The 139,144-nt window shown below is 34.1% G+C and overlaps 15 protein-coding genes, 1 long non-coding RNA gene and 1 other non-coding gene across 45 annotated transcripts in view; 5 read left to right on the top strand and 12 right to left on the bottom strand.

Annotated features, from left to right (window-relative positions):
- Nucleotides 1–15: 15 nt before the first annotated feature.
- On the bottom strand, nt 16–1,007 carry LOC110627089. 2 transcript variants are annotated; one of them, XR_006352645.1, is made up of 2 exons: nt 741–1,007; nt 16–597 (listed from the first exon to the last, which is right to left on the bottom strand). It is a non-coding gene; the product is annotated as an uncharacterized LOC110627089 (long non-coding RNA). The 2 variants fall into 2 exon arrangements; XR_002489831.2 differs by having other exon boundaries at nt 755–1,007.
- Nucleotides 1,008–3,875: 2,868 nt separating this feature from the next.
- On the bottom strand, nt 3,876–7,271 carry LOC110626122 (protein NRT1/ PTR FAMILY 1.1). Its single transcript, XM_021771874.2, has 4 exons — nt 7,038–7,271; nt 6,569–6,786; nt 5,199–5,752; nt 3,876–5,118 (listed from the first exon to the last, which is right to left on the bottom strand). The coding sequence occupies exons 1-4, from the start codon at nt 7,147–7,149 to the stop codon at nt 4,164–4,166; spliced, it is 1,839 nt and encodes a 612-aa protein (XP_021627566.1). The 5' UTR covers nt 7,150–7,271; the 3' UTR covers nt 3,876–4,163.
- Nucleotides 7,272–24,472: 17,201 nt separating this feature from the next.
- Nucleotides 24,473–35,145, bottom strand: LOC110626124 (probable inactive nicotinamidase At3g16190). 5 transcript variants are annotated; one of them, XR_006352642.1, is made up of 4 exons: nt 34,975–35,144; nt 34,761–34,874; nt 34,567–34,632; nt 24,517–24,817 (listed from the first exon to the last, which is right to left on the bottom strand). XR_006352642.1 is itself a non-coding variant. In XM_021771876.2 (3 exons), exons 1-3 carry the CDS (start codon nt 35,020–35,022, stop codon nt 27,799–27,801), a joined length of 294 nt encoding a protein of 97 aa, XP_021627568.1. In that variant the 5' UTR covers nt 35,023–35,145; the 3' UTR covers nt 24,874–27,798. The 5 variants fall into 5 exon arrangements, 1 of the variants encoding a protein (XP_021627568.1); XR_006352643.1 differs by lacking the exon at nt 24,517–24,817 and adding an exon at nt 24,874–27,930; XR_002489669.2 differs by lacking the exon at nt 34,567–34,632 and having other exon boundaries at nt 24,473–24,817; nt 34,975–35,143.
- Nucleotides 35,146–49,870: 14,725 nt separating this feature from the next.
- Nucleotides 49,871–53,342, bottom strand: LOC110626123 (transcription factor bHLH68). Its single transcript, XM_021771875.2, has 8 exons — nt 52,816–53,342; nt 52,209–52,527; nt 52,015–52,089; nt 51,728–51,793; nt 51,369–51,434; nt 51,131–51,187; nt 50,918–50,962; nt 49,871–50,366 (listed from the first exon to the last, which is right to left on the bottom strand). Exons 1-8 carry the CDS (start codon nt 53,001–53,003, stop codon nt 50,238–50,240), a joined length of 945 nt encoding a protein of 314 aa, XP_021627567.1. The 5' UTR covers nt 53,004–53,342; the 3' UTR covers nt 49,871–50,237.
- Nucleotides 53,343–55,517: 2,175 nt separating this feature from the next.
- LOC110627051 (peroxisome biogenesis protein 2) lies at nt 55,518–60,126 on the bottom strand. The gene is made up of 8 exons (XM_021773274.2): nt 59,869–60,126; nt 59,253–59,366; nt 58,982–59,135; nt 58,488–58,624; nt 58,283–58,383; nt 57,647–57,764; nt 56,288–56,454; nt 55,518–55,903 (listed from the first exon to the last, which is right to left on the bottom strand). The coding sequence occupies exons 1-8, from the start codon at nt 59,968–59,970 to the stop codon at nt 55,783–55,785; spliced, it is 1,014 nt and encodes a 337-aa protein (XP_021628966.1). The 5' UTR covers nt 59,971–60,126; the 3' UTR covers nt 55,518–55,782.
- Nucleotides 60,127–61,235: 1,109 nt separating this feature from the next.
- TRNAS-CGA lies at nt 61,236–61,317 on the bottom strand. Its single transcript has one exon. It is a non-coding gene; the product is annotated as a tRNA-Ser (tRNA).
- An 11,100-nt stretch (nt 61,318–72,417) lies between these two features.
- LOC110626245 (auxin-responsive protein IAA27) lies at nt 72,418–75,407 on the top strand. The gene is made up of 5 exons (XM_021772041.2): nt 72,418–73,344; nt 73,777–74,006; nt 74,591–74,732; nt 74,835–74,896; nt 75,044–75,407. Exons 1-5 carry the CDS (start codon nt 72,785–72,787, stop codon nt 75,082–75,084), a joined length of 1,035 nt encoding a protein of 344 aa, XP_021627733.1. The 5' UTR covers nt 72,418–72,784; the 3' UTR covers nt 75,085–75,407.
- A 346-nt stretch (nt 75,408–75,753) lies between these two features.
- LOC110626244 lies at nt 75,754–80,160 on the bottom strand. The gene is made up of 4 exons (XM_021772040.2): nt 79,648–80,160; nt 78,329–78,773; nt 78,099–78,214; nt 75,754–76,382 (listed from the first exon to the last, which is right to left on the bottom strand). The coding sequence occupies exons 1-4, from the start codon at nt 80,042–80,044 to the stop codon at nt 75,961–75,963; spliced, it is 1,380 nt and encodes a 459-aa protein (XP_021627732.1). The 5' UTR covers nt 80,045–80,160; the 3' UTR covers nt 75,754–75,960.
- A 2,289-nt stretch (nt 80,161–82,449) lies between these two features.
- On the top strand, nt 82,450–90,132 carry LOC110626634 (A-kinase anchor protein 7). 11 transcript variants are annotated; one of them, XR_002489751.2, is made up of 14 exons: nt 82,450–82,583; nt 82,986–83,055; nt 83,821–83,968; nt 84,748–84,953; nt 85,681–85,718; nt 85,798–85,877; nt 86,098–86,165; nt 86,671–86,986; nt 87,273–87,385; nt 87,465–87,530; nt 87,782–87,872; nt 88,044–88,111; nt 89,501–89,579; nt 89,703–90,132. XR_002489751.2 is itself a non-coding variant. In XM_021772666.2 (14 exons), exons 1-14 carry the CDS (start codon nt 82,552–82,554, stop codon nt 89,887–89,889), a joined length of 1,482 nt encoding a protein of 493 aa, XP_021628358.1. In that variant the 5' UTR covers nt 82,451–82,551; the 3' UTR covers nt 89,890–90,132. The 11 variants fall into 11 exon arrangements, 10 of the variants coding, with proteins under 10 accessions (XP_021628361.1, XP_021628358.1, XP_021628357.1 ...); XM_021772666.2 differs by having other exon boundaries at nt 82,451–82,583; nt 83,860–83,968; nt 89,542–89,579; XM_021772665.2 differs by having other exon boundaries at nt 82,451–82,583; nt 83,857–83,968; nt 89,542–89,579.
- A 1,715-nt stretch (nt 90,133–91,847) lies between these two features.
- On the top strand, nt 91,848–93,138 carry LOC110626632 (aquaporin TIP2-1). Its single transcript, XM_021772661.2, has 3 exons — nt 91,848–92,121; nt 92,238–92,488; nt 92,580–93,138. The coding sequence occupies exons 1-3, from the start codon at nt 91,995–91,997 to the stop codon at nt 92,946–92,948; spliced, it is 747 nt and encodes a 248-aa protein (XP_021628353.1). The 5' UTR covers nt 91,848–91,994; the 3' UTR covers nt 92,949–93,138.
- Nucleotides 93,026–95,121, bottom strand: LOC110626633 (photosynthetic NDH subunit of subcomplex B 3, chloroplastic). Its single transcript, XM_021772662.2, has 6 exons — nt 94,821–95,121; nt 94,641–94,751; nt 94,470–94,526; nt 93,593–93,655; nt 93,440–93,502; nt 93,026–93,350 (listed from the first exon to the last, which is right to left on the bottom strand). Exons 1-6 carry the CDS (start codon nt 95,031–95,033, stop codon nt 93,270–93,272), a joined length of 588 nt encoding a protein of 195 aa, XP_021628354.1. The 5' UTR covers nt 95,034–95,121; the 3' UTR covers nt 93,026–93,269.
- Nucleotides 95,122–95,968: 847 nt separating this feature from the next.
- On the top strand, nt 95,969–103,868 carry LOC110626631 (tRNase Z TRZ3, mitochondrial). Of its 2 annotated transcripts, XM_043962093.1 has the most exons (13): nt 95,969–96,437; nt 97,413–97,502; nt 98,359–98,403; nt 98,522–98,576; nt 98,763–98,806; nt 98,931–99,308; nt 99,404–99,672; nt 99,763–99,910; nt 100,014–100,064; nt 100,784–101,187; nt 101,276–101,936; nt 102,243–102,542; nt 103,730–103,868. In XM_043962093.1, exons 1-13 carry the CDS (start codon nt 96,066–96,068, stop codon nt 103,742–103,744), a joined length of 2,832 nt encoding a protein of 943 aa, XP_043818028.1. In that variant the 5' UTR covers nt 95,969–96,065; the 3' UTR covers nt 103,745–103,868. The 2 variants fall into 2 exon arrangements, with proteins under 2 accessions (XP_043818028.1, XP_043818027.1); XM_043962092.1 differs by lacking the exon at nt 103,730–103,868 and having other exon boundaries at nt 102,243–102,592.
- Nucleotides 103,791–109,102, top strand: LOC110626630 (protein MODIFIED TRANSPORT TO THE VACUOLE 1). Its single transcript, XM_021772658.2, has 5 exons — nt 103,791–103,997; nt 104,238–104,984; nt 105,240–105,395; nt 106,032–107,057; nt 108,637–109,102. Exons 1-5 carry the CDS (start codon nt 103,791–103,793, stop codon nt 108,676–108,678), a joined length of 2,178 nt encoding a protein of 725 aa, XP_021628350.1. The 3' UTR covers nt 108,679–109,102.
- A 744-nt stretch (nt 109,103–109,846) lies between these two features.
- On the bottom strand, nt 109,847–120,961 carry LOC110626628. 7 transcript variants are annotated; one of them, XR_002489750.2, is made up of 15 exons: nt 116,331–117,092; nt 114,692–115,067; nt 114,295–114,386; nt 113,810–113,968; nt 113,388–113,724; nt 112,937–113,055; nt 112,783–112,855; nt 112,487–112,710; nt 112,326–112,382; nt 112,061–112,214; nt 111,511–111,636; nt 111,255–111,425; nt 110,606–110,665; nt 110,320–110,517; nt 109,847–110,251 (listed from the first exon to the last, which is right to left on the bottom strand). XR_002489750.2 is itself a non-coding variant. In XM_021772656.2 (15 exons), exons 2-15 carry the CDS (start codon nt 119,940–119,942, stop codon nt 110,371–110,373), a joined length of 2,103 nt encoding a protein of 700 aa, XP_021628348.1. In that variant the 5' UTR covers nt 119,943–120,032; nt 120,744–120,961; the 3' UTR covers nt 109,847–110,370. The 7 variants fall into 7 exon arrangements, 5 of the variants coding, with proteins under 5 accessions (XP_021628348.1, XP_021628346.1, XP_021628347.1 ...); XM_021772656.2 differs by lacking the exon at nt 116,331–117,092 and adding exons at nt 119,935–120,032; nt 120,744–120,961 and having other exon boundaries at nt 109,847–110,517; XM_021772654.2 differs by having other exon boundaries at nt 110,332–110,517.
- A 198-nt stretch (nt 120,962–121,159) lies between these two features.
- Nucleotides 121,160–125,141, bottom strand: LOC110626295. Of its 5 annotated transcripts, none has more exons than XM_043961638.1 (9): nt 124,944–125,141; nt 124,120–124,181; nt 123,272–123,500; nt 122,973–123,127; nt 122,798–122,843; nt 122,620–122,711; nt 122,396–122,492; nt 121,811–121,867; nt 121,160–121,631 (listed from the first exon to the last, which is right to left on the bottom strand). In XM_043961638.1, exons 1-9 carry the CDS (start codon nt 125,091–125,093, stop codon nt 121,530–121,532), a joined length of 990 nt encoding a protein of 329 aa, XP_043817573.1. In that variant the 5' UTR covers nt 125,094–125,141; the 3' UTR covers nt 121,160–121,529. The 5 variants fall into 5 exon arrangements, 3 of the variants coding, with proteins under 3 accessions (XP_043817573.1, XP_043817572.1, XP_021627810.1); XM_043961637.1 differs by having other exon boundaries at nt 121,161–121,631; nt 122,988–123,127; nt 124,120–124,196; XM_021772118.2 differs by having other exon boundaries at nt 121,163–121,631; nt 124,120–124,196.
- Nucleotides 125,142–126,683: 1,542 nt separating this feature from the next.
- On the bottom strand, nt 126,684–128,452 carry LOC110627108 (non-functional pseudokinase ZED1). Its single transcript, XM_021773351.2, has one exon. The coding sequence runs from the start codon at nt 127,867–127,869 to the stop codon at nt 126,811–126,813; it is 1,059 nt and encodes a 352-aa protein (XP_021629043.1). The 5' UTR covers nt 127,870–128,452; the 3' UTR covers nt 126,684–126,810.
- A 9,651-nt stretch (nt 128,453–138,103) lies between these two features.
- LOC110626232 (non-functional pseudokinase ZED1) overlaps nt 138,104–139,144 on the bottom strand; it is a 2,076-nt gene continuing 1,035 nt past the window's right edge. For all 3 annotated transcript variants that reach the window (XM_043961660.1, XM_021772017.2, XM_043961661.1), the window contains one exon: nt 138,104–139,144. This exon is cut by the window's right edge. In XM_043961660.1, the coding sequence (XP_043817595.1) occupies nt 138,290–139,144 (855 nt within the window). In that variant the 3' untranslated portion in view covers nt 138,104–138,289.

Genomic DNA, 139,144 nt, shown 5'->3' with positions numbered 1-139,144 from the left:
ATGTATGATGATTGATTGATGAAGTTGCCCACATCATTTAATATTAACGGATGAGAAAACAATAAAAGGAGCCTTAGCTTTGGGCCAAGGGTAATCATGAATAGGCCATGACTATAAGCAAGTGGATCTTCTTTGCTTGCTGGTGCTAATGCTAAAACAAAATGGGCCTATGTTCAGATGGGCTGACAATGCTGAAGATGCCCATTACTCATACTTGAAGAAGATTTCGAAGAGTACAGTGACCGACCGCACAAATTTAAAACCATTCAAATCCAACATGCAGCAATCGAAAAAGAGAATAGGCGAAGCAAACGCGGGGCAAAACAACCGGTGAAAAAACCTTCAATCAGCAATCAAATCCGACACTGCATATCCAATAGCATCTCAGATAGACCCATCTCTCTACACAGACCTGAAGCTTCCCCATGCAGACTCAAGGCTTCCATATTTACCGACAACATTAACCGGAAAGAATACCGACAATATGTGATAGTTATGCATAAAAGAGTTAGCACTAAAGGGATTGAATCACTAGAGGGAATGAAGTGTGTCCACCTGATGACTAATTGCAGGCTTCATCATGAGATAATCCACCATCTGTCAGAGGATTCAGAAAGAAATTGAAACTACTGTGAATTGAAATGAGACAGAAGAACATGATTGGATAAGATGTTAAAGTAGAGAGACTTGGAGTAAATAAAAGGTTTTTTAGATTTTGAAAATGACATATTGAGACTTACCAGCAAAATCTTACCTATAAACAACTTTTGACTTTCTGCTGCTCAATTAATCCTGCCAGTTGCTGTTGGCACACCCTTCAACTTCAACTTTAACCCCCAATTCAACTGACAAGTAATTTCATTTTTGAAGATGGTATTATAAAGAATGACAAACCCTAAAAAATTTAATATTTCATAAATCCTAAATGAACACGATTGGAAAAGCTGAAACATAGCACACAAATTTAGGGTAATAAAAAGCTGTAAGGTGAGTTGGTGTGGGACACATAGAACCTCGTCCACTGAAAAAAGGGGCTAACTTTTGAAGCAAAAGGAAGGGGCCACCACCACCACTGTCTTAAATAAAATAAAATAAAATAATTTTGACATTTAACATATGCAGTTGGACGAAAGCAATGCAGAAATAGAAATAGAAATTGAATTGAATTTGAATATGAATATTCGTTCTCTTTTTTTTTTTCTTAATTTATACTCTTTTTTTTGTTAACATTTTGGATCTAAAAACATGATAAGGGCAAAGTTGGAAAATTTTTGTATTACAATTCAATCATACCTAAAACCACATCATTGTATAAAGGCCCTACATCTTTTCTTTATACGGGGACAGATTCCCCATCTCTGCTCTCTTTCTCTTCCTTATTATTACTCTCTCCCAAAACTCATTAAATTTTTTAATTTTTTTAATATAAATATATATATATATATATATATATATATATATATATATATATATATTTTAATCGAAAATTTAAAAATATAATTTAAAATCTTTCATATTTATTCAAATGCACTTATTATTAAATTAAAAAGTACAGAATATATATATATATTAAAAAGCTTATACAAAAGAAAAACGTGAATAATTTAAAACAGATGAAAAACTTAAGTATATTTTTATGAGAGGAGGGGCATGATCAAAAGGTGGTGTGGATCACCCTGCCAAAGTTTCATGGAAGAGTTGTATTGGCTATTTTTCTTTTCTTTTCTTTTCTTTTCTTTTCTTTCTTCTGCTTACCTTTCTAATCATCAAAAGATATGCACCCAACAATTATTGGATAGAAATCTTTGAAATTGACCTCTACATTCATTGATCAATCCAGCCCATTTAGGAAATAGATATATAACTTATTGAATTATGATAAATTTTTTAAAAAAAAGAAAAATTTCTATCTATAGTGGAGCAATATTGCATGGCTGGTCCCAAACTTCTAAGTGACAGTAAATTATGGAAGCATTACTGTTGAGTAGAAATCTTAAAAGTAAAGAGTGCATAAACTTTACTGTCATTATCAAATGATTATATAAAACCTAGCAAAGAAAATTAATTAATTAACATCTTTTGCATGCATTTATCTATCTTAAGTAGACTGAAACTTGATTTTTTATGAACATTTAAAATTTTATTTTAATTAATTAATTTGGTAAAGCGAATCAAATATTTTCCCTTAATTTAAGATTTAATTTATTTTTCCTGTCCAAAGAATGTAACATATCAATGGAATATTGAAGCTGCATTAATTATATATGTCCAAAAGATCAACATTTTCAAGTGAAATTGTACTATAATGTGGGATGGATGCAAATTGCAGAGGATTGTCTCCAATAATTCCCTTTTCAATCAGGCCAACATCCTCTAATGTAATTTATGATTTTCAATTGTTCCCAACCTGTACAGTGTACACAATTCAATGATTGGAGGTCTATATTATAGACCCCTGAATTCTTTTTATGTAATTTACTATGTATTGCTGATAATTTGAAATTCAAAAGAGGAGAAGGTTAGGGTTAGGGTATATATATAATCTTCGTCTCAATGGTTCACGTCTGTTTTTTTTTTTTATCTTTTAGTGACATGTAATCGTTATTCTACTATAATACCATCAGTCGCTATTATGCAAAATTGTATGTATGAACATGCTGCCCTTTTCTCCATCGTCATCGTCAAATGGTTATTTAATTCTCTCTAGCGCTCGTGCTATCATAGTCCTAGATGTGAGTGGTCTATACTCCACTGACCCCTCAAGTCAATTGAGTTAGATTTTGAATTCGAACCCTATTCTGCTATGCCTTTTCGAGCATGGTCTGGACTACATGTTAAAGGACAGGTTTGCTTATCGAAATTTGATCTACATGTTAAAGGACAGGTTTGTTTATTGAAATTTGATAGGTTACAACATGATTTTCCTATGTGGTTTGGCTGCGCAGTCATCAAGTGCGAATTAAATAGATCCAGTGTGAATTAAATAGATCCAGTCTTGTGTAACTTATTATTTAATTTTTTAAGGTAAACATATTATTTTAAGAAAAATTTCAGAAACTTAATATAATAAAAGAATATTTGAAAATTATTACATACATTTTAATGCCAGAAAGTTAGTGTATATCTATAAATTTGAGGGATATTTTTGTAATAAAATAATTATTTAAAGAATTTCTTAATTATTGAATTGCAAGATTTTATAAAATCACGTCTATTAAAACGATGGATTATGACGGTTGGCGAATTCTCAATAATTCACAAACTTGTCCATCACTTTTTATCAGCCACATGATGAATTTCAATGAAATTCACAGAATTTGTGAAACCTCTCACTAAAAATTAAAAAAAATCCTTGAAATCCAAACATTATCATAGACAAATTTCACAATATTCTCCATAAAACATCAAAATAATAATGGTGATAATGACTGTGTTGAAGACTATGACAAAAGCAGGGACCTGATGATAATAACTCAACATCTATGATGGACTCTCTCTCTCTCTCTCTCTCTCTCTCTCTCTCTCCCTTTTAATCTTCCCTGGTTTGTTATGATTCTGATATTTCAAACTAATTAATATACCAAAAATTTTGTGTTAGTCTATTAATTGGGTAGGAAGAGATTATGAATTTCAGTTGGATGGGTTTATCAGTTAATTTACATACAATGAGATAGGTAAGAATTTTTCAAATATCTATATCACAGTACAGAGAATCAGACACTTTAAACAGTGAAAAACACAGAAATTGAATTGACTAATACCAAATCCACTAATAATGAGTTTTGTAAGTTTATGCAAAGTTCACATTTTTACAAATTTAGGATGTGCAGATGAAAAGCAATATAGATAGATGAACAAAAATCAACCACAAAATCTCAAGTCAAGACACTGAATTTCATTGAAGAAAGAAAATATATATATATATATATATATGTTACAAATGTGTATGTTGAAGTATGGTATTGAAAACATATATAATTAATGTAACACATAGATATAGGACTCAATAGAGAAAATAGCACCCATGACATTGCCATATGCAAATGGGTTTCAAGGGAGATGTTTGAAATAATTACAAAAATGATAATTGCTTAATTAATTCTTACTATCACACAAATTATCACACAATGACTACACTCGAATCAAGCCAAGAAATCCTCTTATCAAAGTCTTGACAACTCTTCTCCTTCAACAACTTTGCCTTCTTCTTTAATCATAGTCCCTAGAATAGACATCTCTTCTTCCTCCTTGTCAAACCCATTCCCTTCATCACTAACCTTTATCACTTGTTCCTTGCAAGGTCCATAAGCCCAGCTACAGAAGAGAAAGTATAGCAGATTAACAGCACTCATAATTGCAAGAAGCCAGTAATAGTTGTCATAATGACCCTTGTTAATATTATTTGGAACCCAACCATCTTTGCCTCCTTTTGAAGTAAGGTGATCAACAGCACTCAGAATAACAGATGCCAACAAGTTTGCCACAGCCATTCCTAGCCCAAATAGAGCACCAGCAATGCTTGACAAGCTCTTGGGGAACTCTGAGTAATAAAACTCTGTTTGGCCTATTCCGTTAAATGCCTCTGCTAAGCCATTTAAGCAAAACTGTGGTACAAGCCATAGTGCTGACATGCCCAACACTGCTTGAGGATTGTTTAGATACCCATCTCGGATTGCTCTTCTCCTTCGAATATTTTCAACAATTCCTGCAACCACCATAGCTATACAGGAAAGGAATAGGCCAATTCCCATCCTTAGTTTAACACCAAGCCTTACTGGCTTACCCTTGATTTTTGATGCCAAGGGAAGGATGGCTCTATCATAGAGAACAACCCATGCTGCTAGAGAGATGACTACAAAGGTTGGAAAAGAGCCTGCTGGGATCTGGAAATTGGAGGTTAGGTGTCTGTCCATTGAACTAGCTTGGAGCAATTGAAATGTACCTTGGCTAACATTTATGGACATCATAATCCCTGTAGACCATATAGGGATAACCCTGATAATCGCTTTAAGCTCCTCTACTCGCTCTACTGTGCAAAGACTCCATGGGTTTGATGCTGATCCATCCAAAGCTAAATCTTGCTCTGGATTTCTAATGATGCAAGCCTTGTTCAAGAACCTAATAGCAATAATTTTATTTTTATTACTGCTAATGCTTTAGCTTATATAGTAATGAATATAATGATGATATAATCATACCTTAGATTATCAGTTGGTGCAATGGATTCTGAATTCTTCTTGTGATGATACTTGCTATCTGAATCTCTGGGAGGGAATGGAATTTTTCTATTCTTGTATGCAGCCACTAGAACTTGTGCAAATCCAGTGAAAAGACTCGTACTTGCTTTCTGCTTGAGGTAAAGTGGAGAAGCAATGAAGAACAAGAATGCTGAGAGGAACATAAGAATTGCAGGAACTCCAAACCCCACCCTCCAACCGTGATGGTCTTGAATGTAAACAATTGCTGTCAGAGCAATCAAAACAGCAATTGCAGTGGACGCATAGTACCAGCCAAAGTAGCTCTCCAAGACCCTCTCATTTTTAGGGTCAGCTCTGTTGTCCAATTGATCAGCCCCAAATGCTAAAGAACATGGCCTAATGCCACCAGCTCCTGTGGAAATTAAGCCCATGGAAGATATGATCATAGACATTTGGCCTGCTGTTGGGGTTGTACAGCTTGTTTGAGTCATTTGGTTGCAAGGGGAAGGCCTTAATTTTGGAATCATGGCTGTTAACCACATGAGGATCATCCCCTATATCAAAATTTAACATGATTAATTAGGTCTGCAAAACAACTCATTTCTCTATTGCACATCAGATATCTCTTTTGAATTTTCAGTCCAAATCTGCAAAACAGTTGAAAATTGATGAATTTCCAAGGCAATTTACCGAAACTTCACAATTTAAATAGGGTCTTATGCCAGAGTCCTAGAACATTTCTATCTGAACATGCGTTGTTTAGAGAGAGATGAAAAAATCTCCCAATATTATTTCTTTTAAAAAGTGAATCTCTCTCTAAAAATTTGCTAAGCTTTAACTCGGTCTGTTATTCTTAAAAAATGATTCTCACCCACTTGCAGTAGTCCCACCATCTGTGGTTAAAACTAAAACCAGATAGATAATAGCAAAACTTGACATTTTTATTTTCTGTTCTTATACTTTATTATTGTTGAAACATGACAGTTAACACAGTTAGAAGGATCAAAAGAAAAAATGATAAAATAATGGGAGTGAACCATTTCAACAAACACCTTGATAACATATGGTCCTCTTTTCACATGTTGAGTCAGTCCCTTCCAGTGCTCAAGGACTTCAAGGAATGACTGTCATCTAGCAATAAAGACTAGCCACAGTACACAACAGACACCACTTAATTTAATTCTCTACTCACGCTAGTTATTTATTTATTCAAATATGTTTAAGTTAATCAACTTACTTAAAAACAAAGATTATGAAAATAAACTCAAGAATTCAGCTCATAAAAGATTATACTAGGAATAAAGAAACTGAAAGCAAGAAAAGGAGGCCAAAACTGAAAGTAAAATGAGAAATTATAGAGGAGAAAGTACCAAGAGACTAGAGATGGAACCAAGGCCAATGGTGAGGAAGCGACCCAAGTATGAATCAGAGATGAAAGCACCCAAAAGGGGCATGAAATTCGTAGCAGCATTCCAGAGAAAGATAGTGGTTGTAGCCTGGGCTACACCCATGTGATAATCTTTAATCAAGTAAAATACCATGTTTGGTACAAGTCCATAGCTTGCCACCTTCTCAAAAGCCTCATTTGCTGTTTACAATGACATCTAAAATCAAGATCCAGAAAACTTCTAACACAGAATAGCCATGAGAATTGAGATTCAAAAAAAAAAAAAAAAAAACCCAAAAACTCAACATAAAAAAAAAAATGCTTTTACGTGCAATCTTCTCATCCCAAAGGCTCTTCTTCTCTAGTTTCAATCCAAATGTAGACAAACTTGATAATATTTTTAAAAAAATAAAAGGAAGAAAGAAGGAGACTGCAATTTCCTTTATACATACCTATGATGAATGGCATGGTAATGAGGCCACCTTTTCTTCTTTTAGGAGTGTGTTGATGGGTAGTCATGAGTTCTCCTTGTTCTGAAGCTGCAAGCTCTTCCATCTTCTCCATTGCTGCACCCTAGCTTCCTTGAGGAAGACCAGAGAGTAAGAAGGAAAGAAAGAAAGAGAGAGAGAAAGAGAGAGAAAGAGAGGGAAAACTTGCGAAATCTTTTGTCCCAGTGGTTGCTTAGTTTCTGCGATTTATTAGACAAAGAAAGAAAGATCTTTGTGTACTGCCAGCAGTGACAGCTGATAAAATAAAAATAAAATAAAATTTTATCAAATTATTTGTATTACAATTTTTTTAAATCTCGCATATGAATGTGCGCTTTGAACTATAAAAAAATATTTAATTAATGTTTTTTAATAGATCAAGCAGTAAAAAATTCAAACTTGAGTAAGTTAAATAGTGTGCAAGTCAAGCTAGTCTAAAAATACTTGGACCTTATTTTATTGAAATGGATCAGTCTTTTCACAAAGTGGGTTAACTATATCAGGAAAAATAAGTTATTATCTTGATTAATGAAAGGAAAGATTTTTAGATTTTAAAAGTATTAAAAAAATATTAATTAAACAGATATAATTTTTATATTTTTTAAAATTTTTAAAATAATACTGTTAAAATGTATGGATTCGATTTTAAAATAATTGAGCTAAAAAGTATAGTTAAAATTTAGACTTTTAATGTTTAGACTGGATCCAATTTGTAGTGGACCTGCAAATGAGCATGGACAACTCGTTTTTTTTTCTTTAAATATTTTTTAAAAAATATACTATTAATTAAAATATATATTAAACTAACAACCATGGATTGAAAAGAGAAGAGATTATAATAAATAAGTCTATATTTTTTTTTTAAATCTAAATAAAATATTAACTATTTCTAAACTTCTCTCCGTTAGGCTTTTTTCCTATTTTCGATCTCCCTAACCAATCTGTAGTTAAGGCGTCATTTTATTTTATATATTTTTCTACTCTTTTCATCAGCTCTATCAGAGTGTTTGGTGACTTGCTGCACAGCGATCTAAAAAACTCCAAAAATGTAGTCTCCTTCTACATAGTTTTTACCGCTCTTGCCTCATCCAGTTAGAAAGTTTGCAGGGCTTCCGAGTTGAAACGAGTTACGTACTCTCTCAAAATTTATTTTTTCTCAGTCGGAACCCCCTGCAATGAATCGACTGGCTAAATCCGCAAAACTTTTAATGCCCTTTACTTCATGCTATTGAACCACATCCTAACCAGTCCTGTGAGAGTGGTGAAAAAAACTTTACACATTAGGATGTCCAAAAAAGTTTAAAGCTCTATAAACAACTTATAGTTCAAGATGTGTTCTTGGAGTTTCCAGCACCATCCGTGGATTCAAACCTGTTTTGATTGTACTACTTCAAAGTTTTTAATTGATTTACTCAAACTAAACAAGACTTTAAATTGCCCTCCTATATATTTCCACCTATTTATAATTTTTATCTATTTTTTTATTATTTTATTTTTTCACTATAATAACATATAAATAGATTATTATAATCCTATTTAATTTTATCTTATTCTCAATAAATCTCTTAAAATATCTTTTATCATTTAATATTTTTAGAATGAGTATAATTTAAAAGTTAATAAAAAATATTTTTTTAATATATATTAAAAAATAAAGTGAAAAAAATTATGAAATATATGAGTAATTAATAAAAATATAATAAGATTATTTAAATATAAAAGACTATATACTTTTTTTCTAATTTTTTTTTAAAAAAATAAGAATTACATATGCACCCATATGCAGATAAATTATTGAAGTGGAAACACACCATGATCCTAGCAAACAGCAACCTTTTTGTTGCCGGTTACATACATCCTCTTTTTTTCACTTTATTATATTTTATTTGAAAATAAAAATTTATATATAAATTAATGAAAAAGTACACTGACAATTCTCTTTTTGGGGGGATAAGATGTGGTAGGCTCCACAGCAATATTATAGGGTATGGTCCACATAGGGTGTTGCTTTTACTTGTGAAGAAGGAAAGGAAGGCCTCTCATCTCAAGTCAATTTGTGCAGGCAGAGAGAGTGAGAATGCCAAAAGGGAAATTCCAATTATGAGTTCTGTAGTCTCAGAAGAATTAATGAAAAAATGGGGTATGCACGTGGATTATCATATAAATATAAATATAAAAGTACCATCACCATCATGTATAATCAGTAATTTGAAGACCGTCTGATCTGATCCACTTGGAGTGGAGCAATCAATCAATGTATTGTAACATTCCTAGGAACTTGAAGTCTCATGGAATGGTGAAAATTTTTGCAAAAATAGAGAAAGGACTTGAAAGTTTTTATTCAAACAAGTAGTTGATGACAAGAGGAAAGGGGTTGTAGGGTTTATTAATTGAATGCAGTTGTGGCTCGTGACCTCTCACTGTTTCGACTAACCCCAAATCTGTACTCTTATTTACTAGAGTGAGACAATGAAACTCACTCCTTTTTCAATCTTATGTATGATTTCTGTCTCCAATTTCTAATGCCCATCTAACTTTAACATATGATTTTTGGGGGAAGAACACTGAAAAGTAGAGCTGAAAAGATCTCCTTCTCTTGCATATTACAAAGAAAAAAGCTTCAGGGGGTATTGCTTCTAGTGACCATCTCTATAACAGTTGAAGCAACCATTCAAAAATCATCAATAGGCCACCCATGGAAGGTTAAAGGATCTCTAAGGAGAGGGATCCAAGTGAAAATCATCACAAAAATATGGCATAACTAGTAGCTTGTCCGCCCTTTGTGAATATTAAAATTTTTTATATTATTATTGTATTATATTATTTTATAAAATCATATTTTTTTTATAAATTTATTTCGTTTATTAAAAAATTAAACATTTCCTCTAAAATTTTAAAGTCAAAACAGTTATTTAGTACAAATCTGGACCATCAAACTTAATTGCAATAAAAAAATTAAAGATTTTATTACTTATTATTATATGTTATTAATATATAATAATAAATTTTATTCAAGAAATTATATTCTTAAAAAAATAAAATTTTTAAACTTCAAGAACGGTAATAGTAATAGTAGTAACGATGGAGAATGAGAACCATTTATTTTATCATAATATCTTTTAAGTATATCAATTTATTGAATAATAAAATTTAATATATCAATTATGTTAACGAACACCACTCTATAAGAATAATATCTGTTATTCCTAAAACTTTGGCCATGCGTCAATATTTATCTTATGCTAGAGATTGTTTTCTTCAGGCTGGTTGTATTTTTACGGATAACCAATCCTTAGCCTTGGTTATTCGGTCTCCTCTGGATGACTTTTCGGAGTTTGAATTAGTTGTTTCTGATTGCAAGGATGCTATGCGGTCTCATGGTAACATTCATGTTCGTTGGGTACGGCGTTCAGAAAATAGAGCCGCCCATTTATTAGTTAGAGAGTCTATTCATCATGGTAGATTTAAGATTTGGATTGACATTCCTGATTGTCTCTTGGATTATTATTTTACAAGATAAATAAAGTTTTTCTTGATTAAAAAAAAATAATAAAAAAAAATAACTTCATAATAATCATGGTATGATTCATTGTCCAACTTAAATATAGTCAAGAGAATTGAGAGTAATGTAATCATATATCTCATGCTAAATATTAAAAAAATAATAAAAAATAAAAATTTTACAACATGATATATTTGAAGATGGAGGAGAGATATGTGTTAAGAAATACAAGAAATAGAGATTGTGTTAATGAATTTTATATGAAAGGATAATAAAAATTACATATCAGTGAAAAAGACTAAAATTATTATAATTATTAATATAATAAATCGTAATAATTCAATTTTAATAATTTAATTGTTTATTATTATAAAACAATTAATTTAGAATATTAAAATCATAATTTTACTTTTTATTATTTTAATTATTTATATTTATTAATTTTTTATAGCTATTTGAATTAATAAAATTTTAGTACAATTAATTCTATTATTTTTTAATTATTTTATATTTTTATCACAATTAATATTTTTTATAATAATTTTAATTAATTATATATATTTATTTTATGTAATTATTTAAGTATTTATAATTAAATTATATTAATTATGATTTTATAAAATTATCAAATAAATAAATAATAATATTATTAAATAATAAAAAAATTTTATATGGTCTTATGTTATAGAATTATTATTATATAGTAAAAGTGCTGCTTTTTAATTGTCCAAACATCTTTTTATATGCAATTTATTTAATTTTTTATAATTATATTTTTAACATTTTATTTATTATTAAAATAAAAAATATAATAAAAATTTTTAATAATAAAAATACAATAAAATTTTTGTTGCAATATTAATAATAATATATTAGTAGGATAATAAAAATCGTGATAATAAATATAATAAAAATTATATTTATTATATTAAAAAATAATAAAAATTAAAAAGTTATATATTAATAATGATTAAAAAATAATAAATTGTATTTATTATAATAAGTATAATAAAAATTATATTTATTATATTAAAATAATAAAAAATTAAAAAGTTATATATTAATAATGATTAAAAAATAATAAATTATATTTATTATATATATTAATTATTATTTTATACAAAAATAAAATTATAAATATATAAAAAATTATAAATATATTTACGTCACACATCATAAATATTTAGAATTAATTATATTACTTGTTAACCTTCCATCAATCTATTTTAAAATACAATAATATATATATATATATATATTAATAATAAAAATATAATTAAAAAAATATTACAAATTCAAATATATCATTTCACATGTTTTATATTTTATAGTTAAAAAAATAGATACATATTAATTTTTTATTAATTATTTTAAAGATATACTTAATTTTTAATTTTAAAATTGTTTTATATTAAAAAGTGGTAAGAAATTAAAAAATCCCATAGTAACAATAATAAAAGAAAATTTAAAAGTTATATATAAATTATAATAATAAATAATAAAAATATAATTAGTAAATAAAAATAATAAAAATAAAAATATGAAATATAAAAATATAATTTAAAAATAAAAATAAAATATATTAAGTGTGCCAAGTAGTATATAAATTTAAATATGCCTACTTATGCCACATAACATAAATATATAAATTTAAATATGTGTGGTTAACTTTTTTTTAGTCTATTTTAAAAATTCATATTGGAGTTTAAGGGGACGTGTAAAGTGTTTAAGTCTCGTATCTTTAATTTATAATATAATTTATCAATTAATTTTAGATTTTTTCTAAAATACTCTATAATTAAGTTAAAGTCTTATAATTTTTTTATATAAAATTCTTTATTTTTCATTCTCATAATTTATTTAAATAAAGTAACAACCTATTTTTATAAGACACAGTAGTTAGACAAAATATAATGTTTAAAATCCAACATAATTATCAAATAACATAAATTCTGATGACTGTCTGGCTTTCTCTATTCTGGGTGGGGTCAGGCCTAAGAGGAGAACAATGACCCAAAACCCATCAAACCCTCTTTAAGCAAGACCGATCCAGTCTCTCAAGCCCCGATCCGGATGCGCAGGGTAGGCTGGGACCACTATGAGACCGGGTCCACCATGAGACCGGGTCCACCATGAGCCCGGGTTCAATGAGAAGAAATCTAGCCCAGTAAGATAATGTGAGAAAGAATAGCCGGCCCAGTCACTTTGCAACTGGGTCCGCGTGCGTGCCAGGGGTAGGTAAAAAGGACAGGGGATCTTCTTCCATGGGGGGCTCTCTTCTCTCTTTTTTCCTCTCCTTCCTGGTCTCCATTTTTCATTTTCTCTCTGCAACTCTTACCCAAATATACTACTCTAATTCATAAATCTGACTTGAACGTCAGAGGGTCTCCACCGGGGCATCCCCGGTAGACCCCTGACCATTTTTTCTTATTTTGCATGTCCTTTCATCAAATATAACATTGAGAGACCCATTTGATGGACCCATATGATGGACCAAGAAGAAAACCAGATCTATCATGGAGCCGGAGGAGAAAAAGATTTATCAATTGGCGCCGTCTGTGGGAAAACGAAAGAGATTTTACTATCTCTAAAGTTTCCAGATCCACCCATTGAGATCTACATAAGGTACGAAAGTTTGAGCGAATAACCCAGCTGAAAAGAAAGGTTCATTGTATTAAAGAATATCTTGATAGCATTTCAGATAGTTTGTTTTAATATTTATTAGATTTTATTACGGCTGATTTTTTCCTTGAAACCTGGTGAAGCAAAATTTCATATCAAAGTACTTGTCTATGAGTATAAATTTTAATCTTTTCTGTAAAAGGAAAAAAGAATGAGTGATGTATATATTTGTTGAAATTATAAGGTCGGCCGTATATATGTTGTAAAAGTCAGAGGTGCAGGTCGGCTACTGAGTCCCAAGTTAGTAAATTAGAGAGAAAATTAATAAACAAAATAAAAAAAGGGGAAGATCTGCGAGGAAAAATAAAGCAGCTTGGGTAGATTGGGCAGCTCTTTGACTGGACAACAAATAAACGAGGTCGGACTGGAAAAGTAAGTCAGCAAGGTTGAGACAGACAACCAATCACTGACAGATCGATGGAAGACCTCAAGATAAATGTCGATGGAAGAGCTCGGTCGGGTCCTCCTCGATAAGTCAGTAGAAGAACTGACCTAACCGTCCTTGGCAAGTTGGTGGAAGAGCTCCGGCTAAAGATTGATGGAAGAGCTCCCGCTAGCCCCCTTCAGGAGGTCGGTGAAAGAGCTCAGGCTAGTCACTTTCGAAAGATAGGTGAAAGGATTCAAGCAGGACGACCTCGATGAACTAACAGAGCAAGTTAGTCGACTGGTTCACGAGCTCAACTAGAACAAGTCCCAATTAATCGAGGTCGACAACATATACCCCAACTGGTTGGACTGACTGGATAACCTTTGAGTGATAAGAGCATACTAGAAGAATTTCAGCAGACCAGACGAACTGATTTAGGAGAACCTTTGCTGAACATGTGAGTCAAAAGTTGAAGATGAACTGCATGTTGGTGGACAGAAAGAGGACCTAAGTTAATGGGTAGTTGGATTCGCAGAGGTCGAAGGCAGGACTAGCTCTTGAAGAACCAAACATTGGAGTGCAACTTGGAAAAATTGGGCGAGGTCGATGATGAAGAATCCAAAAAGCCAAGTCGAGTCTTAGAAAGAGATTAGTTGAGGTCGGCTAACCATGTTAGAGGGCTCCAAAAGCTCGTAAAGCCATGAATTACACAGAACTGGTCACACATGGCCTCAAGAAGAGGACAACAGATTGAGCGATTCCAGTGAAGCTGGAAGGCTGCAGTGGGACAAAACTGCAGAAGATCACGAGTGAGGAGCCCGGACTACAGCAGGTCGGCCAAATACCAAAATTATCAATTTTCAAGATTGAGTTCGACGGGATTGGAGTAAAGTGATGCGTCAATACAATTCATGCAAAAGTGGTCGACGTGACTCTTAATTACTGAGAGGTAAGTACCCAAATTCTTTACAAATATTACAACGATGCCATTATAAATGATTTTCTAAAATTAGCTTACACACGATCCACTCCTACTGCAAGCAATTAATTACTATCCATCATCACAATTGGACAAACTCCTACTGCAGGCAATTAATTATTAATCATCATCACAACCAGACAAACTTCAAAATCAAGAGTCTTTTACACTACTTCCATTTTATTTATCGCTTTGCAATTATTATTGATTACAGAATTATAAAGTGTAAATAATACTTAAACTTTTCACAATATTTTACATGTTCAAGCATAATATTTTATAAATTGAAAATTAAAACATAAAGTTAAGTGTCTTATGTGACATATTATTTATTGATAAATATTATTGAATTAACAACGAGCATCCTCGTTATATACGCTCTGTGCAAGCTCTTATTTTGCAGAAAAATCATGAATCTCGTTCAAGACCTCAGGCAGGCACAAGATCGGGATCCCCAAGATCTCCCGGATACAAGACCGGGAGATCTTGTACCGGGATCCCCAAGATCTCCCGGCAACAAGACCGGGATCCCCAAGATCTCCCGGCACCACAAGATTGGGATCCCCAAGATCTCCCTGATACAAGATCGGGATCCCCAAGATCTTCCGGATACAAGACCGGGATCCCCAAGATCTCCTGGCACTACAAGACCGGGTTCCCCAAGATCTCCCGGCGCCACAAGACCGGGATCCCCAAGATCTCCCGGCGCCTCAAGACCGGGATCCCCAAGATCTCCCAGTGCAACAAGACCGGGATCCCCAAGATCTCCCGGCACCACAAGACCGGGATCCCCAAGATCTCCCGGATACAAGACCGGGATCCCCAAGATCTCCCGGCGCCACAAGACCGGGATCCCCAAGATCTCCCGGCGCCATAAGACCGGGATCCCCAAGATCTCCTAGCACCACAAAACTGGCTGAGATAACGAAGCGACAGTAAGGCCACATTGCCTGAACCTTGCGCAAGACCTCAGTGAGGTAGGTGACCGGGCTCCCCAAGTGCCCCCGGCACCACAAAACCGAGCTGAGAGGATGAAGGGAATTATTCTTTCACTTTTATTAATAAAAAATATTGTACGCTCACAGCAAACAGCGGCATACGGTGACAACACGCAAAAATAACTCATAAGAACACAGCTCCGATCTCACACAAAAGATTGGGGCCCTGGACCATAAACGAAAAGCTAAACTCTGACCTCCCAAAGGAGCTCGGGTCCTAAGGTAAAGAGACTCCGATCTCACACAACGGCGCCAAAGCACGATGTCGATCTCAAGAAAATGAGCTCAGTACGGATAAATCCAATAAGCAGACTAAAATAAGGCGAGGCGAATCCTAAGCAAAATGCATACCAAGATAGAGAACCAAACAAAGAACCAGGGGCAATCATAAGAGGCACCAACCTCGAGAATTAACTGCTGGCACTAAACCAGCTCAGCTGGCCTAGAGAGAGGTCTAGGCAGCAAAGAGCCCGCAAAACGCTCAAGGGCAGACAGCCCATAAAACACTCAGGGGCAGTAGGAAGCCCTGACCCATTAGGATACAAAAGAATCGAACCGCAGTATGGTCAAGTCCAAAACAGATAGTCCGACCTCTTCAATCCAGGGTCGATCTCCCCGGAAGCTTGGAGGGGCTCTATGTCTGCACCGACAAGGCTATAAGCCTATAAAAGAAAAAGTTAAAGCCGAACAACAAGCAGTCAGACTGAAACACAGCCCGTATAAGGCTCGACAAGAGAGCAAGAAATTAAGTCTGACTTCACAAAAGAGCTCGGGGCACCGAAGTGAGGAAGGCGAAATTCCGAACTCCTGAGCCCGTAGCACAGGCAGCATCACAAGTTATAGGCGTAAAAGCCTAAGCAAAGAACAAAAATCTAAGCTCCTTAATCCGCAGTATGGACAGACTCACGATAAGTAAACAGCCAAGCTGAATAAAGCTGAGTATAAAAGACATACCAGAGAGCCGAGCTCCCTACATGAAAAGGCCTGCAAATGCAGAAAAACACAAAAGGATAAACGAAAGCGAGAGACCCTGCTCACAGCTCGGATTAACTCATAGTAAACAAACACTTAGCAAAGATGACCCTGGGAGAGGAAAACGACAAAAGGCCGAGCTCCCTATCCTAGTGGAGCACACAGCTCAGACCGCACTGACTGCCAGAAGGTCACATCAAGAGGGACCAGATATCCGAGCTCATAACAAGAATGAGAGTTAAAATCGTCTAATACGGGGCACTCTTATAAATAAGATATTTCTATAGGTATTATACATCCAAGCTCGCAGTACTGACAAGGTCATGAGCCAAAGACAGAAATGTCCTCATAAAAATAAGAAAAACTCTTAAGTCAGAAGCTTAGCTCGATGTCGAGCTCTTAGCTCGGGTCAGTTCGACTGGCAAATCCCAGTAGAGACAGCTTGGTCCATCAATTAAGTAAAATCGACAAAGTAAGAAGGCAGTCGAGTAAAAAATAATAATGAGGTACAGGCCGAGGTGAAATATCATTCATCATCAAATACACCTCTCCAGATCGCCATATATTCAAACATCAAAGCAAGAAGACTAAGAAATAAAAAGGCAAGGAAATGACGTTTTTGACAAGAGCAATTCTCGGGCCGTGCGGTCACAAATGAAGTCTAGGGATTTACCCCCTCACCACTCATGTAATAAATGCTGAGGAGGTAAAGGGGCAATTGATGACCGTCGGGCTTCCTCTACTCTAGGCGGGGCCAGGCCCAAGAGGAGAACAATGACCCAAAACCCATCAAGCCCTCCTTAAGCAAGACCGATCCAGCCTCTCAAGCCCCGATCCGGATGCATAAGGTAGGCTGGGACCACTATGAGGCCGGGTCCACCATGAGCCCGGGTTCAATGAGAAGAAATCCAGCCCAGTGAGATGATGTGAGAAAGAATAGCCGGCCCAGTCACTTTGCAACCGGGTCCGCGTGCGTGCCAGGGGTAGGTAAAAAGGACAGGGGATCTTTTTCCATGGGGGGCTCTCTTCTCTCTTTTTTCCTCTCCTTCCTGGTCTCCATTTTTTATTTTCTCTCTGCAACTCTTGCCCAAATATACTACTCTAATTCATAAAATCTGACTTGAACGTCGAAGGATCTCCACCGGGGCATCCCCGGTAGACCCCTGACCATTTTTCCTTATTTTGCAGGTCCTTTCATCAAATAGAACATTGAGAGACCCATTTGATGGACCCATATGATGGACCAAGAAGAAAACCAGATCTATCATGGAGCCGAAAGAGAAAAAGATTTATCAAATTCTATCTAATATGACATAACAATCGCATAAAATAAGGTATAAACTATTATCATAAAATAAAATCATATAACAAGCATATGACAAGTTGATATGCGATTCCACCCGTGAAAGGGAAGACGCGGATACTGTAACACCCAATTTTTCATTAAAATTCATCATTTTTTCAAAGAAAGTTACCATTAGCGAATATAATCCAGTAAATTTCCGTTGCACTTATAATCGCGAGATCTCTTATCAACTAACTGATATTAGTCAGATTTCCAGAAAATTTAATAATCAACTCTATTGTATCCCGGCTAGACTCCGGTATCGGAATTCCTACCGTCCGGTGGAATCTCGGATGTCGGAAGCCTCTAGTAGGGTAGAAACATGTTTTCATAAAATATTTTAATGTATTTCATGATTTTAAGTAAAAAGGAAATGAGTTTTTGCATGAAAACAACCTTGGAGGAAAACTCAGGTTCGGCCGCCGAACCTCAAGTTCGGCCGCCGAACATGCATGCGCTTCGGGTGTGCCTTAGGCTCCCGAAAGCATAAGTGAGGGAAGTCCAGGTTCGGCCGCCGAACCTCAAGTTTGGCCACCGAACATGGTATGCATGCAGAGGCACTTTCGGCTCCCGAACGTGGTCTGGCCAGCCACCTATAAAGGGGTCCCTTAGCCGAAAACGGGCGAGCTTTTCTCCCCATTTTCAGCCAAGGTGAGCTCTCCGCCGTCCCTCACCGATCTCGAGTTTCTTCCTTCCATTCTTCATGATTTTTATGAGTTTGCAACTTTGTTTTGAAGGTTTTGAGCTTTTGAGCAAGTTTTGGAGCTTGGAGGTTCAAAGAACTCTCTCTCTCCCATTTTTCGAGCTAGGGTCGTTCTTCTCTCGATCTTCAAGAGGTAAGGACCGATCTTGAGCTTGTGGCATGTTTTAAGTAAGTTTTAAGTAGATTTATGGGGTAGAATGCATGTTTAGCTCATGGTTAGGTTTATGGGTTTTATATGTGTTTATGAGCAATGTGGATGCTTGATGTGTTGTAGATGGGGTTTAAGGTAGTTTGATGCCCCTAGAAACTTGCATGCTTGAGTATGTATGTTGTAGATTAGGAGAAATGCATGTTTGGATGGTTTTGGGAGGCAATGTGCATGAGGAACCAAGTTTCTGCCCTTTGGCAGAAACCAGGTTCGGCAGCCGAAGGACTTTCGGCCGCCGAACCTGCCTAGGAGGCAAGCCTTTCGGCTGCGGAAGCCTGCCCCCGAAAGAGGACTTTCGTCTCTGTCTGGGAGTTTCGGCCGCCGAAAGTGCCGCCGAACATGCATGAGTTTCGTCTCTGTCTGGGAGTTTTGGCCGCCGAAGGTGCCGCCGAACCTGCCTGACTTTCGGCTCTGGAGGGACTTTCGGCCGCCGAACCTGCCGCCGAAAGTGCCTTGTCTAGCCTTCCTTTGCATGTTTTTGCATGGATGTTTTGAGGAGTTTTAGAGGGTTTTTGGGGGATGTTTTTAGAGTTATGTTCTAGTTGTTTGGTCCCTCATTTGAGTCCACCTGTGTAGGTTCGGACCCGAGGAACCGAGGACCCCAGCAGTGAGTCAGCTGCTCCAGTGTCTAGTCAGAGCTATCCAGAGGTGAGTAGAATAAACCTTTACGTTTTAAAGTAAATCAATTGTAAAGTTTTGAGCATGTTCATGCATCATGAATGCCGTGTGATGATTTAGGTTGTTTGCATTAGAATTCACGAATATGTTGCATTGCATATTTTAATGTTGATGTGGATGAATGTTGGATGATCCATAGCCCTCGATTTATGATGTGACGATGTGATATGTACAGTACGGAATGTAAGACTAGTGGGACCCATTCTACGTTCGTTGGCACTATGTAAGAGAAAGACCATGACCCATTCTACGTTCTGGCACAGTTGGACTGTTATGTTATGCTATGTAAGAGAAAGACCAGGACCCATTCTACGTTCTGGCACAGTTGGACTATGTAGAGGGCTATTGGTGACAAGTTCATCCTTGATGTGATTAGCTGTGATGTGATGCATTCCATGTTATCATATGTTTTGAATGTTTTATTATTCTGCTCATTGGGCTCTAGTAGCTCACCCCTCTCCCTAATCCCCCAGGTTTGCAGGTACAGGGTAGACCAGGAGGTCGGCAAGAGTATTGAAGTCTCGTCTATGTAATAGATAGTGTGGACATGATAAATGTATTTGATGTTATGTAAAAGTACAGTTTAAACATGTAATGTAATGAGGCTTATGGATGATAGAGGTGTGCTTGACCATAGAATATTGTTATCCCTTTTAATACATGATCTTAGATGTCTTATGATGTTTATGTAAACCAACTCAACTCATGTTGTATCGCCCATTGGGGCATTGATGAGATCCCACAGAGGGGTTAATGTTTATGATTATGTCTATGTTCAGTGCATGCACAGGTTGAGTTTGGTGTATGAGAGAATGTATGAAAGAAAAGTTTTAATTTTTATGTATATTCTTGATCATGTATGGGATTAAACAGGTTTACAGGTTGCATGTCAGGCTTGCTACGGGTCCCGGCGGCCTTAAGCCCACCTGGATCCTAGCGCCGGTAGCGGTCCAATTTTCGGATCGTTACATCTATCTTCTTATACCATAAAAACTAATTAATACAAATATCAAAATATACACTTTTACACGACTATTTTGAATATTAAGCAATTCTCAATCGTTCATTTTACTGATTTGAATATTGGAGTGACTGTCGTAGAAACTTCACATTTTCTTGTTGCATATCGATACTTTTTTAAGATGCATGACAATTTTTCTAATTAATGTTTAACATTAAACATTTTAAATAATTTTCTTAATTTATAAATTTTATAAAATATAAATATTAAACTATTAAATGCACGCATATATAATTTATATCTATGTATGAGATTAAGTAATTATATTTTTATAAAAATTAAATATCAAAGAAATTATCAAAAAATTTGATTTTAAAAAATATTATAATTCCATCTTGAATTTTAAGAATTCATTAAATTTTAAATTTTAATCAATTGCGTTTTAGACTTCGTTGACAGTGATAAAATGACGTTGTGATATCTTATTAAGTAACATAATAATTCTATTAATTTTTAATAAAATTGAATTAATAAAATAAAAAATAAAGTGTAATTATTAAAATAAAAAAATGATGATTTTTTTGTGAATATCTCTTATAAATAAGCAAACATGTTTGTTTATAATATTTTATACACTTACAAGTTTAACTTATAAAAGAACCGAAGATGACCGACTTTTAAGTTTATATTTTTTATAAATATTAAATATAAAAATTAAGCTCAAATTTAATTTTAAAATTTCACTTACATATCTTATCTAATACTATTTTTAGTAATTTAAATATTTATACACTACTTATTATTAAGTGTGTTGGCTATAAATTAGTTATAAACATTTTAATTAAACACACAAATTATTAAAACTTTAAATATTAATAATTTTTTAAATAGTTTATAAATACTTAATAATAAATTAATTTTTTATAAATAGAGTTTTTCATTTTTAATAACAAAATATTAATTTTATATTATTTAAAAAACTGTATTAGTAATATCTATTAATTGATGTTACCTCAGCAGTCATTTCAAGAATTGAATCAAGGTTGCAAAATTGTCAAATAAAAAAAGGCAAAGGTAGGGCCAATACTGCCTATTATTATTGAGTTGAGCCTAAGACAACGGCAAAACGACATTCCTATTTGGGCCTTTCGCGTCCTGTGGTGGCCGATGGCCATTTGGCTCCACATTCAGTCATTCGAAAATTCAAGGGATTAAACTGTGATAAACTTGGATCAATAATTCTAGGGAGTAAGCACAAAAGATAGAGAAAACTGCGAGAAGAGTCGTGCGAGGAGGTTTGGTATCCCGGCGGTGTGGAGGCTTCGACCTTCCTTTTCCGTTCGATGCTGTATAATTTTATTTGTTTTGTTTGAATCGATTTTAATTTTGTTCTATTTATTTTAAGTTATTATTTTTAATTTGAGTTATAAATTAGGGTTTAGGTTATTTGATGATTGTGTTCAGCTTCTTTTATTATTTTTTAAATTTCATATTTTATATAGATACCGTATCGGCTCACTTAAAAAGTAAGTGTTTGAGTATTTGCTCAAATGAATATTTATTTTGGATCAAAACTTCAACAAAACAAGAATCACATCACTCATTTCAACAATCGTCGGTGACTTGTGAATTATTTTTATGGGCAGTAGTGATTTGTACCTAAATTCTAATTTAATTTTACTATTATTAGAATGAAAATTTGGATTTAAATTATAAATAATATTTTCATTGTTGTACTTATTTTATTTATTTTTATGTATTGGGTAAATAGACCAATGCACTTCTCACGTGGAAAAAGTTGCCTTGCAATGGTTAGGCCTATAAAAATCGCTTTTCTTTCTTCCATGATTGACCTACCAAATAAAGATAGAGAGCACTATTGCCCTTCCCCCAGTCTACATTAACTCTAAACCTTAGGCTTCACTTTGCTGTTTCATCTGCTTTTTTTAAATATATATTTTAAAATTTACTAATAAAAAATTAAAAAATTGCTATATCATCTGAATTTTCTTATCTATTATTATTTTATCTCGATATTTTGAAAATTACTCTACACTTCCATCTTAGTCACTGCTTGGAGTCATATATTGTTGCATATGGCCGGAAAAGTAGGCATCCAAACAACGCCGATCTCCAATTGATGACTCTCGCTTTCATGGTAACATCACCTCATTTTCTTTCATCCCAACATGTATTAGCCATTTTCAAAAACTGCATCGCAATTCAACATTGAGAGTTCCAATTCCTCCTCTTGGCAACTAACAACTTACAGCCACTCATGTCCTTTTGAAAAAGATCTTGCTTTCAATCAAGATGAGCTTCGACGCTTAACAGCTATTGCAGCTGATGTAAAGGTTGAGAGAGGTGATTCTAGTTTTGCACTGGTCTTGATCACAATAAACATTGATGATCGTTCGGCTCCTCACATTCTGGGTCGAGACTAGATTCTGAAGAAAGATATAGATTCAAAATTCATTCAATAGCAAAAAGGTCGGTCTAATATCGCGCGAAACCTTGTGATGTGAAGTGGATCGAACTGACCACGCTCGCGGGTCTACTCAAAGAAAATCTAGCCCGTGACAGAAACAAAAGGTAAGCAAAAAGGAATTAAATGGCCCCGTTATAGAGGGTGCTCTGACTCGTCCGTCCATATGTAAAGGTCTACATGATAGAGACATGTGTTATTGTAGTGACCCCAGAATGACGATTATACCTCATCAGATGACAAAAGGAAAAAAGATAAAAGATGAGAGACTGTGATTTTTCCTAACTAAGTTAGGGACCCATCGTAAATTCTATTTTCTGAATCGCAATATCAAAGAATCATAGTTTTCCTAAGAATGGGGCAAATATGTAACATGATTAATCGATTAAACTTAATTAGTGAACATTAATTGTTACATGAATGATGGGTGCTTGCTTATCATTTATCAATGTCTAATAGGACTTGCATTTCGCAACCAAACAGCACTTTAGCAATTAAATACCTCAATATTATTTAATTATGAATTTCTAGCTAGGAAATCAAATCCAAAGATTCCAATCATTTCAAATTTTTATATCAACTCAATATAATAGAGTGGACCATTTCATTACTAAGTCTTTTTCCTTCTCTTATTTGATTGTTATAAACTGAAATGGAATGTGAGTTAACTTGATTAATCTACAAGTGATTATCATATACGTATAAAGCCAACCAACCAAAGTTTTCAGTCCCATACCTTGCTTCTTTGCCTTATTGCACAGGCCACAGTGAAAAGTTTGGTTGGCTGGGCCTTCAAGCAAAGCCCAAATGGCAGTCTCTTCCTCTCCACAAACATGACATTGCACAAGAGGGTTCCTACTTCCTAACAACAATGGAAGCCCACACTGGAATCTAAAATTTTGACAAAAAAGAAAAATAGTGGGATCATGTAAGAATGGAATTCATTTCTTTCTTCCATATGATTTATTACAAAGAAAGCCTTAATGATGGGAGATCTAAGATTTGAAATGTTTTCGGTCTCTTCGACACTAAGAATGGGACTGAAAACCTTTTCAGAAACTAAATAAAATAGATAAAAGGAAGGAAAGGGGAGAGTTATATGTGGAAAGTCTTGATCCAGGTCACTACCCAGATCTTTGTTAACATCAACAAACGAAACAATCTTTCAGATCCATTGCATCATCTCATAATCTTCACAGGTATGGTAGCGATCAATAAATAGTGCATGAACATTTTGCGTGCCTACTTGCTCTGCTGGGTTCGGTTTACTTCCTAAAGCACACGTAGACAGCAGACTAAACCACCAAAACGCTTTGCCACTTGCCAGCCTATGCAATTTCAGGCAATGATGCTAATTCCTCCTGTGATCGAATGGTTCCAAACACCAGCTCATGCTTTACTGGGCTCCATCATTCATCAATTGTTAGGTTCCAGTTTACTTGGCTCTCAACCATCATAAGTCATGACAGTGCTTCTGAGGTATATGGTGCTCACATTCAATAATTATATTGATAAGAATGTAACAAGAATGAAAGAGTTCTCAACATTATTCAGAACATGCAATGGACCTGAATTGTTCACTTGCAAGATGACAATTATTTCAAATTCAATAGTATTCAATGGGCTGCAACTCAATAATACACACAAAAGTTTATGAACAAATATTCCATTACATATGTTTGCTCCACTAGATTGAAATGCAAAAGCATGTAATTTGCAGTCATAAGATGACCAACTATTACGATATTAATCCATTCGAGGAAAATGCTGCAGCATGCATCAGATAGATTGCAATATATTGCCACAAGAAAGCTTGAACCTTGCATGGTCATCAGGTAGATCAAGCACCAGACTCCCACCATTCCTGTAACGTTAGGATTTCAACTCCAGTATTTTTCATGTCATAGATATTGGCTGTTTTATTAAAATAGAAATCCAGGTTAATTCGTCATGAATGCCAACGTTTTAAACCAATCAAAATTTCAATGCATAAGATATAAAGGTTAAACAATATCAGTGACAAATTAAACAAACATCCAATTTACTAAGTATACGGAATGGGAAAACAGTAGAAAAATGTTTACTGATGCATCTAGTTTTCAGAGGGGGAGTGCACAAGGTTGAATCTGACATGGAGATATCAGATTTTTTTATTTATCTTCTGATCATAGAGATATAAGCAATATAAATGAGCAGATCCTTTTTCCCCTGAAAAAACACTAGTGGTGTTATGAAATTGTGATTTCAATTGAGTTTCACCTCATATTCAAGTATTTAAACAATTGTCCTATAATTATCTAATATTATACCATGACCCAATTGTCCAATCTGTTTCACATGGCTAAATATCTTACATCTACTTTATCCTTCTACAATTTTCCCATTATAAAATTGCCTCTCCTCAACAAAAAATTACTTCACTCCAGCTGCCTTGATTCCGCATGCTACTGCAAGAGATCAAAGTTTATCCTGTGTACTAATGACAGAGCACCTCTTCTTAGTGTGAGTGTAAGCCTTAATCCCATATACATTGTAAAGACATTTTATCTATAATAAATAAAGATAAGGTATTTGTTTTATCACTTTGTTGTTTATTACTGTGCATATTAAATTAATAAAACATCTTGAATGTTGGGTCTGTTCAAGTTATCAAGTGTGAGGCACTTAGTAGTAAAATCTTGGAATTTTGAAAAACAACATTTTAAACTTTCCTAGTCAATCGTTGTCATGGGAGTGACATTGAACTAAGGCTAGTATGGTCTCTGTGAGATGATCATGTTTTACGGGTCATTAGATATTGGATATCAATAAGAGAACATAAATATAAATTAAGAATGGTGTATTTGGAAACGATCCACTTACGAGAACACTACAAGTTGAAAGTCATAAGTGTCTCTCTAGTGATACTTGTACTAAAAGTCTTTAGACTGGAAATCTCTATAAATGCCTAGATGAGTCCTAGTATGCTTTGACTTACACCTAATGCGCCCGTAAATAGGTTGGCAAGTACGGATATGATTGGGTATGCCACAATTCATGCTAGGCAATATGAGAGAAGTGAAGGGACTGCCTCTCTCGAAGAAAGAGAAAATATCATTGGCCACCTAAATAGTGAAATTGAGAAGAGTGTGGCCACACCCAAGTTGTATGAAAAGAGTTATTATTAACTTGATTGATTCAGTATCACTAATAGGTTAAGAAAAATGATTTAGCAATGAGTAAAGATGACTTGTTCTATGTCTTATGCAAATTATGATATCTTATGGCAAAAAATTATACTAGTTCACTAGTAGGGTGATTTTCTGAGCAAATTCATAACTATTCAATTTGGGTAATTATAATGTCTTACTAGAGATCAATTATAATTCATGGACCTTAAAAACCTATTGCCAACATTGAATAGTCCTATAGGATCGCACACGTTGAAATTTGGAAAAAAGGTACTTTGGTCTTTTCTTTATCGGGCCATTAATAAGTGTTTTGTTTAAAATATTATCAATAGGCTCATGTGAATTTTGACACACATTTTTACGCCCACTTAATATGGCTTAAGGTCTGATATAATTAGTTAATTAAAAGGTTTAATTAATTAGTTAAGAGAAAGAGGGTTCTAATAGGATTAGAACTTGTTTTAAGGAAATTTATTTTGAATTAAATGTCAATATTTAATTGGATTTGAATTTAAATTAAATCAAACTTTCTCTCAAAGTTTTCTTCTCATTGAGGTCAAATTTGAATGACTATAAAAGGGAAAATAAAACCCTGATTTGTGGCTCAATAGATGCGGCTACATAAGTGAGAAAAAGGAGAAAAAAACTGCAACTTCTTCCACCTTCTCTTTTTGGTCGAACCTCTTAGAGAAAAGAAGAGATTTTTCTCCTACTTGCTCTGAAATTTTTGACACTAAACACATCAGGGATTGATAGAGATTAGATCTTCAATCCTCTACCTAAGCTGAATTCACAAAACCAAAAGGAAGAGACAAATATTCAAGGTGCTAGCACACTTTCTTTGACCGAGAATTTCAGTGCGTGAAATTGTAAAGGGGAGTCGCTATTGGGCAGTCCCTTGATCACGTTTTTTTGCTAGAGAGGAGATCAAAAAGGTGATTTTGATTCGTTTCGTTTTGGTCTAGTCTTGCAAACAATTTAGCAAAGATAACTCTTGCAACTTTAACATTATTGTTACATGAATCGACTCTTATTTGTTCTTATGGCTTAAGAACATTTTTCGCTGTCCCAATCTGATATTAAGCTCATAAAATTCCCAACACTTGGCCCTTCTCATGTATAATTCAAAATTCAAGATATTTACTTCATCACCAATACACCTCAGATAATTCTCCTTCACACGCCACAAGTTCATGCACAGCAATTTTTGAGTTCAAGATTTTAGCCTAATCATCTGAAGATACTTTAGCCACAAAGTATTCATTATTTTCCAATTCCATCCAACGGCTAAAATAAGGACAAGGGATGCAACTAATAAAAGCTTTTTGACCAAAAGTTTTCTCCACTATCTTTTTTTATTAACAAAGACCATCTCTATCATATCTTATAAATCAGCTCTAAAGAAAGCATGATAATAGCATACGACAACAACAAATCATATTTACATTATCAGTCCGTCAACATAGATGGTGCATTTCATGACTCGGCACTTTATGGATTGGTTGTTTACTCTGAAGGAGCCTTTATGATGGTCAGATATTTCTTTTTGCAGCATGTCCAACTTGAATCTGGTCTATACTTGATACTAAAATCAAGTTCAAAACCTTTCAAATTAATTCAGGATCACCCCTGATGTGATTAAAATCACATTGTTATCCAACTTTTTTGCTACAGCTCAGCATAAACTGAAATTTCTCAGCAGATGTTTCACAAATGCAGAATAATGTGACCTCGTACAGTCATGCTCAAGCAGAAAGCTGAATACAGCTATTACTTCATCGATCTGTACCTCAATGTTATAGACAAGCTGTAACAGTGAGAAATTAAAGTCTCTTAGATGTTACACCGCCAAACGAAATCCATTGGACCATTACTGATTTTGGACAAGAAAATACTATACTGTACAATGGAACAAGTAAGACAATGTCTCCCAGTGAACTAAACGGATAGCAACAAAACCATCAACCTTAGTCTTAAATTTCACCTTCCTCATAGAAATTAGAAAATTATTCTCAAGCCCATGAGCATCACAATATCAGCAGCCAACTTATATAAACACAATTACATTTTCAGCATGCAAGTCAAATTCTTGAAAGTTTTAATTGAAAGAAAAGGATAAATATCTACCTAGAACAAGCCATGCTCATTCGATTCTAAGAGTATATAACTACATGTATATCAGGTGTAGCTGCCGCTGTGGCATCAACAACAACAGAAACATTTTGGTAATTCAATGCTACCGCATCAAGGACAGTCTGACTGTGCAATTTGGAGTTTGAACACCTAAATATGTAGGAATGACTCAAATCACACAAATATCAACAATACCTCTTCAAGTCATTCAATTTAGAAGGGTCGGGAGTCCTGAAATTGCACTTACCAACAATCACCAAACTCTTAATTCCCTCTGTATGAAGAAATTGAAGAAAGTAAGCTCGTTCATGCCATTTTTTTTGTTAAGCACGTACTCACGTGCACTATTTTTCTGTTTTATTAATAAAGCACGTACCCACGTGCTCTGCATGTTTTAATTTGTTAAGAGTAAGTTGCCCACGTATTCTGTAACTCGAGTCTTGCGCGATGTGGCTTCAAGCTCGGAGTAAATTTCCTTTTCAGTTTGTAATGGTTGATTTGATTCAGTATAAATAAGAATGAAAAGCGAAAACAAGGCAAGCCGCTAATTTTTTCTAAAAGGGAGTTTACACTCTGCACAGAGCAATATTCACATTATCGTGAGTTTGTTTTGAGAGAGTTGCAGGAGGTCGGCAGTCTGGCTACAGTGTTCACACATTGTAGAAGAGTGCTCACACTCGTTAAAGGAGACCGGCTTCAAAGAGACGGGAGCTCGGCAAGATCTGCTGCAGAGTTACTGGAGGTCGGAGCTCGGCTCCCGTATTCACTTGCTTTCAAGAGATCGGCATAAGAGGTTACAGGAGATCAGCCTCTGAGTCTACACTTGGTATCAGAGCCCGGGACCTTGTTTATGCCCAAATACATGCCTAGGCACGAATCATCATCGTCGAGTGCTGTCTGTAGTGGCAATGGCGGCAATGGCGGTCAGACGACAGAAACTGGTCAGACGGCAAAAACCGTAGTGAGAGCGCCCGTAAAGGAAGGGGGTGTCTCTCTACAGTATCCGCTCCTAACAAAGACAAATTATGTAGCTTGGGCAATCAAGATGCAAGTCTATATGCAAGCTCAAGGTGTTTGGGATGTCGTTGAGTCGGAAGATCTAGTTGATCCACGTTCAGACCGGATTGCATTGGCAGCAATCTTTCAAGGGATCACCGAAGACACCCTGTTACAGTTGGGGGTAAAGAAATCAGCTAAAGAGGTATGGGATGCTCTCAAGGTTATGAACCTCGGTGCAGAGAGGGTCAAAGAAGTACGAGCACAAGCTCTTAGATGGGAGCTCGAAAGCATGAGAATGGAAAATGGTGAGTCTGTCGATGACTTCACCGGAAAAATCTCAACTGTTGTCAACAAGCTCCGAGCACGTGGAGAAGTGGTTAATAAAACATATGTAGTAAAGAAAATGTTGCGTTCAGTGTCCCCTAAGTATCTTCAGATTGCCTCAACCATAGAAGAATTCGGGAATCTGTCTGTAAAGACGATTGAAGAAGTAACTGGTTCTCTCAAAGCTCACGAGAGAGGTTGCGAAGCTACGACTCCAGAATAGACGAACACGTGCTACTTACTAAAGGAGAGTGTAAAGCACGAGCTGAGTCCTCAAAAACCAATGAGAAGCGTCCGCAGGACATGAGTAGAGGTCGAGGACGCGGAAGTGGACGTGGTAGAGGACGCGGCAGAGGCAGAGGAGGAGGTCGCGGCAGAGGTCGTTGCCCTCCTGGAACAGGCCGAGGTCAGGATGATGAAGGACAACACCATCAGAAGTTTGACATTAAAAAGGTCAGGTGTTACAATTGCAACGAATATGTCCATTTTCAATCTGATTGTAAAGCTGAAAGGAAGAAACAGAATGAGGCACATTTAGTGGAACAATTCGAAGAGGAGTCGACGTTGTTGATGCTAGAAACCAGTGAGATGATTCACATCGGTGAAGAGAAGGAAGAGGAGCTAATGCTGAATGAAGAATAGATGCATGACTTTGAAGGAATAGAAACGAAAGGAACCATGTGGTACTATGATATGGGGGCAAGCAATCATATGACAAGCAACAAGCAGGCCTTAACTGATCTCGATGAAACAGTAAAAGGGAATGTCAAGTTCGGTGATGGTTCCGTCGTCAAGGTAGAAGGCCAAGGTACTTTAGTGTTTCAGTGCAAGAATGGAGATCATTTTAAACTAACAAATGTGTACTACATTCCTCGATTAAGATCCAATATTATAAGCCTTGGTCAACTCGACGAATCAGGAGCAAAAGTGGTGGTGAATGGAGGAATTCTCAGAGTATATGACGCAAAGGACAGGTTGATAGCCAAGGTCCAGAGAGCTGAAAATCGTCTGTATACGATGAGGATGATACAAGCTAAATTGGAGTGCCACTTGACAAGGTTGTCAAAAAAATCGTGTCTATGGCATGCACGCTATGGGCATCTTAACTATCAAGCATGGTGAAAGGTTTACCGGAGATAGAAACAGTGAAGTACATTTGTGAACCCTGTATGATCAGCAAGCAGCATCGCACAAGTTTCCCGAAAGCAGGAGAGTATCAAGCAACTAAACCTCTGGAGCTCATGCATGGTGATCTGTGTGGGCCGATATCACCTACCACATGCGGCGGAAACAGGTATTTCCTTTTGCTTGTGGACGACTACAGTCGTTATATGTGGATTGAAATGCTTAGAAGTAAAGATGAAGTTTTTAATGCTTTCAAGAAAGTGAAAGCTCAGATCGAAATCCAGTCCGAATGTAAGCTCAAAATGTTTAGAACAGACAGAGGAGGTGAGTTTGCATCAAATGAGTTCGGAGAGTACTACAAGGTACATGGTATTAAACGCCAACTCACTGCACCTTACTCCCCACAGCAAAACGGTGTAGTAGAACGGAGAAACCAAACCGTAGTGGAGATGATGAGGTGTCTATTAAATAGCTCCGGGGTGCCAGCTACATACTGGGGAGAAACTGCACGTACTGCAATATACATATTGAACAGATCACCCACAAGAAGTGTCCAAGGCATGACTCCGTATCAAGCGTGGCATGGAAGACTCCCAAGTGTTCATCATATGCGTGTTTTTGGTTGCATTGCATATGCCAAGAACACAGCTCCTCACTTGAGAAAATTGGATGATAGAAGCATGAAGCTGGTTTTATTGGGATATGAACCAGGGTCCAAAGCATATCGGTTATTGAATCCAAATTCTAATCGAATTGTGGTAAGTCGGGATGTTGTGTTTCAGGAAGAAGAGAAGTGGAAATGGCAGGCCAGACAACATCAAACTCCACAACAGAAGGACCACTTGTCATCACATACAAGGAAGCACAAATACAAGAAGACAAAAACCTCCAAAGTCAGGAACTGACGCCAGCTTCCTTATCACCTATAGCCGAGTCAGGTCTAGAACATTCAGAGACAGGAGAAAGCAGCTCAGAGGGACCAAGGAGGTTCAGGACTCTTCAAGAAATTTATGACAACACAGTGGAGATCGACCAAGACTACAGTCTTTACCTCATGTCAATTGAAGAACCAGCGTCTTACCATAAAGCTGCCTGCAGTGAACATTGGCGACAAGCAATGATAGAAGAAATGGAGGCTATTCAGAGAAACGAAACATGGGAACTAGCAGAACTCCTAAAGGACCAGAAAGCTATTGGTCTGAAATGGATCTTCAAAGTAAAGAAGAATCCGGAAGGGGAGATCATTAAATATAAAGCGAGACTTGTTGCAAAGGGGTATGTGCAGAAACAAGGCATAGACTTTGAAGAAGTCTTTGCTCCCGTAGCCAGGCTGGAGACTGTGAGAGTATTAATTGCTGTAGCCGCTCAAGAAGGCTGGATAATGCATCATATGGATGTCAAATCCGCGTTCTTGAATGGTGAGATAGAAGAAGAGGTTTATGTGACACAACCAGAAGGATTCGTTGAACAAGGGAAAGAAAGAAAGGTTCTGAAGCTACAGAAGGCCCTGTATGGTCTTAAGCAGGCGCCTCGTGCATGGAATATAAAGCTAGACAAATGTCTACGTGAACTAGGGCTTCAAAGATGTGTGATCGAACATGCAGTCTACAAGAAACACAAAGAAGATGAAGTGCAGATTGTAGGAGTATATGTAGATGATAAGATAATCATGGGTTCAAAGCTGAGAGCAGTGGAGGATTTCAAAGCCAAGATGAGAGAGAACTTTGAGATGAGTGATCTTGGAAAGCTAAGCTACTATCTGGGAATAGAAGTCAAGCAAAGGCCGTATAGTATCACCCTTAACCAGGCAGGGTATGCAGAGAAGATACTCGAAAAGCTTGGCATGGCTGAGTGTAAGCCCTGTCGGGTTCCAATGGATACACGGGTAAAGCTGAGCAAATCAGACGGAAGTCCTTCGGTAGATGCAACACTATACAGGAGTGCAATCGGAAGTCTAAGGTACTTGGTGAACACTCATCCCGATCTCGCATATTCAGTTGGGATGGTAAGTCGATTCATGGAAGCCCCAACAACGAAACATTTAGCAGTCGTAAAACAGATATTGCTCTATGTAAAAGGCACTTTGCATCATGGCTGCAATTACAACAAAGTTGAAGAGGAGGAGTTCAAGCTGGTAGGCTATAGCGATAGTGACTTAGCCGGAGACGTAGATGATTGGAAAAGTACGACAGGGGTAATCTATTTTCTCGGCCAAAGTCCTGTCACCTGGATTTCACAGAATCAGAAAGTCGTAGCCTTATCTTCATGTGAAGCTGAGTATATTGCTGCAACAACAGGGACTTGTCAAGGCACGTGGATTAGTAGGTTGTTACATGAACTGATCGGTTGGAAGACAAACAAGTTCGTGTTAAGAGTTGACAACAAATCTGCAATCGCACTCACAAAGAATCCCGTTTATCATAACAAAAGCAAGCATATAGATATCAAGTTTTATTTTATTCGGGAATGTGTTCAAAGAAGAGAAGTCGAAGTCGAATATGTCAAGACTGAAGCACAACTGGCTGATATTCTAACAAAGCCACTGTCTTGGGACAAGATCGACAAGCTGAGCATGATGATTGGGATTGGAGATATGAAGAACAAGCTTACGGGGGAGAAATGATGAAAGTAAGCTTGCTCGCGCCATTTTCTATTAAGCACGTACTCACATGCACTGTTTTTTCTGTTTTATTAATAAAGCACGTACCCACGTGCTCTGCATGTTTTAATTTGTTAAGAGTAAGTTGCCCACGCATTCTGTAACCCGAGTCTTGTGCGATGTGGCTTCAAGCTCGGAGTAAATTTCCTTTTCAGTTTGTAATGGTTGATTTGATTCAGTATAAATAAGAATGAAAAGCGGAAACAGGGCAATCCGCTAATTTTTTCTAAAAGGGAGTTTACACTCTGTACAGAGCAATATTCACATTATCGTGAGTTTGTTTTGAGAGAGTTGCAGGAGGTCGGCAGTCCGGCTACTGTGTTCACACATTGTAGAACAGTGCTCACACTCGTTAAAGGAGACCGGCTTCAAAGAGACGGGAGCTCGGCAAGATCTGCTGCAGAGTTGCTGGAGGTCAGAGCTCGGCTCCCGTATTCACTTGCTTTCAAGAGATCAGCATAAGAGGTTACAGGAGATCAGCCTCTGAGTCTACAGAAATGAATGAAGATGGGTATTAAAAAATGCACTGAAGTTTTAGTTCCAGTCCAATGGGCTTTGGAGATACCTATGGTTATACCAAAAAAAAAAAGCACTGAAGCGTGCCTTCACCAACTTATTATCACTTTCTTTCATCAGAAGGCCATCAACCAGTTCAGCATCCTTGCTTCCTTAGAGGTAGAACCCACTTTTCCGGCAGACTACAAATGCCGGCAAAAAAGTTGCCTGTCTCTTCCTAGCGGGTCATGTTCAGGGACACCCTAAACCCCCACAGAGTTCATAACACTTTCCATTCATAAATACAGAGACTTGCTAACTTGAGTTTTCCAACTAATATCCATCAGTAACAAATTAAAATGGAATGAAATTACCTTTCTACAAAATCAAGCACAGTACTAAACAGAAATTAAAGAAATAATCTCATGTAAGCACACAGAAAGTTTTCTTGCCTTTTTGAAACAAACAATAGGCAAGTAAGATATTGCCTTCTAAAGTGTCCACCCAAAGAAAAGGGTCCTCCAACTCACTAATTAACTGAACAGTCCCTAAATTTTTCTCTGTATAATTTCCTACTAAGATAAGGTATATTTCCCAAATAATATTCTCAAGGGAGGCCCCAAATTTTCTGAGATTCCTATTTGTTTCAAGAATTCCTCAATATTTATACAAACAAACAGAATACTGACTTTGGGCTCCAGCGATTACCTAAGTGGATAAAAATTGGGTGAAGCTTGGGAATAGCATTTGTTACTAGAAATCTATCCACTTCTTCTGTGGTAATTCAAAACTCCAAAGAATTATAACTTACCCAGGAAACAGACAGAGATTATAAGATATTGAAATTGGAATTGATTATCTTACAAATTTACAATCACTATAAAACAGAAGTAGAAGGTTACCCAGACTACGAAAACGCCACCCTGCCTAGCGATTTCAACTGCCTTTATCACGTTTGGGACAATGGCTTTCCCTCCATCAACTCTCATCAACCCATCCTCAAGGATAAAATCATTCTAAAAAAAAAAAAAAAAAAAAACTATTCAGGTAAGAATTTCATATGCAGCAACATACATGAATATAAAGATTATAAGGGAAAGAAAAAGAGAAGCAGACCTGCATGTCAATGACACAGAGAGCAGTCTCCTTCCATTTATCTGCCATTTGCAAATATTTTGCAACACCTGCTCAAAGTCTGGAACTTTACGAGAAGGGGATGAGTGAATTCCAGTTTCCCATCCAACTAAAGATTTTCTTTTTATTGTTCCTTTTCTGTTCTGTTAATTTTATAAGTTGGCAGTGGAGTATCATTTGTTTTTGTCTTAAAGAGTACATAAGTTTGGTTAGAAAATCCCTAATTCAGGAAAGGAAATGTAATAAAATTATTGGATTGTTTTGTTAATAAAAAAAACGCAATTTGACAAATTAATATTAATATTTTTAATTTTTAATTTTAAATAAGTAAATGTAAAATGGCAAGAAAGATGCCAAATTTAAATTTTCAACCAAATTGATTTAAACACCTATTTATTAAAATTATTTTAAATTTAAAATATGAGATATAAATATAAATTTATGAAAATATTTATATTTTTTTATTTATAAACGAAATAATTTATATCACCATAAATAATCTATTAATATCAGGTAAAATTTAATTCATAATAGAAATCTTTTATCAAATTTCTATATTCAAACTTATGTGAAAATTTTTGTTGTTAATTGCCCTTGGATTCCTCGGGATATTGGTTTTATGCCTTTAGATGAGGCGATGTTTGTTCTTGAAGCCATGAGAGTATGTGATTTGTTTGTTGAAGGTGAGCTGCGTTGGGATGTAGAGAAGCTAATAAATATTTTTAGTGTTGCTGATATGAGAGCTATTCTTACTATTTCATTGCCTCTATTCCCAAAACCGGATAAATTAATTTGGCACTTGCATAAGAAGGGTGTGTACTCAGTTAAATATGCCTATTTTTGTGCCTTAGAATTGTCGGGTAGGACTGGTGTGCTGGGTTATAATGATGGGTGGAATCGTCTTTGGTCTCTTGATGTTCCTCCCAAAGTTCGTGATTTTCTTTGGCGTACTTGTCGTGGAGTGCTTCCTACTCGGGATATTCTTTTGAAGCGTGGGATACATGTACCTGCTGCATGTCTTTTTTGTGATCATGATGAATCTATTTCACATGTTTTTTTGCATTGTCCAATGGTTGTTGAGTTATGGAGACTTGCTGGTTTTTCTACTGCTGTTGATTTTTCTATATTCATGGATTTCTTTATTCATATTTATAATACTTTTGGCAGAGAAAGGACTGCACGTATGGCTATACATGCATGGAAGTTATGGCATGCCAGGAATGAAAGATTGTGGGTCAATAAAGTTTTGTCACCCAGTGAGGTTCATCATGCTGCTAGTTCCTATTTTAATGATTATGTGGCATCACTTGTGTCTCGACCAAGGACGTTATCCCACCCATCTGTTCCTCGTGTGCTCCCATTGGTTGAGGCTACCACTCTTGAAGTTGATTGGATTGTATTCATTGATTGTGCAGTCTTTGTTAGTGCTGATTTGTTCGGTTTTGCAGCAGTATTTGAGGACTTGGAAGGCTTCTTTTCCATTGCAATTTCGGGTTTCTATGAGGGGGGTGGGCAACCTGTTATTGCTGAACCTTTGGCCTTGCGTCAATGTTTATCTTATGCTAGAGATTGTTTTCTTTAGGCGGGTTGTATTTTTACGGATAACCAATCCTTAGCCTTGGCTATTCGCTCTCCTCTGGATGACTTTTCGGAGTTTGGATTAGTTGTTTCTGATTGCAAAGATGTTATGCGGTCTCAGGGTAACATTCATGTTCGTTGGGTACGACGTTCAGAAAATAGAGCCGCCCATTTATTAGCTAGAGAGTCTATTCATCATGGTAGATTCAAGATTTGGATTGACATTCCTGATTGTCTCTTGGATTATTATTCTACAAGATAAATAAAGTCTTTCTTGATTCAAAAAAAAAAAATTGAAATCCAAAATGTCATCTACTTTTCCTTTTCTTTTTCCCTTAAATGGCAAAAGATAATTAAATTTGATGAAGGATTATAAATGAAGTGAACTAAAGAGGAATTAATTCATAGATAATGTTCTAAATCAAATTTTGCACCTTTCGGAAACCCTTCGGTTCACAACTTACCACAAACGGGTGGCTCCAAACCACTCCCTGAGCATCTACAACAATGCAAACAATAAGGATATTACAAGCTAATTGAAGACAAATCAGCAAAAAAATATGTTAAATTTGTGTTAAATCTGATTTATTTAAAAATTAATTTAAGGAGAGGAGTGCGTAAAATATTACTTTTAGTGCAAATGATAAAGACAGAAAATAAAATTGAACTGTTAAGTCACATGACAAATATTATTTTTAGTGCAAGTGATAAAAACAGAAAATGAAATTGAACTGTTAAGTCACATGATAAATATTATTTTTAGTGTAAGTGATAAATACAGAAAATGGAAGTAAATTGTTAAGTTACATGGCAATTCACGTGCCAATTATTATTTTTGTTGCAAATGGTGAAGAAATAAGTAGATGAAAAATCAAAGTGAATTCACATGGCAAGTATTACTTTTAGTACAAGTGATAAAGATAGAAGATTGAAAGTGAATTTAAGTCGCATGGCAATTATTTCTTTTGGTACAAGTGATAAAGATAGAAGATAAAGATGAAATTGAACTGTTAAGTCACATGACAAATATTACTTTTAGTGCAAGTAATAAAGACAGAATATGGAAGTAAACTGTTAAGTCACATAGCAAGTATTTCTTTTGATGCAAGTGATAAAGACAGAAGATGAAAGTGAACTGTTAAATCACATGGCAAGTATCACTTTTAGTGAAGTGATAAATATAGAAGATAGAAGTAAACTGTTAAGTGACATTACAATTATTTCTTTTGATGCAAGTGATAAATACAGAATATGAAATTAAACTGTTAAGTCATATACCAATTATTGTTGGTAAAAAAAATTTCCTATATATATTGAATTATGCATTTGTTGAGAATGGTGGCACAAATACAATAGATGATAGTTTTTCATATCATAGGAATGGTCGACTATGGATTCTGCCTACCTTTAATGACGACTATATTAGGGAGAGACAAACTGATAGGCGAGAGTATTACGCACGGACTACATCGTGAATGGGCTTATTGCGTTGAGGAGTTGCACAACCTTGTTATCGATTGCTGTCAGTTTAATGCCCCAATTGTCAAGCGTTATTCAATAACAATGATAAGGAACAACATTCGCACATATGAGATTGTGTTAAGGAGGATCCGTGAAGAAAATAATCGGCTAACGATATGCAGATGTAGGTATTATATGCTGTGTAAACAAGCACATGCTAATGGTAAGTTGTTGTCGGAAGTAGAGATAAATAATGCAATGTCATCTCCTATATACGCATCAGATATTGATATGTCTGATGATAAGTAATGTGATTTTGTAATGTCACTTTTCAATGGAAAGAAGCATGTCATTATGTTTTTATGTTAATCAATATGTAAGTAACTAAACAATTTTTTCATAAAAGTAATAAATCTTACACAAGTATTTAAGGTTACACTTAATGGTCTGCATATATAATTATCATTACTAATCCTTATTAGACATTTCAATATCAGATGTACAATCGATTGATAACATCATATTGCAGTACATTTGATGTTGATTTAAATTTTCATCCTCTAAAATTTCTTTTGCTTTTGTATTGAAAAATTCTCTATTTAATCTAATAGTTATTCTGTTGTTCTCCTCACGAATACGATAAAGTGTGCAATGCATTTGTTCAATATTTGTCGTTGACATCATGATAGCTTTATGGTATGGACACTTAATTTCACATTGAACAGATTGCTTTTGGAGAGATTTTGATTATCATATACGAAATGTCCATTCGCTTCGCATTATATTATATACATGGTCACTATTGTGCATACGATGGTTAAGTGAATACACAAATTCATCATTCAGTAACCATCTTCTATTAGTTACTCAGAAAATATCATGTGGAGTGTAATTAATCATGATATGCCTACAACAATAAATAGCCAGATCATTGTCAATATATTTACTTATTATAGAACATTATCAATATATGCATAAATTTCAACAGCATTTTGATAGACAATGTAGTAGATATTTCGTAAAACCACCAGTACCATTGTCACTATAGTCAGATATGTCATTATCTTCTATGTTGAAATCGCTGGAATATGAGAACTGGTTGTCGTTATACACACTTGGAAACTCACTTTTTTTAGCATAAAATTATCCAGCCTATCCATAACCCTAATCTCCTTCAAAAGGTGATCCTTCATATTCTTAATTTCTTCAATTGTATTGCAAGCCATGTCTGCCGATGTAGCCTTTGGAATTGGCAACTCATGATAGCTACAGTAAGCTTCCAATTCCCATCAAATCTCCCACAAACGTTACCAATCATATGGAGGACCAATTATGGCATGACCAAAATCAGATAGTTTTTTCGAATAATGTCCAATAAATATATGGTTAGCAAAGTCTTGTTCTAAGCAAGCATAAATTAGTTGATTAATAAAAGGTCGCTTGTGATAATACCATGAACAACTGTTTGGGTCAATATATTTGTCTATTAAAGTGTTACGACAATTATATTTCTCTTTTCTCTGCTTGATTTTACTGTTGATAACTGACGAGACTTTTTATACGAAAGCATTTCTTAAATGTAATATATGTAAGACATAATGGTTAAATATAAAATACAAATATATTATCATAACACATTATGACTTATTTTATTGATGAAGCCATATGAAATTATAAAATCCGACTGACACTATATATCTTTTTATTGTGATCCGATTGCCTACATATTGAATAATGATTTTTTTTTTGGAATATTAACTTTGGCAACCCTCCAATTCATCTCATTTTGGATCCTCGACGACTTTGGTCGTCCTTTTTTCCTAATCCTATCCTTGTTTGAAATAAGTGGTATTTCATAGTGTGCATACCAATAGTCTGAATTATCCAAAGAACTGAACATGTATTCGTAACATTTTATTATTCTGTCTAGTGTATAGTAGCTATCAACAAATTGCTCATAATCCACAAATTTTGACATGCATATTGCTATGGCATATGAATATGGGATGTGCATCTCTTGAAATTTACCACAAGTGCATGTTCCTTCTAAAAGTTTAACCACCTCTTTTTGCCCAGATTTTGCACTTCGGACTTCAACAATCAATTCATCGCGATGAAATGTTGTTACACGATGGCCATTTGTAGATTGAGCATTCTTCTGTATAATTTCATCACATAACTAGGTGAATTTATAGCCATCTTATTGTTGCCAAAAGAATTGGCTTCTTTTAGTGTCAAAGTAATGTACATACTGATAAAATATTTTTTTCAACCATTGTTGTAATGGGCAATGCTTGAAAACCTTTCAATATTCCATTGACAGACTCAATAGTGTTAGTCGTCATTGATCCATATCTCTTACCACCATCATAGAAATAAGTCCACTTGTCTAGAGAAATCTTCACAGCTCATTTAAAAGTCTCTGCATTAACTTCTTTTATTTTATTCATCGCCTCATAGAATTTTCTCATTTGGTTATGATTGGTTGTTCAAGTTAAAATATATACACAAATTATTATGAGTTTGTTATGTACAATAAAGTTATTAATTTAACATAAGGTAATTAAAGTTAAATTTACCAGCCTTCCTCATATATTCTTTCATTACTGTATTATTGAATTTTGTGTTATAATTGCTCAAAATATGCTAAATGCAATATCGATGATGTCTACTTGGAGGTTGCTACCAGTCTTGTTGCATTGCTTTCTTAATTCCAATGTGATAATAAAAAATAACACATAAATCTTCTTATTCTATCATAAATGCTCTCAAGTAAGACATGAACCAACCCCAATTATATGAATTCTCCTTCTCAGTAATTACAAATGTTAGTGAAAAATATCTGATTATTCCCATTCAGCCCTGTTGCATATAGTATACACCCACTGTATTTGCCATATAAAAATATATCATCAACAAAAAGCACAGGCTGACAATGCTTGAAACCTTGAATAGATTGACGATAAGCCCGAAATATGCGATCAAATACTCGGCAAGTACAATCAGTACAATCATTTATATAGTGGAGATCGTCTTTTATTATCAAGACTAAATTAGGATTGAAGTGGCAAACCGTATTCATGTATTTACGTAACCTTCCGTACAATTTGTTCCATCCACCAAAGATTTTTCTAATTGTAAATTGTTTTGCCTTCTATGTCTTCCAGTATGATGGTTCATATCCAACCTTATCCCTAACATCTACTTGTAGGTTTTTATTTTGATCTTTGGTTGTTCTTCTATCATAAACAAGATAAATTGGTATATAAATTTAGTATCCAATCGTCTATGGTCTCTTTCAACCATGGGGTTAGAATATGTATGCGATCTATTATAAATTACAACTTTCCACTCCTCAGACCCCTCCTTCCTTGAAGTACACAAATGCCATTTGCAATTGCTATTTTTATGTCTGCACTTAATGCTATATGTTTTCTTTTTGGTCTCATCAGAACAATATTGATGATGTTTGCGTAGATAATATTCCTTTGTTGCCGCCATTACAACATCTCTGAACGAAAAAATCATCCCGATAGAAAACTCTTTGTTCGGATGCCAAAACATATCAGTAGGAGGCCTTGCATAGGGATCGACCCTCATTAGGTCAAAATCTATTTCTAAAAACAGAGGAGGGTGTACAAGTGGCAAAGTGAGATTAGAATACTAAACAATTGCATTATCATCACCCGATAATATTTCATGATCCTCAATCCAATCACTTTCGTATTCATTATCATTTGAACTAGATAATGTATCTGAATTAACATATTCATCAAGTTCATCAACAGCTTCATTGACTATAATATCAACACTACCCATAATATAGTCTTTCGCACCAAACAAATTCATTAGACTAATAATAATCTCATCTTACTCTTTATTAATGGGACACAAAAGTGAGTCTGAACTCTCTAAATCAGCATATTAGAGGGTCCGGTACAATCAACATTTTTATCTCTGTTAACATCTCTAATAATATCCACATAAAATATAATGCTTTTGGATTCTATTGTACATATGTAATCAAACATCATCTCTACATCATCATCATTGAACAACTTAACTAAATCAAATTTGTATTCATTACCACTAATAATTGGTTTTCTATATTGAATCTTACATATGAATTTATTATGATATGACAATCTAGTAAAATGAACATTTTAAAAAAAAAAGTTCATAATCTTCATTTTATATTCGTAACCTAATTCAGTTGTAATAATATATCCATCCCAATATACAATGCTATAAGTCAGAGTAATAATTTTTATAAAATTTATTTCATGATTCAAACAAAAACAACAATATAACTATTTTAATGACGTTAATTATTTATTACAATAGAATTAATCATATTTTTTTTATTCTAATGAGTCCGATCTAATAATTTTACACACTCTAATATCTGACAAAAAGTAATATAAATATAAATATTGAATAAATGTAAAACATAATGTGGACAACTAATTTATCATTACCAATAAATTAAATCTTTTTATTCTTTTTATTTACAATTAATTTATAAAATTACTTTATTATATTTCTTTTTTATTATTGGACTTTATTTGTAATGACTAATTTATTCTTTTTATTTGCACTTAATTTATAAAATTACTTTATTATTATATTTATTTTTTTTATTGTTATACTTTATTTAATTTATCAGTACATATATCTATATTTAATTTAATTTTTCTTGTTAATCTCCAATTATTGTTTTTAACTTTATGACAATACATATTAAGATGTAAAAATTTACGAAGTAAAAAAAAATTTAAAATATACTGATAATAAATATTTTCATATCATATATTAGGAACATTTTACATAACTATCTAAACAATTAAATTTCTAGATAATTATATTTAAATAATTATAATATAATACGTTACTAATTATAATATTTTGTACATTACAAATTATTATGAACTAATCATATTATTTTTTCTAATACAAGCGACCATATAATATTTGCTAAAAAATTGAAACTAAAATTAATTAATCTTAAAAAATTCGTCAAGATTTAGAATAAAATTGGATATATAATTTTGAGATTGAAAAAGATCTCAAGAGAGATTGAGAGATTAGGATTTTTGAGAGATTAGATATTGAGGAGATGGGTGGGGAGGTTGTCCGGGCTCTTTAAGAGCCCTTGGTCAGGCGCTAGGTTTGTCTCTACCATTAGAGACTTTTCATGGCAAAGAGAATTTCTCTGCCATAGAGAGTTTAAGTGGTATTTGGCCTTCTCTCTATATAGCAGAGACGTAGCATTAGGCCTCTGCCATGTACAGGAAAAGTCTGGCGCTACTTTAAATGGCGTCAGGTGGCAGAGATAATTTTTGTCATGAAGAGGCTTCTCTCTGCTATGAAAAAAAGGTCTGACGCTACTTTAAATGGCGCCAGGTCTTGGCACTATTTATGTGTTTCTAAATAGGATGTACGATAGATTTTTTAAAAAAACTTTCAAATTTTTTTAATTAAACACAAAATCTTTTTAAAAAATTAAAAAACATTTATTTTATTAGTTTACATAAAATTAAATCGATTGGAAAGAATTTTTAAAATTTTACTGCTTTTAGATTTTGTAAATTTTAAAATTGCCTAATATGAATTTTTTATGAAACTTAAATTCGTTGGTAAGAAGTTTTCAAAAAAATAGTTTAATCATAAAATTGATAGTTTATAATATTTTATGAATTCTAATATATATAACTATATTAAAATTAAATTTATATTTTTAATTTATATAATCTATTTGTAATATATATAAAGTGAGAAGGTGATAAATAATACTATTACTTAAAATATTTACTAAAATTTATTTTGTCACAATAAAATATTAAATTTAATTAGTAGTTAAATTTTTTATTTATTATTTAAATTAATTGTAGAGTTTATCTAAATTTAAAATTCTTAATTTTATTTATATTTAATTTCTCTTATTTTTTTATTATAATTCAAATGGTTTAAAAATATTCCTTTTGCTTTTTGTAAATTTGAAAAAAATAAAATATTTATCTTCATTAAACTTAAATCAATTTTTTTTTAAATAAAAGATTCAAAAATAATTTTTATAGTTAGATATTTAATGTTTGATATTTAATTTTAGGGAGATTTATAATTTAATTTTTGAATATTGTTATTATTAATAAATTCCTATATTTTTAAAAATCTATTAAAACGTCATTATCTTTTCTCTTCGTCAACAAAATAGTCATTCCATTTATTTTTGCCATTAAAAATATAATAAAAAATCAAATTACCATCTTCTTTTCCTCTTCTTCCTCTTCCTTCTTCTTCTTCATTAATTCTTCTTCCTCTTCTTCTTCTTTGGTTCTTCTTTTTCTTCTTTTTCTCCTTTGATTATTCTTCGATTTTTCTTTTTATTCTTATTCTTTAAGAAGGAGGAGAAAATAATTATTATTATTCTTCTTCTTCTTTCTTATTTTTCTTCTTCTTCTTGTTCTTTTTTCTTATTTTTCTTCTTCTTCTCATTTTTCATCATCATCTTCTTCTGCTTTTTCTTCTTTTTTTAAGGAGGAGGAGAATGAGGGACTATTTAATTAACGAAAAAAAAAAACGATAAGGACGTTTTAATAAATATAAGAAAAGATAAGGGCATTTTAATAGATATGAGAAAAGATAAGGACGTTTTAATAGATATTTTTCTTCTTCTTCTCCTTCTTCGTCATCATCTTCTTCTTCTTTTCTTCTTTTTTAAGGAGGAGGAAGAGAAGGAGGGATTATTTCATTGACGAAAAGAAACGATAAGAACGTTTTAATAAATATAAGAAAAGATAAAGATATTTTAATAGATATGAAAAAAGATAAGGACGTTTTAATAGATTTCTAAAAATGTAGGGACTGACTTGTTAATAATAACAATATCCAAAAACTAAATAAAGAGTTTTATTTGAGAGCAAAATTGGATTTTAAAAATTTATCTCTCATCATTTATCTATTTTTAACGGAAAAATGGATGGAAGTACTATCTTATTGACAGAGAAAAAAAATAATGACGTTTTAATAGATTTCTGAAAATGGAGAAACTAATTTATTAATAATGACAATACCCAGAGACTAAAATATAAATCTCCCTTAATTTTATTTTTATTGTTAATGTCTTATTTGGCTGAAATAAATTTTATCCATTTTTTTATTAATTCAATTAAATTACACGTATTTTATACTTTCTTTTTATTGTATTTAAATTAAAAGTAATTACTAAACACAATTTCAAATAATAAAATTTTAAAAAATATTAATATTTTTTTATTTAAGATAACATAATACATAATTAAAATAAAAAAAATATATTAGAAATTTAAAATATTAACTACTAATTAAATACATCATAAATTAATTTTTTTTTACATCTCCCGAATTTACACCCTTCTTGATTGTTTAATGGAATCTGAATATTCTCTCTTTTTTCTTCAAACAATCATAAATATTCGTTTTATAATTATACATTCTCGCCATCCTAAAATTAATATTACAGTTAATATACTATTACTATTATATAATAAACAATTCAACATTAAATTAAACCGTATGTAACTTTTAATTTAATATTAAATTAAACCGTATATATACCTCTTAATTTTTTATTTTCTCTCTTATAATATTTTTTTTCAAAATGAAAGAGTATTTTGTAGGTACATCCAAAATGCTGGATCTAATTTTTCATAAATATGAAAATAAGACTTTACTAAATCAGAATAATTTTCTACTTCGAATTTTATCCAAATAGTACCTAAAATTTGAAAATAATACAACAAAACCGTTTCTATCAAAATATCAACCATTTCTATGTCCCGCATATAATAAATATAATAAATTATTTTTTACAGATAATAGTTGAGCTATACAACGTGTTAAATTAAATTACTTCGACAGTCCATTCTTAATTTGTAGATTTCTTCCCACATTTTCTTCACTCTATCATCATCGAACTTACTCTTAAAATTTTCGAAACAACATAAATAGATGTCATGAGTGAAAAATAAAATTTTGAAAAATAATTTAAGTAGGTTTTTAAGGGAAAAGAGAGAAGAGAAAATATGAAAAGAAAGAAGATGGGGTGGAAAGGCCTAGAGTTGGGTTTAAATGGTCAAGCTTGGTGGTTTTTTGACAAGCGCCAGACATGGCGCTTGTTTGATAGGCGCCAAGACTTGACGCTTCTCAAATAGACGTTAGACACAATTCTCCGTTGCCACTCGAAAATCAAACTCTGAAATCCTAAATTTACAAATAAAAAATTCTATAACCCCTATTTGATAAAAATCTCCCGACAACCTATTCAATAACAGAAAAGGAGATTTATGGTCAAATTAAAGATGAAAGATGCCCCTTGTCTAAATGAATAAAGGACGAGAATATGGCAGATGAAGGATCTAAAAATACTAACAAAGGAGAGATATTATTATCTTTCTCTCTATGTATATATATATATATATATATTTCCTCCATTAATAAGTATCCTTTTTATAATTTTTTTAAAAATTTATGTATTTATTTATAAATTTAAAATATTTTTATAAAAACAGTTCTAAATATACATTTATTAGTATTAGTCAATACAATAATAAATTATATAGTTTTTAACATTTCATAAAAGGATATTTTAGTAAAATATCAATTTTATTAATTTATTTTTTTATAAAATATTTTTATTAAAATATTCAAGAAAAATTTAGAACATCATGTCAACTATGCTCCGAGTCAATCGGTGTTTCACAACACCCTACTCTAATACCACAAATGTTAAATAAAAAACCTGAAATAATCTCCCATAGAATTACATCAACAATAAAGCTCAGAGATTCAGATCAAAATTGGTGATTAGCATATAATACAACTATTTTAATAAAATTATGAGTAGTCATATTAGTTTGTTGTCGAATCTAATTCAGATTGCAACTTGATTTTAATAAAAAAACATGTGTACAATTACGAATCACTTGCCAAAATTCCGATATATTATCTTCCTTTGACTGCAGAGAAACACAAACTTTAAAATCTATTTTATCTTTAAGCTAAAATAGCACTTCCTGTTAAGGGTGAGCATTCGGTCGGTTCGGTTCAAAATTGAATCGAACTGAATAAATCGAAAATTAAAATTTTAGTATTTATAAAAACCGAACCGAACATATTTTGGTTAGAAATCGAATCGAACTGAATCGGTCTGATTCGATTCGATTCGATTCGGTTTTGATCGGTTTCGATTTCTAATAAATTTTTTATTTTTTACACTTTACTTTTAATATTTTAAAATTTAATTAAAATATTTTAATTTTAATATGATTTAATTTTTCTATATTATTGAAAATAACATATTATTATCACTAAATCGGTTCGGTTCAGTTTTTTCAATTTTTTTCTGATCAAAATCAAACCGAACTGAAATAATCGAAGATTTTAAAATTAAAAACCAAATCGAACCAAAATAAATAAAAAACAGAACTGAATTTTCGAATTAACTCGATTCGGTCAATTTTTTCGGTTTGAACCAAATACTAATCACCCCTACTTCCTGCAATAATACAATTTCTACTAAGATGAGATCTACGATATACTCAAAATACTACTATACCAAATGAAGTTTTACCCACATTATACAATACAAATACAAAACCATTGAGATTACACTTCAATCGACCACTCTTTAATTAATTTTTATTGTCAATCTCAAAATCATATGTGACACTCTCCCTTTAATTATTAGGCCAAAATCTTGTGGATAATCTATATTATTAGCACAAAGGCAAAGCATCACATTTCTTTGAAATATTAAACTTTGAAGGAAAAAAAAAAAAAAACTAAAGGCATTAGTTATTAGCTTTGATACAAAATTGGGCAACATCATTATTAGATTTATGATTTGATGTAAAAGATTTCAGGTTGAAAATCATTGAAATAAGGGTAAAAATTTATAACTTATAAGACAATTAATTAATACTCCCATGAATTTGATAACATTAACCTTAACAAAGGTTAGAAACTTTTGGAACAAAAAGACATTAATAAATAAATGTAACTTTGAAAAATAGAAGCATGCTTATGTTTAGTAACTCAAACATAAAACAAATAAAGTGGCATCATTAACTCTGATGGTAAATGTAATTAAATAAATTTGTGAGATTTTTAATTTTAATTTTTTTATTTTTAATTTTTAATTTTTATTTAAAAAATAAATAAATAAAAAAATTTGAGAATACATAGTAAAAATAATAATAATGTGACATAATAAATAGGTAAGGATGACGAGAGAAGACACGTGTCAAAGCGAGGGGAAAAGGGTGTGTGGCTCCATGGCACTTGAGTGCATCTAAAAAGTGATTTAAAAAAACCCGAGAATGGGGTCCATATGAGCATATTCGGGTCAGGCCCCCCACATGCCTTTTCTTTTTTTTTTTTTTTTTTTTAAAAATAATTTTCATATATATATATATATATATATATATATATATATGGTTAAAGAACAAATATGGATTGCTATAATGAGTAGTAATAAAAAGTTGGCTTTAAATAAGAAGAAAAGGAATGTTCACAGAATTTATTTTATTTATTTAAACTGTTGAAAAAGGTTTATAACAGTACAATTTTTGTTGTGTTGCTGCAACTTATCATTGCGTAGATGAATAATATTTTTATTTTATATTTCTTTATTATTTTATATAGAGTATTTACTTAATTTTACATACTCAATTGAATTTTAAATATTTTAGTTATGAAAATATATAAATAATAATTATTTCTAACTCCTCAATCTTATTTTATTTTATTTATTTTTGCATGAATTTCAATTCTGTAATTCAATAATCTAATAATTAAACATAAATTTACTTGGCTAATTTAATATTTGTAATGTTAAATTTAATTCAGTATTAATTAATTTTTATAATTAGACAAGGAATTTATTAGAAGTCTCCAAGAGAATAACAGATCAGAAAGTGATTTCTGTTCTTAATTTGAATTGCAGACATAAGATTTCTTTATCTCTTTTCCTTTTCTATGCAAATCTAATTCTGATAGTTAAAAAGAAAATTTTGAAAAAAACAATCAGAATTAAAAAAAAAAAAAAAAAACACGTGCAATTATGTCCATGCAATTAATGTCCAAAGTTTATCTCTAACGTCTTCCCCCTACTTCTGGCAGCTGATGATTTTCTCCAATCATCAAGAAATTGCTGCAAATAAAGAAAATTTCTGATAAACTCCCATGGGCCAAACTCATTAAGGGAAGGCAAATCATTCACTCTCACCATACATTGGTTTCAATTCAAGATTTGTAGTAAAATAAAAAAAGTTTGTAACGTTCAGCTACCTGCTTAGGAATTCCATCTAGAAATTTCAGATCGGCAATTTATGAAAAATTTTCAATTGTAAAAAATAAATAGTAGGAAATTACTAAATAATTTGAATTAATCATTTTTTGTCAAGTGAGAAGTGGGTCTAAGAATTATTTGGATCAGTTTGACCCTGACTGTTTCAATTATCAGATCCATCCTGAATCAGAAAAATTATGCAGAAGTAGCGAAGAAAGACCTACCCGTATGAGATAAAGGGTATTCGATTCAATTGCGATAAGAACGTCGAAAATTTAATTAGTAGGGAAGAATGTGATGTGAATTCTACATTGGGGCTTAAATTCAATTTGGAGAAACTCTAGTACAACTAAATTAAAATTTATTGGCATTGCCTCATAACTCTCGTGATAACTCTAACCGTTAAAGGATTTTTCAAAGATGCTGCAATGCATTCAAATGAAAGAAAAAATATAAAGTAAAAGGAAGGATTTTTTTTTTTTTACTTGATAAGCAAAAGGCTTGTTACAATTGAGAGGAAGATGGAGATATACACTCTTTCCTTTTGATAATAGGACAAGAAAGAATGATACTCCTGCTGGATAAGCATCTCGCAATTAACAAAACTACTAATCAATCAAAAAGCTTCACACACACATGAAGCTCTATAAGACATGCGGAGAAATTAAGGAAACATCAACAGATACAACAAGATCATTATCTTAATCAAAGTTAGAGGGTACAATGAAGGATGATAATAATTTGGGCAATTTTCAATCTTTAGTTAGAATGCATAGCATCATGAGCAATCAGCCTTAGATTGTTGCAGAGTGACTGCTCATGATGTTATATCATTCAATCTAAAAGCTTCAAACTCATCAAAATGCCACAGCTAGCTTCAGAACCCCCCGCCGATCGCTGGAGCCCAATAATCAGCACCATTATCGCTTCCGACATGCTGAGTACAAGACACAGGAACCAAGCACAGACCTCTGCTCCTCAAGTCCTTTGGCATTTCATGGCTATCCTGATGTATTTATGATCAAATAATCAATACCCTTTTCATAATATATATTAATTTCTATGAGTGATCTAAAATCAATTTGCTTAATAAAATATAATAGAGCCATGATGAGGATTAGGAAAATGATGACTGTATATAATAAAGAATAATAAGTCAAATGAAGGAGAAAATTAATTTATTGTGCAAAATACTATAAAGATGCTGCACAAAGAAAAAAAAAATAAAGATCAGTACCTGCTGATTGGAACCTCCTTTTCTTTTCAAGCAGATGCCTTTCAACATCTAAGTGAAAAATGAAAAGGAGGGGAAAGAAAAAAAAAAAAAAGTATGGGTGTTTTTCTTTTTAATCTTTTTCTCAAAACCCTTTTTTGGATTCCCAATTACTCTTAAGTAATCCAAAATTGTGGTTTTGATTAATTTTCAATCAGGTAAAGTTGTAGAGAAAGCTGAGAACTTTGTTCTTTATTCCATAAACATGGTTAATGCTGATTATTATCATGTAGAAAGACTTGATTTTTTTTTAAAATAAAAGTGGTGGATCCAATAAAGCATACCTGACCTGGGTCTTCAGGAAACATGGAATTTTTTTCTCCTTGAACCTAACAAAAAAAAAATCTCTTTTTTAAGACGGTAAGCCACACAAACACACATGGGCTAAACTAGCACATGTGCATACTCACCAGAGTGGAAGAGAGAGAGAGAGGAAATCTTATTGGTGTTGCATTGGGAAAGGAGGAATGAGTATATATATGCAAGTGGGTACTTACAGATTGTTGGTTCCTAACGTTTGATGATGAATTGCCCAAGTAAGGGGAGCTAAGGGCCTGCAAAAATGAAAGGAAGAGAAAAGAGAGAATAAGATTTGATGACTTTCATAACTAAAAATAAATTTAATGATTAGAAAAAAGCATGCATAATTCAAAGCACTTTAACTGCATGCTGCTCACTGATTCTGAGTTGCTTGCAGAGAGTATAAAAAAAAAAAAAAAATTGAAGAAACATCACCTCAATTTGACCCTGCAGGAATCTGATATATCCAATAGCTTCTAACAAGACAGAAGCTGTGTCAGTCTGCAAAAGAGGAACACATCACCCACACCCCAAATCATCCTTTTGATCTTCTTTAATGTTAAAAAAGAGAGAGCCAAAAGAGTAAAGATAAAGAGCTAGCACATAGAGAGCTTTGATGATATTTCTTTTGAAAAAAAAAATCTTTTTAAAAAAATGGCTTTATGAGTTTTATCATAGAAAAGAATAAAGCAAAAAAAAAAGAAGAAGAAAGAGTGGGGGATAAAAGATCACTGCTTAATTATTCTTCTTTCTGTTCGGAGATTGTAAACGAAGAAGTAGAGTTTTTAGTTTACCTTTCCAAATGGGGAAACTAGCTGGTGGAGTGCTGTGATTCTATCACCCAACTTCTCCTTCCTCACCTGTCTCAGTGGAGTTTAACACATAAGACTAAATTAGAGAGCTGCACGATTTGTTACAACTTTATCATATTTTTTTATTTAATTAATAGATGAAACATAGCAGAAGAATCACACATGCCCAGACAAAGACAATCAAGAAAGACATTATACCGACTCAGACACAGACAGGCCGCACACCCACGCTGATAAAGATAGAGAGAGAGAGAGAGAAGCTGCAATACCTTTAGAGGTGGTTGGGTCGGATACGGCTGAACCCTAGGCTTCTTGCTCAGTCCACCAGTGGCTGTACTATTGCACTATACATCAAACGAAGGAGAAAAATGAAAGAATATGAGAAACCCCAGATGAAAAAACTCGGTTTACTATTCATACAGACAATGAATGAAGAGAATTGGCCTGTCTGTCCCTTGCATACCTCAGATGATTGATCTGGATGTTGACTCCTCACACATGGCTTGTTATAAGAGAAGTCCAGTATATTACTACTGAGAGTTGTAATACAAGACCTAGGAGACGAGACTGGCATTACTTGTGGCCAAGTAGTAGGCCTGAGCTGCTGAAATTCTTCATCTCCATGACCGTACAAATTGCTATTTTGAGGAATTTCTTGCTTTACATCAGCAACTACAGGAACCCTTGAGTAAGGATTCAAGATTGGGTCTTCCCAATTTTCCAACTTTTTAGGTTGAAAGTGACTTAGACCAAACCTATCTTCTTCTCCTGACAAACCCCCCCTGTAAGAAAAAGAAAAAATTATCCTAGTTAGCATAAGCCCCGCCAACATTCTTATCAATTGCGAAAGCAGAAACCCATGTCCTAATATATGGTCAGTGATGCCGTGCATGTAGTATACAGTGAATATTTCAGAGGGAGGGGAAGCAAAGCTCATACAAATAAATTGAAGTATATACTGAATATATAAAGAAAATATGATGTGTAGATCAGGAATTAAAGAAAATCTATGAGAGTACAGCATGTGAAATATATATAATAAAAAGTGAAGTTGAGATAGAGATATATACAAAAGTAGTTGGCTCCATGACTGAGGAAGCTCTTGGTTATCAGTCAAAGAATTAAAAGGATGTGAAGAAGAAGATCCGAGCACGTATTGGGAAGGGAAGAGAGATGGAGAAGGAGATGAAGATAACAAAGAAGAAGGCTGTTGAGATGGTGGATGCACGCTCCACCGGCTAGGGTTTCCAGCCATCATTAGCTTGGCAGTACTGATGGGCGCAAGTTCTCTGCAAAAACACACACACGCTCCAAATTCCTGCCTTCAGAAAAGAAGCATATAAGAAAAAAAAAATACAAGTTCTTTTCTCCCTTCACTTTCTTTCACTTTGTCATATTTCCTTGTTTATGCATCCTTACAAGGCCTTTGATAAAGCTTTCAAAGTCCTGTTTGCTTTCCCAGATGAGGTTGAAGAAACTTTGAGTCCATTTTCTCAAAGAATTTTTATAGAGATGTGGGGTTAGAGAGCTTTGCATATGTTTCCTTCTCTTTCCTTCTTCCTTTCATTTATTTAGTAGCCTTTTTTATTCTTTGCTTTTGCTTTATTATAAAGTGGGGGGTAACAAAAGCTGGTCACCAGTGTTTCCAGCCCATAAACTAATGGTTATTTAGAAGCTTATATAACTTGTTTCCTTGATTTGAGGTGGTACATTGGGATTGTTTTGGAGTTAGAGTTAGGGTTAGGGTATGATCATTTAAGGTATAATTTTATAGTAGAATTTTTTGTTTAAAAAAATTCACATTATCATGCCTTTTCTCTTTTCTGGATCAATAATTCAACTAGCAAACAGAAATGCTGAATCTATGTAGGAAGGTAGCCCTAGAATTTCAGCATATATAATAGAAAAGTTCTTTATAATTAGCAAGAAAAGAAAATTCCCATACTCTCACACCAATTATATATGTACTATTTCAATCTTATTTTATTCATACATACATATATGAGGCTGCTAATTTAATCTGTACTAAGTGCACATGCTTCCAAGCAAAAAGGTAGATAAGCCATTTGATGGGTTTCCATTTAATTTAGACTTGAAAAAACTGAGAGACAAAATATAATGATTGTATATTTTAGCCTATTATATGAATATATTTTGAATTTTTTTTAAAATTTTTTTGCTGTGGTACTTGAGCAGATACTGAACATGATAAAAACAAACTGAATATGATCAATCAGATGCTTTCATATAAAAATAAAAGATGTTATTTTGGATGATTTTGATTTTGTTGTTTGAAGAGTATATAGGCAAGAAGTTGAAGATAATATACACAACAGTGAAAATCATAGGATATTTGACAATCTTTTTGACTGATATATATAATGCAGCCATGGTTTTTAGCAGGCCCACAAATTGAATGAAAATGATTGTTTTGTGGAATCCCAACATAAGGAGATATATGTACAACTTAGCTCTGCTAATTAGAAAGGTACATTATCTGCCATATACCCTCAGATCTATGTTCTTCTGTTTATTGGGATGTGAAGACATTTCCCTTGTTTCAAACATATATAATCTTTCCATGTTAAATCACTTGACATATCAGAAGCTTCAAATATTCTTGAATATCTAAAAACTAAGGAGAAAAAATAATACACTCTAATTGCTGAAACAATAAGAATTCAAAAAAGAAAAGGAAGAATATTGTATTTATTTTGTAAAATACAATGATTAATCCTTGATATGCTTATTAATCAAGTCTATTAAATGATTTTGTCATTTGATTAAAAATCTAATAATTAATTAAATGTTTTAGTAATGAAAAAGTCTAAAATTAAACTTCTAGCTTACAACCCTTTCCTTCAATCATGTCATAGAATTATATATAAATATTTTGGAATGGTTTGTTTTGTAAAATAAAGAATTAAAATGAATTCTTAATAAATTGTATAATTTCAATTTATTTGGAAATAATTTTTTTAATTTAAAAAGAATTGAATTCTTTTTAAAAATTATAATAAAATCAATTTAAATTGAATTCTTATAGAATTTTTTATTTTAAATAGGGAATGCAAGAAAATTAGGAGAAGATTTTTTATAATTAAGTCTATATATTTTTATTAGGATCAAATAAATTTTGACCTAATATAATATTATCTTATTTTTTTTATAAGTAAAAGTGCATGTGCTTCTTCTCTCCTTAGCCGCCTTAACCAGGCCGACATACCAGAGCAGCAAGAAACTCGTTAATGATAACCAGGGAGAGATAGCTTCACCTCCTCCCGTTCATGAAGGAAGTGATGCAGGAAAGGTTCCGTAGAGCACGTTGATATTACGAAACCACCCTGACTAGGCGTTAGAAGAGAAAGAAATGCTACCATGAAAGCTACATTTTTCTCTTTTTGATTTTCTGTCGAAATGAAAGCTATCTATTTCGGGCCAAGGCATAATCGTTTTCTTATCTTCTCTTCAATCTAGTGTTTGGTTACTATGAAGGCATAAATTACATCACACTTTGCACACGCTTCCACTCAAAAAGTGAGGCTTACAGACATGAACACATAGCATTCATACAAAAGCTTCTACACGATCACCAACCACTTGCTATCGCTTCATAGCGATTGCAACCACTAATATGGGGATTTATTTTTTCTTACCTAACTACTAGATTACAGACATAATCAAAAGACCTTAGAGAACCCAATACTGAGTCGAGTCGACTCAACTCCAATAATTGATCAAGGTGTCAACATGTTGCTAATGGAGCTGTAGATCAAGAAGAAAACAATAGAGCTTTTTCAGGAATTTATGAATTGAGAAAAGAATTTCTTAATTGCAGAATATGACAAAGAATGATTCCCAAAGCAATTGGGTGAACAATTTCTTCTACAGGAAGACAAAAAAAAAGCAGCTTTATCACTTGATTAAATTATATGCCTAATTGGGCACATCTTCTTCTTCCTCTTTTGTTTTCTTTTTCCTTTTTTTTTCTTAAATTTTTTACAGTACTTAATATTGATCTTCATCCTACTGCTCTATCACTCTGGACTAGGAGCAAAGAAACCATGCCGCTGCATAGCTACTACTGGCTCGCTGCATCTAGGACAGCGGTATGCTGGAGATGCAGAACATTGTGTTCTAAGGCAGTAGTAACAGTACCTGCCAACATCAAAAGTCAGACTTGAAGCAAAATATTAAGCTATAAAAGTAATTTAGAGAATGGAAACTTTGCAGTAAGGTGTGTTCGACCATTAAGTAGCTTAAAGTAAGTGCTAGTCTTGTTTATGGAACGAACTTCAGGCAAACAGAGGAGCAAGAGAAATTATTGGGGATAGGATTTTGCTACTACTATTTATAACCCAGTGGGCCACAAAGTAAACAATTGAAAAAGAAAGGCAAAACGCTACAAGGATTAGGAACTTGTTTAGGCCTTATCACCACGCTACGCACACAGAAAAATGTATTGACAATGAAGTTCACATTATGTAGGGTAGCTTCCTAAAAGTTGGAATAATCAAGGATGTGTAAGATAATTTATTTTACCTGTGTTGACAGGGAAGAGCAAGGAATGGAGTGGTTGGAATCGAGCGGCAAACAGGACAAGTACCATCATCTCCTGTGGAACTAGAGGATTTGTCCTTCGAAAACGAGCTAAGTAAGCTTTTAACAGATGATGAGTTAAGAAGAGGAAGCAGCAACAATAACATCTCCTGCAAATCACCAAAAGCAGTAAGTTCCAGAACAAATTTACCAAGACAGACTCATTTTGGCTGGTATCTTGGCATTTCAAGCCGAAGTTAAAAGACATAAAACTCCTAAAGTGGCAACCAAAGCCAAGTGATTAATGTAAATCTCCACAGCTAGTAATACCATATATGGTGGATGCCAACCCTGTAGTTGATGAGCTCTGTAATAAGATTTACCTGGACAGGTTCCACCAGCAGGCCATCTAAAAGAAGAATTCTAGTCACCTTCAAGTTAACTCAAGGAGTTTCAAATTAATATCCAGTTGACTAGCAATTAGTAATTTACCAGAACCTACTTCAAAACATTAATTTCTACAAAAATTAGAAACTGACTCATTAATTGTATATACAATTTCTGGGCGCTCAATTTCCTCCGGTACAGTGTTTAACTTTGTAGCCAAGAACTATAACAGTTTGTATGAGATGTCTAAATGCAACGAAGTCCTGGTAAGAAAACAAACAAAATAATTGAACTGGCATCATATCAATGCATAAGACTTCTGAGAGGTGGCATGCAACATGCATTTCAGTTTTAGGTAATCCTCAAGCATTCCAGAAAGGCAATCTTTATTTTTCATTGCGGGGTTATTTGGTATGGAATTTAAAAATTGTTAAAGTAAAGGCAACAATAAAATATTAGATGAACTGAAATCCTAAATACAGTCACAAATAAAAATATATTAACTTAAAAAAATAAATGTTTTATATCATGTAAGAGCAACAAGAAAAGAAAAGTGACCCCATATCTCTTTTTCAATTCCATTTTCCTCTCTCTCTCTCTCTCTCTCCATCACACCTATGAGTTGGTTCTTTTTTGTTTGTGTTGTCTTTCTTTTTATTTTGCTTTTTTTCCTTTTTGACCGCTGCATAAGCTGATTAGGTAGTCTCACTCCACAATATCCACAACTTATTGCCAATTCATTAATTAGAAGCAACCACCAGGCAATTCTGAACAGCAAGGAGCATTATTAAATACCAACAAGAAAAGGACATTAGATAATTCAGGTACCAAAAGAAAAAGTTGAGAACAGAAAGAGACCTTCAAACTAGCAAAAAGATACATATAAAGCGTGTTAATAAAGGCATTTCCCTCACATATGAAACTTTGAGTCAGTGACTAGATAACATGTAAATCTTAAAATTCAGAATCAATTACCGAAAATTCATTCCACACTAATTGGCGATTCATGTACTCAAAGCTAACAGCACGGTTCATATTAGGGCTTCCATAGACAAGCCTTGCTCTTAAGACTCTTTCAATGAGGTTCCTAAATCTGCATCAAAACAAGACAGAAAATGGAGATTTGTCAAACCCAGAGAGATCATCAACTGAACAACCTTTCCAGTAATGTATTTTCTGAACAATAAAATTATATAATATAAAATTCATCAATCAAATTCACAAAAAGTGCAGATATTTAATTCAAATAACTAAAGCAAGACTTGAGTGTCCCAAAATAAGTATATAAATAGTCATCCATTCAAATGCATCCATAAATGGTATCCACTAGTAAACATCAGCTAGACCAATTCTTAAATCCTGTCAGAGATCACCACTATCACGATAAAGGCATTTGTTAGATCCCCCCAAAAAAAACACACACACACACAATAATAGACCAAATTAATCCATACGGAAGAACAATAAATGACTAATTTTAACTGACTCTCTTTTCAGCAATGTGAATATTACATCTTGTATAAACCAGTTTTATCTAACATTCATGGCTTAATTTTTGTGCAAGTTATTCTTTTGGAAAATTAGATTCACAAACCATGCTCGAAACCATACCTTCCCGTGTAAAGAAATATGAGCAGGTTGCCAAATGAAGCAGCTTTGTAAAGTCCCTCAACTCGTTGTATCAAAATCCATACTCGTCGTGCTAGAGGCCTCTGAAGAATACAAAAGGAAAATGAGTACTCTGCTGCACTGTTCAATCCTCCATCAATACTTCCAGGGTGAAAAGAATATGAATTAAGAAAAAAAGAAAGAGTACCCGCTCAGAATCACCCCATCTACGAAAAGCTGAGAATGACTGCAAGCGAGCCCAGACATATTGACCACCAACAGTGGCAATGCAATACCAGATTTTCTGAGCCACAGTAAGTCCAGGTCCTTCCAAACCTGTTCTGACTGTAGGAACAAGACATGCCAAGCAAAAGTTATAAGACAACTTTGCTCAAGCTAGTAACAGATGAACAGAATTAGCATATTACAATGGTAAATATATTGAACTTGCATTTGAAAGCCCAATAAGGTACCCACAAAGGGTAATCATAGCTAAGATGAGGAACATATTGATAAGCATGTAGAAAACCTATTTAAACAGGCCCACGAGAGCAATGGAAGAATCTACAACCATTGAGTTTGCTAGAGCATCACTTATCAAGTGCAAAGGCATTCAATTTCAATCTAAACACAATAATCTAAACTTAACACATAACATTGAACCAGCTTCCAGCTATGCAGGAAAAGTGGAGATGTGCTTACCTTTTTCTCTCGGTTCGACTGCACGATCATCTCTATACCTCAGATTCATCAGAGCATTTCCAGGAGTAGGCTTATCTACCCAAATAGAGAACCTCCAAATAAGAAACTCAAGGAAAGCATCAAGTTCTGGCTCATATTGAAATAACATTCCTGGCTAATCCCAACAAATGGAAGAAACCAATTAAACGTTGCCTCATGCAGCATCAGAATAATATACATGAGCAAATAATTAAAAAATCAATGTTATATACCAGAAGAAACAAACAAATACCTTCATTAGAGAGAAGACCTTGACCAATTGCTCTTTTAACATCGCTGACATTTCAATGTCTAATCTTGCAGCATCAAATTGATTAACTCTAGATATTGAAATTGGTATTGTTGACTGCCACAGGAATCAAACATAAGAAACATCCACATGGATATAGATAAGAAAGCAATTTACTTGCACATAGGCCCATCTCAAAATTTTTAACCTAACTTGACCATATAGAAAATTTTAAAAATTGGCTCTATAAATTGACGTATAAAATAAACAATAAAATAAGTCCAGAATTACAGAAAATTGGACACTATCGAGTCCAACGGGAAAGAAAATTTGCTCAGGCATATTGGCAATAAATGGTTTCCTGGATAATATTTCTCCGAGATTTTTTCTTAACAATAATTTGGTGGTGGAAATAGGGAAATTTAAGTCATCTAACGCAATTCAGCTATAGCAAACATATTTCTTGCCCCATGAAGTTCCTAACTTTCTTATCTAGGTTGATTTGGAAACCAGTTAGTAGACGAAAGCAACAAACAATTAGGACCAAAAGATAAAGAAAATCCTTAATTAATGGTTGGAAGGGGAAATTAAATGGAGTAAGCAGAATAAATAAAAATACCAGGTGAGACGAGGGGGTGAGAGATTGCCATTGAGGAAGCAATTTCTGGTAAGCAAGAAGCCATGCATCGTGTGGTGGAGGCGATGTACTGCTACTACCCATTTCGAAGAAAGTGCAATTCTGGGATTGCTAGGGTTTGAAGCAGAGAGGGAGATATGCTGTGCTAAGCACTATTCACAGAAGCAGCAGCAGTAAAAGGTAGAAGCTAGTTGCACTGTTCATCTTTATTAGTAATTAATTATGTGAAAGGAGAGGTGGAAGTTATCGTTAATTGATAAGAAGGGCATTTTGGTCATAATGTTAGTTGTTTTGTGTTTTTCAAGAAAATGCAGGTGTGGTTTGATCGGCTATATACATGTATTATCCAACAATTTCTAATCAAAACTTAAATATTTTGCAAAAATATCAAAGCTTAAAGATATATGTATGCTTATTGCAGTCTTATAATGCATTTTTGTAAATTAAAAAAAAAAAATTCTCCTCATTTTAATGGGAGATTTTTTAGAATTTCTATGTGTTTATTGGTTCGTGGCTGCGAAAGATGGCTCTTTCCATTTCTATAATATGAAATTTAAAAGAAATAAATTTAAAATTTAAAAAAAAAATAAAATGTTTGTATGTATAAAAATATTTTGTCTGAATAGAATGGATCGTGATTCTTTCTTTTATTTTTTTTTATCTTTTAGTAATGCATAAATGTGATTATGTTACTGTGACTATATTATTGTTTCATTTATCGCTATCACATAGAACTATACGTACATGCGCATCTGTCTATCCATTATCATCAAAATCTCTAATGTTGTTGTTGTTATGAGGCCTTCAACTTATGAATATAATGCTTAAGATTTTTGAACTTTTCATTAATCAACCTTATAAACTTGGAAAAAAAAAAGAATTTAAAAATATTTGTAAAAATATTATATATATGATATTAGTTGAAATTAAATTTAAAAATATTTACTATTAAATAAAATAATTCTAAAATATTTTTAAAATCAATTGCGAATCAAATAAAAAGTACTTTGCTTCAAAAACATGAAAATTATTAAGCTTTCTTTATACAAGCAAAATAAGAGTGTAAATTAAATGAATTAAGGAAAAAATTACCGTTGATAACATACTTTATTTCATAAATAATAGATTTATTTCCATTTGTATTAAAAAAAATAGTTAATATGATTAAAGTAATAAATTTTATTTTTTCAATATGTTAAAAACTTATATTATTCTGTTGAAAATTAAATAACTCACATTATTATGTTATTATCAAATAAATTGAGTATGGTAAAATTTAGAAGCCATATTTGTCCTTGGAAAGTACAGGAATTTGGACCCAACCCAATGAAAAAAGAGTGAAAAAAATTCGTCGACAGCAGGATTCGAACCTGCGCAGGCATAGCCCAACAGATTTCGAGTCTGTCTCCTTAACCACTCGGACATATCGACGTTAGCGATTACTCCGTGGCAATTGTTGCGGAAGAAAGGTTTCTCAAGGATAGATATTTTCAGGCCCATCATATTGGAAAATAATTTGAGGGCAGCAACTGCAGTGTTTGCTGCGTCTTAACCTTTGGCCCAGTTTGGCATTGTGTACGGGCACAAAACTATTATAGGATGGTTTAAATAAGAAAAATTTATTATTTAATCTGTATAATAGGAAAAAAAATTTTAATTAAATTTTTTAATTTTAAAAATATATTTTAAAATATTTAATAATTAATTTTTTTATTAATTTTAATCATTAAATATTATAAAAAATTTAAAATATTTTTTATATCAAAAAATTAATTAGGAAATTTTTTAAAAATTTAAAAAATCAATTAATAAATTTTTAAAAATTATATAGAATTAAATAATAAAATAATTAATGATAAAATTAATCGAGAAATTAATTAATAATTTTTTTAAAATATATTTTTTAAAATATAGTTTTTAAAATTAAAAAATTAACTAGTAAATTTTTTTATATTATAAAAATTAAATAATAAATTTTTCTTTAAATAATTAATAAACAGAATGGAATAACAATAAATTCAAACTTGTTTTATTAGTAAGAGGGGTCGAATTTTTATCGAGTTAAATTATAAATAATTTATGAGTAACTCAATTAACTTAAAATTTTAATAAATTTCAGTTTTAAAGTAATATACATGCAATTAAATAATTTTAGATAAATAAATATATTTTAGAGTTAACTCATCAACTTATAATAAATGACAGTTTATAACTCTTAAATTTTAATTATATAAATACATACAAGTTTAAATTTAACTTATTTATGAGATGAATTCAAAAATTATTTATAAGACGAATTTAAAAATTAAGTTGAAATTTAACTGTTTAAAAATTAATTCAAGTCGAATTAAATTTTTATCGAAAGGAGACTCAAATAAGTCACTCGAGGCTCACCAGCTCATTTACACTGCTACACATCCATGAGAAAATTCCATGACCTTGCAGTTTGCGCCATGCAAAACCCACATTTTGCTCATAAACAGTAACCTTTTTATCTCAAAACTAAAACAAAATAATGTTAATTCATCCATGTTATATCACAGGGTGAGGCATAGCCTTTGGAGACCTACAGCTAATTTAAGAAGATGAAAATATAATATTAAATTAAAATTACTTTGAAGATTATTCATTATTAAAAGCTTTATTGTCTTTTGTCTAAAAAAATCAAGTAGAAACATAAATTCATCTCTAAAATGATTGAATATTTAAAAATTTTATTGAACTGTAGTTAACAAGGCCATTCAAGTACCATCACCTCTCTTGTCTCCTATCAAATCTGCACAAAAAGTTTGTAATGTGTCTGAAAGTTATTAGATGCCCACAGGTTGGTGGATTTGGACCATGTCAATAAACACAAAACACTTAATGAATCCAACTATTCAGAATGATCTATGATTATTTTTCCTGTATTACATTTATGAAACATTAACATGCTAAACACTGTTTTGATAATGATGTATACAATGATTTGACAGTGTAATCAAGATTTTTGTGGCTTGGTTTTCCCAGTAATTATATGCCATAATTTCCATTCTTAATCTGCAATGATTAGTCTCATTAAAAATTTGAACTACTTCACATATTAAGTTTCTGTAGTGAGCCTTTCTGAAGATCATTGATTTGACATATGGGTATGGCCATGGGACTCGGGACTTCTTCAAATCAGGATCTTGAATTCCAAGTCCCAGCTGAAATTGCATGCAAGATTTTGCAGTTCTTGAGTAATATTTTCAAGGGTTGTCTCTGGATTTGGCGAGAGTTGCTCTAGGTTACAGCTTGAGTGCTGGTCAATTCCCACCATGCTCTCCAATGGCAATAGCACTTTAAAATCAACGTTGGAAAAGCAACAACTTCAAAGTGATCTGCAGCTCAATTCCCAACATTACTTGATTTGACTTTCAGTCAATAATATCATGACAAATGTGATCTTCTTTCACATATAGTCTTCCGATATCATGTCACTTTTTGAACTTTTAGCAGATTAAAAGATTCCAGGACTAACAACATTCCACTATCTTCACAATTCTCACGTTCTCTTGATAAATAACTCAAGCTACTTCTTTCAAGTGACCTAGCTACTGCTAGTCAAGTAATTAACAAGGGTTCAATGGGCAATACATTGATGAGTGGAGAGAGGTCATGTACCCAGATTCACTAAACAACGTTTGCACAATAAGCCTGGATCCTTCCCACCAAGAAAACAAAGAAATCTATGCACTTACGTATGTGATATGGCTGGAGCCTCACCCATATGGCTAAGACCTTTTGACTAAACCTAATTCGCACAGAGTCAAAGTGATGATGTGGATGTTACTTTAAGTAAGGGCCGACAACCAAGTAAGGGATACTTCGTAGGTAAATCTAACCGTCATCACTTAGCCGTTACCGGTAGTTCGAATAAAATCTGTAAAATCTCTATAAACATGAGATTTACTGTCTACTAGGCAATGCTTCTGGAACTTATGGAAAATGGACAACATAAAAGCAGGCTTGTAAAAATCTAGTACAAGAGACTCTTGTGCTTGAATTAATGTGTAGGGCTATATCAGTTTTAATACAGTATCTAACTTTTGGGCAGTGCAGCTAGACATTCTGTAGTCAAGCTATGAAAAGATAATGCATGCCATAATGGGATCAATAAGTAGTGCAGCATTATTAGGTTCCCATCATTTTCTTTCAACATTAATGACTAAACATATTAATTCACTGTTTAAAAAACTATAAAACTTGTGTTTGAAGAAATCTTTTTTCCTGCTAATCTTTTCATCAAGGCTATAGATCTAGCTAAGCTTCTGCAATAACTCTTTGCTGAAGCTACCACTTCTCTTTATGACAAGTTGATGGAACTTCAAATAAATGTTTCAGTTAGAGGCATGACAGAGTAGCAGTTATATGTTTATATTTGGATTATGTTAGAAATACTTTGAAATCTGCTTTTGCAGGTATCTTAAGGGACCTACCATTATCGTTGTCTGAGTGAGGTTTCTCACTATAATGTGATCAGTAGTGACCTGACTTGACCCCCCAATACACCTCTTAATATATGGAATGTGCAATTGGACCTCACCAATAATGCATTTTATCTCCAATATTTGCCTTCCAATATATATACATGGATCACATGAACATGGAGATCGCCAATCCTATCCTGTGGGCTTCCAGTGGATGCATTGCCGACTCTTAAGGAGCAAAAATAACTTTGAATTTCCTAAGAGTTTCTAATCTTTGTTGGGTAAGGAATTGGTAAATGGGAATGAAGTATTAATCTGCTTTAATGTATTGATTGTATTAATAAAATTTCATCAAACAAAGAGAGATATCATATCAAAAAGAGAGACGATTATATCTGATAGATTCTCTAGCTAAAGTATGAGTAGTTAGAGTAGTATTACGACGAATCCATTTTAGAGTCTAACAAAAATTTACAATCATTCAAAACAAAAATTTACAATCATTCAAAACCAAACTCTGTATAAGATAATTTGGCAAAAATGCTCCTTAAATGTCTGTCTAAATCCCTGCATAAGATAATTTGGCAAAAATACTTCTTCTTTTTTCATATCTCTTGAGCATAAATCATTAAAATCTTCCGAACAAAGTCACGGAAGAGAGTTTCTATGAGATAAAGTTAGAATAAGATTTCAAGATTGACGTCGCCGTTGCAATTCCGGAAATCCATAATAACTAGTAAATCTCAATTGAATATTATCTTCCAAAACAACCGAATTAATGAAATTTGAAAAAAAGCCAACCACAGAAGCAGATCCATGACTCTTCCATATTAACGAAAAATCTCCTCCCAATTCTTATCTATTGACTGAGAAGCAACCATTAAAATGTAAAAAATTATGAAAAAATTCCATAAGAGAAAAGAATTGAGTTTGTTGATTCTAAATATGGATTAAAAAATGAAGTAGATGGGAATTTCAAGCAAGTTTTGATATGCAAAGGGGAAGATACAATTTCATTGTTCATTGACAGAACCAATTCAGACAAAAGCAATATATGTAGTGCAGTTTACTAAGTGATCTGCTAAGGCTTTCAAGACTTTGAGAGCAACAATTGACAATGGTATGTTAACCACTTTGTGGGCCTGCAAATATGCTTTCAGCATATATAAGATTTACTTAATTTTCGGATAATTAATACATACTTTCTATTGAATTTATTTTATTTTACTAATCTGATAAATTTATATTTGAGTTTTCACTCAAATAAAGCTACCCACATAAATTAAAATTAGGGGTTTGTTCTAGAAAAACGTAAACAAGTGTTTGATAGTAGCTTTTGAAATGGTCCATTGTGATGCATATTCACATCATATCACCTTCACTTGAGGCTTGAGCAGCAGGCAGGGATTTAGTGGACGGTGAAAAGTTTTAAAAAATATATATAAAAAAACCAAATAATTTGGAGGAAATCATTTTCAGGAAAATAATGTTCAATTCAATCCAACAAACAGAATTTTTTTCTTTTTAGAGGAACAAAGTTCAATTTCTCTTCTCTTTTTGGGTTAGCCTTAGCTTATCAGCTTGGCAACTAGTGCTCACTGTAGCTATGGTGCGCGGCAAGTAGGTCCCACTCTCTCCCAAAAATAAAAATGAGAATTAAATAAATAAATATTCATAAAAAAAAAAAGAAAGAAAGATTTGGGAATAAAGAGATTAGATAAGTACTAAAATGTAAGAATACTGTGGTTGGATTGGACCCACCACTACACTAGTGGGAGGCACAATCTTTTCCCAGTGGGACCCTACTTCTTATAAAAATGGACCCCACCTTCCCTCTCATTGCTCATAGTCAAATTAATCGGCGATTACGAGATTCTCTTAAATTCCCCACTCCTGCATATTAGCAGCACGTCTGGAAAACCATGATTTAAACTTTTTATTTAGAATTTTTGTTTAATTGCTTTTGAAAATATTATTATTTTCGTTTATAAATTATCGTTTAAAATATATTCAATTTAATTCATAGCACTGATTAATATTTTTAATTTTAAAAAATTTATAATAATTATTTAAATTATCATTTAAATGATTTTTTTTCATATATTAATATTAAATAATTTAAAAATTAATAATATATATAAAAAATAAAATTAACGTTATTTTAAAATTTTTAAAATAATAACTAATTTGAAATAACAAAATTCTAAAACTGCAGTAATTAAAAAAAATAAAATTAATGATGATTTTTTATAATAATGTTTTTTAAGGAAATGTTTATTACCCTCTTAATTTGAACAATAAATAGGGTCTTAACTAATCTAAGTGGTAAAAAATCAATAAAAAATCTAATTTTTCTTTTTAATTAGAAAATTACTTTCTATTAAATAAAATTTTAATGTTCTAAATAATATAAATATATATAAAATTCCACATAAATATAAAAATTTATCTTTAATTATTATATATTTTCTTTTAAATTGAAAATTAAAAAATAAAGAAATAAAATATAAATTTTTTTAAATTTATTTATATATATTTATTATTAAATTAAATCTGAGTGTAATATTATAAAATTTTTAAAAGTAAAAATTAAAATTCTAGAAGAAAAATAAAGGACTACGCTATTATAATCCACAAATTCTGGAGATATATATTTCCGTGGATAATTAAAAACATTTTTCACAATAGTGAAAACGTGATCAATCAAGTCTCGTCGAGAAATAAAAAACCAAAAACACGTGCCCTATTAAATTATTTTGAACATGCCTTTTCCAATATTTATCAAAATAATTAAATAATATAAATATTTAAAATTATAAATATTAAATAATATAAATATTCCTGATAACTAATATTTTTTTCAATAAAATGACATCTAAAGAGTTTTGATGATCTGAAATTCAGAAAATAGGATTTTACAATGGTTTTGCGAACTTAAAAAAACTTAGACCTAGCGGAGATGTTTCCTCCATTTTATCCTTTTTTTTTCTCCCTCACGCGAGATGACCTTTCCGCTATAGGACCATCTACCCCTTGGTGCAGGTCCGTACGTACGGACAACTCCAGGACCATTCCTGTGTTAGACAAGCATTTAATTCCCTTCGGCGTGCGAGTGGATATAGCTGCGAAATGACTGGACCCGCAGTCTTTTCATCTTGTGACCGGGTTTGAGAGAAAAGAACCGGGACCTAGAAAAGGGCTGGTTTTAAGACTGAAATAGGCTGAGCCGGTCTGATGGAGTGACTTAAATAGGAGTCTGATCAGGAGGATGGACGAGTTGGGTCTAGTTTATTCGGGGCTTAGGAGCCTCTGATTGTGGACTGCTACTATCAGTCTGGCCTCGTAATGAGATGGAAAAATTCAGCAGTCATCAAATTTGATTTTACCATTATAGAATTTTTTTTGTTTTGAGCATTTATTGATTCTACTTGCATATGCAAGTGGGGAATATCGTGCAAATAACCATAAAGTTTTTTTTTTAAATATTGGAGGTTAGGATATGAGTGTAGGTGTTGGAAGGAATAATAAAGCGTGGACAAAATTGAAAGACTTTAAAAACTCCAAACACCGAAAGAGATTCAAAAGGGATTCTATGGTCCTATAAAAATGTAACCTTAGAAATGTAGAAAGTCATGACACGCTCTCCATTTCCCTTTTTCCTTCTTATGTACAAGTAGAAAGAATCATATACTTGGCATTCAGAGAAATATCATATAATTTTCAAATTCATCGTAAAATAAAATAAATAATCGATTGTATGACTATTTTAAATATTAATAATTAAATTATTAATAAAAATTTATAATTATATTTTATTTTTTTAATAATGTTTTATATAGTAGAATGCAATTCCATTTTCTGTGTATTGAAAATCAATCAAGACATTTTATTTTTGGATATTAAATTAAATAAATTCCAATCCTATCATTAATAGTTTAATAACAACATTAAAAAAAACAAATACGATATGCAGAAGCTCTCTGTACAGTTAATTAAATATGCTCATAATCCTTATCGTATATTAGTTAAAAAAAAATGACATCACTAGACCAAAAAGCAAGACTCATATATAAATAGTAGATAAGATTACAAACAACAATCTGAAGATTCTTTCAAGCCGTTGCCTACGCAAACAAGCCCTTATTACTCGTCTAATCAGGAATAATAAGCTGCTATTGATATGTGGCAGTTGCAGGCCTGGAAATTATATATGTAATTAAAATATTAATTTACAAATTAGCATGAAAATAAAAAAATATGAGATCGAGTTTTAAAAAAAGAGATTGGTCTCAAATTTATTAGAGTCCATTATAAGCTGATCTATCAGCACAATATTCAATCCACGGTTGAAACAGGCTGGACTCATTGAAAATTCGAACTCATCATAGAGAAATCCAGTTCATCTGGCGTGAAGGGGAGTACAATAATAAATTCAGTTATACCGCGACCCTATTAGTACGAGTGTTGAAATAAAATTAAATAGTCGTCCGATGAGAATGGACAGATAAATACGCTCATACGTACAGCTCTGTATGACAGCGACAAATAACACTGTAGTAAGATTACGGTTATCCGTCATTAAATGGTAAGAGAAAAAAGAATAAAAGAGAAAAGTACGATCTATTCAAACTAAATTTTTTTATACACATAAAAACCTTAATTTCTTTTTGAATATCAGAGGTATTAAATAAGTTTTAAATATTAATACGAATTTAGATCATATTTTGTATATTAGTTGTTGTAATAATAATTAGTATTTTTTTATTGTGATATTTGAAAGAATTGGTGATGAAGGATTAAGGACCTATGGCAAATCATATTAATTTGAAATTTAAAAAAAAAAGGAACAATATAAAGGTAAATTGTAAGCATGCTTAGACATAGAGATTTCTCTAAAGTTGGTTGGATGTTTCATATAAGACTTTATTTGGTGGATGAGACAGCATCTTAGGTATGAAGATTATGCATACTTATTTAATTCATATTAAATCTTTTTTAATTATATGGTCCAATGTTCAAGAATGAGATCATGTTATTAAAGAAGCAGCCCAATTTAAGTAATTAATTAATAATAATGACGTGTACCTACCAGTTTTTTTTAAAAATTGCCACCTTTGGTGCCAAATTGGCTTTATAAGGCTTTTTAATATTAAAATAAAATAAAATAAAATGAGATGATGCAATGTACTGACCCCTTAATTAAAATAAAATTAAAGAAAAAAAGAGAGACTGTTACATTATCAAAATTTATGATGAAAATAAAGATTATTGAGCTTTATAAGTACACTTTCTCTTGCTTTTTACAACTCATTTTTCTTTGCTAAAAAAGATAAATTACTTTTTAAAATTATAATAAAATTTATGTATATCTTTATAAAAATTTTAATTATTATATCTGCTCAATTTTCATTAGTTATATATCAAATTATTAAAATATTACTAAAGAAAATTGTATTGTGAGTTTATTAAAGTGAAAAATGCACTATTTGTTAAATATACTAAATATGATATATAGTCAAAATATTAAATACATTGACCAAAACAGAATATATTTTAAATATTAAAAAAATAAATTTGATAAAATTCTTAATGTTACATAACAATAGTGCATTTTTCATTTTAATATGATCCAATTTGAAAAATGAAAAACTCAACTCTGACACCTTGCTCGTCCTAAAAAGTTTATTATTTTCTACATAGAGAGAATTTTAACGTGAAATTATCGTTATTAAATAAAATTGAATATATTTTTATTATATTTATAATCATGAGTTTATCAACTTTTTAACTGATTATATTTATTATTAAATAATAAATAACATAAAAATAATAGAAATAAAATTAGACTATTTTTTAATATTAATCAAACTCTAAATGATTTATTTCGTTTTTTTTATATATTAACTTGAACGTCAGAGTAGCTGTCGTCGACCGCTATTATTACTTCACATTATTTTTATAAAATCAATTAATTATAACGTAACTCCTTAACTTCTAATAAGCAAAATCGATAATTCAAAAAAAATATATAAGTGAAAAAAAAAAGTAAAGCGGAGGGTGTAATCATTTGAATTTTTTCAGTATTCCATCATACGAAATTCTATCAACATAGATTTATATTGAATTTTAGATGAATTTATTTATATAAATAAATTATTAAATATATTTTATATATTTTTAAAATGGTATATATTTATTTATACATATTATATGTAAAATAAATAAAATTTAATAAAGTGTTTTATATATTAGATGGCTTGGGATATGGGTACGCTAATTTTTGTAAATTTTCTTCCTCTTATCATTTGTAGGAGTGAAACAGAAGGTTTTACTGTGATGGTAAATAGAAGAGTTAAATTACCGCTTTACTTGACCGTTTATTACGGCGCGTCAAAGGGTCAATGACCCAATTATGAGAGGTTTACTTCCGTCAACTCCACCAACAAAAGCATCGTTATGTCGCCTAACGGTCACAAGCGGCGACTAGGCGACGTGGTAGAATTTGAAGCGTTCCATTTTCATATTTGATTACTGAGCGTTGGATTTGTTGCGCATGATTTCTACCTTTGGATTACATGAACACAATAATTAAGATAAGATACACCCTTAAAACAAAATAATTATTAGATAAATTAATTAAAAAGGTCCGCACATGTTTATATTTTACTTTAATTTATTTTTAACTTTAATTTAATTCATTTAATTTTTATATTTAATATAATTTTAATTAATATATAATTTTTTTTTTTTAAAATAGGAGTGGAAAAGTCGAACCTTTGACTTCACAATGTTAAAAAAATGTATTTTCCATCAGAATAAGTCTCGGAGTGCTTAATATATAAATTTTTAAATTTAATAGTTTAACTAATAAATAATGTGTATTATTATTTTTTATATAAATTAATAACTAAATAATTAAAAAAATTTAATATTTATATTATTTTATATTTTAATTAATTAGTAAAAATTAAAATATAAAATTTAAATAGAAAATTTAATCTATCAGTCTTTTTATTAATACATTTTAATATAATTATTTATAAAATTCATTATTTTTTTTAAATAATAAACTTGTGGTAACACATCAGATTGTAAAAACAAGATTCACCGACACTTCACTGACCCTAACAGTAAAGTAAAAATCAATCAGAAAAAAAAAAAAAATCACTTTTCTCACTTTTCTATATCCCCATTTCCAGAATTCACTATTCAAACTGAAAATAAAAATTATTTAACTTGATTGATATTTATTAAATTATTTTTACTTTTTAACGTTATTTAAAATTATAAAAATATATTAATTAATTTATTCTTTATTTTTAGTGAAATAATTAATAGATTTTTTAATATTTATATTTTAATATATTTTTTTAAAATAAACTGACTAATTAATAATTTTTTAATATTATAAAGATTAAACATTAAATATTTCTTAGTGATATTATAAGAAAGCAGAGCTGTTTCTCCATGTTATCAAGGAGAAAAGACAGGGTTGGCTTATTGGGATGTAGAGGATTTTGAAACCCAAGAATTATCATCTCAAGTTGAAATGGCATTTTCAGTTCTCACTTTCCTCTGTAGCTCTGATTGTTCGATGTCAGCTTTCCAGCAATTTCCCACAAATACAAATGCACACAGAGGAAGAGAAACATACAAATTTATGTATGCATATAATGATGAAAAGGAAAAGGAAAAAGAAAAGAAAAGAAAAGGAAAGAAAATAAAAATATTATCATCGCGGATCTGAAGTTTTGTCACAGCAATTGATATTACCAGGCAAACGACACACAGTTGTTCATTTTCGTTCCATCACTTTCTGCTCTGTTTCTGTCTCTGCACTTTCTTTTTTTTTTTTTTTTCTTTCCTTTTTCTTATATAAGCTCAGCTTGCAGGTGAATTAATAATGATTCCATTAAAGTAAAAAACTCACTCTGTAAAAGGTTGCCGGGAAATACCCAGTTGCCTGTCGGTGGAACTTTGCTTTTTCTATTAATAAAGATTGCATTTTTTTTTAAAAAAAAATTGGTAAATTTGGTTCTGATAAATATATGTAAACTGTAGAACTAAACTGGGATAGTCATCTTGATCCCATCCTAAAGCCATCATGCCTTTACTCTTTTTTTTTTTTGTTTTTTGGATACACTGGAAAGAAATCATGACTTTACTTTGTGGTATAGAAAAGGCTTAGAATCCCTCCAAAGAAAATGAAGTTAATTTTTTTTTTTTAACAAAAATTGAATATTTATATATATAAATGAAAAGCAAAGTAGCTACAGAAGGGCAAAAAGAAGCTTCTTTTCTGCATCAACAAAAACCAGCCATTGCAGAGCTAAGCAGACTGCATATTTCTTTCTCTCTCTACCCATTCTTCTGGTCTTGTTCACTTACTCTCTTAACCTTTTGCTGGTCTGTGTTTTTTTCAAGTTCTTTCATCGTGAAAAACTTTGATGTCTATTCCAAAAGAACATGATTACATAGGTTTATCAGAGAATTCTCCCATGGAAAGAATCTCTGACAAGCTTTCTTCTTCCTCTTCTTCATCCTCTACTCTGTCAACAGAAGAGAACGGCAGCAACACAAACAAGACTTCTCTCAACCTGAAAGAAACCGAGCTCAGGCTTGGTTTGCCTGGGTCTCAGTCACCTGACAGAAAGCCGTTGCCTGGAGTGTCTCTTTTTGGTAAAGAAATTGAAACCAACACTAATGGGTATTCTCTTAGCCCATTAAAGAATTCAGTCTCAGGGGCTAAGAGAGGTTTCTCAGATGCCATTGATGGGTCTTCTGGGAAATGGGTTTTTTCTGTGAATAATGGATCTGATGCCGGTTTGAATAAGGGAGCTGTGTTATTTTCTCCCAGAGGTGATAATGGTAACTCCCAGAAATCTTCTGCATGTGGATCAACCAAGAAAGAGGTTGCTGGTGTTATTACTCAATCTCCAAAGACAGTTCAAGAGAAGAACAATCAAGTATCTGGTGCAAATGAGAACAGCAATGCTCCTGCTGCAAAGTAAGCTCACTGAAGCTTCTGTTTAGAGATGGTTTCTTTTCTTTGTATGGCCTGTTATGGTTTGTTTCTCTGTTCCTTGCCTTGCCCAATCTTTAATTACAGTGAAAATTGTGGAAAAGGGAAGAAAAAGCCAACTATAATCCCAATGAGACTGAGCAAATCAAACCATTTACAGTCTGTTTCTTGCTGCTGCTCTGGTTTGGGAACTAGAAAATAGAAATTGGAAAAAAGAACCTTCAGTTTTCAATTTCTCTTCCTTCTCTATTCATGTCATGGTTTCATTCTGTTTCTTTATGATTGTTTCCTGCTGAACATTCATCTCTGTTTAGCAGTAGCTTCTTTTTATTACAGCATCTAAATTTTTATGATTCTCACTTGAGATTATGTTAAATAATTTCCTTCCTGAGACTGAGAGAAGAGTTCTTGCAACAGGGCACAAGTGGTAGGATGGCCACCTATTCGTTCATTCAGGAAGAACACCATGGCCTCTAATTTGACAAAGAACAATGAAGATGCCGAAGCCAAATCTGGATTTGGTTGTCTCTATGTAAAAGTTAGCATGGATGGTGCACCATACCTCAGGAAGGTCGACCTCCGAACCTACACCAACTATGTCGAACTTTCTTCTGCACTTGAGAAGATGTTCAGTTGCTTTACCATTGGTATGCTCTCTCTGTCTCTCCCTTTCGCTGGAGAAATTTTAGAATATAACAACTGTATGTACAATGGAGAAATTCTTACATGAGGCAAACGAACTAACATATGAGCTAAATACCTGAGTTGAAGTAAGAATTTTAGCTCCAAAGCATGTGTGGTTGCATACAAAGTTGAACCCTAAAGTGCATATACACCTTAGATGAAACATAGTTATGGAAGCCTTTAGATAGAAAAGGAGCAGTTATCTTACACAAATCTCAAGTGATGCTACTTCTGATTTTCACAATAATATTTTTTAATATCCAAAATTTTGGCTTCTCACCCTCTTCTGGAGGGTGTTATGCATTTTGAGGTATAAAATATTTAAGATGAGAAAACAATATTATTGTCAAAATCAGGGGCTAATTGGGATCGTATACTTGACCTGAATGAAGAAGAATCTTTTGTTTCTGGGAACAGTATTATTTCAAAAATGCTGTTGGCATTGCGAGCTTCCAAGATTCTTTATGACACCTTATCTGCATATTTTCTCACTTGAGTGTTCTTACATGTCTTGAAAGGTCATTGACTTGTGCTGACTGTGATTCAGGACAATGCGGTTCCCATGGATTTCCAGGGCGAGATGGCCTGACAGAGACTTGTTTAAAGGATCTTCTCCATGGCTCTGAATATGTTCTCACATATGAAGACAAGGATGGTGATTGGATGCTTGTTGGTGATGTACCCTGGGAGTAAGTTGCATTCACTTCCAACATTCAGTTTTCAAGTTTATGAATAATTTCCAGTGAGCGGAATTGAATATTGATGAACTTTGTTGTTCTATGTTAATACAGGATGTTTACCGAGTCCTGCAGAAGACTGAGGATCATGAAAGGTTCAGAGGCAATTGGGCTTGGTAGGTCCTACTCCTATTAATTCTTAATCTCTGATCATAAGTTCCAATAACCAATAGTAGTCTTGATTGGTTGAATGAGTTTTATTTGCATGGAAATATTTTGAACATTTTCTGAGAAAATGGGTTTTGATTCTTGTCCTTTTGCAGCTCCAAGAGCTATGGAGAAATGCAAGAATCGTAACTACTAGTATACAAGCATCATTAAGCAAGGAGGCTCAGAAACAAGATTTCTGAAATTCCAAGAAGCCTGAAGAGTGTGTAAAAGTTGAGTTCTGAGTTCTTCGCTCATGAGCAGTATATGTTTGGGAATGTCATAAGTTGCTTTATCTTAGTGAACTGGGGAGGAAAAAACTTTCTATTAGACACAAATATTTAAGTGTGCTTAGTTTAATTATTCTATTAACTCTACTCTTTCCATGTGTATTTCAAGTTATTGTAAATGAATGGTTATTTACTGATAAACCATCTTCTATCTCCCTCTAAAGAAAAAAAAAATTATTAACTGTACTAATCAATTCTCAAATTACTAAAATTTCTTCCTAAATGCTTATCATTTGGCATGCTATGTGGTTCTATGAGAAGATTCACTCACAAGGATAACTGTCAAAGTTAGAAACAGCATCGTCAAGTATATGTCAGAGCCACGTTACTCATTTGTTGTCTCCAATTTTTCCTGCACATCTGCAGGGGCCTCTTTTTTCTAAAACCCTGCAACTGCTATTATAACTAGAATCACCACAGGAACTCTGGTGATTGTGGAAAAAGGAAAGTTAGAAACAGCATCGTCAACTCATGGGTTTTGAGTGCTTGCCCATTTGCATCCCCATATTACACAATCAACTTAAGGAGATTACAGATTGAAGATGGCAAATAAAGGAATAGATATTAACTGGAAATTGCCCAAACATGTTGGAATAAAAATGAAGTCATGGTAAGTAATCAGGAAAACTGAATGAACACTAGGGAGGAAAGGGTCTGAAAACATGTCGAAAAAACAGTAATATTAACAACCTGTGTTTCAATCCACGCAAAAGTAATAGCTCCATCATCCACTCTCCATAGCTTTAAGATTCTTGTTCAGAGATTTGAAGATATACCATCTGGGTATAGCCATTAAATACAGATGTTTCTAGTCTACCTAGACCAAGCCGCTGGAACAGGCCATAGCGACCATCTTCAACAATAGGTGGTGTAGTTCGAGCAGGATCATATCTTGTCTGATGGGTGAGGGAAGGACCAGCTACTGGGGGAAGCTCCCAATAAACATCGAGGATAGATTCAATAAACCGGCTGTTCTGAAAATGTTCTGCATAGGAAATTGGCTTGTTACTGTGATTGAAGTTATCCCGCATCCAGCCTCTAACGCCCCACCATGCTTCATCCGGACCACACAGTTCATCTATATCAACTGCCTTCTCCCAGAATTTCTTCCTTTTTGATCTAATCCTGCTTTCATCGCTATCGCTAAAGCAGCTATGACCACCTCCTAGATTAAAGTAAAAACCAAGAAAAGAAAGAAGGCCTTATATTGGACTTGATTTCTTATCTGTAATGAGATGCCTAAAATACAGCAATAAACAAGAGAACTTCTCCAGTGAAAAAGTCACAGCTGAATCAGGATCAAATTTCAAGAAGAAAGAACTCACAACACAAAATATTTAAAACATGAGAAATTTTGTTGCATTTGTCAAAGATTATTTCTTCCAATTCCCTCTATTTATATATTTAAAATACATTTTGCACGCTTTGGGAATCTTCCTTTTTGATAAGGAAAAAAAGAAGAAAAGAAGAGCAGGCTTGTGTATTGTTTGCAACTGTTCAGAGGCAATTAAAGAATGGGAAGAAATGAAGCAGATAATGAACATAACATGAATCAAATTGTGCTCCTTGTCATCGTGTGTTAGTATTAAATCAATAACAATCAGTTCTGATGTTCAGAGATTAAAAGTGGCAGGATGGCTCACAAAAACCAATTTGAGAATCAACTGTTTGATAGCATGAGACAAGAGTTAAAACCTTGTTACATGAAAGATAAAGATGCAACTCAACTGAAAATGAGATTGCGAAGCAAAATTCAAATCATGAAGTAATAAGGGGAAAATATGTATATATCTCTTTTGCACTCAGTTTGGAATCAACAATTCCACAAGAATTCAATTCATTTTATTTCTTTTCTTGCAATTCTCTTATTTGGAATAAAAGAATTCAATTCTTTTTAACTTAAAAAATTTTCATCATGCATGATTTTGCAAGAATCTATTTGAATTCTTTTTTTTCAAAATCATTCACAGCTTCACGCCAAAAGAAGGGTTAAGGAACTGCACAAAAGGGAAAGGCCCATAGGCTTTACAGTTAAGACATATGATGCATTGTAAAACCATACAAGGGTCCCAAACAAAGTAAAGTGAAAGACAATGACGCTTGCTCCACACCAAAATGTTAGTGAGTTAAGGCTATATAAAGTAGACTGCTAACAAATAGCAAGAGCATAAAAATGGCCACAAAATATTGCCTAACTACTGTCGCCAGATCCTAAATCTAGTTGATGACTAAATATCCTTTGCACTACATCACAGGAGGAATTGATTGTTGTAAATAAACATAAATATAAATAATTTCTTCTTGTCAAAATCCAATTCTCAAGCATAACTTTCTTTTTCCCTCTTAAAATTTCATTTACAGGACAAAAGTCAAGAGAATCACGTTAATATCTATGTTCTGAAACATGGAGTAGACAGGGAAAAAAAACCAGGATAACAAGCACCTAGCATTGTCACTATATGAGGTACCGATAAATCTAGCTAATTCAAACTCAATCAACCATAGGTTGACCTGGTCAATTTAACTGAGAATTAGCTAAGTTCATGTGAGTTGTGGCAATTGAAATGGTTTGCTTAATGTTGGCATAGCAATTTTCTCTAGCAATCTGTCACATCTAAAATTGTTTTGTAAGTATCAGAAACCTGGAAAGCTACCTACAATCTGACTAAATTATCATTGTCATACCAGAATTACCCAATTTAGATTCACTACATGATGCCAACAGCACTAAGTCTAGCATTTAACTTTCTAGAACCTCAAAGGCTCACTCAACTCTTGCCCTCTCCCTTCTTTATATTCCTCAGTTTTCAAAACATAGTTCATATAGTAGATGAAAAGCAGCCATGAAATTTATTTGAGCAGAAAAGGGAAGAGAATTCACCTCTTATATAGGACTGATCACATATCTGCCTTAAGGAATAGTGATCTCCAGTTCCAGTATCATAGTTATCCTCAAAAATAACATGTTTAAATCCAGCATTCAGTGCCTGCTTTACTCTGCCACAAAAACATTAAATAAGAAAAATCAGCATGGAAAATAATAGAATTAGATATATGTGCAAACACAAAATGTATGTAGAATAATGTTCGCTAGTTAGATAATATGAGCACCTTTTTAATTCATTTTGATGGTCATCAAAGAAGATAAGAACTCGACTGAGATCAGTAATCCCATGTTTCTTCATCACACTCTCCCATTCAACACTTCCAAAGTCCACAAAATCTTTTCCAGCGAAGTATGTGCAGTTTCCATCAACATAAGCTGGCCCCTTTTTTAGGTATTTCTCAGGATGTCTGGGTGAAAGTGAAATAATTGGTGTGCCTGGCATTGCTTGTCGCAAAACCCAAGTGGAATGCCCTTTGAAAGCACCACTCTCAATCATCAGATCTGGCTTTAGCCACCTTGCCATAAACCATAGTCCAAAGCTATGGTCAAAACCCATTCCATACATGTTGTTTTTTATTGGCCTAGTTTCATATATAGGCACGAACTCTTCCAAGCCCTTGATTAAATTCTTGGATGTCCACTCCACTGTTTTTCCATGTTTCGATCTGCCTTTTACCAAAAACAAGAATTAAAAGGAAGAATATCATGAAAGCTCAAAATTCACCAATAAATCAAGAATGCTGATCAGTAAAAAGGGAAGGAAAAAAAAATCAGCCAAGCTGTTATAAAATATAAACCACTTTGTTTCCCCTGAATAAAGAGAATGAACATATCTCAAGTCTGTAGAAAGATCATAACTTGATGAACATATCTCAAGTCTGTAGAAAGATCATAACTTGTTAAGTAGAATATTGAGAATGAAATGTTTAGTAAACCATTAAATTTGCAGATGAACAATGTGATTCCACCAAAAAAAAAAAACAAGAATGCTTGAGGATCCAACAGTCCATACACTATGATAAAGTGCTTAGAACAGTAATAAGCAATTCTTCCAAATATTTCAAAATTTTCAACCATCAGAGGAAATGGCAGTTAGGGAGTACTTTTCACTTCGACAAAAGCACCATCCCTACAACATGCTCTCTCTCTCTCTCTCTCTCTCTCTCTCTCTCTCTCACGGAAACACACACACACACTCACTCACTGGAACGAACCACCATAAAAAGTCACCTTCACATTCAGTTAAATTCCTGTTGAAAATAATAGTAGGAATGAAACCATCATAAAATGCGAAGTATCGCAGAAGTGGAAACTTGCTTAATAAGCCAACACCTAAGAATGATAAAGGACGCTTGTTACGGTTCCATCCCATCAAATGACCAAATTAAAAGGATATCTCACTAGAATTCAAAACTAAAATTCCTTGTCTTTTCTACATTTCACGCAGCAAAACCAATACAAGCATGATTACCACAAAGATCCAAACCCAGATCTGAATCAAACCCACGAACATCTATGCATTGATGAGGAAAAAGAGACTTACACCAAGGAACACCGAGGGCTCCGAAGTCCGACTCGAGACCATCAAGCCCGAAAAATCCGACCCGAACCTTGGGATCGAAAGGAGAAACGCAGACGAACTTTCGCGAATGAAAGAGCAGAGATGCAATGGACAGAAAAGCAACGAGGAGGCAGAGGATGAGACACGGAGTAGGACAAGGACAGACATGGGATAAGCGGGACATGTAATTGGCAGCCAATAAGGAAAGGCTCTGTTTTTTGGTCTTGGACTCGTCACCGGAGATGGTTAAAGTGTCGGAGTCGGAAACGACGTCGTCGGGGTGGGGAGAAGCGCGGCGGGACGAGAGGACTCGCTCCAGCATCTTGGTGGAGACGGAAGTGGGGGTATTGGGACTGTGTGGATGCTTTAGAGTGGGCATAGTGAATGGTCTCTGTTGTTAAAGTTTTAACCTCTTCTTCAAGTTTCAGTCTTTGAGACGGCCACGATATCTGTGTGACAGTGAAATCAGGAAAACGAAGATCAAGTCATGAGCTTTCGATTTTCTTTTTTTTTTTCGTTTTCCTCTTTTGGGATTTTTTGGAATATATTTTTGGATTATTATATAATTATATCAATTAAAGTTTGTGATTAATTAAAGTAAAAATTATTATTTAATTTTATTTTTTATTTTTAAAAAATATATTAAAACATCTATAATATTTTAATAAATTTATTAATTAATTTTAACTATTAAATATTATAAAAAATTTAAAATATTCTTAGCATAAAAAAATTAATTAATAAATTTTATAATTAATTAATATTAAAAATTTATTTATTATGTATTATTAAATTGAAAAAAATGCTTATTGATAATAATAGCAAGAAAATAAATAGTATAATATGTAAAAATAAAAAATTATGAAAATGAAAGATTTTTTTTAAATAAAAATTAAAAATTAAAATTAAAAATTAAAAATTAAAAATTAAAAATTAAAAATTAAAAAAATAAAATAAAAAATATTTTTACATTTATTAAAATATATTTATTATCAGATTTAAACCAATGAAAATGAAAGATTATGAGTTCACTAAACTTTTTCCAACTAATAGCCAATGTAGTAATGGCAACGAGCACAAATCTTTAGATCTTTGGCGGTGCTGGGCATAAATTCACATGTGTAATCGCAGGGCAATCCTTGGCGGCGCTGGGCATAAATTCACGTGGCTGATGATGGAGAACTTGTACACCGTCTCTGATGATGCAGCTGTTAGAAACTGGCGTCGCAGCTTTTGCATTGGAGACTGGCCACATTCTCCCTTCTCAGTTTGCATGCCAAATTCTCACCTATAAAGACCTTGAGCAGGACCATAAGTACTCATAGGTTCCTGTACAGTGGATGCGCTGAAGGACGCATTCGATATAGGCCATTTACAATGCGAGGTCACACACATGCAGTTATGTTCATGAAGCAATGTGGGAAGCTTTGTGATCAGTTGGGGGTTTTGTATTATTGCCTTCATTCTTATGCTGCTGCTTAAGTTACTTATTCTAACCCAAAAAAGAAGGACAAAAGAAAATATGTAGTACTCTACTGTTCAACGAGCAAGGCTTTTTCCTCTGATATGGCCTGGACTGGTATCGACGGTTCAAGGCCTGATTAGAAAATGAATTGAGAATCAAACCAAACGGCCTCAGTTTCAGCCGATTTTTATTTTTGATGTTTTTAGTGCTGATTTGAGTACAAACTGGTTCATATTGGCACCCAAAGTTGCTCTCTTTAAAAAAAGAAAAAAAAATCTAATTTAATATGAACTGAAAATGTTGATTAATTTATATCTGAATTTAACTATTATAAATATGGTAGTTGTATTAAATAATTTTTGTAGTTTCCGAAAGAATGAAAATCAGCCTTATAGCCAATTTGTTTTCAGTCGGTCTCAAACCGGGTCAACAAGAAACAGATCAAGAAAATTATTTTTTGCGTTAATAAATTTGTTTTTAAAACCTAATACTTTAATTTTTAAAAATGAATTATATTCAAATTAAAAATATATAAAGTTTAATCATGTCAAAATAAAAGATTCATTAATTAAAAATATCATTAGTGAATGTTGAATGATTTAATAACTATACTACCCTTTCTTATTTTTCTTTCAATTTATCATCAACACATTCACCTCTCAATCAAAATCAACAATTGAAATCTCAATTTCAATTTCTACGGAACAAATAAAATTGTTAACATATTTAAGATTCAAATTCAATACATCTAACAAAATTTTAAAATAAATAAAATATAAATTTTATAAAAAATCAAAAGTCAAATCTCCATAGAGATTCTCCTTGTTGCTTGTTACTGCTCATTGTTGCTCGTCGCTACTTCACTGTTGATTGTCATTGTTCATTGCTCGCGCCGCCTATCGATTAGTATTGATCGTCATTTACGTCTCTTGCTTCTCGCCATCAAATACAGCTTGCATCTCTCGCTGATCATCATTCCAAGTGGCTTGCATCACTTGCCATTGTGCTGCTCATGTCGCTTGCCATCTCATGCTAATTGTCGATCGGTGCTATTTATTGCTTGTCGTCGTTTTCGATTTCTCCATCTCTTTTTAACTAGCATACATAATGAATGTGGTTTTAATTTTTTTATTTAATTAAATTTAAATTATTAAATTAACATAATTATTGAACGAAAGGATTTTAATTTTTGATAAAATTAAATTTTAAAAATTGAAGTATTGGACTTAAGAAAAACCTATTAAATATGTTATATTTAGGAATGAAAAATTAATTTTTTAAAAAATAAATTATTACACAGTAAATAAAAGAAAAAGAATAAAAAATAGATAATCACGCTCTGCTTTGTTAGGGTTCGCACGTGTGAAAGTAAAAGAAATCGATCCTCTACTTCAGTGGAAGAGAGGAAGAAAAAGATACGGATGTTTGCTCGTACGTCCATCTTCCTCTTGAGGTACGTTGTTTCTGTTTGTTTCTCAAGAAATTGTGTAGAGAAAAAGCATACTAGATTTTTTCCACCTTAGGTTTCTCATTATTCTATAAAATACGAAAAGAGAGAATAAGAAAACAGAGTCTAGTCCTTTCACTTGCTTGTAATGCTAATAATTGCACGAATTTGATTCTTGTAATAGACTCATCATTAAGCTAAATTGTTGAGTTAATTTAATCTTGAAGCGGAGCTGCCATGTTCCTGGAGTTTAAAGAATACTGCATACTTATGGATTGTTGATTAATTAAGTACGGAAAAAATAATTAATCAATAAAAAAAAGTGATCACTGACTGGAGCTGTTATAGCTGCAAATTTCTTTTATCATTGGTGGTTGAGTTGAGTTGTTTGATTTTATATTGTTATAGTTACAGAGCAAATAGTGTGCTTCAATTTGGGAATTCATATGTGAAGTCGAAGCCTGCCAATTGCTTTCAGGTATTAAGCTTTAGCTTTTCCCAGATTTTTATGCTCAATTCTGCTCAAAGTCAAACGTCTTTATTTTTTCCCTTTTGAGTTTTGTTGAAATTGTAGCTTACTACCTTTCTTTTCCTATTCCTTTCCAATATTAGATTCTCAGACGGTGATTAGGTTCACGAATGAGAAGGCAAATTTATTTGAGGATGAGTTTGAAGTATGTATAGAAGAAGATGCAATTTCAAATAAACTCTTTTTTCTTTTAAAATTTCCCCCAATTTGACTGAAACATCAACAACAAAAGCAACTTCATTATTTCACTATTCTGCTGACCTTATTCTGGTAATTTGAGAGGGAAAATAAACCCTTAGAAGGAAGCCTCTTAAAAAAACTTGCAGAAAATAGAGGAGGATAATTATGCATTTTGAATTGCTAATATTTTTTTCTAGGAACTGAAGTTCAATTGTTGTCTTGTACCTGAGTTCTGAAGTTATGTTGTTCTTCCACTTTGGAATTTAAGTATGTGCTGATTATTTTTGTTTCCTCTACGATATTTTTAACTGGATGAAATGTGTAAAGGGTAAAGGTGGAGCAAATGACTTTTTGGTGCATTATAACATAAGATTCTTATTACTAATCTTCAGTTTCTTCTGAAAAAAAAAGAAGTATTCAAAATTTATTTCTTGTTATTGCTCAATGTAAATTGGAGATTCTAGATGTATAAGAGGTGTAATGTGAATGAAGTATGCAGTTGGCTTAGTTTTATTGCAATAACTGATGTGACAGGGACACTGTTCTCATTATAGTTTGGGCTTTAATAAGAAGAAAACAGGGCCAGAAATTAGGTTAGGCAGCATGGGCAACAAGAAAAAGCAAAAGACAGTACTCACTCGTTTATGGAGGCCAGTATCTACTCAAGCCAGTTCTGTTGATGGTTAGTTTTCTTAAATATCATGCCTTTTCTCATCATGAACCTTTTTGTATCATTTTTTCTCTGGGTTATCAGTTTGGTCAATCCAGTAGCACTTACAACTACAGAACATAACAAACCTGGTTCTACACTTTATCACACATGGCATCGTTTAATGTGGCATTAAAATTATTCAATGCGACTTATGTTTAGCGATTTAATTAAACTTCTACCATCCCGTCAGAAAAATAAATATTTCAAATTTCAAAAGAAATTAGCATGTTTATATTTGGTATGCAGATTCCCATGAAAAATATATTCTTTTTCTTGCCTCTTGGTTCACGGTTATATAATCTTTCCATTCGTCTTGTCAACAAGTAGTCAGTCGTGGAACAATAACATTATACTAGTGATGTGGTCAAGAAAGATTTAGTTTAACAATTATTTTATTTTATTTTTAATTGTAAAATTGAGATCTTTAATTTACATTATAAGTACTAGAAAATTCAAGAATTTTATTATTATTTAGGAAGTTTGAGTTGGTTTATTATTCCTAATTAATATTTGTTCAAGTATTTCTTGTTTGGGATTCCAAATTCTAATACTGGTAGGATTATGAATATTATTATAAATACCTTTGTCCTCTTAGGTATTTTGGTAGAGTTTGCTATGATGATTATTGATTTTGAGAACTAATACAAAAAACGAGAATTGTTTTCATCCCTTTTTTAGTTTTCTACATCAACTAATCATTTAAATATTTGACTGCTTGGATGTTTATCTGCAAAAATTCCCTATAAAAGATGTGACTATTGAGTCAGAAAATGGAGGTCAACTTCAAGAAGTACACTGTAAGACATCTAGCTCCTTTTCAAATACTCAAGAAGCGACTGTAGCTGAAGTAACTCAATCAGCTGTCAGTTCTACCTCCCTTGACAGTAATGTTGAAAATAAAGTTCTAGAAGGAGAGTCTGTGCTTTCCATGGAGAAACATTCACTTTCTATTGAGGTATGTTAACCTTTGACTTGTTAAAAATTGTGGTTTATATATATAAAGATTTTGTAGGCCTATTCATGAAATGGGTTTAGACTCAGTACGAAGGCATAAAAAGTTTTCAGCTGACTTGTTGCTATTAGTTCTCTCTCTCTCTCTCTCTCTGTTTGTGTGTGTGTGTGTGTGATTATCTGAGATGCTGGTTCCTTAGTGTAAATGAAAGCTGACCACCAAAAGTTGTGTACTTGTGTTGGTATCAGATAAATTATACATGCTGTTTTTCTTGTACTACTAAAAGGAAATGGCTTGCCATGTATCTGCATGTGTGTGATGGTGGTTAGGCCTTTGTCATGTTGCACCACTGGAGCATTTTTCATGTGCATTTTTGGATATCCTGACTTACTGTCCAGTTTGTATAATGTTTTCTCATGATTGATTTCTTCCACAGAATTACCTTATCTATGTGATTTTATTACTCATGTTTCTGTTGATGTGCACTGCTGTCTACAAAATTGATTTTATGCATTATTTGCTAAATAAATAAGATAAGACACCAAAAATATCTCAGTCTTTCTAATGCAATGTTTTTTAACAGTCCTCTTCTCTATCTTGTCAGTATGTTCATCATCCCTAAATTTTGGGTTTTCTGTTGTGTTCCTTGACTCTTTCTATTTTTATTTTATTTTTTCCATTTTAAAATCTCTTTTTAAGTCTTTGGGCTCACTTACTGCTTGATTTGTAGGTAGGTGCCTCTCTTATTCGGTTTATCAAAGGAAAAGGGTATGAGATTCAGCATGTGAATTTTCTTGAACATAAGTTAAATTTGTGTTTCCTTACACTTCTAAGTTTTCTGCCTCAGAGGATTTTCACAGAAAAAATTTGAAGAGGAGATGGGAGTTAAGATTTTCATTCCATCTTCAAAGGAGGAGGAATCTATTAGTGAGTTTCAAGGATTTTTGCATCTCTCTGTGTAATTGTCATCAAATTATCATAGTGAATGTCCATGGATCCTTTGATTTCTTTCATAATTTTAACAGACCAATTCTGATAAGTTAAGTAAACTCTAATTTCAATATTTCCATTATTTTCATATAAAAATGATTTGCCCCAATATTGATTAGATCTTCTTTTCTAATCCTTACATGTTTATCTATTGCAGTCATTGAAGGAAGTTCAATTGATAGTGTAACTAGAGCTTCAGAAAAGATACAAGCTATTGTAGAGGAGGTTTGCTCATTTGTATATGTTATTTCATCATCATCTTGTTCTTGTACATTTTTTGAAAGGTAGTTTTGTAATTTGGCATTGATTATGAATTCTATTAGGTCATGACTTGTATCATGTGTGTGGATTGGTGAAATTATCTAAGGTTTAGATGTAATCACCCAAAGTTACAATCAATACTATCAAGAGGAAAATTAAATGCAGAAAGGTCCATCAAAGGAACTGAGTTTTAACATCAACTAGTAGAGCTGTGAGCAAACAATGGCGTTCTTTTTGTTAAGTTAGCAATCTTTCATAAGTTGCTTGCAACTCCTTCCTTTTTTTTTGGTATCTAAAATATTCTTTACAAACAGCTCCAATCAATAAAAATGATTTGGTATATTTTAGGGCGTCATTGTTTGCTTCTTCATAGTGGATGTCAAATATACACCTGATCATTTATCCTTTTCAAGACATGGTATTAACCCCCCCTTTTTTTTTGCTGTCTTTCTTGGGGTTTGAAACACAGGCAATTAACAGCCCAAGTCTGAATTACTCTCACTTCATATCTCTTCCACTGGCAATACACCCAGAATTGGTTGATAAGCTAGTCAAGTTTCAGAATTCCATATTGGGAACTAGTGATTCTTTCCAGGATGAGACTGTTGAGAGTGATTCCAATGAAGATACTTCTGACAATGAAGATAAGGACAAAGATTTGCGTAAAGGATCTGATGTTGCTGTTGCACTTAAAGTTGAAGATGACAATTATGTTAAAGTGGATTTAACTAGCATGCCTCTTGTTAGTTATGCACCTAAAGCATCAAAGTCAACTACTTTATCCGGTAGGATTTAAAAAACTTAGGATTTTTTAAATGAAGAGCCTATGCCTGATATCAGCATGCATGAGTATAACTATTTGTCTGAATTCATCCATTTTTACCAATGAATTCTTGGTTCTAATTTTGCTTTTTACTTGTTTAGGGAAAAATTTTGTTACCACTTGCCAAACTTACTTGAGATAATTAATTTGCTTCTGTTTGTTTGAGAATTAATCCATTCCTTTTCTTCCTTTTATACCCTCCCTCCTTACTTTAACAAATTCTTACTGATTTATGTTGCACTTGACAGTCTTGGGAATAGACAAATCTATATTTACCAAACCTAAAGCGTTTCACTTAACCGTGCTCATGTTGAAGCTCTGGAATAAGAAGCGAATTGATGCTGCTACAGAGGTTCTGAAGGTATATTGTTTTTGAATGAGATAGGTTTTGGCTGGTTGTATCACTATTTGATGATGAAATGCCATATCCTTTTACTTAGAGTATATCCTCAAAAGTGATGGATGCCTTGGATAATCGACCACTCTATGTCAGACTTAAGGGGCTGGTAAGTAGAACTGGAAATCATTCTCTTGTTTTTGTTGTCTGTAGTAAATGCACTGGCCTTTTGAACCTCAACCTTTATCTTCAGTAAATTTAGTTGGAATACTTCTTATTTTTTAGTGGTGTAACTTCTATAGATGATGTCAGGGAGGAACTGTGTACATGTACTTGTTTCATGGTGACAGTTCATTTTCTTAAAAAATTAAATTTCTTCTCATTGTGGACCTGAACTCTAATGATCTTATCCTGCTGCAGGATATGATGAGAGGTTCTATGGCAAAAGCCCGTGTTCTCTATGCGACTGTAGAAGAAGTTGGAAATGAGGACCGCCTTTTACGTGCCTGTCGTATCCTAATTATCTAAGTGTCAATTATCTAATGTCTCGTACATTGCTATTTCCTCGTGCTTGATTTGGGAACAACAATTAGAAAAGGAGAACAATGATGCCTAGTACTAATAGATTGAGGTTTTTCTGTCACTTGACATGGACTCTTTTGGATTTCCTTAGCTTTCTTAGAGGTCATTACTGATGCATTTGTTGAGGCTGGACTTGTGCTGGATAAAGACGCTAAACAAAAGTTAAAGGTGCAATAGTAATCCTTCAGTTATCCCTTTCTCATCATTATATGATGTCATGTGTTCTAGGAAGAAATATAGAAATAAGAGGGATTTAAGTGTATAACAGGGAATATTACAGCTATTATAGGCTGCTATAGGTTATGAGTGTACAACTGTCTAGTTAGTTACTGAGAAATAGTATATATCTCAGCACAACACACATGTAAAGGCATTCCATTTTTATTCATCAATACACGCACAGCTCACCTGCTTCACTCTAAAACCTTCTTCTCTATCCAAACAGTCTCTTCTTCTCTATTCTTCTCTCTTCTTCTTCTCTATTTCTCTCTATTCCGCCTTATTTCAACCTGTTAGAGCTATTGCCCTAACATATGATTAGACTTGACATGCTGAGATTATGTTTGGGTTATTCATTTGTTGCCACCATTGCTTTATCATTCTCTGAGTACAGATTAAAAATATCTAAGTATTTTCTTTGCAACAGCCATTGCATACTTGCTTTGCTCAAACTATTCAATAAAATTGAAGGTTTTTAGCTTGCTTACCTTTTATCCATACTCTCATTTCCTTCCATCTCCACCTGTACTATTTTTGAGAACCTAGCTTTTTTACGTTCTGGAACTGGATAAATCTGGGAGTTACTCTATAGCTTTTAATTGAACCATTTGTTCCTGGAATAGGAATGCATGGCATAGCTAATGTTTCTGAGTATCATGCAAACCTTGTTTCATTAACAGAATTAATTTTGTGTATGTCTTCTTGAGATTTTGCAAGTCAACTTCAATTTTAAAATACACATAGCATGTGTGTGCATTTTTTCCATGATTGCTGTGTTATGAATTGTTCATTTGCTAGTAATGTTAAAACAAAGTTTTGGTCCTTCTGGATCATTCTTTCAACTCCATAACAAGTCCTGGTCGTGCTGCTCGCATACTTATTTGGCTATCTGATTGAAGAAAATATGAGCAAAATGTACAGAAACATGCAGTAAATACTTTTGAATTATCATAAATGCATACTTATTTGGCAAATTTAGCTCTGAAAGTTTGACATTAATTTGAAATTTTCAATGCATTGGTTTATGCTGTTATGTGGTTGTGAAAGTAACGGAACTTAATGCACTTGATATTTTTATCGTATATATTGTGTTATCCGCTCAAATGCAGTTGTGTTAAAATATTGTGTGGTAATTTGACTTTGATCAAGTATGAAATAAAAGGGGGATCCTTAGACTTTCACATAGAGATTATTTAATCCTGGAACAAAACATGAACTAGAATTATATAAGCTTTAATGTACTGATTTGATGATTTTGGCATACTTAAACCTTAACTTAATGGACCATTTCATGTTGCCGCAAGTCCTTTATTTTGTTTACTTTGCTCTTGGTGTCAGAATTACTGATATTACAGATCTGTTGTGTCACTGAATTGCAGTTGCATGCCACAGTGATGAACACAAGCCATAGGAGAGGGTACTAATGCTCTTTCTTTCTTTTCCCTATATTTCTTTGCCTAAACCTTCCACTACTCGGTCTTAATGATTTCTTTTGGCTTCTCTATCTGCATGGCTAATATGTGGAACTCAAATTTTTCAGGAAGAAGTGGAGAAGAAAAAATGATTCCTTCGATGCTCGAGGCATTTTCAAGCAGTTTGGATCTGAGGAATGGGGGGAGTATCTCATACGCGAAGCACATCTTTCACAACGTTTTGTGTACGATGAGAATGGATATTACCATTGTTGTGCTTCGATACCTTTTCCTGAAAGCATGCAAGTAGATTGATCTGCAGCTTCAAAATTGAAATCTAACTCGGCTTGAATTGAAAGTTAGCAAGATTACATAAATTAAATTGCTTAATGTTAGTTTGGGATTAAGGCTTAATTGTTACTGTTATTTTTTTGTCTGTGTGTGTGTGATTGTTTTGAAATTTCAGCTTTCAAATTTGTAGCTTTCCACTGTGATCTGATTGAGCATACTTGAATTCCTGTGCCCATACTATTATCAAGACCATCAGAATTGCACTCATCTTTGGATTCTCTGTCACACTCTGAAGTGTGAGTTGGGTGCTAGTTATGGGCGAACCAGATGAAGCAGGAAGAAAAAGCTGAGTTAAAGCTGAAATCTCGAGTTCAGTTCAGAAGTGGCAGAGTGTAGGTGGGGTAGGTTTTGGCGTTACCATTCATGCCTTGATAGGAATTGACGAGGGGAAAGTGAAATGGGGAAGTTAGGTTTTGTTAGGAAAGATCCATTTATAGAAAAAAAACAAAAAAACTGAATTTTTATAAAATTATACATGATTTAATTTTTTTTTAAGATAAAAATTTTTCAAACTGAAAAAAATTAAATTATTTTTACTCTTAATTGAATTGAATTGCCATAGAATTTTTTATTTCAAATAGGGGTTAAAGAATTTATCTGTTGACTAGAATTGCAATTTATGATAGCATTATTCAAGTATTACCTCTTAAATAGTATTCTTTTTACCTCATATCAAGTCATCATTCATGTATAAAATTGTAATTGGAACTACTTTATGAAGTCAACGGTAATATTTATATAATTTACATAAAAAAGAACTACATTAAATTACTAAAAATGCATAACATGATTTTATAATTAGTTCATAAATATGCATATGAATTAAATACATAAAAAAATATTTCCAAAAGTATAGTGCATAGATAGCTTTCACCAGTCCAAATTTTTTGTAGTTCATTATTTGCCATCAAGACAATCCTTTTGGCTAGTCTGGTAGTGGATAAATATGATTTCAATTGAGACAGAACATGTGATGTTTCAATGAATTTCTCTGTGACTTAAAATAAAAGCAGTTGATTTTTTCTCTACCCATATAATAATTAAAAATACTCATCAATGGTATATAGTGAATTGTCAATTTGAACCCTTTAAAAGAAAAAAGTTGTGGGTCAGCAATGGGATCCCATAAAATTAGCCAATTCACAACCACAAATCACAGCCCTAAAGAACAAGAGAATCATCAAATGGATATCCAGAACCCCTTTTGCAAGAGGTGAAAAGGGGCAAAAGAAAGAACAAGACAGAAATTTTCAAAAAGAAAAAGGCAAAGCAACATAATTATTTACGTTGATATCAATACATAATTAGAAAGGTTATCATTAATAATAATATGGAAGAAAAATTAAAAAAATCTTACTTTTTCCAAAAATGTCATAGAGATTCCTTTCTGTCCATGTTCATTAGCCAGCCTCTACTTAACTTCATCTTAAATCAATCACAATTATCTTTAATAGGTGAAATAAGATGGTAGAATATTTATTTCCTAATACCATAATTCATACCAAAATAAATTCAACCAATCACAATTATATTACATTAAAAAATCCTCAAATAATCAAATTTATAAATATAATCCACCAATGATCAAACCTATCCACTCATTTTTTAAATCCCACAAAATTTCCAACTTTTTTTTGGGGACATGGTCGGTGGCCTTTGTGGACCAAAGCTAGTCATGCCTCAATCACCTTCTTTTCTTTATGATTATTTTCTTCACATTTGCCTCTCCTTCTGTAGAGAGGTGGGTAACATGAACGAATCATTGATGTGCATCCAGACATTTCTAATAAAGTAAGTTAAATGCCAGCTACGACACCAGAAGCAATTTGATTGGTTGTGCATGTATACATCTCAATATTCTCTTTCATTTATCCTCATATAAATAAATAAAAAAAAATTGCATAATCAAAACAATAATAATACCCTTAAACAACTCATGGGCTTTATTCAATATTTGGGATTTGTATATATAAATATATGACATGATGAGAAAGGCATTGCTTGGCCTTCTCCTCCATTGAAGATTTCACTTCTCCTCTAGCTCTAGCTGAGCCAATCTTGTTTCTGAAATGGCCAGAATTGCCTTCGGTCGCTTTGATGATTCTTTTAGCTTAGGCTCTTTTAAAGCCTACATTGCTGAGTTTATCTCAACTTTGCTCTTTGTTTTTGCTGGTGTTGGCTCAGCCATTGCTTACAGTTAGTTCTATATCTTTAATTGATCTGCTTATTATCTGCATTATCTGCATGATTCTTGATATAATTGTTAGTTTTACAACGTAAAATTAATGGGGTGGTTGTTGTTTTTGTTACAGATAAGTTGACAGGCAATGCAGCTCTTGATCCTGCTGGTCTAGTAGCCATTGCTGTTTGCCATGGATTTGCTCTCTTTGTTGCAGTTGCCGTAGGAGCTAACATCTCCGGTGGCCATGTCAACCCTGCTGTTACCTTTGGCTTGGCTCTTGGTGGCCAAATCACTATCCTCACTGGCATCTTCTACTGGATTGCTCAGCTTCTTGGCTCCATTGTTGCTTGCTTCCTTCTCAAGGCTGTCACAGGAGGTTTGGTAAGTTCTAAGTCCAAGGATACCACACGTACAAGATATTTTTTTCCTAATTAAAATTATATGATTTTTTTTTTCTGTTGCGGTTCTTCAGGCAGTCCCCACACACGGCGTTGCCGCTGGAGTTGGAGCCGTTGAAGGAGTGGTGATGGAGATAGTCATCACATTTGCTTTGGTATACACAGTGTATGCAACCGCAGCTGACCCCAAGAAAGGATCTTTGGGCATCATTGCTCCAATTGCCATTGGCTTCATAGTCGGTGCCAATATCCTGGCTGCTGGGCCATTCTCCGGTGGATCAATGAACCCAGCAAGGTCATTTGGGCCGGCCGTCGCCAGCGGTAACTTCCATGACAATTGGATCTACTGGGTTGGTCCTCTTATTGGAGGTGGGCTTGCTGGTCTCATCTATGGAAACTTGTACATCCCCAGTGATCATGCACCCTTGTCCAATGAGTTCTAAGTTTGTGCTTCAAATCAATTTGTTTCTGTAATAAAAGAAAAATGGGAGATTATTCTCTTATTTCTTTTCTTTGCTGGTTTTTTTTTTTTTGAATATTTATTTATGGGGTCCTTCTTAGTTCATTTTGCCTTTGTTGTTGTAAAGCCTTGTTTGTGGTTATCCTTTGATTATGGAGATGTGATTATGTGCAGTTCATGCTTTATTTTTATTTCTATTTATCTTTTTTTTAATAATGCAAAAATGGTCAAATACTCAGATTCAAAAGATATTATTAAATTAAAACTAATAACATGGGCAGTACAAAAAGAAAAAAAAAAGAATTTATTGTTGTAATTCTGGAGGCAATAGTTTCTCATATTTCCATTCATGAGCTTTCCATTCAGGCAGTTGCTGGATGACAACCTGTATCAGATTGAGGGCATAAGACAATTTATATGTATAAAACAAGAAAAAAAGACCATTAATTTATTTTAGAAATTAGGAATACAAACCAGTCCTTTAGAATCTGGTTTACCAACTGTGGTTTGGCAAGCAAGTCTCCAATTCTTAGGTTTCTGAAAAAAAAAGTTTCAGCCTTTTAAAAAAATAGTATAAAAAGCAATAGGAATTGAAACTTGAAAAATGGTGAAAATGGTAAGAGATACCTTCTTGAGTAGCTCCTTCTCTTTGTCTGTACGAGGGTTAAGCAACTCCTTCCCCATTATTACCTGACATTATCATATCAAACTTTGGTTAGAATGGTATATAAATCATTTTTTCAATTAAACATATTTGAAATTAAACTTTCATTCCAATATATTTTTCGATAATAAATGAGATATAAGATTCTAAAATCAGGACACACATCTCTACAGTTTGAGATTTTTGACAATCGAAGAAAACCGATCCTGATAAAAGTCGAGCAAATCGGATATGATCTAATACAATTAGGAAATACCTACAGACCTTCGGCGCAAGTGGTCGGCTCTACTCACTCTTACTAAGATTTTAAATACAAATGTTAGGGGACAGGTTGATGTGATACGAATGAAAAGACGGAATATAATCTAATCGGCTTCACATTTATTAATCAACTATCCATTATTAATAAGCCGTATGATATATTTACCAAAAAATATTTTCGTTTAATCTTGCGGAGTTCCAGATGATCAAAATATATGTACTCTTAAATCAACCTTAGTTGGATGGCACTTAAACTCATGCTAAAAATCTCACATTGAGACTACTCCAAAACCTTGACTTACTTATTAACTTTATTAACTCTCTAATTACCAACCCAAATTATTGATTTTTTCGTAAAATCAAATTTTGATTTAAGTGTTCTAAATTAATGAATCCAATGAATTTCAATTCATCATTTTTAATAATTATTCTCTAAAAATTTTTTATCTTAACATCGACTAAATGATCAATATTAGAAAAACAATCAAAATGTAAAACGTAATTAGATTTGGTAATTTCCTCAGAGTTAATGTGTATAAGAGTGGTAATTAAACACTGGTAATTAGAAGTATAATTCACCTCCACCATGCAAGTCCCACAGGTTCCTCCTCCAGCACAATTTAGCAAAGCTCTTGACTGAAAATTCAACAAATCAACTCCACAATCAGAACATCGCTACAATAATTCAACTAATAATGTAATTAATATAGTCCATAAAATATTAAGACAATAATAAAAAAAAAAACTTACATATGGTCCATACAATTCAATATTAGAATCCAACATTACATCCCTAAGCTTCTGGCCACCACAGGCTGTCCGAAAATGGACATCAGGTGTTCCATCTGGTAATAACACAGACTAAAAATACACATACTTACATTAATGGTGTATCAAAATTATTCTAAAACTAATCAATGTTTCACTTACATGAACAAATGCAAAGCTAATGGAAGGCGGATCTTCAGGCTCCTTGGCATCGGATTTACTCTCTGGCACCGTACCGACGGCCCTGATTTTGAGCCTGGAGAAACTAGAATGGGTGGAGGGCTTAAGGGTTTTGAAAGTGTTGGTAGTTTGCTTCAAGTTATGGGGAGCTTTCATGGAAGCTAAACCATAAGAGTTAAGTTGCAGAGTAGCCATTTTTGTGATATTTGTGGATTTGAAGTTTCATTAGATATTTGCATGCAATTGTGCTTTAGAAATGGTGTCATGTCTGTGTGGCGCATTTCATCTCATTTGCCTATCTTATCCGAAACTATAAATACCATGGCCCTATCCCCACACTTCTTTTTAAATGGGCTGCGATCATGGAAAAAATTATTCAGAATGCCAAGCCCATTAGGTTTCTTTTTTTATATTTAGAAAAATTTAGTATTTAATCCATAAAAACTCATTAATTAATATTTAATGAAATAACTGATTAATTTATTTTTTAAAATATCACTAATATTTTAGTATAATTTTTAAAAGTAAAAATCACGAGTTTAGTATAAAAATTAAATAGTAATTATTATTATTATTATTGATGATCATCATATTTTTTCTATTTTGAGTCGAGACCGAATTTAAAAGAATCGAATTTCTTTTAGTTAATTCTCACAATATGATTCGGTTATACGGAACGGGTCGAATCCACAACATATTCAGTCGAGTAAAAAGTAGACATCGGATAAAAGGAATGGAGTATTTTTTTCTCTCTAAACTTTACAATTACAGTAAATTCAACTTTCTAAATCTCGTACATCAATTATTATTATTATTATTATTATTATTATTATTATTATTATTATTTAAGTTTCTCAATAACTCTTTAATTATTTTAAAAAATAGTTTGTATTTTTAAGTATTTATATTGTAATTTCTATGATAAATTGAGTATCAGTTTTTTACATAAAAATTAAAAAGTTTAACTTTATAAAATAAAATAATATTTTAATTGATTAATTTAAAAGTAGAAGTGAACTAATAATTTTTTAAAAATTATTATTATTCTTAATGAAGTAGATATTAGAACCCGTTTTTTAAGAAAAAGTAGAAATTAGAAAAATAAAAATAAAATAAAATTTATACATGGGTGGGGTAGTCGAGTCCATCTCCCCCCTGCCATGCTTACGCTTCTAAGGCTAAAACCCTTGCAAAATCTCTCAACCTTGGAGAGATATAATCGAGCAAATGCCCCAAATCTCAAATCTGCGCTTCCTCTTGTCGCCCATAAAGCCCTCTCTGCCTTTCCCTTTCTCTAAACCCAAGCCTTATTCTCTGTTCACCGTCCTCTGTTCTTCTTCTTCCTCGAGAAGACACCGTACCACACCGAATCATCAGTCTCTCAATTTTAGAAGCAGAAGTAATAGCACTTCTAGTAGAGAAGATAATAGCAAGAGTAGAGAAAGGGGCAAAGGTCTCCCAATGGAAGATACTGGTAATGGGACTTCTGGGTTTAATAAAAGAAGGGCTGAGGGCATAGATAAGAGCGATAAGCCCAAAAGGAATCTCCAGTTGAAAACTCGCAGGCTTAATCCTACCAATACAATCTCTTATGTGCAGGTCAAATTTGTTTATTTAGTTGTTTTTTTTTTTGTTTTTCTATATCTGGGATTTAGAAGTATGTGACAGACGAATTGAATTGAAGATAGGAGTCATTTAATTTTTTATTATTATTATTTCTTTCAAATTGCATTTGAAATGTAATGGAAAGTTGTGTTAAAAATTCTTAATGATAGTTATGTAGCTTTCATTTTTCTTAAAAAAGTAAGGTTAGCTTTGGTATGATGGAATCAAAGATTTAATGTAATCATTATATTACAAATTTGATTACCAAACAAAGTTTAAGTAATATTTTACATAATGTGATCTATTGTAATGGTCATTGCATATACAAATAGATGTAATAAAAAATTACTTGTTTTGATTTTTATTTCATTTGTTGTTAATTATCACCACTACCAACTAATTACCACTGTCACCACTATTATCACCACCTTTGCCACTGCGGTTACCATCACCACCACCGGCGCCATCTCCCTCACCACCATTGCTCCCACCATCTACCTACCACTGTCTCCACTACTGCTATTATCACCACCATCACCCTGCAACTGCCGCCACTGCTGTTGTCACCACTACCACCATATTACATTACAGATTATATATTATAATTTGATTACACTATTAATGAGATTATAATGATCATTACATTGCATTTTTATTCTTCCAAACATGGTACATTGCATTACATTACATTACAACTTTGATTCCTTACGTAGTTGATTACATTCCATTAAATTACATTGTACTAAATATAGGCGAAGAGTGTTTGTGGTTGTATTGGAGATGGAGTTCTCTTTTTCAGTTTATGGGATTTGATATAAAGATATTTTCAGGATATATTTTATTAGTTCACCTCCAGTGAACTGCAATGGTTTTTATTTGACATTACGTGAGTTGATTATTGGATTTCCAGTAGATATTCATGGTTATATCTCTCTAGTTAGTGATTGGCCGTATTCCTATGTGTTCCAGATTCTGGGGACTGGAATGGATACTCAGGATACTTCACCTTCAGTTTTGCTCTTTTTTGACAAGCAGCGTTTTATTTTTAATGCTGGCGAGGTAATATCATAATCTGGCAGCTGTGTAAATAATCCTTTTGTCGTCCAGGATACTTATTTTTAAATTATTGATTATTCTAAAGTGTACTTATTTTATTCATGTTATGCATGGTTAGATTATAGTTTGTGATGTGTTGTAGCTCCTATGCTTAGGATTCTTTTCTTTCTATGTGATTTACAGTTTAGAGAGTTGGTTATAAGTCTTATGTTCAGTCAGCTTTTATCTGCCATGCCTTGGTTTCTCAACATTATTGTCTTTGTATCGCCCATAGACTCTGTTTATTTGGTCATATTGATATATGAAACTAATTTTGTATCGCCCATAGACTCTGTTTATTTGGTCATATTGATATATGAAACTAATTCACATTCTGTCAAATGAGGAATGTTTGATTGTTAGCATACTCTTTAGCTTGTTTCATACTTCTTTCTCATATTTGAGAAGTTATATGAATGTCCTTGACACATGCTGGCATGATGCAACTGTTTACTGAAATCCTAGATGATTGGTCCATCTGCTCTTGTTCAATGTTCCAAACTATTCATATTTAATAATTCTCACTTTCTTTCATTACTTTGGGAAAACATCCTCTAAAATTGTATAAGCATAATGTTGAAGCCATTGATGAGCCTTTTCAAGTAATTCTATAACTTGAATGCTAGTGAGCATTTATGCTATCCAATGAGGAGACATGCATCCTTGTTGTAAACTTTACTGTGTAAAGAGGATATGCTGGGGATTTTTAATAGTTGATGTTCTTGCCAGTATCAGTGCTTAAATCTGCCGTATATCCCATATGGTCAATAAACACCTCAATATGTATTTGTTTGTTTCTAACCTACTAATTGTCATGCAGGGATTGCAGCGATTCTGCACAGAACACAAGATTAAGCTATCAAAGGTATCAGATTTTTTTTTTTTAAAAAAAAAGAGACACAAACACACATATTCACATCCACAATCAGATGCTAATGATTCTTTTAATATTGAACAAAAATATGACTTCAGATATTTTTCAGATAGATCACATATTTCTATCTCGCGTGTGCTCAGAAACAGCCGGTGGAATTCCAGGTTTGTATCTTTATAGATTAACTAGGATATTATATTTTGAATTTTTGCTTTATTTCTTTTCAGTAACCACAATATATATCACAATATACTATTGTCATTAAGCATCACTATATACTGACTATTTATATTATTGTGCAATAAGTGTGGAAATACCCTAAGTTGTTGTGTATTCACTTTGTCTCACAGGTTTATTGTTGACTTTGGCTGGCATGGGAGAAGAAGGAATGTCGGTGAGTCTCAACTTGATTTTGTTGTGTATAAGCATCCTATCTCCCTAATAATTTATGACCTAATTTAATTGATAAACTGTGGTGCCATTTGTCAATTAAAAAGTGTAGTTTTGCTGTTATGAAGGTCAATTTATGGGGCCCTTCGGATCTTCAGTATTTGGTTGATGCAATGAAGTCTTTCATTCCTCATGCTGCCATGGTTCATGCAACGAGTTTTGGTTCTGATGCTACTGCTCAGTCTCATGCAAGCAACTTTATGAATCCAATTGGCCTCATTAAGAATGAGGTTGTCAAAATTTCAGCCATTCTCCTACGCCCAAGCTACATAGAGGGAGCTGCAGTAAAGCCTGGTGATATGTCTGTGATATATGTTTGTGAATTGCCTGAAATTATGGGGAAGTTTGACCCAGAAAAAGCAAAAGCTCTTGGTCTGAAACCTGGGCCAAAATTTAGTGAACTGCAATCAGGAATATCAGTGAAGTCAGATCATCAGGATATCATGGTGGATACTGAAGTCAATAAAAAATCTTTGCTTTTATACTTTTAGTGTAACCTGCTCTGTGACACTCTGACACCTTTGTTTATTGTATTTCGTAGGTTCATCCAAGTGATGTAATGGGTCCCTCAGTTCCTGGTCCAGTTGTATTTCTTGTTGACTGCCCAACTGAATCTCATGCACAAGAATTATTGTCCATACAATCTCTTAATTGTTACACTGCAGATTACTCAGATAGTCCACCACAGAATGTGAAAACCGTGACTTGTATCATTCATTTAAGTCCTGCTTCTGTAATAACCTCTCCAAGTTACCAGAAGTGGATGAAGAAATTTTTTTCATCCCAGCACATTATGGCTGGACATGAAATGTAAGAATAATTTCTTAATCGCCTTTATCCGAAGGAATGATGGCATTTGTCTTAGTTGATGGTTCTCCTTGGTCCTCTTGTTCTTTGCAGGAAGAATGTGGAAATTCCTATTCTGAAATCTAGTTCTAGAATCACTGCAAGGCTTAATTACCTATGTCCTCAGTTCTTCCCATCTCCAGGTTTTTGGTCACTTAAGCAGCTTAACTGCTCAAATGTAGAGCCCATTTTTTCAGGCGAGGTTTGTTGAACATCCTCAGAGGGCATTTCTGGATTCTTTGGATTTATGGTTATTTTTTGAATGTTCAGGGAAATAAAGTTATGTTTTTGTTTACTTGTACCAGGATTATGTTTTGAAAGCTCCTGAAATCATATCAGCGGAAAATCTTCTTAAGGTATGCAATATATATATATATATATATATATATATATATATATATATATATATATATATATATATGTATATATTTATATTTTCTTTTGACTATACTCGGCGCCTTCCTATTTCTTAATCCAAGTCGCTCTTTATTTACCTTCTCTGCTTAAACAAATAATTCTTTTCTTCTCAGGTTGCTTCATGTGACTTCCTCAGTATGAAACTTTTTGATAAAAATATTTCTTGAAGTCTCTAATCAAGTTGTTAAATTTTATATAAGAACCAGTTTTTGTTTCCTATTCAATGTTACTAATATTATATTTGTTATTTCTTTCCTGTCTAGTGTAGAATCCAGAATGAGTATTTAGGTATCATTATCTTTTATTTTGTAATGAAAAAATGTTGTTCCATCTTGGAGTAGCATGCATGCAGATTGCTAGTGCAGGTCATCCTTTAGCTTACAAACTTGTTGAAATTCAAAGATTTATTATCCCCGTATTCTGAATTGTTAGTCCTTTTGGGTTTTCCGATTCTTGAGGGGATATTAATTATTTACATTTTTTTTCCCTTTAGCATTTGCAATGCCATAAATCTTGGTTGTCCTATTTCCCGGGCTATCATTTGGCTGTTCATCATCATGGCATGATTTGCAATTATTTTGGAATGACATAATTGTGTGCATGTGCATGTCCAGTTCCATTAAATGACAAACATTTGTCTTACCTTCATGCTGAACAGTTCACTTTGCGTCCTCATGCTCATCTTGGATTGGACAAATCCAATATTCCAAGTTTGATAGCTCCCTCAGATGTCATTGAGGAGTTGGTGACTGAGATTCCAGAAATTGTTGATGCAGCACAACATGTTCGCCAGTTCTGGCATGGGTCTGGAGAAACGAAAGGATACATGACCCTTGGGCAAGACAATAAAGTTATGATTGAAGAGCCATGGCTAGTAGACAATGCTCTTCCTAGTTGTTTGGAAAACATAAGGAGAGATGACCTGGAGATTGTGCTTCTGGGGACTGGTTCATCTCAACCTTCTAAATACCGAAATGTTAGTTCTGTCTATATTAATCTCTTCTCTAAAGGGGGTTTGCTTCTAGACTGTGGGGAAGGAACTCTTGGACAACTGAAAAGAAGGTAACATAATTCAAAATTATGATTAAAATGTTGTTCTCATTATTTTTCCTTTATTAAACATGTAATGATTGGTGTCCTCTGGCAACAGATATGGTCTGGAAGGTGCTGATATTGTTGTAAGAAATCTGAAGTGTATTTGGATTTCTCATATTCATGCCGATCACCATACAGGATTATCAAGAATACTTGCTTTGCGACGTGACTTGTTGAAGGGCATGGCCCATGAGCCATTAGTTGTTGTTGGGCCAAGGCAGCTTAAGAGATTTCTAGATGCGTATCAAAAATTGGAGGACCTAGATATGCAGTTCCTTGATTGTAGGAGCACCAATTTGGCCTCGTGGGAAGCTTATGAAGGCAATAGTGAGCATAAGGATCACTCAGCTACAGGAAATCCAAATAATCTCGAGGATGTAAGCACACCTACAGTGAGTACTGAGGCAACTCTGTTTGCTAGAGGCAGCCGTATGCAGAGCTATTGGAAGAGACCAGGCAGTCCAGTTGACAATGCAATGAGTTTCCCAGTTCTGAAAAGTTTGAAGAAAGTGCTCAGTGAAGCCGGATTAGAGGCATTGATTAGTTTCCCTGTTGTGCATTGCCCTCAGGCATTTGGCATTATGCTGAAGGCAGCAGAAAGAATTAATGCTGTTGGGAAAATAATACCAGGGTGGAAGATTGTGTACTCAGGTGACACTAGGCCCTGTCCAGAACTGGTAGAAGCATCTAAGGGAGCAACTGTCCTTATACATGAGGCAAGTACTAAAATCCTATTATATTTAATTGGTAGTCTTTCTGAGAAAGCTTATGCAATATCTTCTGAGAAAAGCTTGTGCAATGTCTTAAAAATCTGCTGTTTGGATTTTGATCTGTAACTGGTAAATGGTGATAGTAAAGCTTTCATTGTGCGGATTTTCTTTTCTCTCTGACATTACCTTTCTTAATGCATATATTCGATTCAACGATCTGTTTGGTTTAAATAGCTTGGAAGTGGGTGTAGTGAAGTGTTTGGAGGACAGAAAATAAGAGAATGTAACTGAAGTGTTTTGGGTTTCTTGCAGGCAACTTTTGAGGATGACTTGGTGGAGGAAGCTGTGGCCAGAAACCATAGCACAACAAAGGAAGCCATAGAAGTAGGAGACTCAGCTGGTGCATACCGTATCATCCTCACCCACTTCAGTCAGAGATACCCAAAAATACCTGTTTTTGATGAGACTCACATGCATAAAACATGCATTGCTTTTGACATGATGAGTGTTAACGTAGCAGATTTGCCTGTGCTTCCTAAAGTACTCCCTTACCTTAAATTGCTGTTCAAAAATGAGATGATAGTTGATGAATTGGATGATGCTGCAGATGCTGTAAGTGCAGTTTCTTGATTAATTTATAGGATATTTTCATTATCTGGCCAGTTTCTTTTTATTGATAATTTGCTTCTCCTGTATCTTTCTTATACGTAATGTCCATTAATTCTAACTCTTTTCGTCTTTTGAAATTTTGATCGATTTATATCTGAACCTCGAACTTTAATATTATTAATTCAACTCAAAATAATAGCAAACAAGAAAGTGTGGTAAGGAAAAAAAAAATCCCATTTGAAATCACATTGAAATTAAAATGTGATTTTGAATCTTACAGATATAATTAAATTGAATTAGATGAATTAAATTGAAATCAAGCTATAAACAGAAGTGAGATTGAAATTATTCGATTCAACCCTTAAGCAGCAAAATGGGAATCACCGATCTAGTTTGTGTTCAAAATTGAACCACGCATGCTTATGCAGAGGGAAAATTGGATATTCTAATGCCTATTTTTCTTATTTATATTAAATTCCACTTAATTATCTATACCAATTTATCTTGAGATTTTGTTAATTACAGAATAAGAAGTAGGAGTTGATGCAGGATATATGATCACGATTATAGATTCCCAGAAATTATAATTTTACAAATTGTGAAAAATCATTTCTGTCTTGAAAGCATTAAGGAAAAAAAAAAACTGGGGGCTTTTTTAAAAAAAAAAGACAATAAAGGTTTGGCATTTTAAGCGTGACATGAGCTAATAAATCCAAAAAATACATTATGTGCAACAAAAAATTACAAAAGAAGGAAGCGTGCTAAAGTGCGCAGGCAGCACAGTCCAAACCACCAACGCAAACCGTCTTGACGAGTCGCGCACTCACCTTGCTGACCTGTTTTCTTGATTCCGAAGCCTGTTTCTGTACACCATACTCTTTCTTCTCCTTCCTTCCCCATTTCTTCAATACCAAGCTCTCCCTGTCTCCCAATCAGAAACCCTAATTTCAATCTTCTCCAATCGCCAACCTCCCACTCCACACTTATCCCATTTTTCAGGTAGTGGTTCGATCCAATTTGGTGGCGCACATTTAATCTTCATACCCAAACTTCATCTCCGATCCCCGAATTCTTTGACATCGCAATCTCAATTTATCTCCGGAATCCGATTAAATTGTTTGCTTTTTTTTTTTTTTTTTTTTTTACACTGAAGAAAATTGACACTTTGTGATTTTGATCTGATTGATTAGGGGATAAGGAATTGATTGTGAGAATCAAGGGTTTTGTTTGGATTAGAGGGGATTTAGAGATATGGATTCGAGCAGGAGAGCGGTGGAGTCGTACTGGAGATCGAAGATGGTCGATGCAGCAACCTCCGATGAAGACAAGGTAGCACCCGTTTACAAGTTGGAAGAGATTTGTGAGCTCTTGCGGGCTTCTCATGTCAGTATCGTTAAAGAGATGTCAGAATTTATCTTGAAGCGGCTTGAACATAAGAGCCCCATTGTTAAACAAAAGGTATGTTGGTCTTTTCATCCTCTAATTGTTAATATTATGCTTTTTAGGATGGAATTTATGCGAGTTGATGCATTAGTGTTTGGCGGTAATTATTCCAAAAAACACTAAGCAATTCTGCAAAAAAGGGGTATATGCTCCTTAATGCAAGGGAAATGGCATGCCATATAATTTAATAGATTGCCACCCTCGATTATGTTTTACTCAGACTTGATGATGCCCATCGTACTTGAATCTGTGCAGGCTCTGAGGTTGATAAAATATGCTGTTGGAAAGTCTGGTGTGGAGTTCAGGAGGGAAATGCAAAGACATTCGGCTGCTGTACGTCAGTTATTTCATTACAGGGGTCAGACGGATCCTTTAAAGGGGGATGCCCTTAATAAGGCTGTGAGGGACACTGCTCATGAGGCTATCTCTGCTATTTTTTCAGAGGAGAATAAGCCAGCAACTACTGAAGATCTTAACAAACGGATTGAAGGATTTGGGAATACAAATTTTGAAATGCCATCGGAAGATAAGAAATCGTTTCTTAGTGAAGTAGTTGGTATTGGAAGTGCATCTATTAAGCAGGGACTTAGTAGCTTCACACAAGGCCATTCATTACGGAAGAATGACAATGGAAGCTACAAAAGTCCTAATCTTCGAAAGTCATTGACCATAGAAAATGACCACTCAGATAGATATGAACCAGTTCAGTTACGGGTTGAAACTCAGAGTAGTTTTGGAGCTTCAAAGAGTGCAACTAGTGGACCTTGGATCCAAGACAATCGGGGCTTAAATGCAGAGACAAAAAATGGGGGATCTATTTCAAGTTTTAGAGAGAGCAAGACTCGTGAGGAGAGGTTATTGGAGACTGTTGTGACATCTGGTGGTGTACGTCTGCAGCCTACTCGGGATTGTATTCAGGCTTTTCTAGTAGAGGCAGCAAAGTTCGATGCACTGGCCCTAAGTCATGCCCTTGAATCTAAGCTCCAGTCTCCTGTGTGGCAGGCATGGTCTTTATGTTATTGTATTAATATTATGAAATTCCTCCTCTCTTTCTGCCCTCCCAAGTGCACAAATTTGATTATCTCTGTTCCCACTAGTTAGAAATTCTGTTTTTGGCTTACTGTTCACATTGTTTGGGATCATATTTTAGCATTCTTGTTTGTTGGGGGAAAAAGCGGAAACTAAGTTAATTACTATCTTATATTTGTCTTGTAGATATTGGTTTCTTAAATTTCCATGGGAATTATTTTTTTCCAGGTACGCATGAAAGCTGTGTGTGTGCTCGATGCAATCCTAAGGAAAAGGGATGATGAGCAATTTTCAATTGTAGCTTCATACTTTAGTGAGAATAAAGATCTTGTCATCAGATGTACTGAGTCTCCTCAATCTTCTCTGAGGGAAAAATCTACCAAGGTAAGTATGTCTTGTAAATATGTGTCAGGCTCTGCTTTTGCTTCCCTAGTTTTCTTTACTTTTTCCCCACCACTGTGGCTAAGAGACAGGATGCTGTATAAGTTATTAAAAACTTAGAGCTAGGCTTGCTTCGCAACTTTTATAGCTGTCATCAAATAGTCGAATTGAAGAAGGGCTGAATTTTTAGTAATAGATAGATGTGAGATCTTTGATGTCTAAGTTATTGGACATTGCTACTGGGATTCCTGCCTTAGAACTTCAACCTTTCAGCTTCTTTCAGGCACATCTAGTGTTGCTCCTTTCTTAGAAGAATATCCCTCTTGCTTAATCATCTGGCACTAATTTGGGTGGTTTATGCTTTGTACTGTTGGTTATTATCTCATTTTAACTTCTGATCAAATCTTAAATTTGAAATATATTTTGACATCTATATATAAATTTGTGCGCTTCATTTCTGCCTTGTCCCTTTATAAATGAACATTACTTTTATCTTATTAAATGGTTCATGATTGTTCCCTATTTGATAATTCTGTTGTTATCACTATGGGAGAAACTGTATGCTGAAATATAAATCACGTAGAGATGCTTTTCTTTAATTTCAGAAGGTTTCGTTCTGTGGCTACAAATGTTTGGCAGGTATTGAACCTTTTGGGTGGGGAGCAGGCAGGCGGCTTGATGGGAAATTCGGAAAAGTCGGTCAAGGCTGAGACCACTTCATTTCAGATGCCTGACTTAATAGACACTGGAGATTCAAATGATTTATTTGAAACAAATGATTCTAGACAGGAGCCAATTGATCACAACACAGCAAATCTGACAACATCTACAAGTCATTTAATTGATGATCTATTTGGAGATAGTTATGGTGATGGTGGGAACTCCAGGGAACAAAAAACTGATGATGATCCCTTCGCAGATGTTTCATTCCACACTAGCGAGAGTAGAGAACATGTGGATGATCTCTTTTCTGGGTTGACCTTTGACAGTAAACCAGGAACTAATGAGAATCATATGACAACTAAAAATGGACCAGAGCCATTTGATATTTTTGGGTCAAATTCTGAAATAACCAAGGATCAAGGAGTTAGTAAAGCGGACGTTGATGATTTAATGGCTGGTATGTCCATCACTGAAAATGTTCCGAAGATGAATCAACCAGGAACCACTTCTGGGGCGTCCATCAATGAAAATTTTCTTAAGATGAATCAACCGGGAGCTACTTCTGGGGTGCTCCCAGAAAGTATCTTCACAGATTCAAATAATCATTCTGGACATCAGCCATCAAATGATGCTTTAACTAGCATGCTTGGCTCTCAAGTAACTGGGATGAATGCAAATTCAATGTTTCCTTCTGGTAACATGCCATATACTGTACCTCCTGGCATTATATTGAATCCTGCATTTTATACTCAGCCTGTGAATTATGGTCCTATGGGAAATTTTCTTGCTCATCAGCAATTTCTGGCTACAATGTCCAACTTCCAACACTTAAGTAACCTCAATGCACAAAATCCTGGGGTTAGTCTTGCAGTTGGCACTGATGGAGTCGGATATTCTAAGGCGCTTCCTGATGTTTTCCAATCAAATTATCCAAATCAAGCTCCTAGTTCATTGATGAACAACTCAAAGAAAGAGGAAACCAAAGCATTTGATTTTATTTCGGTAAGTTTGCTTTCAGCATTGAGCTTTAGCTGCTTTTTGATATAAAATTTTCATTCTTTATGTGTATAAGTTGTGGGTTCTTGAAGATAGTTGCAATTGTCAATATATTATAATTGCCTTGTCCCTTTCTTTGGGAATGTTTTAGAATTGTAATATAAGTTTAGAGGAGAGCTTAATTCTGAATGTTTGCTTGGCCTTCAAAGGCATAATATTGCCCTTCCTCTTCTTTGTGGTTACAATTTTGCTATTTTAGCAGCTCAACCTTCATGATCCTTAGGTAATGTCGTGGCATGTGCATTATGTCTGATTGTGAAAACCACTTTTCATTTTGCTTGTGATACTGTTGAGATTTTTCAGTGGCTGATAGTTGGAGAACGGGGTGAGCAGAGAGAAAGAGGAAAGAGTAGGGCCAAGAAGGAGAATGAAAAAAAAGTGTTTTATTTTTTTTCCTTATGGTGGGGGCGGGGTGGGGGAGGACCAGGGGTTTTGGTTTTTGACATTGTGAAGCCTTGTTAAAGCCTAATTTGGCATAATGCTGGGACTAGTGTTCAAATCCTTTCTTTATGCCTAGATGTTTATATTGTCCATTGGAAAAAAGATATGTCAAGTTGGATTTGGTTTGTAGAGATTCTCCATTAGACCAAACATCAATTTGAATTTCAAGTCAACCTTTTTGGATCAGCTTTCCCAGGTTGAAGACTTTTTGCTAGATGGTATTTATACAAGGTAATTTCAAACACCATTATCACCACCATGATAGTAATTTGCTCATTTAGAATCCAATCCATAAGAACTAGTGATGCTTACATCAATTAGATTACAAAACGCTAATAATTCCAGTTAATGTTTATCATGGTATGTCTTCTGAACAATTCTTTTCATGTTCAAGTAACTTCTCCCAAAAGGGAGCTCGTCCTTGGTACCCTTGACACCTCAAGAACCCCATTCTTCACATTTTCTGCTCCGCAACAAACTAAAGAAAACAATCCATCAATAAAATCCCTGTAAGTTCATACCTAAAAAACTCAGAACTCCATTCACATTAAAACCAAAACCCCTAGGTTGTGGGGTTGGGGGGGAGGGAGAGAGCCTGTAGCAATGAATTCAAATGATGTGGTGGAGGAATTGAGAGATCACTATTGATCTGGGACACAAGAATAGAAATACTTGAGGGATGAGCTCTTTTTCCATATATTGTCAATGTTGTACAGGTATGTGTTTTAAGTTTGCTTATTAAAATTTTGTTTGTGCGTCAAGTCAATTCAAATTCAGTGTCCAGAAATATACCTGAATCCCACCTGACCAGTAAATTTACTGTTTTAAAATTTGAAAAAGAAGGCTGAAAGGTGACTAACGATACCATGTGTTATACATGTTAAATGATACACGGTGTATAAAAGGCATTCATACTGGATTCTCTGCAACAATTTAAAAAATTTTTCCTCATTGTGTATTATAGATATTACTATGAATGAGTTTTGCAATTGAGTTCTAATATATTTAAGGTCAATTTTGAAGGAGTGTGATGCTTTTATATAGATTAGTGCTTCGTAGTAAATGCATCTTGTTTGCCTTGTAGGACCATCTTGCAGCAGCACGTGATCCAAAGAGGGTAGCTTAAATATTTGAACTTCATATGCTTCACCTTGCTGGGCCTCCTTGGTGTTTGGTTCGCTGGTTTATTTATTGAAGTGGATGGATGGATGGATGGATGGATTGAAACAGGCCAACATTAATCACAATGGTTAACTATAAATATGGTGGCAGTTTCCATGAAAATATGATAGGAAGTACTGAAGATGTGGGGAGATCACGGAACTAGATTCTGTATTTGAGGTTATCTGAGAGATATTGTTTTCTAGTGTGTTGATTCAGCAAAGCAGACATTAATTGTATGTTTCCCCCTCCTGGATTTGTAAAGCTTTTTTTTCTTCTCTCTTCCTTTTTTTTTCCCTGAGCATGTGTTATTGTATTTCCCCACACTCACAGGAATGCTTGCGGTACATGCATTTGAACATAGTTAATAAAGTGACCATGTTTGTTCCTCTTGGCGTTTGTAATATTTTATTCCTAGGTTGCTCTAACATCCTTGTCTGCAATCGTCCATTGGCGCTATGATTTGTAGCGCTGGAATTTGAAGCAGTTGTATGCGACTAGCGTCTCATTTGGATGGGCAAATCATTAAGCTCTTATAGTCGATAACAAATATCGAAGGGTCAAAGCTTGGGCCATTTATCCATGGTAAGCGTTAGAGCTTTACTTGAGAATAATACATTTGCCATAACTAGCAGTTGATTCCTAACTTGAGAATCCATCCTTAATCTGTAAAATATGCAATCAGAAGCATATTTATCGAGGTTACTGAATGATGTTTATTTAAATTTATTATTGATGTTCAGAAAGTGATAATATATAAAATAGTATGATCAATTTTATTAATTAAATAAAATTTGATAGGACTCGTAACACCAAAATATAAGATATGATATCTCCTTATAACATTTTTAAAATCATAAATGCATTAGCGGTAAATTAGATTAATGTGACACGCGCAACAAAGAGATATAAATTAATAGTTTTCACTTTTATTAACTAATTATTCACTAAGATAACATCTCTAAAATCATAAACATATTAACTATAAATTATATTAATGTGACACGCGCAACAAAAAAATATAAATTAATTGTTTTCATTTTTATTAACCAATTACTCACTATTAATTAGTCGCGTGATACTCTGCATGAAAATACCATTGTCCAATTCAACGGGACGTTGACATAGAGATATTAAAACAATCAAGGGCATATATAGCACTGGTATGATCCCTAACTTCAACTGAATTCACTATACTTATTTTCTCTCCAAAAATCTTAGTCTTTTCAAACTCAATTGGTTCATTAACTTTCATTTATTATTTACATTCACTCTCCATTGGGCAGAGTGGCCTTGCTGCCACGATCCACTGAGATTCAGCCTTTTGTCGTTCCGATTCGTCCCTCCCCTCGTCCCCTCTAACTTCCCGCCCGGAGGCACCGAGGTTAAGCCCCCCTCCCCGAGAGCACCACGCGTGCACCAAGGCCCCAGAGTCCCGAGAGCACGACGACTCACGGCCGTCAATTCTCAAGTCCCGAATCTTAAGTCCAAGTCCCTTGTTGTTTTCTTGTATTTGCAAATGGTGGTTATCCTATACACTGTAAGATAACGAGTTACATTAGACTTCATCTTGTATCAGTATCGAGTATGTACAGAATCTACATACACAATCAGGTACCAATGGCATTCTGAGAGGCCAACTATTACATAAAATCTTTTAGACAGCAGGATTAGCGGACGGGTCCTCAAGGTTGATTCTAGAGGATGGATCTGGAAGGTTGCTCCATGATTGAACTTCCATCTTCTTAGTTCTGTTTAGTTGTTTCACAACATCAAGCCGCTCAGAAGAGTATGGAGAAGGGATCTGATCACAGTATAACATAAAACAAATAAGAGCATTAGCAGATTAGGTAAAATAATAGCACAAAATGAACAAGTGAACAAAACATTACCAAAGATGGCATGTAGTTCTTGATGGCTGCTAACATTGCTGCATGGCCTACAGCTGAGACCTGATCATAGAGGAAGTTAGATTTTAACATAACGAGGTTTCCAAGTTACGAGTACAGGAGTCCAGATGTGGCTTCATGAGTTTATGTTTATGAGCATGTATATGCCGGTGAAAGAGAAGTGAGCATATGCAGGCAATTATGTTAAAAGAAACATGACGCTTTATCAATGCATTCATGAGCCAATAAAGGAAAAGAAAGGGGGGTGGGGGGGGAGGGGGGTTGAGCATTCAATTTAATAGGGGACAAATATAAGACTAATGAGCTATCCACTTTCAAAAGGTTCCGTAGCCATTTCACGCAAGAGGGCGACTATAGCAAACTGAATTTGCTACATAATGCCTTCTTTCTGAGTTGAGGACACTCATTGTCTGGCCTCTAGGTGCCACCCAGTTAGAGCACTGTAATTGATTGTGTCAAGCTGCAAAGCTGATAATAAGGAAGAATCCAAATAATACAGACTACCATATATTGCAGAGACATGGAACCAGTGTAGATACAATAGCACTACGTGCTGAATTTAACCAATTGTCAAACATGCATGAGTTAATAGTACAGGATTTGGAAGGAGTTAGGATAGAAAGGGTCTTACAGGAAGTAGCATTAAAATTGTAATTGGGATAAGGGTAGCAATGTCGGTTAGTATTCTCTGCAACTTCCTTCTTTCCCTCCTTGAAACTCTCTGACCCCGTAATTGCTTTGAGAGTAGTTCCAAAGCATCCATGATGTCTACAAATAGCAATTGGGTTCCCATCCATACATCCTTTAGAACAATTCAGTTAGCAATTAACCTTCCAAAATTTATTTAGCTCTACTCATTGTCAAGAAAGAGTGTTCATTTTGCTTACAGAGCTTGTAGATGCTAATTTGGCACTGTATCTCCGAAGTAAATTCTCATGCAGAGGACTTGATTTGGTGGAGATGCTGGGGGCCTCTGCAATGGTTATTACTTCTATTGCAGCAGAGTCGCCAGCCTGCTCTTAAAATGTATTTAAAATAATCATTACCAAAGAAATACATGTGCATTTAAAATCAAGAAATATATATAAACACTCACATATATGTTGATATTATGAGATTTACATGTATTTTTCACAAATCTCTAATATACTTTACAAGATCATGGTGACATCCTGTTTAAACACGATTAAGCCAATTTTTAACGACTAAGAGTAATTGGGATTTTGCATTTTATGATTTTAATACTTTTTTTCTATGTTCATCTCAAATCTACTCGACAATCTAGTTTCATCACACAATCTATGCATCAACAACAACATCAAATCTTCCTTCAACTGATTGACAAATAAAAATCACAGCTTGTATAAATTAATTGTTATATTGGTATTGCTTAAACAACATACTGACACAATGGTAGTTTTGATCAAGCAGGTGTACCTTCCTTTGAGATTTAACTTTTATGCATCCTTGTAGCATCAACTCACTTGGGTCCTGTTGTGCTTCCAACGCTGCAGAAAACTTTTCTTTGCCCTTCATTCCTACGTACAATGAGTGATCAGAAGCACCTGCTTTTGCAATCTTTGGTAATTCACTGCAAGAGAAATTCAACAAAAATAGTCATCCCCAACATCTCTAATGGAGTTCATATTCAGTTGCATACTTGCATTGAATATTGAGATATCATGCAATAGAGACAGCATACCTAGATCTAGCATAAACTGCCCGGTAGTCTTCCAGACAAATAGATAACAAACTCTGGCTGAAAAATTAATTGCAGCGAGTTATAAAATAAAAAATCCACTGCAATGGATGAAAATTTAAACAAATAAGTTACAAAGCTGAAGTTGGCTTGTGGTTTGCAACCTTCGCAGCAAGAATTCTAGTGATTTTGCATCTAAAGGCTGTTGAGTTGAACGGCTGAAGTGAGCAAAGCCAGAGAAAACATCATAACAAATTGTAAATACTGTAGATAGGATAATCTCTTTCTCTGCTTGAGTTGGATGCTGCTTTGTCCTTTTCCTTTCTTGATTGCTCAGAGGATAACAGGTAGCATAAAAATCAAGCCATCCAATTTCTTCAGTTACTATCTATAAATATGAGTTTTCAACATTACGATATTTCACACTGTATTTCCAACAAAAATCATATTAGAAACTTACCTCCATGAAACATTCATAGGCTGGTACTGAAGCAAGTTCGGGATGAATGAAAAGAACACCACACTCCAAGTAACTGCAAGCAAAATATCTAACCTATTAGGCTTGTGTTACAAATAAATTGAATATTTAGCATCCATCCAAATAGTGACGTTACTTGAGGAAGTCTTTAACCAGTTCATCAAGATCCTTAACACTCATTCTTGACAAGAATAATCTAGTCTTTCTTCCCAGAAATGCAAAAAGTCCAAGAGTAGCCAAACTACCTGCCTGAACCTGTTAAAGATTGATAAGATATCTGTTCCTTAAAATGCCAAAGAAATATAGATTTAACCACTATTGAAATTCCAAACTCTTAGAAGTAACGTTAGGAATATGGACTGGAATGTATATAAATCAAATATGCATATTCACATCAGTTCAAAAAAAGATGCTCATATTTACAAGCATCAAATCTGGATTTGACCATTATATTTTATTTGTCTAAAAACTCATCTACTGGAAATGACTCTGTCTTCTAAATAATACTTTTGGATAAATGAATTACTACTGCTTGAAAACTCATGGAGGAGTTTGATCAGGAGATTTAATTGGACTATGGAATTGACCTTTTCATGAGAATTTTCTGTGCCTCTAACCACCATTTCTTTGCAAAATGCCACAGAGAGTTTTCGCTGAGCGAGCCCAATCCAGAATTCCAGCTCTTCAATTTTGTTACAAGGCAGAATCTTTGCTCCAAAATGAGATAGGAAGTTGAGTTCAAATCCAGCCTCAGTTGCTAACTGATGCAATTTCTCCACTTCGACAAGACTGTGTGAAAGATCCATGAGATCTACTAATACATCCTCAATTGACAATGTAAACATGGGACAAGAAGTTCTTCCAGAACCCAGCTTCCCAACAGCAGCACAGCAGCTTATTGCTGCAATTATTCCTGCAACACCACTGAATATATACGTCTATGCAATTCACAACTCAGTGACTACAGGTAAACTGCAACCATTTAAAAGCAGAAAGGTTTGGAAGAAACCTTCCAGCATATTCCATGGACCACTTCTTTAGCAAGGGACTGAAAAAACCCACAATATGAGGCAATTCCACCACTCTAAACCATTGTACTAAATCTGGATGCTGCATGTTCAACTGACTTTCAATGTACTCTCCCACCAAGTTTATCTTTGGGGTCAAGCTAGAGTAAATCAAGGAGCAAACCATTAGACCAAACTGCTATCTTGACCATCATTGATTGAATTAAGATGAAGAATTGTCACAATCATATTGCACAAAAATACAGAGGCATCTAGGCCACACTTAAACTTGCACTTAGCTTTACTCAAAGAAGTTCCAGAGTGAAACTACTCTCTGAAAGATCAGTATCAAGCTAAAATATCCTTTTACCTGCTTCCAGGATTGAATAATTATCTTCCAGTTAAACATCAACCAGAGTTATTTTGTCAGTTGATGTACTATAAAATCAGAGTTAATTTTGTATTTGAACCAAAAAAAAAAACATACATTTCTTTAACTGGGGACGCTTTGTTGCGACGATCAAGAGAAAGCAACATCTCTACTTCAATTGCCGTTTCCAACAAAGCATAAACAGCTACCTGCACAGCCACAGTTGTCAATGATCTTGTTCCAATTTTTCATGTCTTCTAAAGATTCACAAAGATTGTTCAAACTCTAATCAGTTAAATTTATCTCTGTGATAGTTGTTAGAAGGCAAAGAACAAAAAATGAACAGCAACATGTAAATTGGTGTGCAATATATAATTGTAAATAACCCAGAACATCAGAAATAACAAGAAGAATTTCATTACAAGCAAAAATAAATTGATAACGCTAAAATGCCGAATTTATTAGCCAGAAAAGAAAAGAAAAACGCTAATGCTTGGATATGCTAGGCACATACCTGATAAGCAATGCGTTTATGCCATTCATGAACATCTTTCCCATTCCAAGCCATTGCAAGCTCTGCACTTCTACCTGGCAGCTCAAGTGACTGAACTGCACGTGAAAAGCTTGCAGCAGATTCATGCAAGACCCATAAAAGACAATTCACACGATTGAACTCCACCCCATTATTGTCAACTTTTGCAACAGCAGCACAATTGTCACAATAAGTTCCTTCAGCAGAAAAAGAATTGGAAGAAGTGCATCGTGCAAAGAACAATCCAAGTGAACCACTATTCTTCAGAAAGATAAAATGTCCATGTTTCTCCCCTTTTAATTTTAATTTGCCTACATCAACCTTGGTCCGTTTGGTTTTTGGTCCAAAAAACTTCTTTCTGTGACATGAAAAGGACAAGCAATCAATGATGAATTTTTGTGGGTTACCGCCTATAAGGAAAATTATGACCCTTACTTTGCCTCAAATATTCTCGAACAGATTCCTAAATTCATAAGCATGAGAAAAACAGGACGATGCCTATCATGTAATCTATCAATCTAATTTGCTTGGAAATGTTCAGGCAGCAGAAAGGGAGAAATTTTAACACAGCCTTTACTCTCTCTCGATTTTAACACAGTATGATTTATATTATAAAATTATAAATGAAAATAATAATAACAATAATATATAATAATATACAAAAATTATATATTTTCAGCTTAATATTTCTCCAACGTCTAAAGGTCATTGTCCTACAGTGTAGAGAACTGTTGTATCCACGTGTGATGTCGTGTTCTAGTCCCCTTTCCGCGTCCGTGCGAGTCCCACTTCCTAAAGCGTTTTTTCAGTTGAGCATCAGAAGAAACGCACTGGCATACTCAGGCCAGCCATTTTTAGGCAAAGTACCAGAGGCAAGTTCAGCACCAGTATCGCACAACTTCTATTCTTAACAATCGATTTAGTTGGCTCGTTCTGAATACAAGTTAAAAGAATAGATTCGATACAAGACTAAATGGAAAGAGCGGTAGCAAATCATTCATCGATTTGGTTTTGCTTGAGGAGACAAAGAAACATGGAGATTAAGAGGGAGAAAGAGGTAGGATGAGAGAGAGAGAGAGAGGGTCACGATGGCAGAAAATCTGTTTAGGGTTAGGTCGCAATAGCAGTGAGAGGGAGAAAGGTCGGGTTGTCAAAGGGCGAGGAATGAAATTCTTGAAAAGGAAGGGAAGGGTGAGGATGGTGGAGGTAGAGTGGAGGCGCGGTGATGGTCCGGTGATGGGCGATTGGTAATTCTCTCAAACACTAGCGACTCAATAGTAATTCTGCCAAACTTTTTGCTAATTGAGAGCCCATGCTAGTTTTCAGGTCGCATTTACATTACCCAAAAAAAAAAAAAAAAAAAAAGGAGGAAATACTGTGTTAAAGTTGTAAAACAATTGCAGATGCTTGCTTAGAAGGGGGAAAATTTTGAAACTTTCTCTTGGTATATTTAATCCTGCGGATTAAAAAAACAGCATTATGAATCGAAAGAAGATCAAGAATAGATCCAACTTCACATTTATACAGCGACACAGCATTAAAAGATTGCATACGATCGAGTACAACCTATTCTTGGATACTTATAGAAACGCATATATAAGTAAAGATTGAGAAAGCTTACGACAAGTATAATGACTTGGGGAGATGCAGAGAGAAATGGGAAGCCATGAAAGAAGAAGAAAAATAATTGGGAAAAAAGAGAGAAAGAACCGAAAATGTTAAGTCGTTGACCGTTTTATACGAAAGAAAGCTCCTTTTCCTTCAGCGAAGGCTTCGAGGCAGAGAGAAAGAGAAAGGATTTGTTTGTAGTTATACATGGAACCTACTCTATCAGAGGTGTCTTAGGGTTTAACTCCCGCCAGAGTTTTTTAATTTTTCTTTTGGACCATAAGGAAGCCGCGGAATTCTCTGCATTTGAAGGGTAATCCACAAATGCTGTGTGTGAATTGTGATAGCTCAGACCTTGTCTTGGGCGTATTGGCGTAGAACACAATATTGAACTTGTCTTGTAAAGATAGGCCAACTTGGTTAGGAAAATTTTTTTATACACAGTGCATTTACACTTCGCCAATAGAAAATAAATATATCATACAAAATGAATATATTGGTTATTGATAAATGGATTCCAACGACCATACAGAAATGCATTCTGATCGTCAATTCTTGGTGAGATAGGTCTGTTCGGGTCATCACCAATTTTTCTGTCTTAGTAGGAAGCTCTCTTTGCCCTTCCGAATGGTGAAGGGCCTCTTCCTGCGCTGCTGTGGATTTTCCCTCTCCACAGTAAAGTGGGGTGGCAGTCAAACTTCATATTGAGAGATTTTGGTTTAACTGCTTTGTTTTTCTTCTTGGTCTTGAATGGATTCTGTCTTTGTTTTACAGGTTGGGGATTTCTCAGTTATGACACTAAAATGACTTATAAGCGAATAGTACTGAGGGGCGGTTCGTGTGGGTGGTCTTAGATGGTGAGACAGTTCACTATAAGTCGTCGGTTGCCTCCTTGTTGTTCGATTAGTGAGCTGTAAGAAGCTTCCCTTGACCGTGGGAGGTGGCTATGTTGATCGGGAGATTGTTTCTTTCTTTGTTCAAGTGGAAGCAACTTCCCATCCAAACTAAATCTGGTTTCCATATTGCCTGTTAAGTCTAAAGATAGGGTCTGTCTTTGGAGGATGCGATCGACTGAGCTTCTGGCCTTCCTTAGACATCCAAGCGTTAAAGAGTCAGTGCTCCTGGCCACAGTTGATGAATCTTCCATCGGTTCTTCACTAGGGCGATTGTTGAACCCAGAGGTAGCGACATGATATCCACTTCTTTTCGGATCTTTTGGCCGGGTTAAGTGTGGGTTCGGGTCTTAGAATCCAAGTTGGACTTCTTCCTATTTGACTTTGTATTGTACTTGGGCCTTAGTGTTTCCTGTTCTGATGCTAAGTGTAGGCCTTGATCATTGTTTTATTTCTCCGATCAATGGAACTCTATCTTGGATTAAAATAAAGAAGAAGATTATTGGATTCCTCGGAAAAATGGGGAAATTTGTCCTTCAAGTTTTGAACCCTCTTATGTTTTTTGGAAAGCTAGGATTTGAGAACTTGTTATCGTTTTGATGATCTCTGCTGCAGCATATTCTACCACAAATATTTGTCTGGCGAGATTGAAACTTTGATAAAATCATTATCGTGAATTTCAGTGTTTCATATTAACGGTCAATATGTTGGCCATAGTTACAAATTGCTCAGCTGTGAATGATCAGCTAAAAGAAAGTGCTTAGAAGATTTGGACACAAGCAATTAAAAGGAACCTTTGGCCTTTGTCAATTGAATAGATATCATCCAACCGAAGGCTAAAATACACAAACAAAAATTTTATGGCAGAGTCTAATCAAAACCCTATAGTGCTCAATTATCTTGGTTGTGAACAATCTATGACAAGTATACGAGTGAAGAGAAAAAAAAAATGAATACCTAATCAACTCTTATCAGCAATAGCATAGGCTTCAGTCTTTATTCCAATCAAATCTGTCTTTTTCGAACTGGGTTATTGATCCTCTTGTTTCTTTTCTTTTTCTCCAGAAGTTTCCAAATCAGTTTCCTTTTCAAACCCAAGTTCTGACACGTCTTGCCTCGCCATCAAGTTTCTGCAGAATAACAGTGATAGCTTCAGGAAATGCAGCAACCCTCTTATGTAACAAGAAACGAGAAGAAAGCAAATGATCCCATGGCTCAAAAATCTATATGGCAATAAAAAAATGTTGACGTATGCTCTGCAGTCCCACAAAATGTTTATAGTCGTTTGTTTCCCTCTCCCCCTCTAAGCAATACATTGTTGCCAAATAGCATTGTGGATTTGTAATCAGACAAAGAAATTGACCTTCTGGGTTTGTTTTTACATTTTCAACAGTGGAGATTGATAGATTTCTTTTCTCAGTTCACGATTCTTATCATGCATGTGCCTTTTGTATGCATGCAGCATGCTACCACTACCACATCAATCTGGCTCAAAACAAATATCAGTAGATGTGTTGAAGTGAAGAAGTAAACTACCTTCCTAAATTTTTAGCAGTAGATGCCAGTTTCTCGTAAAATCTTCAGGCTAAAAACCAACACTTAGAACACTCCCTGATGAGAGTTTCACCAGTTCCATCTAACAAAATTAAAAACAAGCAAACCAATCTTTATGTGAATGCCCTGGTTATTCAACAGATTTAACAACCTCTGGGTTTTCTGAAACATGTTTTATTTAATCACTTAATGATGAACCACAAAACAGACAAGCTCATCAGTTTTCCAATCTAATTAATTGAGAATTTTGAAGACTATATGTCTATATTCTTCTGTAGAAGATATTGAAGTATAATTGATCTCTGACTCAATAGCTTCAGCCTCCATAGCCACATTTCATTAACATGGCAACCAAAACACTTTCAAGGTAAGTCATAACTCCTAATACAAGCATATAGATATGTAACTTTACTGCTGATGTTCCCAAGTCAAAACATTGTTCCCCTGTCAAAAACATTGTTCCCCTTTGAAAATGCCCTAAAAATGGGTGCATGATATGTAAATGGATACAGCTTGGACGGTTACCATGCTGCTTTTTTCCTTTCCCTGTCACATCTCTATATGTGACTAGGTAAATGTAGGAGGGGCTTGAGAGTAAAAAAGTTAGAAAAAGAAAAGGGGGTTCTCCAAGCCCAAATTTGTAGTTTCACTGCTTTTCATCTCTCTTGGATTTTGTTGATACTTTAGGATGTAGTTTTGGTGCTTTCCTTCACTTTTCCTTTTCTTTTCAGGTGCCTCTTTCATGCGACCACCATAAACATGTTTGCTGACCATTTAGGTTTCACATTGAAAGGGATAAATTAAGACAGTTTTTCATAACCAGTATGCTATCTAACAACAAAAATTATTACGTCCACATTATGTCTAGATTTTCAGCAGAAAAGGATTAAAACTACCTCTGACCAAAAGAACTTTATCTTTTCGTTCAATAAAAACTATAAAAATAAAAATATTCCAACTGAGTTTGCACTTATTCTAGAATGCATAATCATATCCTCCCATCAACATCCTTAAAATCTGCACAAGATATGCTTCTCTTCTCATTTGAGTTTCAGAGTTTAAGCAAAAAACAAACGAATTTAGCAAAACAAGGCAAAACTTTTATCAAAGGCATAAACAACCATATCCATTAGATGGACTTTATAGGAAATAGGAAATCAACATGCTTACTTTTCCATGCGACATTCCAGGTATCTTTTGGAGAAATGTCTACAGTTTTCAGATTGATGGCCAGAAGATCTGAGACAATTGAGGTAATCTTTCTTCTCCTATAAACAAGCAAATACATGAACTAAGAAAACACAAACATAAGTAGGAAAATTAAATAATTATGATACGCTTAAATAGGTAATACAACTGGAATATTGAACTCAAGGTACCTCCTCGTAAACTTCCACTTCAACACCATATTAGCATAAACACACATCTCATAATTATTTTATTTTATTATTTTCCACATTTTGGATATGGTTGATAATTTCTGAAGTAAACTAATAAAAGTAATAGCACAGAATGAATTACAAGAGCAATTAATGTTCAAGTATTTTAGACCATTAGCCTGTGATAATAAGATCAACACCTCTGTTTAATCCATTAAACAAGCAAGAAATTGATTCTACAACGCAAGCATAAATTTACTGGGAGTTGAAAAAGGTTGCCAAGTCACTTGCAACTTACAATTTTAAAATGAGGACTTTTAAACTTAAGGGCATTATTTTCAACACAAATAATCTTAATTCTCTCCATTTCCTACTAATTTGGTGTGAAATATTTTGGGCTCATTTTAGGAGAAGAGAAATGCAACTTCTCTTTTTTTCTATTTTTCTCTCTGGTGATCTAAACAAGAGAATTTAAAGAAATTAGATTTTTTTTTCTTTTCCTTTCTCTCTAATTCCCTCCATCCAAACAAAGCATAAATGAAATAAGCCAATTCATTCATAAATCAATGACCGACTGATAAGAATACAATGAGACTGTACCTGCACTCATTGGAATTTATTTGACGCTGCTGTGTATTTTGTTCTTCAAAGTGGGTCGTTTCAATTTCTGGGTTGCAATCTGGATGAGTTGCGGCGGGTCCATTTTTTATCCTAAAATCAGAGCGAGGTGTGAACTCTGCAAACCCGCGATCAAGCCAGGCATGTGAGCGCAAATCGATCTCCGGCCTCTCTGGGAGTATAGAAACGGCACCGCATTAACTTTTTTTTTTTTTTTGTTATGTTAAATGATTGAGTTTTACTAAAAAAAAAATCATACATGTTAAATAAAAATTTAAAAAAAAAATAAAGGACTGAATTTATTTGTAAAGATGTGAAGGACTTGATGTGTCTACATTTCATGCATTGAATTCCAACTAAAGATTAAACAAAGAAATTATTGTATGAATTCCATTACAGAAATAAAGATTAATTTACTTGCACACAGAGAAATAGGATAGATGCTCATACAAATGTAACTAATCTCAAATTTGAGAAAGGCAAAAGGGAGAAATACATTTTATCAATGTCAAAGAAGAGTTGGAATTATGTACATTTCTTTTCTTTTGACAGGATTACAATATTTTTAATGAATACAATTTGTGGGCTGGAGAGTTATCAATTTCTATAAAATCGTGTGATTAAAATTGAAACAAATTTGCTGCTACACCTGTCTTCCACCAAAAACTGGACTTCAAGCAGCCAATTCATGGCTGCCTCGCTGTACTGGTTACTTTCACTGAAAATGTGTATAAGAGTCTGTAGTATGAGATAGAGAAGCTATGCAATCTATGAAGCTGTAGTGGCAGTTGGCAGTCTTAGTGGATGAGGATGCTGAATTACCACTACAATTGAATCCATGGAGCTTTTATCACAAGAAGAAGAAATTGGCTGCATATGTAGGACGAGTATTTCAGTCAGTATACAAGCCAACAGATGATCAAATAGCAAAATCTTTATATGCTAGACAACTTGGGGAGGGAACACATTGTTTCAGCTTTCAATCAGGAAATGTATCCACAAAGGCTGTAAGAACAGAAGTTGATAGAAGCCTAATGAAATTTCCTTACCACTCCAATGTGCCATTCGTTACAATTAAAATCTTTAAAAGTGGCTGCGTCCATTTCCTGCAATAGAAGTTTGTCTTAGCAGATGGGTCATCGGATAAGAGAGACATAGTGTCTGGCAAAAGCACTCCACAAAACCTAAGATGAAATGCAGAATATGAGGCAAACATCTAGCCCAATCTTTGACATAACAATAGGTGATTAGAATGGCAACACGCAAAACAGAACACTCTTCTTATGTTGCTGGACTAGGAAATCACGGCATAGATGATAGAGCAACATGGAGCATTTTGAAACGAAAATTTGTCTTTCATGCTAATCTCGGCCAAATCCAAAAGCTCATACTGATTGTTAGCATATAAGGAACGTATTGGCTATGTATTGGGTGAAGTAAATAACTAGGACTGAAAGGCTCCATTACAGCCAAAATCAACCCTTTTACGCCATGAAAACTAAAATAGTAGATGCATCAAGGAGGAAAATGATTTCCCTAATCTACAGATCTCAATATCTACTACAGCAAAGCAAAGGATCCATTAGCAAAACTGTGGAATATTGTCTCAGGCCCAAATATGGGATACCACTTACAACACTGTAAACTGGAGGCACCGTCATATCCCCCTGAGATTTTATGGTTGGCATCACAAAGAATCGAGGAGCTAAGCCTTTTGACCGAAATGTCCACCTACAAGGGAGCACATGAAAAATAAATTATTAATTGAAATAAATAAAAACCAAACTTAGGTAAGTTTTATGATATAATTCTTATTTGAATTCAGGTCACACTCAAATGATTGGGTGATAAAACGTACCCAATGTACATAGAAATGCAGAGTTGAGCCCATTCTTTAACTAAAAAGCGTAACCAGTAATTTTCTGAAGAGGTATCAACATTAATGTATATCTGAAATCAATGTGCTTAGTTGTCTCAATCATCATGTTCATCACCACATATTCCAAAGATAAATAAAAAAACTTATAGAAGCATACCACAGTTTCAGCTATCGCTGCTACTTGCATTGCACCCTGAAATTTCCTAGACAGAGAAAGAAATGGTTTATGTTATCTTCTGTCCATTGAATTTAATGTCCATGGTAATATTCTAATATTATGCAATAAACAATAAAAATGAAAGGGAATTAGAACTTTAATAAGCAAAGCATACTTGAACATAATATACTTTGTATACACCGCATCATGCATATCTCGAACATCCTCATCCTCTATAAAGGTTAGCTGTTCACTCAAAACTGATAGATTTTGAGCTATCAGGTGGAAAATCAGATAGAAGGAAATTAAATAATTCAGCAGCAGCAGAACCTGGATATTTTAAAAAATCAGTGTTTAATTTATTGAAGGCAAATTAGAAGGAAATAGTAAGTCCTCAAAATCAGAAAACAGCGTAGTAGTTATCACCAATCTCATAACAAAATACAATAACTAGTCAGGCCTTAGGATACCTACTGTGAAATATGGTACAGAAGCTTTGTACCCTACAAGGGACAAGTAAAAGACAAAGCCAAGAGCAGCTGTAGCACGGCGCTCAGTTGCTGAAAGACGCTCACACATGATGCAGTAACCATGAGAGATGAGCAAAAAAGACACTAAAGAAGCTGTTTGGAAAAGCACGCCAGTTATATACACCCCAAATGACAACCACAGCGAGCATATTTCATGGTAAACGCATGAATACCTGTGAGAATGTTGCTTCGAAAATTAAAACAGAAGCTTGATATCAAAAGTAGAAATAGCAGGGAGAAAGTAGAGTCATACACATTTAACATGCTTCAGTTCAACAAATCCAAAGCTACCATGAATAAAGCAACCTAAAACATAAGAACATAATATATCCTGTATTGGCTCCCAAATTTAATGGCCTCAAGAAACCCTTTAACTTCCTTCTTTTGTCTACTCTAAGATCCCTTCTGAGTCCAGTAAAATTGATGAAGATGCAACAATGAAACTTGAAACTATTTGGTTCTTTTGAACGTTAATTTAGACTATTGTAAACATCCTTGACAATGTATCGCACCTCCTACTCCGCAAGGGGAGAAAAATGTTTGTTTATTTGGATTTTGTTTTACAGAAACTTCTGACAAGATGTAAACAGAATAAGAATATTCTCAAATATCCTTGATGCCAAGATCCCACATTTACTTTTTCTGCATCTCATATATTGTAAAGTCCAAAGACATATTAACTATTCATTCTCACTTAGATAAGACTTCAAAGCACACAATTTCATTACTTGCTTCAAATGAGGCGTACGTTAAAATTATCTATATTTTACTTCTGCTACAATGAGAACCTACCAAAAGAGAAATGAAAGCATGAGCTGCACAGCTTTGATCAAAGGTACAGATGCCAGCATCCACTGCAGGTTGTTCATCTGTTATAGTATAATCATGATCGAAAGGACACAATTACAAACAAACTAATAATTTTTTGAAAGAAAACAACAATTGCAGCACAAACTGAAACCACTGAAATGAAACGAAACAAATTAACCCAATAACAGTAATTATTGTAACAGAAAAATGCAGGCAAAGAAAGGAATTGAAATTGGGAACACGAAACACCAGGAGCAGAATGAGCTGCTCTGTGAAACAACGAATTTGGTTTGCAGTGTTATCAGCTCAAAAAGAAAACAAAAAGAGCTATCAACAAAGAAATACCCCGCCAACTAAAGCATTGCCGTTGGAGATTATGCTAAGAAAAGCATTTTCTGTTAGAAAAAATAAAAATTGATTTAAAATTATTTTTAGCATAATTAGTAACAAGAACACCAAAATAAAATACCACCACTGTTTGATTGGTGGGAAAGTTTTATATAAGAAAAATAGGACGCTAGTAAATTTGAGTTGTTTTTCTCAACCAAGCTAAAGAAAAACCCCAATCTCCAAACTAAAATTGAGGTCATTTTTCTCTTCGGTCAAAAAGCATCTGATAAAAATTCAATACGGATTTTTTTTTTCTCCTTTCTGTTTTTCTTTTTGCCTTCTCAGCAATCAAACAGACCAAAAACCAAAATTTTAACCCAAAAACACAGCATATATGAACATTTGAGTGAAACCAAACTCACTTATCAGTTATTGAAATAACTGGTAATTAAATAAAAGTAAAGAGAATTGAGGACCTGAAAGTGTCGGTTTTTGTAAGTGTTGATAGTCCAAGAAAAAGCAGAGAGCAACCAGATGGTCAGTAACGCAAGGCACACTGACGGGAGAGGCCGATACGACTCGTCTAGTTCGACGCGAAACCGACCGATACCTTCCGGCAAATCCATTTTAGAAACTGATATTCAGTTCAAAGTTTCAGATTCTCAGTTTATGGATTGCTTTTATACGTACGCTCAGGCACTGGCTTCTCCCTTCATTGTTTTTCTAAATTGATGGTAAATTACAATTACGTACATCAGCCCAGCTTCAAATAACAGTCATACCCTTTTCATGATTTTTCCTGTTTTCTTTTTTTTTTTTCGATTTTATTATTATTATTATTATTATTATAATTATATAATAACGAGTTAAATAATTTTTAAATTAAACAAATTGTTTTACATATTTCTTTTAATGCCTGGCAGGTTTTTTCATTAAATAAAAATCAAATAAATTTAAGATATTTAAAATGAGATAAATAAATATTAATTAATTGTGTGGCACAAATGAAAAGATGATGGGCCATGGTTTGAGGGAAATGAAGTTGGTGAGAATAAATGCAAAATGCAGTCATGCAACAAAACCACTCCCTCATATTTCTCACCTTCAAAATTTTGGAGGATCAACTAAATCATCAACAAAAATATTTTGTAATTTTTTTAAATTTTATTTCCTCTCTCAAATATTAATTCCACGTATTTCTATATCAATGTTAAATTCTAACTCTCTCTTCAATATTAAAATAAGTGATTGAAAATATTATAAATTATCATGTGAAATTGTTAATATTACAAAATTTTTAAGCATCATGTAATAAGAGTATGGAAGATTAAAAAAAAAAATTAATTATTAAGTATATGTGAAGACCAACTACCATGCAAAGTTTAGGCAACTGGCTTTGACCTTCATGAAGAAGTTCTTAATTCTTTATTTTTTTTTGGATGATCAAAATAAGGTAACATTAGGTGAACAAACTCATTAACAACAAATAGTTTCCTTCTATCTCACTTCCTTTATCTCATATTTATTTTCGCCAAAATTCAAAATTCAAATTAGCATTAGCAAAACTTAATTAATCATGTATGGCCATACGTTGATTTAGATCGCCGAGTTTATTACGTTTGGGGTGGGAATCAGATTCTAAAAAAAAATAAAATTTTAAAATTCATTGAGTTATCCTCAAGCAAATTAACCCACTGCCGCAAGTTCTAGCCCAGACAAATAGGACAAGCCGGAGGGCTCATGAGCGTAGACCCCACAAGAGATAACCCAGCCCGGTGATATGCAAGCCGGAAGGAATTAAATGGTCGTATAATATGAAGGAGTGCTCTGACGCGTCCGTACGTATGGGTCTGAGTGACAAAAACAGTTATTACCGTAACAGAGAGGCGGTTAGGCGGTTAAATATTACTAACAGACAAAAAAAAAAGGATAAACGAGAAAGAACGTTATCTTCTACAGGCCGAGCTCACACATATACCGTAAACCTTATTTTCTAAATTTCAGAATATCAATTTATATGTCATCTTTTATACAAATTAGCTTCTATATCCAATTAATTTGAAATTCTATACTTTTATTATTATAGAATTTTACTCGCATGACAAAATTTTAATTATAGATAATATATAATAAACTATATAAAAAGTGTGATTTACCTTAAATTATGATAAGTTTTCATCTTGCAAATAAAACTTTATAAAATAATGAGAGCAATTAGAGGAATTTAACTGTTTAATAACAAGTGCCCTGAAAGCACTAGTAAGTTTCATAGCTTTGAAAGATAGCACATGGTGACATCAAAAATGCTAAATCCATGAAATAATACAGAAAACAGAATTTATCTCAACAATTGGAGATCACAGACTGATACATCTGCCTGAGTTGTTTTGCCACATCAATGATTTCTGGTCTATTGTCTTCAAGATCACAGGCACACTGAAGGGCAAGCAAAGCAAAATTCTGCAGTTGCTGCTCTTTCCCAGGCCATGGTTCCTCTTCTAAAACTGCAGGGTCTACTACAGTCTCATTAAACATTTGGTTATCCACATATTTCTTCACAATTTGGACCAAAGAACAGTTCCCCGGAGATGCAGAAGGAAAAGGATTTTGTGGCCTTTTGCCCGTCAAAAGTGATAGGAGAACTACACCAAAACTATAAATATCCACCTTCTCATTGATTAAACGTTTCATGAAATGCTCAGGAGCCAGAAATCCCAGTACGCTTGCGGGAATATTCTCTCTACGCAGTGCATGCTCCACATAGAAATGTCCCTCAGGAATAGATTCAGATACAGTAAAATCTACTAACTTGGGAACATAATCTTCATCTAGCAAGATATTAGATGGTTTGATATCTCTATGAATAATAGGCTTTGGAAATGCAGTATGAAGATATGCAATGGCATTGGCTGCACCAAGTGCAATCTTCAGCCTAGTTTTCCATGTCAAGGGTCGAAAATTGGATGCATGAGGATCGTATATATGATCATGAAGAGTTCCATTCTTTGCAGGCTCAAAAACTGCAAAGGGAATCTCAGACTCCAAGCAATATCCCAACACTTTCAGAACATTTTTATGAGAGCTGAATTCTGATGCAAAGATAATTTCTCTAATAGACAACTCTCTCGCTCTTTGTCCTCCATAATTTTTCAGTATAATTGGGCGGTCGTGCAGAACACCATTGTACAATATATAGCCGCCATCATCCCAGAAGATTTGACTTGGATGGAAGTTATCTGTGGCACTGTTTAGCTCTTTGACAGAGAAGCAACGAATTGGATTACTACATCTGCCATCATTAAAAGCGATTGAGGCCTCCAGTAACATTCGCCCATTTATCATTAACCATGTCTCCTTGACCACTTTCTTGTCCTTTTTCTTGGGTCTGAAGCAGGGAATCATCTTATTTGTTTACTGTTCAGTTATTTAAGATTCAGATTCCATGACAAAATTTCCTAGCTATTGGCGAATCCCCAGAGCGATTTTTACATTGTTAAGCAGTATAAACACAACCAAATTGCATTTATTAAGTTGAAAAACTAAACAGAAGTGGAAAGATTATATACCTATTTGGATGCCCAAACCAAGTTGACCCCTTCAGCCCAAGAATCACTCCCACCAAACAGTTTCAGAAGCAAATTTCAAGAAACGATGAACGAGTTTGTGGCACTAAGGAACACTTCAACAAAGAAGCAAAGAATTGGATTATTCCATCTTATTATTAAATGGAATTGAAGATTCTATTGCAAAGCAAAAAGGGGTGAAAAAAGATCATGTAACTGTGGATGGCGAAATCAAAAATCAAGATGACGGAATTTTGAGCCCAAACGGAGAGCAGGAAGGCAGCTCTAGAATTTTCAGTCTGTGTCCTTGAACTACTTTCAAAACCATCAATGACTAGATTAGATGAATGGGTTCATTCAAAATTCAAGAACTATTTTAGTAATTAAAGCGTTCCCTATTGTTTTTAGAAAGCTAGATTTTTTTAAGTGATGGAATTTTTAGACTTGAATTTTTAGAAAGCTAAATTCTAAGAACTTAAAGACATGCTACAGTAAATTCACACAAGACAAATCTGGTTACCTCAGAAGGAAATTTCGAGTCCAATTCGTCTGACTTTGTGAGTATTTACAGGCTTAAAGAATGACTTTATAAAGTATGATTTTAATCTTAATAATTTTTTATTATTTAAAAGAAAAAGAAACTTAAGGTATTTGGATTTTCTTGAAGTTGGAGGTTTTTAAGGTTTATAATAGCCTTTAAAAATCTTTTAAAAATTTCATACCATCTATTTCACTAGGAATGTAAATAAATTAAACTGTTCGTGAGCTACTCAAAGTTCGCCTCCATAAAATTTCTATTGAACTCGATTCGATTTCTAAACGAGTCAAACTCGAACTTAATTATTAAGCTCGTTTAGTAAACAAACCAAACTTGCTCCATAGTATTCGACTTGTTAAGGCTCATGAGCTCGACTCGCTTCCGAGTTCATGAGTAAACTCGCAAACAGTCTCGTTAAGCATGCCGAGATTAATATCATAAGAAAAATAAATTTAAACTCTAAGTATACTTTTATAAGCCAAACTTAAATTTCTAAAATTCAGCTCTACATAATTTAATTGCACTCTTAAACCTTGCAGATAATCAAATCGTTAAGATTTACAAGATAATTTATATGTATACATATTTAACTAAAATTATTTAATTTTAAATTAAAACTCATTATATATGTAAATAAATTGAACTGTTTGTGAACTATTCGAGATTAAGTTCGACAAAAACTCGACTCGTCTAAACTCGTTTGCTAAACGAGCCAAATTTGAGTCTATTAATATTTAGCTCGAGTTCAAAATAAATAAAATTTAAGTTCGGCTCAAACTCAACAAAAATTCTAATGAACTAAGATTGAACTCTTCAAAACTCAGCTGGACTCGTTTACACCCTACTTTTCCCACCAAATTCAAAATCATTGAACTTTAAAAGATCTTTTATTACTTTGAAAAAAACTTTATCCCAAATGAAGGGTGATAGTCACATACCCAAGACTTTTGGGCTACCATTTATATTGCTAGAACAAGAACAAGCAAGTGAAATTCTGCCGTGCTAGGCCCAAAATGAAGTTCTACTACAATAGTTCAAACCCAAATAAAAAATAATTTTAATTCTATTAGGTTACACATTATAAAAGATTAATATTTTAATATATTTTTGAATTCGATAATTTTAGCGGTATGATATTAATAACATATAAATAATGAAATTTATTAAGATCATGACACGTGTCCTTAGATCCTGATCAGGGGTCAAAGGACCCCTCTTCGTTGCTAAGAAGACTTAAGCTTGACCTATATAATCTTAGGTCGGACCTCAATTCTTCTTATCTTAATCAGGTTTCTCCCGGCTTATATCATTACAAGATCTTAAATGCACGTGCGATAAATAGTATCGACGTAATGTGACTAACAGCTAAAATATGGGTTAACTGGCTCAACATTTATTAATCAACTGTCTGCCATTAATGAGCCGCCTGACAAACTTGCTAAAAGCACTCCAGTTCTATTCAATGGGATGTGTCAGTACGACCAGAGGTATGTATACCCCTGCCAAACCCGAACCTGGATCATTTTTTTAGACTTTACAAAAATCACCACTTCGCATCCTTAAGAAATCTTAATTTCTCCAAACATAACACCTGGCTCCATTACTCTCATTTACTATCAACATTTACTCCTCTTTGAATCAATCCTCGCTCTTTGATTTCCTCAGTAAATCAAACTACTGTTTGGGTGTCTAGACCCTTTGACCCCCTAGATCTCAACCTCATCAATTGGCGTCATCGGTGGGAATAAAAGAGATTATTCTATTACCGAAGTTTCCAAACAAAACTCATTGAAATTCACATGGCCTACAAAGAAAGTAAAGACACCGATTTCTGTTGGAAACAAAAACCAAACCCTAGAAACCCCCAATTCTCAGGAATTTCAAATGACCCTATTTTCACACTCGTCTACACTAATGGTATCCACCATTCCCTCTATCAATAACCTTACACCCATAAACACTATCCCACAAACCCCATTATCCAGCCAAGACTTGCAAACTATATCAGTACAGCTACAGAGGATGTGGATGAACGAGATCATGCAGCAACGAGGCTTTACGCGGCCTGTGCTTGCAAACCCAACACCAACTATAACTATTAGCCAAGCTCTGACCCACATTTGTTCTTAGAGTGGAAAATCATGAGCCAATAACTATCACATAAGGAGGAAGGAGAAGAAGAGACAATGAAATAACTAGTGAGTCACCAACTAAGTCTAAAAGCCACGTGGTGAGGAGTTTAATAGAAGAAGGCGTGGACGTGAGGAGGAGCGTGACCTTGGGAGAACATAAAACATAAAGTGAAGGTGAAGGAACCAACTCCAAGTCCCCAATTAGTGCCAAAAAATCTGATGCAAGGGAGGTAGGAGTGGAAAAGAAGCTGGAAAGGTTGAAGGAAGAGCTACTAGCCGAGCTAAAAAGCCAAATGGGGCTTCAAACCAGTTTGAGGACATCCTCGCCTTGTGTAACCTGTATCCAAGAGGAAACCATCCCCAAAAGATTCCTAATGTCGACCATGGCTGCATACAATGATACTGGGAATCTCAGGGACCATGTGATCAACTATAAGACCTTCACAGAGCTGCAAACCCACTCTGATGCCTTACTCTGCAAGGTATCTCTAGCCACCCTAACCGATGCAGCCCTGACGTGGTTCAACAACTTGGAAGCAAAAAGTATCAGAACCTTTGGCGATCTAGCAAACTCATTCATGGGTGTCTCAGCTCAATGAAAAATCAGTTACTTGGAGACAATCAAGTAGAGAAGGGATGATATCAGGCCCAAGCCCAGCCCATAAAAAAAAAAAAAAAAAAGAAAAAGAAAAGAGCTTTTAAGTTGTGGTTTCAGGAATGTCCCGAAACATTCCCGTAACTACAGTTTCTTCCCCCCCTTGCGAAACAGAGCTTCTGCTCTGGTTTTATATAAAAAAAAAAAATTCCTCTTTTAAATCTAAATCTCTTCCTCCTCAACCCAATCAACCCAATCAACTCACAAACTTCTAAGATCCTTCAACTAGATCCTGATTTAAACCTATATTCTGCTCAAAAATTCAATAATTTCTTCTAGAGGCTTCAAAATTGGGTAGGTGGGTTTTATTCCTTTTATTCAAATTTTTACGATATAATTTATTTTCTCTACCTTTTAATAGTGATTTTTGTGTTTTAAGGATAAAAATGGGTTATGTTTTAGTTAGATCCAATCAATGGGATTTTATATTTATTTTTGGATTAATGATTTCCATAGGTTGATTTAAATAATATTTACAGCTTATTGAGTATTTTTGTTGAGTTTGGGTATTTTTGGGAGGCCTAGCTATGCCGAAATACTGCCCAAATTTTCTTAAAAATATATATAAAAATATTTTAAAATTTCGTATTTTACGTTTTATATTATTGTTCTAGAGCATTTGTATTATTTGATATATTATTTTATTTTCTTTTTAATTCTAGGAGAGGATCCAGCTTCCAGGATAGATAATAGGGGTCCTCCTGCGACCTAGGTCTTTTGTTCCAAGTATTCTGGTGAGTGGATAAATATATAACATTGATATTTTTTTTAAATATATTTATATGTGTATATGTTACTTTGTTTATTTAAAGTTGGGAAAGGATAAAGATAATTTATATTTCTTGAATGAATGAAAATTGAATTTAAAGCACAGTTGAATAAATAACCGATTACACTCTGTATATGCACCGAACAGATAACACCTTGATGACAGGTGATTTATTTTCAGCATGATATATATTTATACTGTCTTTGGGACAGCGCTTGATATACAGACAGCCTTTGGGGCGTATGTCAGGTGGTCACCCTTTGGGGGTAGCTCTGCACATGTGTATGACCAGTATTTTATTTGCTCTTGGGCCAAATTTGTCATTATAGAGCCTAAGATGCCAGCATTGCTCTCAGGCTGTCATTGTTTTATTATACCTGAGATGCCAGCATTATCTGCAGGGAACATATTATGAGTGTATGCGGATTCTATTTTTCACAGTTTATTTTATATTGATGGAATTAAATTATATTTATTCAGCTGACTTATTTTAGCTAAATATTTGGTACTATTAAGTACCCAAACTTTATCTTTTCCCCTTTGTTATTTATTTATCCGCTCACTGAGTAGTTGTACTCACCCCTTATATTTCTCTTAATATTTCAGTTTCTTTTTGGTGATCTGCTCAGCAGTCCTCATCTTCTTGTTTGTCCTTCCTTCCACATCGTCCACTCAGAGTCTAGAGGAGGTCGGACCAATCCTAAGTTTTTTTTTTTTTGTCTTTTCTTTTTGTACTTTTGATAGATCATGTATAGATTGTACAGCCCAGTGGAAAAGGTATTTTGTTGATTGTAAATATTTTATGAATTGACAGGTCCAACTATCAGTTTTTCTCTTTTATGCTTAATGTTTTGGAATTATAGCAGGTTACCTGTTTTTATATGTATAAATATCAGGGGAGGTTCTGTCAGTTTTCCTGGTCATATCCATCTCTACAGTTTTGGGATTGGGTGTGACAGATGAGACCCTGCAAGAATATATAGCTCATTTCAACGCTGAGGCCTTACAGATTCCTAACCTTGACAAATGAAGGGTCATGGAAGCAATGCAGAAGGAGACCACCTCGGCAGAATTTTTCGGATTCTTAAGAAGAAAACTATCCAATGCGTTGGCTGACCTGATGCAGTGCACATAAAAGTACATTAGGCAAGAAGATGCCCTAATGACTAGCCGATTTGCGAAGAAGCCTAGAGAAAGAGACATATTTCACGAACGTCCTAAGGACTGAAGTAGAGAGCATGTAGATAGAAGACCTGACCGAGGCCCTAGGGCTCTAAACAAGTATACTCATCATAGAGAGACCGAACACCGGCCTAGACTCCCTCTGTGTTAGGGGTCTAGAATCTTGGGGGACTAAAATGTATTTACTAAGGGGGTGTCACCTCAAACATATTGATGTCTCCTCTTGCCACAGCTCAACTTGTTCTTAAGGCTCTTTAGGGGGTAATAACTAGTTGGCCACTAGTGAGGGCTGGGTCCAACTTGCCACCATGGGCCTATTGAGTCCCTGTGTTGTACCTCCGCTCCTTATAAGCGTCCCCCCTGTCTACAAGGATCACTGCTATGAATTGTATAATTATTGTTTTTCCCCTCCTCCCAAGATTCTAGACCTCTAACACTTTACACAAAGAGAGCACCCCTTTGAATGTATCCATGGTAGAAATTCTAGTGGTAGTGCATCACAAAATCTTGTTTCAATGGTCACAACCTCTGCGGGCCGATCCTAAGAGTCATGACCTAGACAAGTATTGTTAGTTCCACTGTAAGCATGGCCATGACAGCAACAATTGTTACTGTAACGACCCGGAAATCCGGACCGCTACCGGCGCTAGGATCCAGATCGGCATAAGGCCGCCGGGACCCGTAGCAAGCCTACTATGCATCCTGTACAGCTGGTATAATCCCAAACATGATCCAACATAAGCATAAACTTTAAAACATAAGGCTGTAAACTTTTTCTTTAACCCGTTTGACCTGTGTATGCACTATGACTGAACTCATAGAACCTCTAGGGTCAGCATACCCTATGTCAAACCCGGTCCATCACATGAAACAACATAAAATAAAACTCATGTACAAAGGGATTATCCAACTCGGGCCAAGCACAATACCATAACTCTGAACATATAACGTAAGGTCATATTACAATACAACTCTTTTTACAACAATACATAATCTTATATTACATCATGTCCACTGCTATTCTATTACAAAAAAAAACGCGACCAAGGAAGTAACCTGCTGGTCTCCTGACTATCTCTGACCCTGCAAACCTGGGGTTAGGGGAGAGGGGTGAGCTAAAAAGCCCAGTGAGTAGAAACATGAAAACATTTGCTTTAATTCCTCCATTTTTAGGTATATTATTATTCATTTTATGATTATTATCATTATTTTATGCTTTCATGGAATGCATCACAACACAAACATATCACATCAAGGATGAATTTGTCACCATTAGCCCTCTACATATCGTAATATGTCCAACTATACCAGGGGCGATGAGGCCACACCTAGTATTCGCTTACATAACTCATACCATAACATGTCCAACTACACCAGGGGCGATTAGGCCTCACCTAGTGTTCGCTCACATAACATAGTACCAGGAGCGACCTGGTCTTTCTGTCTCATAACATACCATGGCATATCATATCATATCATCTCATCTCATACTGAGGGCTAAGGATCATCCAACATCCATCCACATCAACAACATATTATGCAATGCATCATATTCGTGGGTTCTAATGCAAAACAACCTAATACATATCATGGCATTTTATGATGCATGGATCATGCTCTAAAAACATTTAATTTCTTAATTTAAAACATTAGGTTTAGTTCCACTCACCTCTGGATAGCTCTGGACTAACTCTGAAGCAGCCAACACTGCTAAAGACCTCGGTTCCTCGGGTCCGATCCTACACAGGTGGACTCCAGTGAGGTGCCAAACATACTCTAAACAACTCATAAACAACTCCCCAAAAACCCCCTAAAGCATCACTTAAACATGCATAGAAAACACTCATGAAAAGGCTGGACAGGGCACTTTCGGCGGCACCTTCGGCGGCCGAAAGTCCCAGACAGAGACGAAAGTCAGGCAGGTTCGGCGGCACCTTCGGCGGCCGAACCCTCACTCCAGAGACGAAAGTCAGGCACTTTCGGCGGCCGAACATTACCTTCGGCGGCCGAAAGTCTACTTTCAAGCCAAAACTCAACTTTCGGGGGCAAGGTTAGGCGGCCAATCCCTGCATTCAAAGGCAAGTTCGGCGGCCGAAACCACCTTCGGCGGCCGAACCTGAGTTCTTCCCAGAAGGGCAGAACTCAGCTTCTCATGCATTGAAGCCTCCCAAACCTTCCAAACACCCCAAAACAAGCATCCAACTCCTCAAACACATGCATACATCCTTAACCATGCACAAAGGAGCTCAAACAAGCTTAAACTCCTTAAAACAACATCTAAAGCATACATAGATAGTTTATGACCCACATAGGCCAAAACCATCAAAACAAACCAAACCTCACATACTCTCTCCCAATCATGCATACTCTCTCCCATAAGCTCAAAGGGGCTTGAAAACTAACTTAAACCCCAACACAAACATCACATTATCATACATTGGGCATAAACCCACATAAACCCTAACATGCATATCTACCCATGCTCAACCATCAAAACCTCTTAAAACTCACTTAAAATATAAAGGAAAGCATATATCTACACTTACCTCTTGAAGATCGAGGGTTGGTGCGACCCAAAGCTTGAGATGTGGAGAACCCAAACCCTTAAAGTCTCCAAGCTCTCCAAATCTTGATCCAAGCTTTAAAACTCTTCAAAACAACCATATAGCTTATAAAACGTGAAGGATTTGAAGAAAAAGCAAGAAAACGACTAGAGGAGGACATGAACACACCTGAGCTCGAGAATAGGGAGAAAACTCGCCCATTTTCGGTCTGAGGGGCTTTTATAGGTGGCCAGCCAAACCTCCTTCGGCGGCCTAACGTGCATGCAAAACACCCCCATGTTCGGCGGCCGAACTTGAGGTTCGGCGGCCGAACCTGGTTTGCTCAAACATAGCTTTCGGAGGCCAAAAGCGCTCCCAAAACCAACTCATGTTCGGCGGCCGAACTTCACTTTCGGCGGCCGAACCTGGCAAAAACCTCCTTAGTCTTTTCTTTTAAAAACTCAAATCTTTTTCATTTAAAACCATGAAATCAGTAAAAATCATTTTAGAAATCACATTTTACCCCTCTAGAAGACTCTGGCATCATCAAAATTCCATATTCCAACGGACATCCCGCCGGAAGGTAGGGATTCCGATGCCGGAATCTAGCCGGGTATTACAGTTACCAATGGAGAAATGAGATAAAAAAAAAATACTAATGAGAGGTCACCTCAAGAATTTTGTCAAGAAAAAGGGTAGTCCCAACAATAGGCCAGAGAAGAAAAAGGAGCCAACCAGAGGAAGACATGCACGACTAGTGAATTATGGGTCAAGTAGAACCATTGCTTTCATTTATGACCTCCATATGATTCAACCCCTTAAAAATCTCAAACATTGGTTCCTCAAAATCCTCAGATAATCATTGCTTTCATTTATGATGACTGTTCAAAAATCAATGACTGCAGAGGTATACTTCTCAGAGAAAAATGCATCATAACCCGTCCATAACGACTTGATAAAATTGAATTCGCCCCTCCAACCAACATAAATAACACTTGGAGAAGCAAAAGAATATGTGATATCATAAAAATAACGAGATCCATTAAAATTATGACACGTATTCTTAGATCCTAAGCAGGAGTCAAATGACCTTTTTTCGCTAGTCTGGCTAAGAAAGCTCAAGCTAGACCTAAGTAATCTTAGGTCGGACCTCAACACCTCTTATCTTAGTCATGTCTCTCTTAGCTTGTACCGCTATGGAGTCTTAAATGCTCATGCGATAAACAGTATCAACGTAACGTGACTGATAGCCAAAGTATGGGTTAGCCGGCTCAGCATTTATTAGATAACTGTCCGCTATTAATGAGTCGCCTGATAAACCTGCTAAAACGTGCTCCAGTCTTATTCGATGGGACGTGACACAGAAAAGCTCAGTACGGCCAGAGGTATATATACCCCTGCCAAACTCCAACATGGATCATCTTTTTTGACTTCACAAAAATCATCACTTTGCATCCCTCATAAATCTTAACTTCTCCAAACATAACACCCGAGTCCATTAATCTCATTTACTAATCTCATTTACTACAAGCAATTACTCTTCTTTGAACTAATTCCCTCACTAAATCAAACCACTCTCCAGGCATCCAAATCTGTGATCCCCAAATCTCAACCTCATCAAATATTAATTTTTTTAAAATAACACATAAGAAACTCTGTGTTTTTTTTTTTTTGGTTACCGAGGGAGGAGCCAAGAATCCGAGTGAGACTGCGAAGATTCGCTAAGCGTACTCAATTACAGAGAAGGAGATGATTTAACTCATGTGGAGGAGCCAGCAAAATATGATTTCGGATTACGCCACCTCCAGCTGCATTATTAGAATCCATGAGCCAAGATGCGTCAACATTGATCTTGAGGATGTTCGCCGGTGGTGGTACCCACGGAACCCACACGAGCCCTGATACGTTATTTATAGGAGCTCCGTTGGATCTTTGCTACAAACTCTATTGAAATATTTCGCTTGTATTCTCGCATCGTACACCACTGCTTCTGGACTTTATGCACTTCCCCAAAAATTGCCTCAGTTTCTTCTTAATTTTCCAGCATATTGTACCAAACAGGACATAGCACCCTGATCCCTATTCTGTAGATTCATGGTGATCCAAGCCTGTATGACCATGCTACTTGCAAAGAAAACATCTCAGCAACTTCTGGGAACCAGACTTTTCCAGATCTCTCTTGCGAAAGCACAGTCAAGCAGTACATCAAGACCAGTTTCAGAGCTTCGGAAGCAAATCGTATTTGTGATTTACCTTGTGTTATGATAAGTTTTCATCATGTAAATAAAACTTTATAAAATAATGAGAGCAATTAGAGGAATTTAACTGTTTAATAACAAGTGCCCTGAAAGCACCAGTAAGTTCCATAGTTTTGAAAGATAGCACAGGGTGACATAAAAAATGCTAAATCCATGAAATAATACAGAAAACAGAATTTATCTCAACAATTGGAGATCACAGACTGATACATCTGCCTGAGTTGTTTTGCCACATCAATGATTTCTGGTCTATTGTCTTCAAGATCACAGGCACACTGAAGGGCAAGCAATGCAAAATTCTGCAGTTGCAGCTCTTTCCCAGGCCATGGTTCCTCTTCTAACACTGCAGGGTCTACTAAAGTCTCATTAAACATTTGGTTATCCACATATTTCTTCACAATTTGGACCAAAGAACAGTTCCCCGGAGATGCAGAAGGAAAAGGATTTTGTGGCCTTTTGCCCGTCAAAAGTGATAGGAGAACTACACCAAAACCATAAATATCCACCTTCTCATTGATTAAACGTTTCATGAAATATTCAGGAGCCAGAAATCCCAGTACGCCTGCGGGAACATTCTCTCTACGCAGTGCATGCTCCACATAGAAATGCCCTTCAGGGATAGATTCAGATAAAGTAAAATCTACTAACTTGGGAACATAGTCTTCGTCTAGTAAGATATTAGATGGTTTGATATCTTTATGAATAATAGGCTTTGGAAATGCAGTATGAAGAAATGCAATGGCATTAGCTACACCAAGTGCAATCTTCAGCCTAGTTTTCCATGTCAAGGGTCGAAAATTGGATGCATAAGGATCGTATATATGATCATGAAGAGTTCCATTCTTTTCAGACTCAAAAACTAGAAAGGGAATCTCAGTCTCCAAGCAGCATCCCAACAGTTTGAGAACATTTTTATGAGAGCTGAATTCTGATGCGAAGACAATTTCTCTAATAGAATACTCTCTCGCTCTTTGTTCTTCAAACTTTTTCAATATAATTGGGCGGTCCTGCAGAACACCACTGTACAATTTATAGGG

Source organism: Manihot esculenta, chromosome 11 (genome assembly GCF_001659605.2).
Source record: "Manihot esculenta cultivar AM560-2 chromosome 11, M.esculenta_v8, whole genome shotgun sequence".
Taxonomy (NCBI): Eukaryota; Viridiplantae; Streptophyta; class Magnoliopsida; order Malpighiales; family Euphorbiaceae; genus Manihot; species Manihot esculenta.
The sequence above is the reverse complement of the archived record's forward strand: the minus strand, read 5'-3'. Positions and strand labels throughout refer to the sequence as shown.

What these genes read in the sequence shown, in the direction of transcription:
- LOC110626245 (XM_021772041.2), top strand. Translation starts at nt 72,785, where the DNA reads ATGTCTATTCCAAAAGAACATGATTACATAGGTTTATCAGAGAATTCT. An exon ending in GTTCAGTTGCTTTACCATTG is followed by an intron (nt 74,007 to 74,590) that starts GTATGCTCTCTC and finishes ACTGTGATTCAG; the next exon opens with GACAATGCGGTTCCCATGGA. An exon ending in GTTGGTGATGTACCCTGGGA is followed by an intron (nt 74,733 to 74,834) that starts GTAAGTTGCATT and finishes ATGTTAATACAG; the next exon opens with GATGTTTACCGAGTCCTGCA.
- LOC110626244 (XM_021772040.2), bottom strand. Translation starts at nt 80,044, where the DNA reads ATGCCCACTCTAAAGCATCCACACAGTCCCAATACCCCCACTTCCGTC. An exon ending in AGCCCTCGGTGTTCCTTGGT is followed by an intron (nt 78,774 to 79,647) that starts GTAAGTCTCTTT and finishes TTTTGGTAAAAG; the next exon opens with GCAGATCGAAACATGGAAAA. An exon ending in TGATCAGTCCTATATAAGAG is followed by an intron (nt 76,383 to 78,098) that starts GTGAATTCTCTT and finishes ACTTTAATCTAG; the next exon opens with GAGGTGGTCATAGCTGCTTT.
- LOC110626632 (XM_021772661.2), top strand. Translation starts at nt 91,995, where the DNA reads ATGGCCAGAATTGCCTTCGGTCGCTTTGATGATTCTTTTAGCTTAGGC. An exon ending in TGGCTCAGCCATTGCTTACA is followed by an intron (nt 92,122 to 92,237) that starts GTTAGTTCTATA and finishes TTTTTGTTACAG; the next exon opens with ATAAGTTGACAGGCAATGCA. An exon ending in AGGCTGTCACAGGAGGTTTG is followed by an intron (nt 92,489 to 92,579) that starts GTAAGTTCTAAG and finishes GCGGTTCTTCAG; the next exon opens with GCAGTCCCCACACACGGCGT.
- LOC110626124 (XM_021771876.2), bottom strand. Translation starts at nt 35,022, where the DNA reads ATGGCAGATAAATGGAAGGAGACTGCTCTCTGTGTCATTGACATGCAG. An exon ending in TCTGTGTCATTGACATGCAG is followed by an intron (nt 34,875 to 34,974) that starts GTCTGCTTCTCT and finishes TTTTTTTTTTAG; the next exon opens with AATGATTTTATCCTTGAGGA. An exon ending in GTGGCGTTTTCGTAGTCTGG is followed by an intron (nt 27,931 to 34,760) that starts GTAACCTTCTAC and finishes TCACTGTTACAG; the next exon opens with CTTGTCTATAACATTGAGGT.
- LOC110626631 (XM_043962092.1), top strand. Translation starts at nt 96,066, where the DNA reads ATGCCCCAAATCTCAAATCTGCGCTTCCTCTTGTCGCCCATAAAGCCC. An exon ending in TTATTTTTAATGCTGGCGAG is followed by an intron (nt 97,503 to 98,358) that starts GTAATATCATAA and finishes ATTGTCATGCAG; the next exon opens with GGATTGCAGCGATTCTGCAC. An exon ending in CAACTGTCCTTATACATGAG is followed by an intron (nt 101,937 to 102,242) that starts GCAAGTACTAAA and finishes GGTTTCTTGCAG; the next exon opens with GCAACTTTTGAGGATGACTT.
- LOC110627051 (XM_021773274.2), bottom strand. Translation starts at nt 59,970, where the DNA reads ATGGGTAGTAGCAGTACATCGCCTCCACCACACGATGCATGGCTTCTT. An exon ending in ATATTTCTTTACACGGGAAG is followed by an intron (nt 57,765 to 58,282) that starts GTATGGTTTCGA and finishes GTTTTGATGCAG; the next exon opens with ATTTAGGAACCTCATTGAAA. An exon ending in GCTCTTCCCTGTCAACACAG is followed by an intron (nt 55,904 to 56,287) that starts GTAAAATAAATT and finishes TGATGTTGGCAG; the next exon opens with GTACTGTTACTACTGCCTTA.
- LOC110626295 (XM_021772118.2), bottom strand. Translation starts at nt 125,093, where the DNA reads ATGGATTTGCCGGAAGGTATCGGTCGGTTTCGCGTCGAACTAGACGAG. An exon ending in ATGCTTTCATTTCTCTTTTG is followed by an intron (nt 123,501 to 124,119) that starts GTAGGTTCTCAT and finishes ACATTCTCACAG; the next exon opens with GTATTCATGCGTTTACCATG. An exon ending in ACAAAGTATATTATGTTCAA is followed by an intron (nt 122,844 to 122,972) that starts GTATGCTTTGCT and finishes TTCTCTGTCTAG; the next exon opens with GAAATTTCAGGGTGCAATGC.
- LOC110626122 (XM_021771874.2), bottom strand. Translation starts at nt 7,149, where the DNA reads ATGGAGAAGATGGAAGAGCTTGCAGCTTCAGAACAAGGAGAACTCATG. An exon ending in TACCATGCCATTCATCATAG is followed by an intron (nt 6,787 to 7,037) that starts GTATGTATAAAG and finishes CATTGTAAACAG; the next exon opens with CAAATGAGGCTTTTGAGAAG. An exon ending in GTTCCATCTCTAGTCTCTTG is followed by an intron (nt 5,753 to 6,568) that starts GTACTTTCTCCT and finishes ATTTTGATATAG; the next exon opens with GGGATGATCCTCATGTGGTT.
- LOC110626628 (XM_021772653.2), bottom strand. Translation starts at nt 116,377, where the DNA reads ATGGCTTCCCATTTCTCTCTGCATCTCCCCAAGTCATTATACTTGTC. An exon ending in CCCAAGTCATTATACTTGTC is followed by an intron (nt 115,068 to 116,330) that starts GTAAGCTTTCTC and finishes TTCATGTCACAG; the next exon opens with AAAGAAGTTTTTTGGACCAA. An exon ending in AAGTTAAATCTCAAAGGAAG is followed by an intron (nt 111,637 to 112,060) that starts GTACACCTGCTT and finishes TTTTAAGAGCAG; the next exon opens with GCTGGCGACTCTGCTGCAAT.
- LOC110626123 (XM_021771875.2), bottom strand. Translation starts at nt 53,003, where the DNA reads ATGATGGCTGGAAACCCTAGCCGGTGGAGCGTGCATCCACCATCTCAA. An exon ending in TAGTTTCCCCATTTGGAAAG is followed by an intron (nt 51,435 to 51,727) that starts GTAAACTAAAAA and finishes CCTCTTTTGCAG; the next exon opens with ACTGACACAGCTTCTGTCTT. An exon ending in ACGTTAGGAACCAACAATCT is followed by an intron (nt 50,963 to 51,130) that starts GTAAGTACCCAC and finishes TTTTTTTGTTAG; the next exon opens with GTTCAAGGAGAAAAAAATTC.
- LOC110627108 (XM_021773351.2), bottom strand. Translation starts at nt 127,869, where the DNA reads ATGATTCCCTGCTTCAGACCCAAGAAAAAGGACAAGAAAGTGGTCAAG.
- LOC110626633 (XM_021772662.2), bottom strand. Translation starts at nt 95,033, where the DNA reads ATGGCTACTCTGCAACTTAACTCTTATGGTTTAGCTTCCATGAAAGCT. An exon ending in TTAGCTTTGCATTTGTTCAT is followed by an intron (nt 94,752 to 94,820) that starts GTAAGTGAAACA and finishes GTGTATTTTTAG; the next exon opens with TCTGTGTTATTACCAGATGG. An exon ending in AACCAGATTCTAAAGGACTG is followed by an intron (nt 93,351 to 93,439) that starts GTTTGTATTCCT and finishes AATCTGATACAG; the next exon opens with GTTGTCATCCAGCAACTGCC.
- LOC110626634 (XM_021772663.2), top strand. Translation starts at nt 82,552, where the DNA reads ATGTTTGCTCGTACGTCCATCTTCCTCTTGAG. An exon ending in AGCCTGCCAATTGCTTTCAG is followed by an intron (nt 83,056 to 83,820) that starts GTATTAAGCTTT and finishes CTGATGTGACAG; the next exon opens with GGACACTGTTCTCATTATAG. An exon ending in CTGCTACAGAGGTTCTGAAG is followed by an intron (nt 87,386 to 87,464) that starts GTATATTGTTTT and finishes CCTTTTACTTAG; the next exon opens with AGTATATCCTCAAAAGTGAT.
- LOC110626630 (XM_021772658.2), top strand. Translation starts at nt 103,791, where the DNA reads ATGGATTCGAGCAGGAGAGCGGTGGAGTCGTACTGGAGATCGAAGATG. An exon ending in GCCCCATTGTTAAACAAAAG is followed by an intron (nt 103,998 to 104,237) that starts GTATGTTGGTCT and finishes GAATCTGTGCAG; the next exon opens with GCTCTGAGGTTGATAAAATA. An exon ending in TGAGGGAAAAATCTACCAAG is followed by an intron (nt 105,396 to 106,031) that starts GTAAGTATGTCT and finishes AATGTTTGGCAG; the next exon opens with GTATTGAACCTTTTGGGTGG.